At 41.1% G+C, this 105,000-nt stretch overlaps 6 protein-coding genes across 9 annotated transcripts in view; 4 read left to right on the top strand and 2 right to left on the bottom strand.

The window, feature by feature from the left end:
• osbpl10b (oxysterol binding protein-like 10b) overlaps window positions 1–23,967 on the bottom strand; it is a gene marked incomplete at both ends in the record, with an annotated part of 43,051 nt that extends 19,084 nt beyond the window's left edge. The window contains 6 exons of the mRNA XM_083990333.1: window positions 826–1,005; window positions 10,078–10,323; window positions 11,561–11,656; window positions 13,362–13,441; window positions 17,348–17,526; window positions 23,807–23,967. Coding sequence (XP_083846459.1) covers window positions 826–1,005; window positions 10,078–10,323; window positions 11,561–11,656; window positions 13,362–13,441; window positions 17,348–17,526; window positions 23,807–23,967 — 942 coding nt within the window. The remainder of the gene's footprint in view (window positions 1–825; window positions 1,006–10,077; window positions 10,324–11,560; window positions 11,657–13,361; window positions 13,442–17,347; window positions 17,527–23,806) is intronic.
• A 1,136-nt stretch (window positions 23,968–25,103) lies between these two features.
• Window positions 25,104–40,172, top strand: gpd1l (glycerol-3-phosphate dehydrogenase 1 like). Its single transcript, XM_083989946.1, has 8 exons — window positions 25,104–25,283; window positions 26,663–26,840; window positions 27,896–28,036; window positions 32,711–32,849; window positions 35,474–35,586; window positions 36,078–36,314; window positions 37,502–37,608; window positions 39,875–40,172. Exons 1-8 carry the CDS (start codon window positions 25,240–25,242, stop codon window positions 39,969–39,971), a joined length of 1,056 nt encoding a protein of 351 aa, XP_083846072.1. The 5' UTR covers window positions 25,104–25,239; the 3' UTR covers window positions 39,972–40,172.
• A 4,498-nt stretch (window positions 40,173–44,670) lies between these two features.
• tcaim (T cell activation inhibitor, mitochondrial) lies at window positions 44,671–54,024 on the top strand. Of its 2 annotated transcripts, XM_083989416.1 has the most exons (11): window positions 44,671–44,860; window positions 45,384–45,485; window positions 46,313–46,445; window positions 47,399–47,549; window positions 47,651–47,906; window positions 48,693–48,815; window positions 49,022–49,119; window positions 49,474–49,565; window positions 50,463–50,695; window positions 52,488–52,619; window positions 53,546–54,024. In XM_083989416.1, exons 2-11 carry the CDS (start codon window positions 45,451–45,453, stop codon window positions 53,769–53,771), a joined length of 1,479 nt encoding a protein of 492 aa, XP_083845542.1. In that variant the 5' UTR covers window positions 44,671–44,860; window positions 45,384–45,450; the 3' UTR covers window positions 53,772–54,024. The 2 variants fall into 2 exon arrangements, with proteins under 2 accessions (XP_083845542.1, XP_083845543.1); XM_083989417.1 differs by lacking the exon at window positions 46,313–46,445.
• A 1,844-nt stretch (window positions 54,025–55,868) lies between these two features.
• cnot10 (CCR4-NOT transcription complex, subunit 10) lies at window positions 55,869–71,211 on the bottom strand. Of its 3 annotated transcripts, XM_083989935.1 has the most exons (20): window positions 70,983–71,211; window positions 68,585–68,676; window positions 68,281–68,442; window positions 67,726–67,876; window positions 66,347–66,486; window positions 63,990–64,073; window positions 63,708–63,791; window positions 63,504–63,621; window positions 62,712–62,861; window positions 62,008–62,210; window positions 61,236–61,357; window positions 60,030–60,206; window positions 59,849–59,929; window positions 59,600–59,713; window positions 58,941–59,071; window positions 58,192–58,224; window positions 57,938–58,065; window positions 57,598–57,673; window positions 56,217–56,297; window positions 55,869–56,042 (listed from the first exon to the last, which is right to left on the bottom strand). In XM_083989935.1, the coding sequence occupies exons 1-20, from the start codon at window positions 70,996–70,998 to the stop codon at window positions 56,026–56,028; spliced, it is 2,160 nt and encodes a 719-aa protein (XP_083846061.1). In that variant the 5' UTR covers window positions 70,999–71,211; the 3' UTR covers window positions 55,869–56,025. The 3 variants fall into 3 exon arrangements, with proteins under 3 accessions (XP_083846061.1, XP_083846059.1, XP_083846060.1); XM_083989933.1 differs by lacking the exon at window positions 55,869–56,042 and having other exon boundaries at window positions 56,049–56,297; XM_083989934.1 differs by lacking the exon at window positions 55,869–56,042 and having other exon boundaries at window positions 56,049–56,297; window positions 66,347–66,483.
• Window positions 71,212–73,935: 2,724 nt separating this feature from the next.
• On the top strand, window positions 73,936–79,850 carry calhm6 (calcium homeostasis modulator family member 6). Its single transcript, XM_083988977.1, has 2 exons — window positions 73,936–74,567; window positions 78,407–79,850. The coding sequence occupies exons 1-2, from the start codon at window positions 74,013–74,015 to the stop codon at window positions 78,839–78,841; spliced, it is 990 nt and encodes a 329-aa protein (XP_083845103.1). The 5' UTR covers window positions 73,936–74,012; the 3' UTR covers window positions 78,842–79,850.
• A 298-nt stretch (window positions 79,851–80,148) lies between these two features.
• LOC310999091 (calcium homeostasis modulator protein 5-like) lies at window positions 80,149–85,898 on the top strand. Its single transcript, XM_083989408.1, has 2 exons — window positions 80,149–81,052; window positions 82,784–85,898. The coding sequence occupies exons 1-2, from the start codon at window positions 80,510–80,512 to the stop codon at window positions 83,171–83,173; spliced, it is 933 nt and encodes a 310-aa protein (XP_083845534.1). The 5' UTR covers window positions 80,149–80,509; the 3' UTR covers window positions 83,174–85,898.
• Window positions 85,899–105,000: the final 19,102 nt, after the last annotated feature.

Here is a 105,000-nt window from a genome sequence, read left to right as displayed (position 1 = left end):
GCCCTCATGTGTCGCTCTGCGTAAATCTGCACTGAGAGCAGCTTATTTGGGTGCAGTTACGCCTAGCTCTATCTCTGCAGCGGATTGGTTGATTCGAGTGATTGACAGCTCATTCGAACCGTTAGAGCCAATAGAATGAGGCTATAATTACCCACGTTGATGTGATTGACAGTACTGGCAGCCATGAGCCAATCAGAATCAGCAGCATACACGTGCAGGCTGTTGTGTGCAGCGCTCACAAAGCTTCCCCCGGCTCCTAAAGCCTGTCCGGACCGATTTAGATGTAACACAAAGTTCAAACTGGAAATATTGTGGATTTACCCATAAAACAAACTTTTCACGGCAAAACAGCAAAGGTAAGAGGAAATGTACAACACTGTTTTGGCCAAGCAGCGTCTGTGTTTGCTGGACTTTGCTGGTTTTTGTCTTCTCTCTCTGCCGTGCTGCTGTGTAGCTTCTGTGTTAGCCGCGGTTGCTATGTATCGTTCCAATCTTTGTAGCCGGCGGCGGCTCTTTCATATGAGCGGTAGCTGACGTGTTTTGCATAATGTACAGTAGTATACGAGCCAGAAATGTGGCGACTGGGTCCACACAGAGGTGCTTCATGAAGTTTGATGTGTAGTTGTTTATTTGAGTAGTGTTTGGGTCATAAAAACATGTTTTTTACACGTTGTGGGCCAGCTTCTGCTGTTAAATTTGATGTAAAATATGACTATATTCTTTCATAATTGGTGCAGTAGAGGCTCTGTGGTTGTTCTGTTGACTGTCTGCCAGTCCCTCAATTGGGGGATATGTGGGGTTTAATATATTGAACCAGAGTCTCACCCGCGTCAGGTCCATGCCCAGTTTGAGCTGCGACAGGAGGTGGATGATGATGCTCCTCTGGTCGTCCAGGACGCCCAGGTCCTCCTCCTCGTTGTCCTCCGAGTCCGTGGTCTCATCGTTGGGGCGTATGGAGTCTGGACCGCCGCTCTGACCCGACTGTTGTCCCGGCTGCTGCTGCGGCTGATTGGACACACAACATTAGCTCGTTAGAGGAGGTGATTTAGTTTTTTCTCATTTAGAGTGTCACTAATGTGTTTACAACATCCGTGTGAAGCATTCAGTGGTTTTCATGTTGTGTTGTGTTGTGTTGTCGGTCCCACCTGGAACAAACATCATTAAGTTCATCATGGTGGACTGAACATTATATCGTGTGTCAGACGACCCACTGGAACAGGAACATGGACAGATGTAGACAGATGTTCAGAGAAAATTACAATTAATGTACATAGGCTATTGGACTCATTAACCTAACTAGTTTAGTTACTGTAGCCTCAGCACTAATGTAGCTTTGCTCTTAGTTTTGTGGCACAATGTGGAGGAGTTTCTCCAACAAACTACAGCTACATCTGTATGTCACAGTATCAGTTCAGTAAAGAACAGCAGCAGCAAAACAAAATCCCAAACTGCAAAGCTGCATCTTGTTTTGTTTTTTTCAGGCTGTAATAATAATAACAACAAACATTTGTTACTTTGCACTTTTCTAAATGCAGCTGCAAACTGAACCAATGGAAGATTAATAAAATACATGAAACAACAATAAAACAACGCAAAAACTGAGAATAAGAGGGAAAAAACCCCACAAGAATTAGATAACAAAATGATCAACAAACACTTAAAAATGGACACTGATTCCTTTTGTTTTCATCCCAGACCCCCAGAACAAACATTTTGAGGATCTCAAAGGATGTAATGCTTCATAAGGGGTTAAAATAATCTGGATCTAGGCTATGAAAGACATCAAAATTCATCAGTTAAATCTTAAAACCCATCCTAAAACGAACAGGAAGCCTTAAACAGTAATAATGAGATGATGCAACTTAATCCTGGTTTAGGTCTAGCAGCTTTGTTCTGCACAGTCTCTAGATGTTTCAGAGTTTTTCGGCCGACACAGGATAAAAAGCTGTAGTAATCAAGAAGTGAGGAGATAAAAACATGTACAACAGTTTCTGCATCCTTAAAAATGTAAAATCAGACTAATTATGGTGAAAACACAATGACTGACTCTTACTAAACACAAGTTGCTGTTAGACACAAGTTGCTGTTGCTGTTAGACACAAGTTGCTGTTGCTGTTAGACAGAAGACCAAGGCGACCAGTGTGGTCCTTTCTGAGGATCAATAATAAGAATTTCAGTTTTGTTGAAGAACTGTTACACTTGTATGATAATTAGTGAAGATGATTTTACAGCTTAAGTCGGAGTTTGATTCCTAAATTGACTATATATGTACATATTTTACCATAAAAAAACTGCTGTTTTGCCAGATAATAACATGATTTTTAAGTTAATCATGTGGCATTTTTCAACGGTATACAACTTGTACTTCTTGGTACTTGTATGGTGTTTCACTGTTCACTGGCAGAGTTTATGTTTTTTTTTTACAGTAAATGTTGCAGTTTTTTAACACATTATTTAAACTTTTTTTTACAGTGTAGGTTGGAAACATCAGCTGAACCTTTGTCTTTGTCTCCTTTTCTTCTTCTATTAAAATGCTGGCTTCAGTTATTGATGTGACTGATCAATAATAATAGATGTGTTTTCATCTCATATCCGTCACACATTCTCTGATTCTCAACCCGGAGGCCAGAAAGTCTGTTATATCAGAGACGTTATATAGTTATATCACATTATCCTCGGCTGTGACATCACACACAGTAATCTGATATCTGCTCCTCATGGACGACTGAAGGTCAGCAGTGATGTCACCAGGCGAAGAGAGAGAGTGGACAAACTTAATATGTTCTTATTTAATTTCTGTTTTACTTGAGTGGGACCAGACTAAAGTTTGAGGCTCCAGATGTGTTGCTCTGTCTCTACACAGCTGCAAGACCTTTAGGATGAAGACCCACAGACGTTTCTGTGGGTCTGTCCTGTAACGACTGACCATAATCTACACATGAGACATTCAGGGTCTTGTTGGAGTGTGGGTCATCTGTGCATTTGCCTCTACAAGCAGATTTCATTACAAGTTAGTGGCAGATAAAAGAGCTCAAAAGTGCATCTTAATAATTTGGCCTAAATCTCGATAAAAGTCGATGACAGGCAACCGAATGAAAATAAAAAAAGCAAAAATCAAAACATTTCTGCCTTTTGTCGGTGTGTTTATAATCCACCGTTATGTCGTCCGCCATTTTGTCACCTGACCTTTACTGGACATTTCCTATTGGCTGCAGCGGGTGGGTGGTGTGACGTCACAGTGACTCAGAGCGACTGACTTCTGGATGTGTTTGTTGTCTGTTTAATTCTGAACTTAGAGACGGAGGATCAGATCAGATCAGTTACATGAGATGAAGCAGAGACTGAGCAGCTGCAGATGAAAGAAAACGTCCATAAATACTGGTCAAGGGAACGAGCAAAACTCATCAATAGGCTACATGAAGATAGAAACTTCCTGAACAACCCAAACAGATAAATGCAATTTTCTGCGTTAAAATACTACTTTTTCTTATTAAAGTTTACAGCTTTTATCTATAACTACTCTTGTTTTTCAGTTAATGGGACATAAACTCCAATTATACTGTACAAAAGTAAATACTGATTCACATAAATAGTTTGTGCTGATTCCTAATACAGTATGTGCAGCACCTGATGAAAAAACTTTAAGATGATGATGAAATTATTGGGAAAAACACTAAAATTTAAGCATAAAAAGAAGGTGTGTCCTGAACTACTGAAAACATCTCAGACTGCACTCACACACACACACACACACACACACACACACACACACACACACACACACACACACACACACACACACACACACACACACAACCATACAGCTGTTTGCACACCTGACTCTGGACCTGAGAAATACAGTAGGCTATATCGTTCACTGTGATGACGGAAACACACAGTCAGACTGAAACGACTGATTCTCCACTGGCTACACACACACACACACACACACACACACACACACACACACACACACACACACACACACACACACACACACACACACACACACACACACACACACACACACACACACACACAGTATTACAGTCTCACACACACACACACGCTACAGTATAATCCCACCGACTTTGTATAAACAGCTGTCATTTATCCACGATCTGGTTCAGCTCTGTGTTATTAGAACACGGTGAAATAATATGATAAAAAACACACTTTCTCTCTCTTTCTCTTTCTCTCTCTCTCTCTCTCTCTCTCTCTCTCTCTCTCTCTCACACACACTCTCACACACACACACACACACACACACACACACACACACACACACACACTCACAGCGTTGACCTGGCGGCGTCCCACCACCGCTGACTTGATGGACGACGTCCTGCTCGGCTTCATGTCCAGAGAGACAGAGAGACGAGGCTACAGCAGCAGCAGGTGAGAGGGGGCGAGAGACATTAAGGATGAAGAGGAAAAGAGGAAAAGAGAGAGAGGAGCTGCTGCACTTTTGATGGACAGATTAACAGAGAGGGTGATGATCCTCTCTCTCTTTCTCTCTCCCTCCCTCTCTTCATCTCTCTCTCTCTCTCTGTCCCACCGACCTCCTTCTTTACATAAGCCCCGCCCCCTCACTACATCACAATCTGTCCCACGCTAATGCCCCCTCCTCCTCCTCCTCCTTTCCATCCATCCCTCCATCCTCTCCTCTTTCCCTCCATCTTCTCTTCTCCTCTCCTCCTCTTTCCTCTCCTGTTCTATCCTCCTCTCCTCTCGTTTCCTCTTCTCTTCTCTTCTCTTCTAGTTTCCTCTCCTCTCCTCCTCTCTCCTCTCCTCTCGTTTCCTCTTCTCTTCTCTTCTCTTCTCTTCTCTTCTCTTCTCTTCTCTTCTCTTCTCTTCTCTTCTAGTTTCCTCTCCTCTCCTCCTCTCGTTTCCTCTTCTCTTCTCTTCTCTTCTCTTCTAGTTTCCTCTCCTCTCCTCTTCTCTCCTCTCCTCTCGTTTCCTCTTCTCTTCTCTTCTCTTCTCTTCTCTTCTCTTCTCTTCTCTTCTCTTCTCTTCTCTTCTCTTCTCTCCTCCTCCTCTCCTTTCCTTTCCTCTCCTCTCCTCTCCTCCTCTAGTTTCCTCTCCTCTCCTCCTCTCCTCTCCTCTCTCCTCCTCTCCTCCCATCCTCATGATATCAGGTACAGAGTGTGAAGGACTGTGTGTCTCTGTGGACTCGGAGCTGCAGCTGCTGCCTCCGTCCTGCTCACGCTCTGCAACTCTGCAACACCACAGAGCAGCTTCTGTCATTGAAAAAAAAAACTATATATATATTTTTTTTACAGTAAAGGGATAGTTCAACATTTTGGCAAATTGGCCCATTGCCATAATCCCTATAGTCATAGCAGTAGGTTCATTACCTTTAATTGTCGGTGCAAGCTATTTTTAGAACGGTGGAGCAGAGCCGTGAGCTGCTCAGAGCTACGCTACGGAGGCTCATGGGATTTCTTGGTTTCCCTCATCAAACTCATCAAATACACAATCCAACAACTCCACAACGCTCTGGTGGACAAGTTGTGACCTGCACATTCACCACGCTATGAGATAATAACACAACGTTACCACACAGAGTTGTTTTAGAGGAAAATTCATGCAAAACCGCTGATGCGCGTTCCCATTGGTGGCAGTTTTTCAGCAAACAGTCTCTGCATTTACCTCTAAAACAACTCTGTCTCGTTATCTCATAGTGTGGTGAATGTGCAGGTCACAACTTGTCCACAAGAGTGTTTTGGAGTTGTTGGATTGTGTATTCAATGAGTTTAATGAGGTGAGCTACTGCTACAACAAGGCTAAAAACAGAGATCGAATTATTTTTTTTCGAACAACTTTTTCATGTGGCGGCTTCAGGACACTTGGGTCAGTACAGACGAGCAGTATGGAGGTATCTGGATGTTTCATAGTGTGTGTTTTGGACGATTCAAAAGTGAACTCTATCCGCCGCCATTATATGAAAATCCGTTGCCAGCCGGACCCCCCCTGGAACTCCTAAAGTGTTTTGATGACTCTGAAAGTTCTCCAAACCCTTCCTTGGCATGACAGTGAGTAGAAAACTGGTGAATTATCGATTTTGGGGGAAGTATCCCTTTAAGTTTTGACTTTACAGAACTACTTATATCTAATCTTTGATACAAATAAATCAATAGTCTGTTTCTGTAGAATGACCCAGGTGCTGTGGGGGATTGATATGTTCACATATAGTTTGAAAGTTATTTAATTTATCAACATGTGCTTCTTCCTGCAGATGTGGGACCAAGACTTCAGTCATTAAAGTAATTCATCTGTGACGTGTAGTGTCTCGGTAACTGGTTTAAACCAGCAGTATGCTACATATTCATTTCATATAATCACTCAAATTAAATCATATAATCATAGTTTAACCCCCCTAGGATCAAACAGGAACAGATTACAGTAAGTGAACTCAGAGCTGATCATGCTAAAGCCTGATGTGTGGCGCCACCTGATGTTAAAAATAAAATATTACAGGAGACTCATTCATTTTCTCTTCAATCCACAAGGACAAAACAGAAGCAGAACCTTTGAGTGAGTCATTATGGGAAATAAAGTGCAGACTGTTAAAGGGAAAATAAATCCAAATAGTTAGGAAGTTTTTCTTTTTCACTTTTACATGAGAAAAACTGTGTCTGAAGGAACTTATAATGGTTTTATTATAAAACTGCAACATGACAAAAGCTTCAGACACACTTCTGTTTTTGCTGCCAGTGATGTTTCCCTGAACTTTAGACTTTAGAGTTCATGATGCTCTCACCTCTGTGCCCTCTCTCTGTTATTTATGACGACCTGTCAAAGCTGCTGACGAGCTGCTGACTCAGCATATCTCAGTCTCAGTCCACGGGGTCTCAACTCTCAGACAAACACTGACACAGAAGACGTCCGTCAACTGCAGCACAGTTTCCCCCACAGAGTAAATGAATACATGAGGAAGAAAAGATATCTATTAACCTGTTTTATCGTTATTATGACTTAAAAATTAGCAGCCTGACCCAAGACCATTCAACAATGAGTAAAACCACATTATTTAAGCTTTTAAAATCACATGGCATCCAAAAATATTGCAGACTATTAACTCCTAAAAGCATCCCCCACTGGGCACAAACCAGTCAAACTGTGATGGGAACATCTGCAGTCGCTCCTGTGGAATAATCTTGAATTATTAAAACTGTCAGTGAAGTATGAAACAGCTGTGATGCTCCAGGTTATAAAGTATAAATTATTGTTTATCAATGAAAGATAATTATAGATCACTTTAGTCACATATTTGAGCCCTTGGTGCAGTGATGAAAACAACAAAAGCTCAGAGAGTGAAAACCAGAATAACTAACACAACATGTAGTTGGTCTAAATGTCTGTTACACCCCTTCTTTATTTATTTATTTACTTAAATTTGATTTACTAACTTTTGTTTTATCATCTTTTCTTGGACCTTGTCCTGCTGCTGTAATAATGTTGAGTTGTAATTTCTATTACACAATGAGGTGTCAAACCAAAGACCAAACTCAACTCAACTCAACTCAACTCAACTCAACTCAACTCAACCCAACGAAACGACAGTAAACTAAACTAAACTACACTAAACTAAATGAAACTCAACTCAACTCAACTCAACTACACTCAACTACACTCAAACTAAGCTAAACTACACTAAACTAAACTAAACTAAACTACACTAAACTAAATGAAACTCAACTCAACTCAACTCAACCAAACCAAACCAAACCAAACCAAACCAAACTCAACACATGACTGTGGTGTGGATTACCTCAGAGCGGATTACCAGGTCCTGGTTCTGGTCCTGGTCCTGGTCCAGATGTGGTTGAGTGGAGGAGGAGAAGGAGGAGGAGGAGGAGGGCGGAGGAGGTGTTGGTTGTCTCTCCTCTCTCTCAGACGGAGGCCTGGTTCTTCCAGAGGAGCTGTCGGCTGCAAACAAAGAGGATCAGGATCAGAGTTAAACCTATTCACTCACAGTGTTGATAATTATGATACATCACATCTGGATTCATCCAGCTGGAAAATCTCATAAAGCGTTCACCTCCGATCCTTCCTGCTGCTTCCTCTGCACCTCCTCCTCCTCCTTAATGCTCCGTCTACTATAATTTTATTGGTGTGATTAGATTTTGTAAGTTCACTCTGCTCCTCTCTCTCTCTCTCTCTCTCTCTCTCTCTCTCCAGTCCAACCGGTCGAAGCAGAACCTGTGGTCTGGTTCTGCTCCAGTAGAAGGAGATTTGATTTCAAGCATCAAGTTCCTTGGACCACCATAAAACAAATGTGTACTTCTGTTGTCAGAGTAAAAAATTTTGAATTTTTTGAAGGGTTGTACAGATATCTTTCCTTAAAAAAATGTATAAAGAGAAACAAATTAGAAAATAAACACTGGAGATTTGACCAGATATTTACATTTTGGGATGTTTTGGTCATTATAAATTAATTTATATGGGTTGTTTTGTTTTTTTGTTGATATAATCAAGGGTGTAGGATGTGAGTGAAAGTGACAGACCATCTAAGATTCTTTGAGTTAAAGTCGGGGGCGGACATAAATAAGAAATATATTCTTCTTACTGCTCCTTTCTAAGCATGAAAAGTGTTGATTCAAATGTATTGATGTATTTATGATTCATGAATGGAACAAATAACGAAGGAAAGAGGAAAGAAAGCGTTCTCCATCACAAATTTCATGTGCACACACATACAGTACGCCACATGCACTCCTACTTTACTCTGTTCATTCTATGTCGTTAATCAATCTCGCTAATAATAATAATAAACCAATGTTTCCTCTTGTATCTGCAGCGCAACCAACTTTCATTTGAGCTGACCGTCACGTCCACTTCACCTGTGTGTTTGTGTGTGGGGAAGGTTAAAAAAGAAAAAGTGATAGTAGGATCTCATGTTGTTTGGATCATTTGGACTCAATGCTCTTGTTCTTGTTCTTGTTCTTGTTCTTGTTCTTGTTCTTGTTCTTGTTCTTGTTCTTGTTCTTGTTCTTGTTCCCCTAACCCACTCCTGAATCCTCCTGCACCACAACAATCAACAGTAACCTGCTCCTCCACCTGCGCTCCACAGACTCCAGTCAACAACACCCACTCAGCCATCTGCTAACTCCCACTCAGCCACTCGACCCTCAGAAAACCCCACAATAAGCAGCTTTTGAACACTGAAGCTTCCTGTGTGTGCTTTTACCACCCTGTGTCTTCTGCTTTAAGTTTTTTTTTTTTTTTTTTTTTTTACATAAAAGATTAAAAAAACTGTCATAAAATATGAACCATTAGTGTAAGATTTTGCTATAATTACTGTAAGAAGTTCTAAGTGTTGGGTTATAATGGTCTCTGAGGTCACACTGACATGAATTTGATGAGGTTTTGTGAAGGTGTTGTTCAGATCTCATGTGCACGGCGACCTGAAAACAACATGGAGGCATAAAAAACCTCAAGGATGGAGAGGAAATGGAAATAATCGAATAATAATAATCATAATCATTAGGGCTGGGCCAAAAAAATCGATTTTTATGTTATGCTTTTTTGGGGTTTTTTTTTTTTTTTTGGGACGACCAATCTTTATTGTACGATAATGTATTCTGTGCCATTACACTCGACAAAGTCAAACCGACCTGTTGTGTTCGTTTTTTCACAGATATTATATGTGAACAAACGAACACAACAGACAAACTGATGTGATGTGTGTATTGTTTTTTGTAAATATGACTTATGATGTATTGTCAAGCGTTTGGTTCAACCTGCTCTTGTTTAAGGACAGAAAATCACAATAATTGAAATATAAAATCGCAATACTTGGTAAAATCAAATCGCAATACTTGTTTAATCAGAATCGCAATTTAAATCGAATCGGGACCCAAAAATCGAATCGGCACAAAAGCATATCGGCCCAGCCCTAATAATCATAATCACAAAGATCCCACCTGCAGGTCCAGAGCTCTGCTTCTGGTTCTGGATGATGTGTTTGTGGATACTTGCTGGTCTTGCTCTGTAGCTGCTGTGGTTTGGACTCTGAGTCGGGCTCTGGCTGCGGGACCGTAGGCGCCCGGGCTCAGTCGCCACCTGGCTCACAACTCCCCGCTGACTCCACGACTTGACCCGCTCTGCGGGAGGAGGAGCCTGATGATTCAGACCGACAGCCGGACCGTCTCTGAGGCTTGGACACGGGACGTGGTTCTGGTTTTGGTTCTGGTTCTGGTTTTGGTTCTGGTTCTGGTTCTGGTTGAGGGCCTGAATGACGTTGGTCTGCAGCAGACTGAGACACTCCCCCAGGCAGCTCAGCGTGGCAGCGGAGGTGGCCTTCAGCAGGAGAAGATCCTGGACCAAGGAGGGGTGAAAAAATAGTGTAAATCAGTGTTTCTCAACCAGGGGGCAACTCGGACTCAGACCCTGGTGGTACTTGGTACTTGGATAGTTCAACATTTTGGCAAACTGGCCCATTGCCATAATCCCTCTAGTCATCATTACCTTTAATTGTCGGTGCAAGCTGTTTTTAGAACGGCGGAGCAGAGCCGTGAGCTGCCCAGAGCTACGCTACGGAGGCTAATCAAACTCATCAAACTCATCAAATACACAATCCAACAACTCCAAAACGCTCTGGTGGACAAGTTGTGAGCTGCACATTCACCACGCTATGAGATAATAACAGAACGTTACCAGACAGAGTTGTTTTCGATGAGTTGTACTGTTCATACATAATTGAAAACTTCAAAATAAAGTATTCAAAATAAAACTATAAACAATCATTTTCTTGAGCGACCTTTACAGACATTTATCATTTTACTAAAATAGTGACTGGAGTCATCGATATTGCCTAAACTGCAGAAGCTATTAAGGCAATTTTTTCCCCAATCTTTAAATTTCCCAATTTTAATGGAAAATTGGTCATATTTTAATAAGAAGCCACATTTTGATGGTTTCTGATTCACCCTCATTTGTCTTTTTAAAGACAAACTCACAACACAGTGGACAGTCTCCATTGATTTCTTAATTGGGATTTTTTTCTGAAATACTGCACAGGAAGATGGTGTAAAACTCCCTAAACTGCAATGTGCAAAGTTCAGTGTACGGCGACCTTTGGCAATCGCATATTTGCCTTCAGAACCGTTTATAAATATGCAATGATGCAATTAAAAAGGCTATTTTTATTTCTGTCAAATTGGTTTGGGACTCTTTTTGCAATGGGGGTCCTCAAGGCTGCGGTAAAAAAAATATGCAGGGGGTCCAGTGCCCTGCAGAGCTTGAGAACCACTGGTGTAAAACATAAGCTTCATCATGATTAGATGTTATATTGATTACCGGTACACTGACTATGAAAATGATGATTAATTAAACACATGACTTTGCAAATTAAATGTGAAACTGCAGCAGAGACTCATCGCTCAGATTTTCAAAATAAAGGTACGTCTTACAAATAATGATATGTATCCATGTTTGATTGATTGTCTGATTGATTTGAATTACTCTATTGATCTATTGTTATTATTGGTCGACTTTTGATGCACAGATACCGACCGACTCCCCGCTCCTCATACAGTCATGACATCATCGTTACCTCATCCAGGGAGCAGAGGGCTCCAGCTCGGGGGGGTAAGGACGACTCCACGGAGGCGACCAGGCTCTTCTGCTGCACCTCGGCCTGGCTCATCACCTATATACACAGAGAGTAACCACGGTAACCATCATCATCATCATCCTCATCCTCATCATCATCCTCATCCTCATCCTCATCCTCATCCTCATCATCAAGTCTCTTCTTTTACTTCTCCTCCGGCTGCAGCAGCTTCAGTTTGATCAGTTTGATCACGTCAGAGCGCCGACAATATGCAGAATCAGCAGCACACACCCCCCCCCCCCCCCCCCCCTCTGCAGCCATCACTCTCTGGTGTAATGGAGGGAGAGAAAGAGAGAGAGAGAAAAAGAGGTAGAGAGAGGTAGTGAGAGAGAGGTAGCATCTGAATGACAGGAAGAGGGATGATAAAAGTGGGAGGAGGAGGAGTAGGGATTACGAGAAAGAGACAGAGTGACTTCTTCTCCTGGACAATGTAGAAAGAAAAGACAGAGAGAGAGAGGAGTGTGTGACGGAGAAGAGAGGATGAAGATGAAGATGAAGATGATGAAGATGAAGATGAGTTTTCTCTCCGACTGCAGGAGGTGATCTCACTGACACGGCCACTGCAGAGCGGAGCCACTGGGACGTCTCCACTCCCTTAATGAGTGTGTGTGATGAGCTGTGATTAATGTGTGTGTGTCTCTCTCTCTCACTCACACACACACACACATACAGACACACACACACTGCAACTACACACACTGTTTCCTCTGTCTCCTGTTATCCCACTGTGCACACATGACCCCCAAACATACACGGCAATTTGCGGCACATGATTGGACGATCCGTGTCCACCGACATTTGACCTCCTCTGTTGTTCTTGTTGTTGTGTTTTAAAGGGATAGTTCACACAAAATTCAAATTTCACTCATTATCTACTCACCCTCATGTCGACTTTCACCTGTCTGCAAGACAAACCGTTTTTTAAAAATCTTTTATCCCCTCTGCTATTCGCCTCTTAAATTCTTTATAATGATTTTATTCCTCTTACCATGCACATTTTATTGGTCAAACATGTGCAACTTATGTAGCCTATTTATTCACTCATTCAACTGATCTTTGACAACACTGTATCCCTGGCATCCTATTCTATTTATTTACCTTATCTTTTATATGTATTTATTGTGTGTACTGTGTTTTTTTTGGACTGTGCAAGCTGCTGAAATCAATTGCCCCTGGTGGGATTAATAAAGTTGTTTGAAGTTTGAAGTTGAAGTTAAGGGCTGGGAGAAGTTTCAGAGTCCTCCGTGCCTTCTCTGAGTTACAGCGGGGCTCGGCGCAGCACTGCATGTCCATATGACGGGTTGTGAATGGACGGAGCTCACTTTTCTTCGTCCAAAAAGACACACCAAAAAACATCCAAATACCTCCATGCTGCTCGTCTGTAGTGTCCGTCTTGTATTGAAGCCCCGACATGAGAAATTGTTACGAAAAAAAATAAATAAGTCTATATTTTTAAGCTTGTTTGTAGCAGAAGGACTCTGAAACTTCTCCCAGCCCTTATTAGTCGACACGAGGGTGAGTAGATAATGAGTGAAATTTGAATTTTGGGTGAACTATCCCTTTAAAGTTCATGTTCATGCTTTTATTGTGATAGAGAGAGAAAGAGAGAGAGAGAGAGGGGTGGTGGAGCTGAGTAACTTCACTGTGGTCAGTTAGGGACAATATCCATCTAGCCCTCAGTGTGTGTGTGTGTGTGTGTGTGTGTGTGTGTGTGTGTGTGTGTGTGTGTGTGTGTGTGTACCTCAGCGTTGCTGTCAGAGTGGCGTCGGGAGCACAACTGTAGCTGAGTCATCCATAACTCCTGCTCCTTGGCGTCTATTGCTAAGAGAAGAAAGACAGACAAAAAAAAAAAAACACAGTGTCAGAGGTGTAACAATACATCAATACATCGATTCAGTGATCAATGAGTCAACAGCAACGATCAAAAAATGAAAACATCGATCAGACGTATCATTTGTAAGACGTGCTTTTATTTTGAAATTCCCCTGTCACATCTGCTGCCATATCATATTTTGTTTGCAAAGACGTGTGTGTCTATAGACGGATAGATTGATAGATGGATGTGATAGATGGATGGACAGATGGACAAAAACGGATGGATGGATAGATTGATAGATGGATGTGATAGATGGATGGACAGATGGACAAAAACGGATGGATGGATAGATTGATAGATGGATGTGATAGATGGATGGACAGATGGACAAAAACGGATGGATGGATGGATGGACAACAGATGGATGGATGGATGGTCAGATGGATGGAAAGACTGATGGATGGATGGATGGATGGATGGATGGATGGATGGATGGATGGATGGATGGATGGATGGATGGATGGATGGATGTACAAACAGATGGATGGATGGATAAATGGACAAACAGATAGATGGCCGGATGGATGGATAGATGGATAGACGAAAAGATGGATGGCCAGATGGATGGAAAGGCCGATGGATGGATGGATGGATGGACGAGCAGATGGACGAGCAGATGGATGGATGGATGGATGGATGGATGGAAAGACTGATGGATGGATGGATGGATGGATGGATGGATGGATGGATGGATGGATGGATGGATAGACCAGAGCAGCTTTTTTATGCAAATGAGAATGACCGATGCATTCTGGGTAATTTAGGGGCAGCTACCAGCATCCCTCCATTGAAAAGTTCAGCCTGACTGGCTTGACAAACTAACTAACAAAAAAGTTGTCTATTAACAGGCTATTAACAGACAACACTGAGCCAAAACCTCCCCGGTGATTCGACCAAATACGTGTAGATGTCTGGGTCAGACATTTCTGGCCACTTTGTGGGGTCATTGATCATTGTGGGAGGCTAAATGAGCATACCGGCAGATTCATTAATTGTAATTTTTCAAGATAGCGTGAACGGTGGGTTTCAAAGAGGGTGTCAAAATAATTATGAGACATAGTGCTACAAAAGAAACAAAAAATAAAACATTCAGATTGATTGTTAGTTAGTCTACGCTCCATCAAAACACAAAAAGCCACTGAGTGCAATGTAAAAATGCCGGTAGCTGCCCCTAAATTACCCAGAATGCATCGGTCATTCTCATTTGCATAAAAAAGCTGCTCTGGTCTATGGATGGATGGATGGATGGATGGATGGATGGAAAGACCGATGGATGGATGGATGGATGGATGGATGGATGGATGGATGGATGGATGGATGGATGGATGGATGGATGGATGGATGGATAAATGTTTCATGTCTGTCTTTATTATTTATGCTACTTTGTGGGAATGATGCTTTTATTTTGAAATTCCCCTGTCACATCTGCTGCTATTTCATATGTTATTTTGCAAAGCCGTGTGTGTAGGCCTATAGAGGTGACCGACACACCCAGGTTTGACCAGGTGGTGTGTTCGCGTGTTGAAGGAGAAAGTCTGTAGTTATATTACAGTATTTCACCTGTGAGTCTGTCTGGTTCCTCTGACCTGATTCACTCAGACCAGGTTTCACTTTACGTCTGAGAACTCGACTCTCTGGAAAAATACGACTGTAACTGAGTTACTGGAGGTGGCGGCTGTTACATAAGACTGATAGGGAAACACGCACACAGGGAGGGATGGATGGATGGATGGATGGATGGATGGAAGGGATGGATGGATGGATGGATGGATGGACAGATGGACAAAAACGGATGGATGGATGGACAAACAGATGGATGGATAGATGGATGGATAAATGGACAAACAGATAGATGGCCGGGTGGATGGATAGATGGATGGACGAAAAGATGGATGGCCAGACCGATGGATGGATGGATGGATGGATGGATGGATGGATGGATGGATGGATGGATGGATGGATGGATGGATGGATGGATGGATGGATGGATGGATGGATAGATGGATGGACCAAAAGTTGGATGGCCAGACTGATGGATGGATGGATAAATGTTTCATGTCTGTCTTTATTATTTATGCTACTTTGTTGAGTTGTACTGTTCTTCCATCATTGAAAACTTCAAAATAAAGTATTCCAAGAAATAAGTCATTGTTATTGCCTAAACTGCAGAAGCTAAGCTACATTAAGGCAGACGAAAAGATGGATGGTAAGACCGATGGATGGATGGATGGATGGATGGATGGATGGATGGATGGATGGATGAATGGAAAGACAGATAGATGGATGGAAAGACCGCTAGATGGATGGAAGGACGAACAGATGGATGGATGGAGGATTGGACGGATGGGCAGATGGATGGATGAATGGGAAGACAGATGGATGGATGGACGAACAGATGGATGGATGGATGGATGGATGGAAAGACCGATGGATGGATGGATGGATGGATGGATGGATGGATGGATGGATGGATGGATGGATGGATGGATGGATGGAAGGAAGGACAAGAGATGGATAGGTGGAGGATTGGACGGATGGACAGATGGATGGATGAATGGAAAGACAGATGGATGGATGGACGAACAGATGGATGGATGGATGGATGGATGGATAGATGGATGGACAAAAACGAATGGATGGATGATCAGATGGATGGAAAGACCAATGGATGGATGGATATATGGATGGACGAACGGATGGATGGATGGATAGACAAACGGATTGAGGATTGGACGGATAGACAAATGGATGGATGAATGGAAAGATAGATGGATGGACTAACAGATGGATGGATAGAGGATTGGACATGGAAATACATCTGTGTCTGAACACCAAGATGGAAAGTTGATGGATGGAAAAATTGATAAATGGGATGGATGGATGGAAAGACGATGGATGGAAAAACGATGGATGGATGGACGGATGAAATTAAAACAACAAATGAAACGTGTTAAATTCAAACCAATCTCATTACATTACCAGCTCTAGACTGAAACAGAGTTCATTGACTGACACAAACACACAGATCTCGTAGATCCGAGTCCAAAAACACCGACAGTCTGTTCATTCACACGGGAGACAGAAGAGACACTTCACTCGCTGCTCTGTACGTTCAAGACCTGAGGCGTATTTTTATAATTCAGATCTATTTCCTGCTGCTTCTGTTGCATAACTGCAGCGACTGTGTGTGTGTGTGTCGGTGCGTGAACTCCTCCTCTGTAGACAGGATGTTAAACTAAATCTAATCAGGTCTGGGTTTTAAATCCACTTTCCCCTTCATGCAGGCAAACGATACTTATAGTTCATCTCGGAGTTGCTGTGACTGCTCTTTCTTCAAAGGTAACAGAGGCTAAAGGCATGATTTAAAAATAAAAATAAAGGTAACACTTTACAATAAGGGTCCCTTACTTAACGTTAGTTACAGTAGTACATTATTAAGCATTAATTAACTGTTTACAGATATATTAACAATCATTATTATGTATTACTTAGGATTAGGAAACACATTAATTAATGTAACCTATTAGTAAGCAGTTAATTAATGTTTACTACTCAAAGTTAGTTATTACATTTAAAAGTTGAATAATGTAATTAGTTATCATTATGTATGCATTACTCAGCATTAATTAACACATTAGTTGATATATTAATGCTTAATATTGTACTAACTAACGTTAATTAAGGGACCCTTATTGTAAAGTTTTACCAAAATAAACTTTGAAAGTGTCTCCAGAATCTCTTACAAACACAACATTAGGAAAAAAGAGTCCCTGACAGTGTATAATCAACATTTCCCCGGTGAAAATAACATGTTATCTCTCATTGCACAGGAGGTAAAGACGGTGTCTCACCTCTCAGTTTGTATGCGACCCCGGTGGTGGACTGGAAGGTGAACATGAAGGGGAACTCGTCACAGGAGGCGACCGCGGCTCCGAGCAGCGGCAGAGAGCCTCGGGGAGCTCGTTGACCTTTACTCAGCTCATTCAGATGATACTGGAGCTGCCCGAGCTCCGGGTCCAGGACGAAGTACCTGCAGCGGGACAACAACAGCAGGAGGTCAACAGGGAAGAGACACTGGAGGACGTTTTAACACCGTGGAGGAGGGTACTTTACTTTTTACTTTTACTTTACAACATTACACTCTACGTTACTACATCACACTTGGTATACATTACTGCATTAGACTTGATATATCCTACTTTACTTCATTACACTCTCTCACTCTATACTGCATGACAGCAGATTTACATTAATTTATGTTGCCTTACTTAACGGCAATACACTCTACTTTACTTTGCTTTACTTCATTATACTTGATTTAGGCTACTTAACTTTACTTGACCATATTTCCCTTTACTTTACTGCATTACACTCTATTTTACTTTGCTTTACTGCATCACACTTGATATACTTTACTGCATTAGACTTGATTTACTTAACTTTACTTGACCTTATTTCACTTCACTTTACTCTACTGCATTACGCTTTACTTTACTTTACTTCATTACACTCTACTTTACTGCATTACACTCTACTTCACTTTGCTTTACTGCATCTCACCTAATTTTCTTCACTTTACTTTGCCTTACTTTACTGCATCACACTTGACATTCTTTGCTGTATTTCAATTGATTTACTCCACTGCATCACACTTGATTTACTTTATTTAAGTGAAGTTAGTTCACTTAACTTTACTCCACCTCACTTTACATCAATTCACTTCACTTCACCCGATGCTAAGTCAGAGTAGATGGATATCAGAAGGATTTTATTACAGTAATATCATTAATATTACTCACTTACTGCTCTTACGTAAACATACTTAATATATTATTGACAAATCATATTATATATTTGAATTGACTTATATTTTCATTCATATGAAATAGTATATCATTCAGACTCAGTGGAGGTGTGAGCCGTGAACACACCAGTGAAACACCAACACAAGCTTCTTCACTTCCTGTTCACTCTCACACACTCTCACTCACTCTCACACATAAACAACCACTGTGAGTGTGATATTGCTCCGTCAGCGTTCTTCACTCGTAATGGGAAAGAGGACAAATCTTATTCCATCTCACTCCGGAGTGAATATGCAGCCCGCTGAGGAGGACGACGGAGTGATTTCACCCTGGAGACTTTAATGTGAAAAGCAGATGAGATGAGAAGCACTGATGGAGAGAGAGAAGGAGGGAGGTGTGGACGTAGGGAAGGCGGTTTAATGAGAAACAGGGAAACCAGCGATGAGAGGACAGAGACCACTATGAATAATTTAGATCTGTATACACACGGAAATCTGTTTCCACCACCGTTGTCATGCAACTGTGTCATGTGATCTACAGGGGAAACTCTGATCCAGATGTTATAAAAACGTGAAGCATCATTGTAATCACAAAACTCAACACGTCAAATCTCTGACTCTTCTCACAAAAAACCTCAGAACAGTTTTTATCTTGAGTTTTCTGTTAATTCATGGAAACTCGACCAGATTTGACCTGGTTTGTTTAACTAGTTCATCATCCCAGTGTCCCACACCGAGTCTATTAGTGGATCTTAGTCTGAAGTAAAGAGGTCGGGTTGATGTGTTGGTTTAACAGCAACATTTTACAAGTCACTTTGGAGCATGTATCTTACTTTTTTTTATTTATAGACTGACTTTTTATCTCATTGTTTTATTTATTTATATTTAACCTATCTGTAGGAAATTTGGTCTAATTATCTGTTTTTATTTCATGCTTTTATATTTATCTCATGAATTGCAGCACTTTCTGTCAAGTCTAATTTGGTTCTTGTTTTAGGCTATGTCTTTTTTGTTTTATGTGTTTATGTCTTGTTTTGATTTTGATTGTTCGATTTGTGTTGCTTGTTTCGACTCTCGACTGCAAAACTAGTAGTTTACACTTGGGTATCAATAAAGTAACCCAAACCTGAACCTGAACATACTGTACACTCATCAAAAAAAAGTTCAGAAACGTTTTTTCAGTCAATCATTTCTCCCCTTTAATAATATTAATTGATGTTGTATTTTATATTGTTGGAAAGCCTGATTAGCCACCTTTACAACAAGGTACAACTTGTAAGGATCGTGCATCTGTGGAATGAGCAACACAGTTCAACGTATAGGTAGCACCCCTCCCAAAAAAACTGTATTATGGCATTATGAAAGGGGAGAAATGATTGACTGAAAACCTGACCAATGACCATAATACAATACCAACAGCTACATGTCCATGGTGTTAGCAGCTGTCCATCTGAGAGGAAGTACTGTATGACCGAGGTTATATATAGTACATCCAGGAGTTAGCAAGGTTTTCTGAGTTCATATGTACGAGCTGGTGTATTATCCCGGGACATTTAGATCCCATGTGTGTGTGAGCGTGATGGTCAGTTTAAATGGACAAACATTAAAGGATTAAATAAAAACTGTGTGTTGACGACGTTGTTCACATGAGGTCAGGTCCATCAGGAAACAGTGAACAGTGACACAAACAGACTGTCGGTCGTTGTAATGTGTCATCTCTTCATTTTTTTCTCATTTTATTTATTATGAATGAGCTGACTGGAGGAATGAATTGCCCCTTTGGGATTAATAAAGTATTCTGACTCTGACTTAGACTGAGTGTGTAAATTATTGAGTAAGTGTGAGATCACAGTGACCTTGACCTTGAGTTTTGATCTTTTTAACCATCAAAATCAAATCCGTTCATCCAGAAATGCAGAAGTTTCCAATGTGAAACTGATCAAACAGACGAAAAACACAACAAATTTACAAACCTCCCTCAGACTGGAGGAAATCTGCAAGAACAACTCCTCCATGTTTTCTAACCAAATTACATCTAATTCATTAGCAGCTCTAACTATAAAGGACAGTGGACGAGGTCATCGTGAATAAAAGAGAGAAGTGATATTTTGGCAGCGTGACAGGGAATGCTATATTAAAAGAGAGGACAGATATTTACTGGAAATCTTGTTAGCAGCTTGTAAGAAAGCAATCACGAGAAAGTGGCAGAAGCCAGATCCAACAAGACAAGATGCCTGGCTGAAAAATTGTGAATGTTATTGTTCAGTTGACTCATAAGATAAAAGGACTCAAGAAGAACAAGTGGGAGAGATCCCCTGTATTTAGCCGGCTTTTTACTGGACCAGCTCTCAGTTTAAAGGGTCAGTTCTCAAGTTCAAACAGGGTTGGACCCGAGTAGAAAGGGATAGTTCAACATTTTGGCAAATTGGCCCATTGCCATAATCCCTATAGTCATAGCAGTAGGTTTGTTACCTTTAATTGTCGGTGCAAGTGTGGCAAGGTGAAGAGGGCCCGGGCGGGGGTTGAACCCACACCTCCCAGGTAAGAGTCACGCACGCTTGCCAGTCACCCAAAGGGACATCCCCTTGGCCAAGTAGCCAGGGCACATGATCAATTGGAGGCATAGTGACAGGACCACCACTGTCACACAAGCTGTTTTTAGAACGGCGGAGCAGAGCCGCGAGCTGCTCAGAGCTACGCTACGGAGGCTCATGGGATTTCTTGGTTTCCCTCATCAAACTCATCAAATACACAATCCAACAACTCCACAACGCTCTGGTGGACAAGTTGTGACCTGCACATTCACCACGCTATGAGATAATAACAGAACGTTACCAGACAGAGTTGTTTTAGAGGTAAATCCAGAGACTGCTTGCTGAAAAACTGCCCCAGACCGGAACGCGCATCAGCGGTTTTGCATGAATTTACCTCTAAAACAACTCTGTCTCGTAACGTTGTGTTATTATCTCATAGCGTGGTGAATGTGCAGGTCACAACTTGTCCACCAGAGCGTTGTGGAGTTGTTGGATTGTGTATTTGATGAGTTTGATGAGGGAAACCAAGAAATCCCATAATGAGCCTCCGTAGCGTAGCTCTGAGCAGCTCACGGCTCTGCTCCGCCGTTCTAAAAACAGCTTGCACCGACAATTAAAGGTAACAAACCTACTGCTATGACTATAGGGATTATGACAATGGGCCAATTTGCCAAAATGTTGAACTATCTTTTTAACTTTTCTCAAGCGGACACAGCCTTAAAGATGTTGTGCACACATCAACAGGACAGGAATGACCGGACATGGAAAATCCAGCATGTTCTTTTTCTGAAGTTTGTTTCTATTTGCTTGTCCTTCTCTTTTTTTCTCCGTATGTAGGCTACATTATTTAAACATTGGCCCCCAAAAAGTAATAAAAAGAATGTAGGCTATCAAAAAAAAAAGAAACAAAAAAAGAGAGAGAGATGTGATACACTGCCTAGCCTACCATTTAGAAGAAGATCCCATTTCAGGGTCTGGAGGCCGTTATGGTGCCTATATCTCTATCGTCCTCCATGGTTTGGAGGTCTGTATGAAATAAACTGATGGAGACGAAGGTGGACTCAAGGTGGAGGTCAAGGTCATGGGTCAAAGTTGTCTTTATCAACCTTGTAGCGTAATTTGATGGACAAGTGGAGGAGAATCTCCAAGACCGAGGAGCAAATGGAGGTACAAACTTACTAAACCACGCCTACAACCTGTCACCTTCATCTCTCAGCCCTCACTTTCTCTTCCAGGAGCGGCGCAGCAGTCCGACTGAATAAGACTGGAGGCAGCAGCAGCAGCAGCAGCAGCAGCAGCAGAGTGTGTGAGTGTGATGAAGGTGTTTGGCAGCTGCACTGAGAGCAGCTCTAACTCTCTGCTGAACCTTCTGTCACACACCTGTCAGAGCAAATGACTACAGCCACCGCCCCCCTCTCCTCTCCCCCTGACTGAGAGCACAACAACTACAACTACAAGCAGAGCAACGGGACACACACACATTGATGTTTAACACACACACACAAACTTGCATGCCAGTTTTTCTTGGCTCCCGAGTGCATGAGTCAAACGCAGCAGCAGCAGCAGCAGCGGCGGCGGTAGCGGCAACGTGTGTGAGTGTGAAAGTGAGGGTGTGTGGAAGTGAGTGTCAGAATGTGTGATCATAGAGCTCATTACACGATTGGATGCTTTTCCTATCGATCCACTGGGACAGTCGGACAGAGAGAGAGAGAAAGAGAGGGAGAGAGAGGGAGTCAGCGTTTAGAAGAAGGATGGAGGGAGGGAGGAGGAATGTGGGGGAGGGAGGGAGTGTTGTGATGCAGGAGAGGAGTGCAGGGCTTTCCTGCTCCTGGATGACTCATTCAGTGATTCTGGGACTTCCACCCCCACATCTCTACATCTCTACTTCTCTACTTCTCCTCTACATCTGCGCTCACATGAATGAATGGAGGGAAGGAGGGACGAGAGAGAGAGTGAGTGGTCTACACTCTACAGGACAGATGTTGTTGACCCCCCCACCACAGCTGCATGCACGTGACATCATCAAAAATAAAAATAAAAACTGCCTGAGACTGAAGTGTGTTACAGTAAAGTGTGTCCAAGAAAAATTTCCATTCAGTACAATAAATAAATAATAATGTTGTGACAGTTTGTATAAATTAAATTCAACCTTTATTCCCACACTGTAACTACAGCCTATAGCCTACAAAGAGGATTACTGTATAGTCAATTCATTTCTTCTATATGTAATTTTCCCTTGAGATTGGATCTGTTTTGCGAGGAAGACCTATGTCCAAGAGGCTGAACTGGTGCAACAACAGTAATAAAAGCAATTGCACATAACAATAGGCTACAAACATGACATCATTCAAGAATAGCAGGTGCACATTTCTGCATTCTTCTATGTTAAATTAATCATGAAATTCTACTGATGGAAATTTGCATGGACACAATTCAGAGAGGCACACTTCCTGTTTTATATCTAGGCTATAGCTATAACACCTGTCTGAGCAGTTTACCACCACACCTTCAGACCAATGATGAGAAGAAAAAAAAAAGTTTAGCAAAATGAAAAACAACAAAGAAACAGTAGAACAGCCACACCTCCACACTGATGTGATGTCAGCATGAAGATCAAAGTGATAGCAGCTCCACCTGAAGTGCAGCCCCAACTGTGAACAGCACCTTTAAATCCAGGTTAAAAACATTTCTCTTTTCATGTGCTTATAGCTGCAGCTCTTTTTAATAACTTTAAACTTTATCTATTTTATTTTTTATCTTACTTTGCTCCTGTTTTTAACTCTGTGTTTTTTGTTTTTATGCTGTTTAATGCTGTTCCTTTTTTCACATTGAGTTGCCTTGGTATGAAATGCGCTATATAAATACAGTAAAGATGCCTTGCTTTGCCTTGAAGTGACCATGCATGGACATTGTTGACAACATGCTCCGGGTCCGGGTCTGGGACTCGAACCGGGACTCGAACCGGGACCTACCTGCTCTGCCAGCCCTGGAACAGGTTCGTGTACTTCTTCAGGACCCCCTCCAGGTGCCGCCTGCCCCGGGTGGAGGTGGAGGAAGATGCATCCCGGCTGAGTGACTGAGCGCCGCCGCGGTGCTGCTGCTGCTGCTGCCGGGGACGCGCTGCCCGGTTCATGCTGCTGCTGCTGCTGCGGCTTGTGCTTTTGGTGGCTTTTTACACTCCGTCCGTGTCCCGAGTCCGAGTCCGAGTCCCTGCAGCCTGAGGTGTGTTGATGTTGATGATGATGGTGAGAGGAGCAGCAGCCTGCAGCCCCGACACCGAGCTCAGACTGGAGGAGGAGTAGAGGATCCTCCGACTGTAGATACCTGACTGCGGTCTCTTCTCTCTTTCTCTCTCTCTCCCTCTCCCCTCTCTCTTTCTTTCTGTGACGTTATTGCGTTTGTTATTTTGGAAATCCCGGGTTGGTCACTCCCCCCTCAGCCTCAGCCTCAGCCTCAGCCCGGGATACTCCCCCTTCAGCAGCGGCCACAGGGAATCAATAATGCAGTAAAAAAGCTCCGAGCACCAGGCTGAGAACCAGACTGTGACTGTGACTGTGGTGGTGGTGGATGATGAAGATGAAGATGTTTAATCCTGTAGAGAAATAACAGCAGGTAAAGTGTAGTCGTGTCTCCAGACTGTATAGGAGAATTACTAAAACATGCAGGTTTCAACATTTTTATGCACAAGTTGGTTCACTTTCCTCATCTGACCTTTGTTTCTGTGAATGACAAAATAAATCTGACACAATGCTTTAATGAACTGATCTTATTTAATTCAATTTACTTATTGCAATGTTGAATTTATGTTGTTTCCCCCCTCTAAATATAATGAAGATTGTGTGAATGAACTGTGCATCTGTCATTATTCATAAACAGTATGTCACGATGCATTTTTTATTATTTACATGAATATTAATTGTGATTATCAGACCTGGAAGCACTCTGCATCTTGTGTGGATGGACGCTGCAGCCTCATTAGGTTAATGAATGGCTCTAAACCGCTGCAGCTGCATATCGATAGGCTAAACCTATAGATAGCCTATCGATAGTACTATCAGGGATTATTTGTTGCACATGAATCCATTCCACCTTGTTATGATCATTCATCCCCACACTGTTATGTAATCTGTGGAGGGTGGGTGTACGTACGTCAACATCACATACAAACCTATACAATCTTTCTGCAACTACAAAAACTACAACTCCCAGCGCTCTGGTGGCGAGAGAGCGAGCGATAGAGACGCGTAACGTGACGCAATCAGCAGGCGACGCACGCAAACCAAACCCGTCGTGCCCGCGGTCTCTCCGGTCTGTGCAGCTTCTTGTAGAAGAAGGAGCTGGAGAGGGAAACTGAGCTCCGGCAGCACCAACATCTTCCTCCTCCTCCTCCTCCTCGTGCACCATCATGGCGGCTCCGCTCAAAGTCTGCATAGTGGGCTCCGGGAACTGGTAAGATGAGGAGGAGGAGGAGGGGGGGTCAGGGTGGGTTGAGGGTGCTGGATCGATAAAGAGTGATCGATCTGATGTGATGTGCACAGGCTGGGTGGTGGTGGTGGTGGTGATACAGGTGGAGGTGGAGGTGGTTCAGTGCCTTGCTCAGTGGCATCTCAGTGCAGCAGGATGTGTGGAATTGAACCAGCCTAGTGGTTACATTTAAAGGGATAGTTCAATATCTTTGGTAAAATTCTCCTATCACCGTATTCCCTATAGTCATAGCAGTAGGTTCATTACCTTTAAAGCAGAAGTAAGCGGAATATTTGTGTTAATATAAGTCTTAAATAGTTATATCTTCCGACAGCAATCACTTCTATAGAGTGTTTGGTCTGAAACACGGGTCTGTCAGTCACTCTGCTCTGCTGTAAGACGAGGAGAAAACTTTCCTTGTATCCTACAACCTTTATCCAATGAGGAGAGAGAACGGCATAAAGGGGCGGTCCTCTCTGTGTGTGCAGCCAAGGGATGCGCGTGAATGTGGTGACGTAGGGATGAGGACGGGGACTGCTAACTCCATCGGCTGACAAGAAGTTAGCCAAAACGACCGGATCGCTTACTTCTGCTTTAATTTCTTGTAATTATCGGTGCATGTTCTTGCATGTTCATGTTCATGTACCTGTGAACACAATGGAGGTGAATGGTACTTTCGCCTTTCCTTCAGAACTCATCAAATACACAATCCAGCAACTCCAAAACACTCTGGTGGACAAGTTGTGACCTACACGTTCACCACGCTATGAGATAACCATGTAGAATTATGTAACATTACGACACATGAAGCAAATACTCGGAACTACTCGGAGCAGCCGTGTCTGAATGTAGTTCTAAAACAACTCTGTCTCTGTTATTATCTCATAGCGTGGTGAATGTGCAGGTTACAACTTGTCCACCAGAGCGTTTTGGAGTTGTTGTATTGTGTATTTGATGACTTTGATGAGGGACAGGTGACCTGTCCTGTACCATTCACCTCCATTGTGTTCACTGAGCAGCTCACGTCTCTGCCCCGCTGATCTCAAAACAACATGCACCGATAATTAAAGGTAATGAACCTACTGCTATGACTATAGGGGAGAATTTACCAAAATGTTGAACTATCCCTTTAAGACAGTGGTCAGATTATTAGGAACACGTGTCAGCTGTCTGTTGTTTATAGTCTGCACTTACAGTATTGACATGAATGATGTGGGCAAAATGATAGGAACATCTGTCAGTATAATGATGCTCTCTGCATTATTTTTATTGCACTTTATTGTCAAATTGCTCTCACTGTTGTTGTTGTTGTTGTGAGTTGTTGACCGTCTTCCTGACCTCTGACCTCTGACCTCTGGTTTCAGGGGTTCAGCCATCGCCAGGATCATCGGAAACAACGCCAAGTCACTGCAGCGATTCGCCACCACCGTGAAGATGTGGGTGTTTGAGGAGAACATCAACGGCAGGAAGTTGACCGACATCATCAACGACGAGCACGAAAACATCAAATACCTGCCGGGATACAAACTGCCAGAGAACGTGGTGAGAGACCGAACCATAGTCGACTCTATTGTAGTTATTTATTTTTAAATATTGAACCTAACTACAACATTTGATCAGCTCTCACTCTGCGACCGTGACCGACTAAAACTGACATTGTTTTAATCAGATACATGAATTTTTTTAACAGCCAGCGTACTTTAAGTCTTCTAAAATGAAATAAAATAAGATAAGAATATTATGAATGGCCCATTGCCATAATCCCTATAGTCATAGCAGTAGGTTCGTTACCTTTAATTGTTGATGCAAGCTATTTTTAGAACGGTGGAGCAGAGCCGTGAGCTGCTCAGAGCTACGCTACGGAGGCGAATGGGATTTCTTGGTTTCCCTCATCAAACTCATCAAATACACAATCCAACAACTCCAAAACGCTCTGGTGGACAAGTTGTGACCTGCACATTCACCACGCTATGAGATAATAACAGAACGGTACCAGACAGAGTTGTTTTAGAGGTAAATTCATGCAAAACCGCTGATGCGTGTTCCCGTCGGGGTCAGTTTTTCAGCAAGCAGTCTCTGCATTTACCTCTAAAACAACTCTGTCTCGTAACGTTGTGTTATTATCTCATAGTGTGGTGAATGTGCAGGTCACAACTTGTCCACCAGAGCGTTTTGGAGTTGTTGGATTGTGTATTTGATGAGTTTGATGATGAGGGAAACCAAGAAATCCCATTAGCCTCCGTAGCGTAGCTCTGAGCAGCTCGCGGCTCTGCTCCGCCGTTCTAAAAATAGCTTGCACCGACAATTAAAGGTAACGAACCTACTCCTATGACTATAGGGATTATGGCAATGGGCTAATTTGCCAAAATGTTGAACTATCCCTTTAAGGCAAAATGAGAATAGATCAGATATGAACAAGGTGGTGAAAACTGTTTTGGGATTTCAGAAAAGGGTGTAAAAAAAAAAGTAAAGTTGTATTCTGGGATTTGTAATGTAACCGCTATATCGGAGGGCCATCAATAAAAGAAATATGACATTTTCTCACAGGCCACATAAAAACTGTATCGTGTGCTCTGGTGTGTGTTTGTCCCTCTCAGGTTGCCGTCCCTCAGCTCTGTGATGCCGCTGATGGCGCCGACCTGCTGGTGTTCGTGGTCCCGCACCAGTTCATCAGGAAGCTGTGTGACGAGATGGTCGGCTGCGTCTCCACCAGAGCTCGAGGAATCACACTCATCAAGGTCAGAACAGAAAAAAAACCCAACATCAATTAAACAAGACGTAATGGCGGTACTTTAAATAATATTTCTATGATTGCTGCTGGATTGTTGTCTTGGTTTATTTGATGTTTTTAGACGTTTTGTGCTGCACCACAAATAGAGTGATGATGATGGCTCAACATCTGGAGCCACAGCAGCTTCCTTTCATCTCTGCGCTCTGACGATGTTCAGTCTATGAATCCGTCTCTTTTATCTTCTGATTCTCTGGTTTGTCTCTGCACCAGTGGAAGTTGAAGTGCTTAGTATCAGACAATGAGTTTGTGTCTTCAGCACCATGGACAGCGTCAGCAGCCTGTCAACACGAAAACCAGAAAAGCAAATTAACATGCAGCTTTATTAAATATGCACTAGAGCTGTAGTGATTATACATTTTCTTGGTACGATTATTGTCAGATAAATTATCACGGTGTTACGATTATCAAGATTATTATGCATTAATTAATTAATTTCACAACACTATGAATGTGTAAAATCAAAAATAGTCAAAATATAATTATCTTTCTTATTGTTTACACCAAATATTTCAGGTATCTAGGACCAATAACCCCCCAGGGGAAGTGTTTGAAATATTCATGTCATAAATTGTCATCTATACCAAATGTTTACATTTATTTGTTTAAAAAAAAAATTCAAATTACACGCTAACATTTAAATTCCTATCACGTTAGTTAAATGGACCAGAATCTGAGCATTAACCTTTATTTTGGCGCACATCTGCCGATACGGTTCCGACATACCGTAATCTTTTTTGGGAAGTAACGGTATTTAGGAATCTTTACGATTAATTAAGTGGGGCGACTAATACCACGATTAATTGTGAAAAACAGGTAATCGTGACATCCCTAATATACACATAATCCTGATCAGATTTGTCACAGAATGTTTTTTATTTATTTGATTATTCATTTATTTTTTATAGTATTTTGGTAGGGCAGCCATCTTGGGAAGGTTTTCACCACTGTTTCCAAGCTTTCTCCATTAGTGGATAAAGGCTCTCACTGTGGTTCACTGAAGTCCCAAAGCTTTAGAAATGTCTTTGTAACACTTTTCCAGACAGGTAGATGTCAATATTTAGTTTTTTCATCTGTTCTTGAGGTCTCTCAGCCTACTTCACTTTATCAGACAGATTTCTTGATTCAGCTGGTCTGGCAGTGATCAGGCTTGGATGTGAAGAGTGAAATTGAACTCAGCTTTCCAAAAAAATAAAAAGGTTTATCACAGTTAGTTCATGATTTAACAAGAGGGGGAAATTACTTTTTCACATAGGACCCCTTAATAATGAAATCATCATTTAAAAACTGCATTTGCTTGGGTAGCCTTTGGCCTTTCATCTGAATTCAAGTTTTCTGCGTTCAGATAACTTCCCGCATTAATTTCAAAATAAAAGCTGCCCGATATGTTCATCATGCTATTTGAGGAAATTTTCACCTCATAGCTGGGTACGGCCATGAACACAGTATAATTGATTATAAATGATAAAACAACATCTCCTGGTTTTCATATTGTATGAACTCTGGTTGTTCTGAATCAATAGCTGTGAACAACGTTTGCACTTTATTTGCAATATTATTTTACTGTTATTATCGGAGAAGAGAAGGTTTTAAAGACACGACTGCAGGTGGTTTGAGTGTAAACTGTGTTTAAATGAGCGGCTGAGTTTAAATTACTGATGAAGTCTCTGAGGTTCATTAAAGGCTGATGTGAAGGAGCTTCCTGAGGGAAATGTCTCTGCTCCATTTGAGTTAATTGAAGACGAGCTCATTTTCCCTCTGTCGTCTTTTCTTTGTGTGTGTTTTGTTTATTGATTTATTTCATTATTTCACTTGAATTTGTAGTTTTTTGTGCCTAAATCTGCCTCATTTGTTTCTTTGTTTTATTTATAAAGATGGAAAAAAAGACATTTCCAGCGCTGAATCTTGGGATAGTTTGGAAATAGAGTTAAATAAGTGTGTGTGTGTGGACTGTGTCGATCTGTTTTAAAGGGATAGTTCACTCAAAATTGAAATTTCACTCATTATCTACTCCCCCTCATGTGGACTAAGGGCTGGGAGAAGTTTCAGAGTTATCTGTGGCTTCTCTGAGTTACAGGGGGTCTCGGCGTAGCAGTGCATGTCCATATAACGGTTGCAAATGGATACCAACTGTCTTCGTAACAAAAAGACACACCAAAAAACATCCAAATACCTCCATGCTGCTCGTATGTAATGTCCGTCTTGTATTGAAGCCCCGAAATGCGAAATTTCAAACAAAACAAGCTTGAAATATAGACTTATTTAATTTGTTTCGGGACAATTTCTCATGTCGGGGCTTCAATACAAGACGGACATTACATAGGAGCAGCATGGAGGTATTTGGATGTTTTTTGGTGTGTCTTTTTGTTACGAAGACAGTTGGTATCCATTTGCAACCGTTATATGGACATGCACTGCTACGCCGAGACCCCCTGTAACTCAGAGAAGCCACGGAGGACTCTGAAACTTCTCCCAGCCCTTAGTCGACATGAGGGTGGAGTAGATAATGAGTGAAATTTCAATTTTGGGTGAACTATCCCTTTAACTGTTGCTCAGGTTTTCATCAGACTGGGTTTGAATCTGCTTCGGCCTGTTTATAGAAGATATAACTCCTCTGTAACAGACCGGGCTTATCTACGTTTCCACTGCAGCTCAGATCCTCGATACGTGTGTGTGTGTGTGTGTGTGTGTGTGTGTGTGTGTGTGTGTGTGTGTGTGTGTGTGTGTGTGTGTGTGTGTGTGTGTGTGTGTGTGTGTGTGTGTGTGTGTGTGTGTGTGTGTGTGTGTGTGTGTGTGTTGTACAGTGGAGGGAATAAATCCTCAGCTCTATCCAGGTAAAAAAAAAGCTGATTAAACACTGACTGTGCAGGGACAGACAGGGGGGCTGTTGTGGGGAGGGGGGCTTTAGGTGCTGAGAGACCACTCATCCTCGGCCTCCTCGCAGCAGCAGCAGAGCGTCAACAACTAACTAGGCCACAGCTGCTCCCAGCTCGCAGCGCACGGCCCTTCAGAATAAAAGCATCAGCTGTGCAAAGAGAGAAAAAAAAGAGAAAAAAAAAGAAATAAAACTTCAGTAGACGACATCAAACGTGTTTTTAATCAGATTTATCTCAGACTTTTTCTTTGATCGTGGTTTTTTTCCTTCAGTTTCTCTCATAAACATGATGTTGGTTCGTTGGATTTGGAGGGAAAGTTGTTGCAGCAGGAGCAAGGTGAACGTTTCAGTGAAGAGGCCATGAACCTGAGACTGATGGGACACATCTGTCCACATGTGGAGCTGTTTATTAGCTGTTAATGAAGTTCCCCAGGTTGTTTAAAACTAGATAAAACTTGATGTTCAGCTTCTGTCAGAAAAAAACACCACATAATAACACATTATTATTAGTTTATGGACTTATTTATCAAGTTCAAATTCAGTTTTATTTATATAGCACATTTAAAGGCCTGTCACGGTCCAGTGCAGAAATAAAAATACATACATAAACATACTGGTGCATCTCAATAAATTAGAATAACATGGGAAAGTCAATTTCCAGTATTTCAAGTCAAATAGCTCCAACCATACTTTTCAGAAGGACAACATTTCCATATTAAAAATGCTTTTTTTTAAATTGGTCTTTTGTAATATTCAAACATTTTGAGATATTAAATGTTAGGTCTTTATTAAATGTGAGCCATAATCATTACAATTAAAATAAATTAAATACATAAAGACATTAAATATTTCATTCTGTGTGTAATGGATCTATATAATGTACAGTATTAGTTTCACTTTGTGAATTGAATTACTGACATAAATAAACTTTTCCATGATATTCTCATTTATTGAGATGCACATGCGCATACACACACATGTGCATAGTCACAGTAGTCATAAATACAATATGTAAAATAAAAATAAAAAGTCTTCAAAATACGTATGTATAAAGTCCAAGAAATATGCAACAAAAATCATATTGTGATTATTTTGACTTGACTTGTGCTGAAAGTGATAACTCATCAATTTTTAATTTCTGCTTAAGAGTATATACACATAAAAATACTGTTGTAATTTAGAAAATGAAGCTTGTGGCCTCTGTGAAGTTTTCGTACATTAACTGAAAAATCACAGTTTTGTTCACACAGAAGAGACGGGAAATGAGACGTAAAGTGTTTATATAGAAGAAAAACACAGTGAACGGCTCCAAATGTAAATGTATAAAACACATAGTTCACCATTAATGTAAAAAACGAGGCTAATGTGCAAACACAGGTGTTTGATGCAGCAGCTGACAGCGGCACTTTAACAAACACTTTATTTTTAGATTTAGGTCTGTTACCACATCGGTTCAGTGTGTGTGTGTGTTCAGTGTGTGTGTGTGTGTGTGTGACAGAGTTGTTTCAATATTTCATCACCTGTCTTTGTGTTTTTTGTCGTCTTGCGTCTCTGAGTCTGAGCCTCAGAGGACGATGAGACAGTTCTGTTCTTCTGCTGTTTTCTTCATCTCCATCATCATCATCATCATCCTCAGCTATAAATAACACTGAACGTCCTGTAGCCACATGTCCCTCACCTCCCTCTCTCTCTCTCTCTCTCTGTGTGTGTGTGTGTGTGTGTGTGTGTGTGTGTGTGTGTGTGTGTCAGGGGATCGACGAGGGTCCCGAGGGCCTGAAGCTCATCTCTGACATCATCCGAGAGAAGATGGGCATCGACGTCAGCGTCCTGATGGGAGCGAACATCGCCAACGAGGTGGCAGCCGAGAAGTTCTGTGAAACCACTATCGGTGAGAAAGATATCATCATAATAATAGTAATATTAACATTCATGACCTTTAAAGGGATAGTTCAACATTTTGGCAAATTGGCCTATTGTCATAATCCCTATAGTCATAGCAGTAGGTTCGTTACCTTTAATTGTCGGTGCAAGCTACGAGCTGCTCAGAGCTACGCTACGGAGGCTCATGGGATTTCTTGGTTTCCCTCATCAAACTCATCAAATACACAATCCAACAACTCCAAAACGTTCTGGTGGACAAGTTGTGACCTGCACATTCACCACGCTATGAGATAATAACACAACGTTACCAGACAGAGTTGTTTTAGAGACTGCTTGATGAAAAACTGTCCCTGAAGGCAACGCGCATCAGCGGTTTTGCATGAATTTACCTGGAAAACAACTCTGTCTGGTAACGTTGTGTTATTATCTCATAGCGTGGTGAATGTGCAGGTCACAACTTGTCCACCAGAGCGTTTTGGAGTTGTTGGATTGTGTATTTGATGAGTTTGATGAGGGAAACCAAGAAATCCCATGAGCCTCCGTAGCGTAGCTCTGAGCAGCTCGCGGCTCTGCTCCGCCGTTCTAAAAATAGCTTGCACCAACAATTAAAGGTAACGAACCTACTGCTATGACTATAGGGATTATGGCAATGGGCCAATTTGCCAAAATGCTGAACTATCCCTTTAATGTAGAGCAGAGCCTGATGACTCTGTGTCCAACATAGACATTTTTTGTCCTTCATAAATTTGGTCATGAAAGATTTTTTTCTGTGTGTGTGTCCTGAGCTGTTAATGGTCCCTCTTCTCTGATTGGCTGATATTTTGACTCTGAGGCGTTAGAGGGGTCAACATCTGTCCACCTCTGGTTTTAAAGGATTTCTGACACTTAGTAGAAGCTTTTTACTGTCTCTGCTGTGTGTGTGTGTGTGTGTGTGTGTGTGTGTGTGCGTGTGTGTGTGCGTGTAGGTGTGCGTGTGCGTGTGCGTGTGCGTGTGCAGAGGAGACAAACTGAGTCTGAGACAAAACCGCTGCACATGAATTAGTTAAAACATAAATGGAATATTTAGTTCTATGAAATTTTAAATGTATTTCTGTGGTTTCTTGGGAGTTGGAGGTTCCTGTTGTGAGGCACACACACACACACACACACACACACACACAAACACACACACACACACACACACACACACACACACACACACACACACACACACACACACACACACACACACACACACACACACACACACACACCTCACAAGTCATCGTCAGCGCTGCCTGGTGTTCAGACTGTGTCACTTTTTCCTAAATGAGTTAGAACAATTGAATAACTTACATATTTTATACACAAAACTTAATGATCAGATAATTAATTACATTATTTACAATATTTATTGTTGCTGAATAGATTCAATTCATATTTATTAATATATTTAGAGCTGCAACAATTAATCGATTATTAAATTAATCGTCTACTATTTTGATAATTAATATATAATTTAATAATCAGTTTCAGTAGTTTTTTAAGAAAAAAAAGTCAAAATTCTCTGATTTCAGCTTCTTAAATGTGAATATTTCTTGTGTCTTTGTTCCTTTATGACAATGAACTGAGTATCTCTTTTCTCTTTGTGGACAAAACAAGACATTTGAGGACGTCGTCTTGTGGTTTGAGAAACACTGGTTGATATTGTTCAACATTTTATTGACCAAACAACTAATCGATTAATCGTTGAAATAATCGACAGATTAATTGATAATGAAAATAATCGTTAGTTGCAGCCCTAAATATATATTGTTGTTATTTAGGTCAGACTGCTGTTTGTATCCACTGTTTCCAAAGATGGACAGAGTACTCAACCCCAGTACTTGAGTAAGAGTACAAATACTACTGGTCAAAATTTACTCTGTTACAAGTAAAAGTAGCTCAGTCGACATGTTACTCGAGTAAGAGTAAAAAAAAGTACATGCTTTTAAAGGTACTTTAAGTAAAAGTAAGAGTAAGAGTAAATTTCATTTTATTTTTCACATCAATGAATTACTATAAATTTTTCTAAATTAATTTAAGGACCTTTTAACTCTTGTTTCTGAGAATTAACTCTTTGAAACCAGCTGCACTGATGTGCTGCTTTTAGGGGTTAGGGGTTTCCTTCTTTGACAAACACAGCTTGTGTCCAATAGGATTTTATACAGACCTGAAAGTAACGAGTACTTTTCAGCCTTCCTAGAAATTAACTTGAGTAAAAGTAAAAATATTTGTCTTGGAAATGTATTCAAGTAAGAGTAATAAGTACCAAAGAAATCTAATACTCATGTAAAGTACAAATCCTCTGGATATGTACTTAAGTACAGTACTCAAATGAATTTACTCCGTTACTGTCCACCACTGACTGTTTCTGATTGGACTGGCTTGTATCTGTGGATTTAGAGTTTGGTTTCTATCATGTAGGCTATTGTCATGTTTTTGTTCATTCTTAATTGATTTATTGATTAATTAAAATGCATTAATTCATGTTTGTGCATCTGTGTGTGTGTGTGTGTGTGTGTGTGTGTGTGTGTGTGTGTGTGTGTGTGTGTGTGTGTGTGTGTGTGTGTGTGTGTGTGTGTGTGTGTGTGTGTGTGTGTGTGTGTGTAGGCAGCAGGGTCCTGGAGAACGGGCTTCTGTTCAAAGAGCTGCTGCAGACGCCGAACTTCAGGATCACAGTGGTGGACGACGCCGACACGGTGGAGCTGTGTGGCGCTCTGAAGGTACACACACACACACACACACACACATAGTCCAGTCATTTTATGAAAAAAGGTTAAACAAATTGCAACAGAAACAAACTCAACTGATTTTGTATCTTCGGCATGTCCTGAGTGAGGAAAAAAAGCCCAGAAGTATCCCATTAGGGGAAAATTTCGAAAAACCCCCAAACATTTTATGCAAATTTATCAACTCAGTAATTTTCATGGAGATATCTAAAGGTTAAAAATTTTACCCTATTCATGTGAAAAAAATTTTTTATATGCGTATAAATGGGATATGTTTGGGTGTTTTTCGAAATTTTCCCCTAATGGGATTCTTCTGGGCTTTTTTTCCCTCACTCAGGACATGCTGAGGATACAAAATCAGTTGAGTTTGCTTCTGTTGCAATTTGTTTAACCTTTTTTCATAAAATAACTGGACTAACACACACAACACGCAACATGCTCATACTGTTTAAACTAAATAAACGACCTTCTTCTCCTCGTGTCAGAACATCGTGGCGGTGGGAGCGGGCTTCTGCGACGGGCTGCGCTGCGGCGACAACACCAAGGCGGCCGTGATCCGCCTGGGGCTGATGGAGATGATCGCCTTCGCTAAGCTCTTCTCCAAGAACGACGCCGTCTCCACGGCAACCTTCCTGGAGAGCTGCGGCGTGGCCGACCTCATCACCACGTGCTACGGCGGCCGCAACAGGCGAGTGGCCGAGGCCTTCGCCAAAACGGGAAAGGTAGGAGAGATACTTCTTTATTCCACTTTGGTTTTTACAAATGTACGTTACGTGTCATTTCAGTGTCCCAGATGTTGTAAAGGCAGATTTCAAAAATGGTCAAAATGTCAGAAATTCAGTCATCTAAACAAAAATCTGATAATACATAAATTGCATCTTGACAGCATGGAAATGTTGGTGATTTGTTTTTAATGATAAGTGTTTTGCTTCTCAAGAGAAAATGTGATGTTTAAAAATACCACTCTTACATTGACTGCAGTTGTTCCCATGAGAGCAGAATTCAAAATGTTCTAGAAAATTCAGTTTTTGAGATAAAATTCTGATATTTGCCAAACTTCATCAACCATGACTCAAAAATATTCTCAATTTTTTTTTTCAGGAAGATTGAAAATGTATTTAGCAGGAATTGGATGGTTTATGTTTACAGTCAAACGTTTTCATGCACGGTAGGCTCAATTTTTGCTTAATCAAAAATCTGTGTGGATCGTTTGTTGAGGACGGTCTGGAGATGCTCTGTAGCAAGTTTGGTGTCAATCGAGCAAAAATTGTGGGAGGAGATAGGTTTAATACGTTTTACAGATTTGAAAAAAACAGAGTGATGGAATTTGTAATGAGTTTAAGTGGACAAAAGTTTCAGCAGTATTGGGGCGACATTTTGGTGAAAGTTGCAAAACTGTAGCATGTACCGTTGGTTTGGTAGGAATTTTTTTAAGTTTTTAAATTTATGTCCGTGGAGTTGAGTAAATCTGGCATGGGGCCGGACATTTCTCTTCTGTAAAGTTTTTTCACATGGGAAGTAGGATTTCCTAGGAAGAAGAAGAACATTGAGGAAAACAATTGCCCGGCCCCTAATAGATAGATAGAAATAAAATAGAATAATAAAATAAATATTAATAATCTATAACAGTGGGGGAAAAAAAGGGAAATAAAGTTCATAAATCATTTATTCATTTAACTGTATGAAGATTACATATAATACACATCAACTCACATACATAAAGCAAAGATGAAAAACAAATCCACAGTTAAAGTAGAGCTGTTCATTAGGTACAGTATAGCCTCCTATTATAAGGATTAAAGGATCTTTCCACTGTAAAAAGGGCACGTCGTCGATTTCCAGCAGAAATTGTTTTTCCTTTGTGTGACGAGTTTCCTTGTTTTGTTTTGTTTTGTGTTTGTTGCCTCAGAGCATCGAGGAGCTGGAGCAGGAGATGCTGAACGGCCAGAAGCTCCAGGGCCCGGCCACGTCAGCGGAGGTTTATCACATCCTCAGACAGAAGAACCTGGTGGACAAGTCAGTGTCCAACTCACTCTCTGTGTGTCTGTTAAAGGGATAGTTCAACATTTTGGCAAATTCTCCCATTGCCATAATCCCTATAGTCATAGCAGTAGGTACGTTACCTTTAATTGTCGGTGCAAGCTATTTTTAGAACGGCGGAGCAGAGCCGCGGGCTGCTCAGAGCTACGCTACGGAGGCTCATGGGATTTCTTGGTTTCCCTCATCAAACTAATCAAATACACAATCCAACAACTCCACAACGCTCTGGTGGACAAGTTGTGATCTGTACATTCACCACGCTATGAGATAATAACAGAACGTTACCAGACAGAGTTGTTTTAGAGGTAAATTCAGCCGGAACTACATTCCTGACAGGACTGCTGGGCACAGTGATTTCAAAAGCGCAAGTAGTTCTGAGTATTTGCTTCGTGTCGTAATGTTACATAATTATAGATGATTATTTCATAGCGTGGTGAATGAGCAGGTCACAACTTGAGTCGACCGCTGACCTGTAAAGAATCATGATTAAAATCGCATATTGGTCTAGTTTGAGAACTGAGAGTGGACACAGGTCAAGTAATTAGTTTTTAGACATTTTAATGTAGAGAAACAATTTTTTATTAAGTGTTATTCTGTGTTTGCTCACGTATAATTATTTTATCGACTTTAAATCATGGCTTATTTATTCTTTTTAAAGTATATTTTTGGGGGCTTTTTGCTTTTAATTGATTGTACAGTTGAGAGCGACAGGAAATGGGGAGACAGAGAGAGGGGGAATGACATGCAGCTAATTTATTTTATTTATTCCATCTGTCAATTCAGTCAAAAAAATTTGGCAGAACAAAACTCACATTATGATAAGTAATAATTTACTAATTTTCATTTCCACTAAAACAAATATAAAAATGCTGATGTGATTTTTTTGTTGGGTCATTTTGAAAAATGTAGCTTCGTCAGCTTTTCTCTGTTTGCTGAAATTAGTTTAAAATCACTGTGAGCTGAGACAAGAAATATGATGTGCAGTGTTTTTTTTTCTTCTTTTCTTTTACTGTTCTTAAAGGGATACTTCATCCAAAATCAATAATTCACCACTTTTCTACTCACCGTCATGCCAAGGAAGGGTTTGGAGAACTTTCAGAGCCGGACCCCCCCTGGAACTCCAAAAGAGTTTTGATGAAAATTGGTGAATTATTGATTTTGGGTGAAGTATCCCTTTAATCAGTGGTGGACAGGAACGGAGTAAATTTTCTTGAGTACTGTACTTAAGTACATATCCAGAGGATTTGTACTTTACTTGAGTATTAGATTTCTTTGGTACTTATTACTCTTACTTGAATACATTTCCAAGACAAATATTTTTACTTTTACTTAATTTCTAGGAAGGCTGAAAAGTACTCGTTACTTTCAGGTCTGCTCTTTTTTTTTTTTTTTTTCTAAAATACTATTGGACACAAGCTGTGTTTGTCAAAGAAGGAAACCCTAACCCCTAAAAGCAAGCACATCATCAGTGAGTTAATTCTCAGAAACAAGAGTTAAAAGGTCCTTAAATTCATTTAGAAAAAATTATAGTAATTCATTGATGTGAAAAATAAGAAATGTACTCTTACTTTTACTTACAGTAAAGTAAATTTAAAAGCATGTACTTTTGGATACTTAAAGGGACAACGAGGAGTTTTGGAAAAGCGAAGCGTTTTCACACTACATTTATGAGCCTCCGTGTGCACCGTACATTTCTTTGACCAGCGCAAGACAGACTCATGTTTTCATTCATCAATAATTAAAGTCAGAGGTTCGAAGAGGATCGGATACCGCCGTAGTTCCGACCATAAACGGCGATTCGGTGGCGTTATTCTCATGACTCGCCACGAAACCGAAAGTAAAGAAACGCTGGTCGGCTCGCCCAGCATTTCCACCACCACTAATAATAACAAAATAACGATAGAGACAAAACGATATATTTATCGAAAATGGGCCCATTAACAAGTGGTAACGTAGATTCATCCACATTAATATGAGACTTTTTTATTGTTGCAGAATTTTTCGTTCTGCCGACGGAGAAACTCCTCGTTGTCCCTTTAAGTACCTTTAAAAGCAAGTACTTTGACTGAGCTACTTTTATTTGTAACGGAGTAAATTTTGACCAGTAGCACTTGTACTCTTACTCAAGTACTGGGGTCGAGTACTCAGTCCATCTCTGCCTTTAATAAACACCAGAGCAGCACCCAGAGAGACACAGTCAATCCTGTCCCTGACCGTCTGTCCCTCCTCCTCCTCTCTGCAGGTTCCCTCTCTTCGCGGCCGTCTACCAGATCTGCTTCGAGGGGCGGCCGGTCCACGAGATGATCTCCTGCCTGCAGAGCCACCCGGAGCACATGTGATGATGATGTCATCACCTGGTCACATGGTCACATGGTCACATGGTCACAGCCGCCGCCGCCGCCGCCGCCGCCGCTGCTGCTGCTGAACTGGTTCATCGTGTTCCCACTAAGACCGACCAGTTCAACACCAGTCGACTGAAAATGTCCTTCGTCATTTCACCTAAAACTAATGTGGACCAAAGGAAAACTACAAAAACCTGAGCTGCCAGATGTTTAAAGGGATAGTTCACCCAAAATTGAAATTTCACTTCACATTATCTACTCACCCTCATGTGGACTAAGGGCTGGGAGAAGTTTCAGAGTCCTCCGTGGCTTCTCTGAGTTACAGGGGGTCTCGGCGTAGCAGTGCATGTCCATATGACGGTTGCAAATGGATACCAACTGTCTTCGTAACAAAAAGACACACCAAAAAACATCCAAATACCTCCATGCTGCTCGTATGTAATGTCCGTCTTGTATTGAAGCCCCGAAATGCGAAATTGTCCCGAAAAAAATTAAATAACTCTATATTTCAAGCTTGTTTGTAGCCGAAGCTCCTCTTCCCGGTTCGTCCAAATTTGACGAACCAGGAAGTATTTCGGGGCTTCAATACAAGACGGACATTACATACGAGCAGCATGGAGGTATTTGGATGTTTTTTGGTGTGTCTTTTTGTTACGAAGTTGGTATCCATTTGCAACCGTTATATGGACATGCACTGCTACGCCGAGACCCCCTGTAACTCAGAGAAGCCACGGAGGACTCTGAAACTTCTCCCAGCCCTTAGTCGACATGAGGGTGAGTACTAGATAATGAGTGAAATTTCAATTTTGGGTGAACTATTCCTTAATGTGTTTTTCTTTTTGTTTTTTTTATACAGCTGATGTCAGTCCTTCAGGTCTGTTGACAAATGTGAGTTTCTGTTACAATGTGAAACCTCTGATAAACACACACACACACACACATAGACACACACACCTCCTATCTCACGGTGCTCCTCGACTCACCAGCGCCCCCCTCTGGTTGAACAGCACTAACACACATCAGGCTGCTGGCAGGTCGGAGGAGGACGAGTCTGGTTTATTACAACCACTTTATCTTTATTTCTATACTGTGATATTTTACATTTAATCCGATTGTTTGGACTTCAGGGTCACTTTACAGAAACGTCCACTTTCTTTTTGGAACAACTAAAATGTCTTTTAAATTTAATTTCTTCTTCGTGACATCTAAACTTAACTCGTTGGCTGTATTGACGCATTAATCTTTCCAATTTTTTTAAAGATGTGTTTCATGTTTCGTCTTTCATAATTGGTGTTACTGTACCTTTTGTTTTGGCAAAAATAAAGTCTTTTTTGGAATATTATTTCTCAGTCTCTTCGACATCTATGAACAAGTAGTTAACAGCTTTAAATAAACTTAAATATAAACGTATTTTTCATGAAAAATTTGACGGCATCATATCCCAATGTTGTTAACCATGCTAAATTGTTTCGTTTAATCAATTTTTATTCTATTTTTTGTTGTTCCTTGAGAGTAAAGTGGGTCAAACAAGTGACTTTGAGTAAAAACTTCATATGAAGCTACAGTATGAGATAAATCAGAAAATGTTTGATATCTGACAGAACTGGACTCAGCTCCAGTGCTTAAACCCGTTCAGTAATAAAACAGAACTGTCCCTTTAAATGTGATGTCACATGACCTGCTCAGTCCTGTGTGTCTGCTTGTTTATGAAAACCTCAGTAGAACAAAAACAGGTACAGTACATTCCCGGTTTGTGACCAAAATCCTGAGCATCATCAACAGGCAGCTGAGACAGATGTTTATTAAACTAGCACCAAGAGTTGTGACTTTGTGTTCCAGATGTTTTCATTTTCATTCAGGTAAAACAGATGTGTTGAAATGTTCCTAATTTTTGTTAAAAAGAAATATCCTCAATTGTGTGTGAGTGATTTTTGTTTATTTGTTTTGTTTAAGTTTCCTCACAGATGTGTTGGTTGGTCACATGATCACTGAGTTTAAAGGGATAGTTCAACATTTTGGCAAATTGGCCCATTGCCATAATCCCTATAGTCATAGCAGTAGGTTCGTTACCTTTAATTGTCGGTGCAAGCTATTTTTAGAACGGCGGAGCAGAGGGGAGGCTAATGGGATTTCTTGGTTTCCCTCATCAAACTCATCAAATACACAATCCAACAACTCCAAAACGCTCTGGTGGACAAGTTGTGACCTGCACATTCACCACGCTATGAGATAATAACAGAACGTTACCAGACAGAGTTGTTTTAGAGGTAAATTTGTGCAAAACCACTGATGTGCATTGCCGTTGGGAGCAGTTTTTCAGCAGCAGTCTCTGAATTTCCCTCTAAAACAACTTGGTCTGGTAACGTTCTGTTATTATCTCATAGCGTGGTGAATGTGCAGGTCACAACTTGTCCACCAGAGCGTTGTGGAGTTGTTGGATTGTGTATTTGATGAGTTTGATGAGGGAAACCAAGAAATCCCATGAGCCTCCGTAGCGTAGCTCTGAGCAGCTCACGGCTCTGCTCCGCTGTTCTAAAAATAGCTTGCACCGACAATTAAAGGTAACAAACCTACTCCTAAGGCAATGGGCCAATTTGCCAAAATGTTGAACTATCCCTTTAAGGAAGTGGCTGTCAGATTAAATCAAGCCAAATAAAGCACACTTATAGATGTATAGATACATCTTATTTTGGGGCAGGTCATGATGGTTTATACCTCCTAAAAACTAGGAAAAAAATGTTTTTTGATAAGGAGTCTTCAGGACTGTTCCCCTCACTCACTTAGATGTCAAAGGTCAAGGTCACTGTGACCTCACACGTCATGCTTTTGGCTATAACTCAAAAATATGTGCACTAGTTCTGACACTGTGGGACGTTTTATATCCAATAAGTCGAAGGTAAATTTCCACTTTTAAAACTGTTTAGATCTTTTGTGCTGCTTCATGTGGACAGACCTCAGATCACAGATCGTCTTCAGATTGGCAGCTTTTCACTGCATACTGCTTGCAGTAGGTCAGTCTCGCTCCCAAACACACACACACACACACACATGGATCTGACCTGGTAAAACTTAAAAATGTGACAGATACTATAATTACATACCGTACATAACTCTGCAGGCTGGAGGTCGTCATCATGAGAGAGAAGAGTAGGCTACAGATGTTACTTTGGTCAGATCAGATTTGCCTTTTTATGAATGAGACTGTAACACCATTAAACAGGGTCCATGTGTGTTTCTGTTGGAATAAAGTTGATGTTTCCTGCCTGTGATATTTGAGATGAGTCCAACAACGATCCTCTCTAATCCTAATCTCTGCTCCAGCAGCACGTTGGATTAAATGAAATAATGACTGTGAGGTGAAAGTGACTGGCTCGCTGCTTTAATTTTATGTAGGTTAGCGACTTTACTGCACAGAAAATACATCATTGTTACAATTTATTCTTATTTTTAAAGTAAAGGTAAATGTTATTTGAACAGTAAAACCTTATTGAGCCATCAATTTAGCTCTATGTGTTCCTTAATTACTGTTAAAAAATGTCAAACCCCACAGATGTTTTTGTTCCACATCATTTTGTATAGACAGTGAGTGTTGTATTATGAGATCCAAAACGTATTTTATGTTTTATACTGCACTGTGTACCTAACTATACAAGACACAAAAATGTTGAATAAATGTTATTAAAAAATAAAGTAGTGCTTGCCTGAATTTATGTCACTGCTGTCACAAAACTCTTATTTTGAAATTTAAAAAAGTATGTAGGCTATTTAAAATACATATGACATCTCTGTGGTTCATTTTCTTTTTTGCTGAAGATCTACATAGAAGGGAACTTGGTCAATCCACCGTCTCATTTCAGTCATCAGAAATTTTCTGATTAATCTCACAATTTCATTTGAAAAAAAAAAAGAAGTAGTAAACCTTTATTTTACCAGGCAAGAATTGCTAAGAATAAATTCTTATTAAGGCAATGGCCTGGTAAAAGCATGTGTGGTAAACTTTAGATGTATTAAAATGTAATTTAAGACATATTATTATTAAACTCAGCAGTATGAATACATATAAATAAATGATTGTTTAATAATTCAAAATCTGTAGGCTACTATAAGAATCTATCTTTTTTTTAATTCTTTTTTTTGGTGCAAAAATAAAGACTTTTATAAAATATTATTTCTCTGTCTCTTCAACACCTATAAAAACAATTTGAGTTTAGCATCTGTGGTAAACTTTATTGTTAAGATGTTACTTGAGCTCTCTTGTACATAACCGAAATAAGGTGAATACTAGGTTATGTAGCCTACAAGAGAGCTCAAGTATCTTAACAATAAAGTTTACCACAGATGCTAAACTCAAATTGTTTTTATAGGTGTTGAAGAGACAGAGAAATAATATTTTATAAAAGTCTTTATTTTTGCAAAAAAAGAAAGAAAGAAAAAAAAGTACCCTACATTCTTCTAGTACAGATTTTGAATTATTAAATAATCATTAATTTATATTCATACTGCTGAGTTTAATAATAATAATATGGCTTAAATTAAATTTCAATACATTTTTTATTAAAAAAAAAAAAAAAGGACATTTCTGCTGAGTGACCCAGTTACACTCTTTATATGTGTCTATGCATCTGCACTTTTGGCACGTTTGGTCATCCACACACACACGCAGACACACACACCTGTCACCGCCGGTCCAGCTGGTGTCACACACCCGGGGACAGGTCGCAGACAACACACGCTGAAGAAGAGAAAGAAGAGCAAGGAGTGGAGGAAGACAGAAAAGAAGGAGGGGGAGGAGACGAACGGGAGGACCAGGACCGATGACCGAACCCAGCGGCTCCGCGGTGAGAGTCTGACCGGGACAGTGACCTCTGGAGCCGGGCGACGAAACCGTGAGTGAGCGGTGGTGGTGGTGGAGGTGGCGGCTAACATGCTAACATGCTAACTGCACCAGCCAGCTAACTGAAGCCATGTTTTTGTTTGGTTTGTTTTATCATTGACGTTGAATAAACAAAACCAGAACTAACCAGAACTAACCAGCGGAGACCCACCGACCCCTGTTTGTCCATGTTTAGTTATTATTATTATAATATATCTCTTTAATATGCAGCTCATTGTGGCTCGTTTGAAGGAGCTACATGCTAACGACGCGGCTAAAAACAAAGCAACCAAAGCTGCTTAATCCGAAGCAGTTTTCAGGTGCTGTTGTCACCATGGTAACACCACAGTAGACTTAATTATCTACGTGTACTAGTTAACTATCTAACTAACTAACTCCTTCTAACGTTGTTGATTTTTTATTGTATTAAAAAAGTTATTATATTATGTATTATATTAACTCTTTATAGCTGTTTAGACTGATGATGATGATGATGATGATGACGATGACTCAGGTGAATCGTCTCTGTGACGCAGGCACGCAGATGGACGCGCAGATGACGTCATGATTTAAGTCTCACCTGTGGACAAGCAGCAACGAGTTATGTCTGTGAACTCTCTCCTGCGATGCACCTTCAGGTAACACACCTGAGCACTGGTCAGAGAGAGAGTGTGTGTGTGTGAGAGAGAGAGCTCAGCTTGAACTGTACTGAATGTCTCTCTCCTTTGTTTTATATATTTGTTTTATATTGTTTTATGTATTTATTTGCATATATACCTACTGTGACAACCAAATTTCCCATGTGTGGAATAAATAAACAGTCTTATCATAAGTTTGTATCGCCTATAATAGAACTTTATGAGCATTTATCATTTTCACCTTTCATAATAGAAAACTGCAAGAACATAATGACTCAGCATCATTTTTCTTTTCTCTTTTTACACTGGCGAAGGGTTTTAGAGTGAACCGTAATCATATTTAGTCTCAAACTGAATATTTTTAGATGAATATTTTCAGCTTCTCTGTCTTGTTCATGTTAAACTATGGTAGTTAAAGAAAAAAACAAGTGCACCATCAGATTGTTCATCTTCATCTATAATGCCAAATGAGTCCTTTAAATCTTCATTTAAATCAAAATGCCACACGTGTACTGTATAGTTTTCAGCCTCACAGTCTGGGGATTTTCAACTATTACAAACTGAAACTCAGATTTTAAAGTGGAAGAAAGGAAACTGGGGAATCACAGTTTGAGACGAGCATCCGCATGTTTCTTTTAACTGGTTGAAAAACAAGTAATAGATTGATAGATAATCAATGTAATCTTTAGTTAGAGAGCCAGTGTGTCCATCGGCCTTGAGGATAGTCCATTAAGGAGACATCAAATGGAAGAGATCAGAGAGAGATTTGCTGAGGTGATCGATGATGAAGCAATAATCTGATGGGATCCGTCTCTCCGTCTGTGCAGGCTGAAGAGGAAACATGTGGCCACACATCTGGCCCAGCTCAGGACTCTGTCCGGGGCCGACGCCGTCAACGCTCTCAGACCGTTTTATTTTGCCGTCCACCCGGACTTCTTCGGCCAGTATCCCAGGGAGCGGGTACGTCTCCTAGGCTGTCAGACATCATGTTGTACTGATTTGCTTCATCTCCTCGTGTTGCATTTAAAGGCAGGGTAGGATATCCTGGAAAAAACGGTTCTACAGTATCAGGCCACATTTTGAAAATACACAAGTCAAAGTTTGATTGATAAGAGATTGTCCGTTCCACAGGTGACTCACTTTTTACATTTTTGTCAAGAAACATTACATAACTTGGTTGCAAACGGGGTGTGAAGAGGATTTCAAGCAATTCAGTAAAAAACGCCCTAGAAAGAGATCTCCAACCCGACCTTTAAGGGGACATATTATGGAAATATCACTTTTTTAAGGCTCTTTAACATATAGGAAGGGGCGGGGCAAGCAGTGGCTCATTTGCATTTAAAGGGACAGGCACTGAAACCAGCCGTTCTGAACAGGGCTGTTTTGAGAGGATGAAAAGAGCTGTGATGTTTGATCCTTGGGGGATTTTGACCAAAGCATGTCACAGACATGCCTTTAAAGGAGACATATTATGGAAATATCACTTTTTTAAGGCTCTTTAACATATTTTTGGGTGTTTGTCTTGCCTTCCGGCTCCCAAAATGTGAGAATTTACAAAAAAAAAATCTCTTAATTTTCAGGCTCTCTAGGTTAAAATCCATGTGGTTTTACGAGCTGTTCCAGTAATGTAACTAGGTTTCAAATTTGCATAACCCCACCCCACCTGGGACCAGTAGAAGGGGCGGGGCAAGCAGTGGCTCATTTGCATTTAAAGGGACAGGCACTGAAACCAGCCGTTCTGAACAGGGCTGTTTAGAGAGGATGAAAAGAGCTGTGATGTTTGATCCTTGGGGGATTTTGACCCGAAGCATGTCACAGACATGTCTTTAAGACACCTGGGAACTATTTTAATTTGTGGAAAAGGTGCAGCATATGTCTCCTTTAATGTCCGTGTGTGTGTGTGTGTGTTTCAGGAAGTGAACGAGAACTCTCTAAAGAGGCTCAACGGTTATCTGGAGAACCTGCAGAAACCCGGCTCGTCTTCGGTTCAGCCGATGAAACTCACCTTCTACGTCAGGGACACTAAAGACAGGGACGTCCTGCAGCCAGACATCCTCACCTCAGGTACACTCTCCACTCATGTCCTCCTGTTTATCTTGAAGTTATGTGTGTTTTTTTGTTTTTTTGTTTTTTACGGAGTCTAAAATCTCCTGCCTGGTTCTCAGGTTTCCGGTCAGTGAGTTTCACGCTGCACACACACGATGTAATGAGCACAGTGATGAATGTGTTAAAGTCCTGCAGCCTGCCCGTGGAGCACATGAAGGGACTGAAAACAAGAGCAGAGGCGGCTAAAAGTCCAGCGGAGGGCGCCGTGCCTTTCTACAGACCCATCAAATGGGACAAGAGCTACTACACCTTCACTGGCTTCAGGGACCCGGAGCAGGAGCTGCAGCAGGCCAGGAGGGTGGAGCCCACACTCAGGTGAGAAACTGCTGCTGCTGCTGCTGCTGCTGCTGCTGATGTCATACAGTGACGAATGTAGAGCTGATGATCAAACCTGAGGACAGACACATGATGCAGCAGGAAAATACTCACAACTTGTAGTTATACCACTGATTCCAGTTCAGATGTACAATATGGATTATTAATATTTATGTAAATTTCTCACTCAAAAATGTGCAGTAACAATAACAAATGCAGGAATACTCTTGTACATGATGTTATGATCATTTTATTATTTTTCTATTTTGCCTACTACTGTTTTTTGTTTTTTTCCCCTTTTTTTCAATTATTGATGCTCCTCAAAAATTCCCCATTGTGGGAATTATAGTGGATTATGTTATCTTATCTTGTCTAGTCTTGTCTTGTAAAACATTTAAATATCTTATGAGATGAGATGACATATACTTTATATGATTAACCTAATTGAATCCAGACTGAGAAATAACTTTTAACATAAATAATGAATTTTCCTTTGGAGATTAATCAAATAATTCTTATTCATATCAATTAAATGTCAATAAAATAGATAAATAGATGAGATGGGATACGATAAGTAATTTCCCAGTGTGCGATCAATAAATTGTATTAATTCATTAATTAAAATATTTATGCTTCTTTGTATTTCCTTTTTAACTTAAGCCTACTGCTCTAATTGCTTTAAATTAAAATAAAGTTCTTTGAATTGAATTGAATTGAATAAAGTAAATCTCATCTATTTTTAATATTAGAAACAGTTTGTAACAGCTTCCTCTGTTCACGTTTCAGTTTGTGGCTGAGAAACAACGAGCCTGAGGCGACGAAGAAGCACAGCGCCAGTCTCCCCCGCAGGGAGGAGCTGAGCAGACTGAAGAAGGAGCTGTGTCACACCTTCAACCTGGAGGACATCAGGTACGACGCTCACGATGCTGTGAGGTGTTTACCCAACTGAACAGCTGTGACTCTGGGCTAAATGATCATGATAACTAATAATCAATCAGGAGTTCAGCTGGTTAAACTAGAGTATTAAAGGCCGTGGTGATGTTGAACGGTCGATCTTTAATAAAACTGAATGTAACATCATGTGTAATGTAACATGTTGCTGCTGTGTGTTGCAGGTGGCAGCGCAGCTGGGGAGTGTCGCATCGCTGCTGTCAACTCCAGAGTCTGAGCCGATTGTCACAGCAGAACCCAGAGGCCCTGATCAACCTGCAAGGTGAGGGGAGGAGAGAGAGAGGAGGAGGAGAGGAGGGAAGAAGGAGGAGAGGAGGAGGGGGAGAGGAGAAGAAGAAGGAGATGAGAGGGGAGGAGGAGAGGAGGGAGTGAGGGAGGGGAAGAGGAGGGGGGAAGAAGGAGGAGGAGGGGGAAATGAGAGGAGGGAATGAGGAGATATAAATCAGTTTAGTATCAAATGATATTTTTTTTTATTTCTGAGCTCAGAGAGTCTCAAAATATAATTTTGGGGAATGTCCCTTTAATCTGATCTCCTTCCTCCTCCTTCTCCTTCCTCCTCCTCCTCTTCCTCCTTCTTCTTCCTCTTCTTCTTCCTCCTCCTCCTCTTCGTTTCCAGGACACACGGTTGTGTTTGCGGACCAATCAGGGATGAACGCCTCAGGTCATGTGATGCTGGGAACCATGGACGTTCATCACCAGTGGACCAAGGTGAGAAAGCACACACACACACACACACACACACACACACACACACACACACACACACACACACACACACACACACACACACACACACACACACACACACACACACACACACATTCCCCTTGTGTTGTTCAGGAGGAGGAGGAGAAAGGAGGAAGAGAGGAGGAGGAAGGAGAATGAGGAAGGAGGAAGAGGAGGAAGGATAAGGAGGAAGAGGAGAAAGGAAGAGAGGAGGAAGAGGAGGAAGGATAATGAAGAGGAATGAGAAAGAGGAATAGAGGAGGAGGAGGAAGGAGGAAGGATAAGGAGGAAGAGGTGGAGGAAGGATAAGGAGGAAGAGGAGGAGGAGAAAGGAGGAGAGGAGGGGGAAGGAGGAAGAGGAGGAGGAGGGGGAAGGAGGAAGGAGAATGAGGAAGAGGAGGAAGGAGGTGGAGGAAGGATAAGGAGGAAGAAGAGGAAGAGGTGGAGGAAGGATAAGGAGGAAGAGGAGGAGGGGGAAGAGGAGGAAGGAGAAGGAAAAAGAGGAGGAGGGGGAAGGGGAGGAAGAGGAGGAAGGACAAGGAGGAAGAGGAGAAAGGAGGAGAGGAAGAGGGGGAGGAAGAGGAGGAAGAAGGAGGAGGAGGGGGAAGAGGAGGAAGAGGTGGAGGGGGAAGGATAAGGAGTTGGAGGAAGGAGAAGGAGGAAGAGGAGGAAGGAAGAGGAATGAGAAGGAGGAAGAGAGTAGTAGGAGGAGGAGGAGGAAGGAGAATGAGGAAGAAGAGGAGGGGGAAGAGGAGGAAGAGTAGGGGGAAAGAGAAGGAGGAAGAGAAGGAGGAAGAGTAGGAGAGGAGCAGGAGTGAGAACACACACCTACACACCTGTCCATCATGTGACCTCCTCCTCCTCCTCCTCCTCCTCCAGATGTTCCAGCAGCTGCCGGTGTACCGCGGCCTGCAGCAGCAGACCGACTGGCTGAAGGAGCGGATCAGCCTGCTGCTGGGCGGAGTGCAGGTGGTGCAGCTGGAGCGGCTCGGCCCCGTGCAGCCGCTGGCCGAGCTCTACGGAGCCCTGAGCCTCTTCCACCACAACCTGACGATGGGGCGGCTCAGGCTGCACCCGCGGTCGCTGCAGGGCCTCGCCGCGCTGCTCGAGAAGTACGACGCTCCCACGCCCCGACGCTCCTCACACACACTTTACTTACTTTACTTTACTTCCTCCTCCTCTTCTTGCTCCTTCTTCCTCTCCTCGCCTTCCTCCTCCTCTCCTTCCTTCTTCCTCCCCTCCTGCTCCGCTTCCTCTTCTTGTTCCTTCTTTCTCTCCTCGCCTTCCTCCTCCTCCTCTTCCTCCTTCTCTTACCTCCTCCTCCTCTTCTTGCTCCCTCTTCCCCTCCTCGTCTTCCTCCTCCTCTTCCCCCTCTTCTTCTCTTCTTCCTCTTCCTCTTCTTGTTCCTTCTTTCTCTCCTCGCCTTCCTCTTCTTCCTCCTCCCCCCTCATCCTCCTTCCTCCTCCTTCTCCATCCTCCTCTTCTTCCTCCTCCCCTCCTTCCTCCTCCCTCCTCTTCCTCCTTCTCCTTCCTCCTCCTCTTCTTCTTCCTCCTCTCCCCTCCCCTCCTTTTCTTCCTCCTCTTCCTCCTTCCTCCCTGCCTCCTTCTCCTTCCTCCTCCTCATCCTCTTCCCCCTCCTCCCCTTTCTCCTTCTTCTTCCTCCTCCTCTTCCTCCTTCTCCTTCTCCTTCCTCTTCATCCTTCCTCCCCCTCCTCTTTCTTCTCATTCTCCTCCTTCCTCCTCTTCTTCCTCCTGCTCCTTACTCCTCTTCCTCGTCTTCCTTCTCCTTCCTCTTCGTCTTCCCCTTTCCTCCTCCTCATCTTCCTCCTCCTCCTCCCTCCTCCTCTCCTTTTCTTCTCTTCTCTCCATGCCTCCTTCCTCCTCCTCCTCCCTCCTCCTCTCCTTTTCTTCTCTTCTCTCCATGCCTCCTTCCTCCTCCTCCCTCCTCCTCTCCTTTTCTTCTCTTCTCTCCATGCCTCCTTCCTCCTCCTCCTCCCTCCTCTTCCTTCTCTTTCCTCCTCTTCTTGCTCCTTCTTCCCCTCCTCCTCTTCTTCCTCTTCCTCCTCCTCTTCCTCTTCTTGTTCCTTCGCCTTCCTCCCCTTTCTCCTTCTCCTTCCTCCTTCCTCCCCTCCTGCTCTACTTCCTCCTCCTCTTCCTCTTGCTTCTGCTTCCCCTCCTCGTCTTCTTCCTCCTCTTCCCCCTCTTCTTTCTTGTTCCTTCGCCTTCCTCCTCCTCCTCTTCTTCTTGCTCCTTCTTCCCCTTCTCCTCTTCCTCCTGCTCCTCTTCCTCCTCCTCCTCTTTCTTCTCCTTCTTCCTCCTCTTCCTCCTTCTCCTTCCTCCTCCTCTTCCTTTTTTCCTCCTCCTCCCTCCACCCCTCCTTTTCTTCCACCTCCTCTTCCTCCTCTTCCTTCATCCTCCTCCCCTTTCTCCTTCTCCTTCCTCCTCCTCTTCCTTTTTTTCCTCCTCCTCCCTCCACCCCTCCTTTTCTTCCTCCTTCCTCCTCCCTCCTCTTCCATCCTCTTCCTTCTCCATCCTCCTCCTCCCTCCTCTTCCCCCTCCTCCTCCTTCTCATCTTCCCCCTCCTTCCACCTCCTCTTCCTCCTCCTCCCTGCCTCCTTCCTCCTCTTCCTCCTTTTCTTCCTCCTCCTCCTTCTCCATCATCCTCCTTCTTCCTCCTCCTCCTTTTCCATCATCCTCCTTCTTCCTCCTCCTCCTTCTCCATCCTCCTTCCTCCTTCTTCCTCCCCGCCTCCTCCTCTTCTCCTTCCTCCTCTTCTTCATCTTCCTCCTTCACCTTCGTTCCTCCCCTCTTCTTCCTTCCTCCTCCTCCTCTTCCTCCTCCTCCTTCTTTACCTGCTGCCACCTCTGTGTGTGTGAGTTACATGTTGTTGTGTTTCCATGGCAGCGACCGCTCCAGCCCGAGCCTCCATGAGTCGGGACACTTCATCATCCCGACCGGCGTCGACCCCCCGAAGCTGCAGGTTTTCCTGCAGAGCCGAGCCCCCGAGGCCCGGGAGCGCACACGCCGCTGGAACCAGTGAGTCCCACGCCTCAACACCGTTTACCCACAATCCTCCTGGTTTACCCACAATCCACCTGGTTTACCCAGAATCCTCCTTTGTTGTAAACAAACACACATGGACAGGAGGAGGGTTAGAGACACAGAGGAGAAGTGAATAGTTCCTCTTTAACATTAAAACAGAACAAAGACACCGCACTAAGAACAGAAACATTAAATCCTATTTCTCTACATTAAAGGGATAGTTCAATATTTTGGCAAATTGGCCCATTGCCATAATCCCTATAGTCTTAGCAGTAGGTTTGTTACCTTTAATTGTCGGTGCAAGCTGTTTTTAGAACGGCGGAGCAGAGCCGCGAGCTGCTCAGAGCTACGCTACGGAGGCTAATGGGATTTCTTGGTTTCCCTCATCAAACTCATCAAATACACAATCCAACAACTCCAAAATGCTCTGGTGGACAAGTTGTGACCTGTACATTCACCACGCTATGAGATAATAACAGAACGTTACCAGACAGAGTTGTTTTAGAGGTAAATTCATGCAAAACCGCTGATGCGTGTTCCTGTCGGGGCCAGTTTTTCATCAAGCAGTCTCTGCATTTACCTCTAAAACAACTCAGTCTGGTAACGTTGTGTTATTATCTCATAGCGTGGTGAATGTGCAGGTCACAACTTGTCCACCAGAGCATTTTGGAGTTGTTGGATTGTGTATTTGATGAGTTTGATGAGGGAAACCAAGAAATCCCATTAGCCTCCGTAGCGTAGCTCTGAGCAGCTCGCGGCTCTGCTCCGCCGTTCTAAAAACAGCTTGCACCGACAATTAAAGGTAACGAACCTACTGCTATGTGCAGCCCTGACTGTCACTCTGACCCGTGTGTGTGTGTGTGTGTGTGTGTGTGTGTGTGTGTGTGTGTGTGTGTGTGTGTGTGTGTGTGTGTGTGCAGGCTGCAGGCGGAGGAGGAGGGCGTGGTGCAGCAGTGTCTCCAGACTCTGTCCCTGAGGAGTTTGTCCAAGGAGCCGAGTGTGAGCTCCAGTCAGATGATCCAGTGCTGCCGGCGGCTGCTGGAGCAGCGCTCGCCGCTCATGCAGGGTCTCCACGTCTGCATCTCCCACTTCTACTCCGTCATGCAGGACGGGGACATGTGTCTGCCCTGGGACTGGAAGAGCTGAGCCGCACACACACACACACGACACACACGACACACACACAAACGACTCGACTCGGTTTTTTAGCAGCAGGTAGATGTGTGTTTTTTTTTTTTTTAAGTGTCTGCAGGTCACAGCAGAAGAGTCACATCTGTCACTTGTCAAGGGAAACTTTTCCTCAGCTGCTTCACTCACACCGACCAGAGCAGCCTCGTCCAATCAGAAGCACTTTATCCTCCGGAGGGGGAGAAGCCAAAAAGAAGAAGACGAAGACGAAGACGAAATAATGAAGGCTGAGCTGAGGTCAGCGGTTTCCAGACTGGACCCGTAAACCAATCAAAGGGAAGGAGACAAAATTAAATCCTATTTTTGTGATTTATTTTTCTTCTGAAACTCAAACAGAGGAAAGTTTGAGAGCCGCCATGTTGAACTGTGAGAAGGAGGAAGGTGCAATACGACTGAAGCTGAATCAGTGGGTTTGATGAAGTCAGTATTTATTGTGATGACGTGCACTAATATAAGAAAGATTTAATAATGATAATAATAATAATAATGGTTCTGTTAAAGGTTCAGTCTGTGAGATAGATGTTTAATAAAATACTAAAACCTATACGTTCAGGTCACGACTGTAGAGAATCCAGTCCAGGTTTTCATGCAGAAGTCGGACTGAACAACCGTCAGTGTTACAGAGACCATGTGATGTGTGATGATGGATCGGATGTTTCAGATCGGTGTGAACAGTCTGGACCTGTTCAAGTTTCAGTATTAAATCGATTCAATGGACGACGATTCGATTGTGGATTTCAATTTATCACTGTTTTGATCAGGTTTGATTTAGGAATTAGTTATCAATAAGAGATAATACCACCAAGACAATCACTTCTATTCATATTAAATCACAAAAAGCAAGTAAAGTATCATGGGATGTTTTCATTTCTGCACTCAATCGGACATTTAAATGTAAAAAAGTCTTATTTTTAAAACAAAAAACGTCCTGTGAGCTTCACATTTTTCACCTTCTATCAAATAAAACTGAAAGAATATTAGATATTTCTGTTTGTTTACATCAAAGCAGGACTTTTAATGTGAACATTAATCCAAAGTAAATATATAAAAAAAAGAAATATGAGATTGCAGCAGATAATCATTACTAGAAGGAATTTCAAATTAAAAACACATCTTATAAAGATATGTATTGATCAATGTTTTCATTCATTTTAGATCGATACTATTGACTTATTGATCATTGAATTGATTTATTGTTACACCCTTTGTAATCGATAGCTCACTGTAACTGACTCTGTAGAGCATGGAGTTACATTTGTTTCTTTATTATTCCAGCAAACAGAGTAGGTTTTGTAATTAAAAAAAAGGATTGGAGAGCAAAAGTATCAATATTGCAAACACATTTTTTTTCATTGCAAGTAAAAAATGATTGATTAATAAATGAAAATCCAAAAGTTTTGTTTGGAAGTCTTTTTTTTCGTGTTCAGCTTTTAGCTTAGGTCCCGCCCGCCAGGTTTTGACCCCCCAATTTTTTTTTTTTGGATTTGCATTTTTTAAATTAATCATTTTCAAATTGCAATAAAACATTTTTTGTTTTCAAGTATTGATACTTTTTCTCTCAAATCTTTTTCTTGATTACAAAACCTACTCTGATTGAATAATAAAGAAACAAATGTAACTCCATAGTAAAGGAAAATAAACTCACATTGTATTTCAGTCAGTTACAGTTACACACCCATTATATAAATAAACACACAGCCACAGCCTCAGGTCTGAACTCTGTAATGTGAAAACACTTTTTCTTATAATAAAATAAGGTCGTTTCAGACTCAACTCTTTATTTTGATGCAAAGCTGAAGCCGTTTTTCGAGTCTGTTATTACAGCTCAGCGGGAACAAGCTAAAAGTTATGACGTCACATTGTTGTATGGGAACTCTCTAGTGCAGCGACTCTAAACCTGAATAAAATAAAGATTAAGGCAGATTTCGTCATAGAAAACACACCTGAGGCTCGGTTCCTGTGTCTCTCTCTGTACATCACCTGCGACTGTCTGCGTCCACTGTGTGTGTGAGTGAGTGAGTGTGAGCATACAAGAGCGAGACAATGACAGTAAAATACAGTAAATAAAATTTATTTTCATTGTTCAGAACACACACAGGCTCCTCAGTCAAATGGAAATAAAAAGTCAGCTGGTCTCAGTCCACGGACGCAGCTGCAGCTTCAGCTTCTCCGCTCCTCGTCCCCCCAGTCAGTCAGCAGCCACACCTGCATTTCATACGGCTCCTGACGCTGAGGGAAGGCAGCGTTATAAATAATCAAGGCTCCTCACAGGTGTGTGTGTGTCTGTCTGTGTGCGTTCATGTGTAAGTGTGTCTGTGTGTGTAAGTGTGTGTGTGCGGGCTCATTTGCGCTGAACTTGTGTGAAGGATGAGGGCAGCTGGGAGGGCTGGACGGGTTTCTTACGGGAGTCTGGTGAGACCCTCTGGACCGACGTGGGCAGCAGCTGGTTTCGTTTGATGATCTGCAGCGCCAACTGGGTGTTACCTGAGGACACACACACACAAGACACACACACAGAGAGACACACACACCTGAGGATTATCAATCACACACTGAACAGGTTAAAACCAAAAACACAGCAAATCCGCAACCATCCATGTTTTTTTTTTGTTTTTTTGACCCAGTGTCTGATCAAATCAAGGTATGAGGGTTCAAAGTCCCACAATGCACTCTGTTTACCAACATGCTGATTAGATAAAGTTGTATTTGAGCTGATCTGGGTTAATAAAAGATTCCCTGGATCAGGTTGTATTCTGGTGTTTAGGGCCGGACCAGGACGCCTCAGTACAAATTTCACACTTTGAAATGAAGAGTAAGACAAAGAGTTTGACAAACTTCCTGTTCAGGTGAACAACAGGTGAAACTCAGTCAAGTCAAACTCCATTAAAAAAAAGAAGAAGCTTCTATTGAAATTTGAAGAGAAATGGGTTGAAAATGTTCTATTAAAACCAAAATTAAGGACATATATGCAGATTAAATCTTAACTTTGGTCCATGTTACATGTGACCTCTGGCCATTGTTTTAAAAAATATTCCCGAGGAGAACAGAATATGTGAAATGTGTGAGTTAGATGAAGTAGAAAGTGAGTCTCATTTCCTTTTATATTGTACAAAGTATGATGATTTGAGAGAGGTATTATTTCATGAAATCTGTAGAGAGAACTCTGAAATATTTTGGTGCTCTGATGAACAGAAGCTGGAGCGGTTGTTTAATTTCAGTGTGTTGAAGACACAGCTAGTTTTATTTCTAAAGCCTGGAAAAGAAGACAGGAAATTTGTTTAATTAATTTCTGATGATTTCCCTTGAACCCTGGCTTTGTTTTCCTTTTCTTTTTTTTTTGGATAATGGTTTTGAACCCCTGTTTGTTTCCTTATTTCTTTGACGTGTTGATGAGGTGCTCTGGTCCTGGTTTGTTTACTTGGTGTCTTATACACCCATGCAGGCTTAGATAGATATTTACCAGGATGATGAGTAGATGACTCGTCTGCAGCCGTTATTTTTATTTTATCATATTTTTTTCTTCTTCTTTTTTTTTTTTTTTTTTGCTTTAATACTATATTATCTAATTTGTGAAAGGATTTCTTGAAAAAAGGGAAGACAACATAAGTTCGCTTCTTTCTGCCCCCTTTCATTCAGGAGTTGCATTAGAATTATTATTATTTTTTTGTATTGAACTATTTTATTTTATTTTTTTCAATGGATGAAACTAAAAACTAAAACTAATAAACTAAACTAAATTATTCAGTGTCATCAGCTTTGAAAACGTCTCAGGACGAGGTCTGACCGTTCTGTAGCTCCAGGTAAACTCCCAGCAGGATGGCTTCAGGTGGGATCTCCTTGGTGTTCACCATCGATGCAGCCTGACGGACACACAAACACACACACATGAATTATCAGTTCAGTGGAGAATGTTCAGACCATGTTCGGTCTTCTGTGTCTAAGTTTTAAACATTAATTTTGCATTTGGCTAAAATATAAAAAAAACAACAGTAATTGCATTCAAAACAAAACAAATTAAGCAGCTGACCTTTGACCCCTGTGTCCCTGGTTAATATGCTGTTTTTCTAAAAAGGTAAAAACCTGCTGAAGTTGCCGTGTGTGTTGTGTTACGTTGCCGTGGTTACCTGATGCAGACACTTGCGGGCCTTGTCGTACTCGCTCCTCAAGCAGTAGGCGCTGCCCAGGTTGAAGAGCATCATGGCCCGAGCTGCGGTCACACTGCTGGGGTAACAGAGGGGGGTCTGCTTCCCTGCTGCACACACACACACACACACAGAGGGGGGGGCATTAGAGGAAAACACCTGTAAGACTTTTATGTCTTTGTTATGAAATTATTTCTGCATTAATGATGATAAAGTTTTGAACAAAGTCGACTCACAGGACTCGGCGGGTTCGTCTCCTTTGTCCGACCCTGTTGGAACAAACACAAACACCTCATTAAACAAACAGACTGTGATTTATTTATAATGATGATGAGTGCGGTTGCCGAAAATAATCGTTTCAAAGATGCATTGAGACTCTTAATGCAGTTATGTCACATAATCAATTTTTAAAATTCAAATAATTAATTCAAGTTTTATTATGTTGTTCACTTACAGAGACGTTGATTCATTTTATTTTAAAGCACAATGCCAAGACTTATGTTTTGTTTTTGAGAAATTAACAAGTGCAACTTTAAGTAGGCTAGTAGGCCTTTTCTTTTTCTTTGTGTGCTCAGACTCCTCTATTTAATTTAAGACTTTCTATTTAATTTCATGTAAAGAGTAAAAAAGTTATCATATTTATTTGACTATTAATGTTAACTAGAGAATGCATTTCCTGAAGGAAATACGGGTGAATGCTGAAAGCTGGAAGCTGAATGAGCTGAATAGATTGTTGAATAACGCTGAATTAAGTGAAGTAAAGGCTGAAGCAATCTTGAAAAGATGAAACCATATCTGAAGAGTAAAAGTAAAACTAACTACACAATGTGTGGCAAAAAAAGTGAGGATGTGATGCATCAAAATGCATTGAAATGCATCGATTAATCAAATCGTAGACCGGTGAGTCGTAGCCGAATTGAATCGTGAGGCCGGTGAAGATGCAGCACCGTCACTAACGATGAAGAGTCGGTTCAGACCCACTGACCTTGGTCCTGCTCGCTGCTCAGGACGCCCATCGACACGTCGCTCACGTTCTCTGGGTTGAGGTGAGCGATGGCGTCGGAGATCCTGTCCAACGAGATGAGGGCTTCAGCAGCGTAGAGGTGACCCAGGAACCTGAGGAGGAGGAGGAGGAGGAGGAGGAGGAGGAGGAGGATGAGCAGGAGTGATGAGTTTTACAAAACAACAACACGAGTCGAGTTAAAGGGATACTTCACCCACAAATCGATAATTCACCAATTCTCTACTCACCGTCATGCCAAGGAAGCTACAGGAGCTACTACTACAACAAGGCTAAAAACAGAGATCTAATTAATTTTTCCCGAACAACTTTTTCATCTGGCGGCTTCAGGACACCTGGGTCAGTACAGACGAGCAGTATGGAGGTATCTGGATGTTTCATAGTGTGTGTTTTGGACGATTCAAAAGTGAACTCTATCTGTCGCCATTATATGAAAATCCGTTGCCAGCCGGACCCCCCCTGGAACTCCTAAGGCGTTTTGATGACTCTGAAAGTTCTCCAAACCCTTCCTTGGCATGACGGTGAGTAGAAAATTGGTGAATTATCGATTTTGGGTGAAGTATCCCTTTAAGTTAAAATCTAACCAATCAGATTTGACGATGGAAACCAGGTCCAGGACTCACTTGAGGGATCCCGACACCTTGGTTTGATGCAGCAGCTTCTCGGCGTGGTTCAGGGCCATCAGGTTGTCGCCCAGCGCCAACGCCACGTAGGCGCTGCAGGCCAGGATGGAGCACCTGCACACACACAGACACACACACACACAGACACACACACACACACAGACACACACAGACAGCGGTGATGAGGGACGGAGCAGCTCAGGTTCACGTTCGAGTCCAACAGGGAGATTCAACCAGAAGTTTAATTACCTGAGATTTTCTACTTCCTGTTTCCTGAGGGGAGACGACGGCGCCGCGGACAGGAACTTATCGGCCTCTTGACCTTTTCCACTGCAACACACACACACACACACATTTTAATCAAAGCTCTGACACAGTTTCCCGATTCATCTCTCACACAGGTTTTGTTTAGTTTTTTTCTATTTCAGACCTGCAGGCGTCGCTGTTCTCGCTGCCGCTCTCCGTGCTCCCTGACTGGTTGAAGCTCTTGGAGCCGTTCTCTGTCTTGGCGTCCTGCTGGTGTTCAGGCAGCAGCAGCAGCGCGTTCCTCAGACAGATCGCTGCAAACTCCATACTGGCTACTGGGATGGCGGCCGACTGGCCCTCACTGCACACACACACACACACACACACACACACACACACAGTTATAATCTGCAGTGTAGTGTTGTAAAACTCGAGACTGGTCTTGGATTTCTTCTCCAGACCAGTGACGACCACAGCTGCAGTGACATCTTTTCTTTTTTAACCACAGATGTTTCTCTCTGTCACTTGCTCACTTTGGTTTATGCGATGTAATTAATTAGATAATTAAAATAAGTAGTATCTGCTTGTGTGTGTAACCATCTGAAGAACTTTCTGTTCAATTCAAACTTTGTTTCAATTAAATATATTTTATATAAAATTACTTTTTCTTTTTAGCTGAGGTATAATCTAAATATCAAGCCACATGATTATTATTATTATGAGTCCTGGTACTGGATACAGTAGAGGTCTTTAAAATGGTCTCGGTCTTGACTACAATTGTACAAGGGATTATATGTAATAATAGTAATTAGAGATGCACGCTGCAGATTATTTTAGTCATTTTTAGTTTTCCTTCAACGTCAGACAATCACTGGTTTACACTCAGTGTTCATGTAATTATTAGAAACTCTTCTCTAGTTCTTTTTCCTCGGCTCTAAAACAGCCTCAGTTCTTCATCTCATGGATCCACCAGATGTTTAAACCTCCTGAGTCTCGACGTAGATGAAACCAGTTGTGAGTTTGATAAATGAAGCTACTTGCACTGACTATATTGCTGCTATTTTGCATTTGTACTTGTAACTATTTATTATTTACTTTTACATTATGCACTTTAATGTTGTACAGTAACACTTGGTGTATCTGCTGCACCTTGCTGCCCACATCCTGTATGTTTTATCATGCATGTCTTATGTTTTTTTTCAAATATGACTGTCGAATGTGTGTCTGTTGCAAACCAAATTGCCCTTCAAGCGACAAATTATCTCTTAAATTATCTGCTGCCACATGATTGGCCAGTCTTCGTGTTAAACTAGGCTGATCTAGCTTCACAGTTGAGGCTCAGACATGAGATTGATGTTGATGTTGATGATTGGAGGGAGTCCCCACTCACCTGTAGATGGTGTTCTGGGTCGACTGAGAGGCCAGGACGATCTTGCGATGGTAGCCCTGCCCGACGATAGACTGAACTATTCCTTTTTTACAAGGTATACCTTTGCTCTCCTGCTCTGAACCCTGGAAACAACGACACACACAAAACAACTCTGGTCAGATTTAAACTATTGAGAAACCAAAGTTCAACGTGACACTGCAGGTGGATTTAACACTGAAATCACTGGAGACCAGGGACGTCACGGTTATAGAGTTTCTTGTCTTGGTATTACAATTATCACAATTATTATGCATTAATTAATTTTACAACACTATGAATGTGTAAAATCAAATATAGTCAAAATATAATTACATGACCAATTATTTAAACAAAATATTTTAAGTATCTATTAATATATGACCAATTGTTAACCCCCCAGGGGGGGTGTTTGAAATATCCAAGTCATAAATTGTCATCTATACCAAATGTTATTACAAATGACTCATAACATTTAAATTCCTACCAATTCAATGTTGCGTTATGTAGATGTAACAGTATCTGTGCATTTACCTTTACTTTGGTGCACGATGTGGATGCCGACATAATCTTTTTTGGAAAGTGACAGTATTTAGGAATCTTTATGATTAAGTAATTGTGGCGTTTAATACCACGATTAATTGTGAAAACTAAGTAATCGTGACATCCCAACTGGAGACAAATGAATGAAGAATAATGAAATAAGTTAAGCTAAACCATCATCAGTGAAAAGGAAAGAAAAGGAGATGAGTCTCACCCCTTTGTTGGCGGAGATGCAGCACTCTGCGAGCCGTAACCACAGCCGAGGGTTGGAGTGATAAACCTGCACGGCCTCCATCAGACACTCGAACGCTGCCAGAGGCCGACCGATGTGCAGCAGCTGGATGCCACAGTTATACAGCAGCTCGTAGCGCTTGTTGGCTAACAGAGCACACATGGGGATACCTGTGAACTTCTTAGCTGGAGAAGGAGAAGAAGCAGCAGCAGAAAGGAGACGTAAATACACGGCAAGATGGTGGCGATAAGTTTGATCCAAATAAATCGAAATGAATAAAAACATTCTGGGTAACCCGTTTGGCCCTTTAATTAGGTGATAATGTCAAGAAATAGCCAAGAAATAACAACTAATTGCATCATAATGTCTAGAAATAACAGTCAATTTCATAGTAATGTTGAGAAATAACGATTGATTGTGTAGAAATAGCCCAGATATAATTGATTGTAATTGACAACTGGAAAAGACTTGGTGGAGGAAAAATTCAAAGCATGAAAAGCATGTGTAATCTTTTGTGTTGATGAAAAACATGACATTGCTATGAGATTGACTGTTATTTCTAGGCTATTTCTTGACATAATCACAGAATAAGCGGCCTGTAAATTAAAGGGTTAAAGGGTAAGGTGGTGTTTAATCTCTTGATAGCATGAAGTGGATGTAAAAGCAGACAAGAGTCTCTCTCTCACATTGGCCGTTGTTGCCGTCGCCCAGCTGTGCGCAGGTGTGGTCGTTTTCCTGCAGCGCCTTCTTGAAGTAGAAAATGCCCAGGTTATGTTTCCCCATTGCAAAGTGAATGCAGCCCAGATTGTTCCAGAACATACACCTGACGCATTCACCTGGAGGAGACGCAGAGACACACAGTATGAGACTCACAGCTTATACATCATCACATCACTGATAACTGATTCATAAAAACCTGCAGAACTTTCTTCTGTCAATAAATTTGAAAGAAGAGCAATTCTATTTGGGATGGTGACTGCAAAAAAGATTATTTTACATGCGGTTGGGAGAATTGTTGAGATTCTATAACGAAGATAGAGGAGATATATTTGATAAAACATTGAACCTGGTACTGAATTACCTTAAAAATGTGAGCTCACAGACACCGGCTATTGTATAAAACCTCACAGCGCAAACAAGTATATGTCCATCTAATTCATTTATATTTTCTGCTCTTATTTCTAAAAAATATTGTTTTTAGAAATATGTTTGTTGATTTTCAATAGAAAATTTAAAAAAGAATTAAGAGAGAGAAATGATTCATAAAAAAAAAAACACATATCACTAATTGGATTAAAACAATATTCTACGGTGTTTGTTAAGATGAGAGTACCGTACTACAAACAAAAACATATCTTTTTTTTACATATTTTTTTCTCTTTCTCTCCTTTTTTTCCCCTTGAAAATCAATAAACATATTTCTAAAAAAAGTCTATTGGAGGACGTCATGGGTCCTGAACAGGTGTAGCAGCCGTCACCTGTCTTGATGGGTCCGGGATGCTCTGCGATGTTGGAGCTGTTGAGCAGCTTCACTGCTTTCCTGTAGTTTCCTCTCAGGTACTCAAAGTTACTTTTGAGGAAGAGCGAAGGTGCAGACTGAAGGAGACAGAGGACAGGGGTCAGAGGTCAGACTGATAAAACCAGGAGAGAACAGTGAACAGGAGCGACGTCGGTGGACTCACGTTCCCTGCTGTGTTCATCACTGATTTGATTTCCCTTTTACAGGCCTTGGACGACTTCATCTGGATGTAGGCTCGCACTTTGTACTGGAGGACAAACACAACTACAGTCAGTGGACGGAGACAAACACAAACACAGACAGAGACACAGATACATACACTAGCTGGGTTTCCATTACAGGTTTTCACAAAATAAAAGCGATATTTCTAAAATTTCTAAAATGGAAACACAACTTCTGACAGAGACAGAGTTTGTGTTTGTGTTAAAATCCCAGCTCCTCCCACCTGGTGCATCTTGGACTTGGCCGCTTCGATCATGGCTGTGAACTCTGCTTTCTGGTTTGCTGCGTCTTTGTTTGAGCTGTTGTTCTGAAATCAAATCAATCACAGCTCTCAATTAACTCGACAAATTAAAAAAAAAAAAAAAAAAAACATTTTGATAGAAGACAAATTAAGTTATTGGCAACTGCTCACGTGGCCCAGCTCTGACAAGTTTCCTCGACTAGATGTAAAACTCTGGGGTAACTCTTCACTGAACACTTTTATTATAATAATAATACATTTTATTTCTAAAAAAAGATCTCAAAGTGCTACAGAGTTAAAAGCAAAGTATAAAAAGCACACAATAAAAACAATATTAGTGTCACATATTGGTGTTAGCAGTCATAGGCCTTTCTAAAGGTTTTCAGGCCTGTTTTGAATGAGTCCAGGCTCATTAACTTAACAGGAACGCTGTCTTTTTAAATATTATTTAAAAACCACAGCAAACGAGATTTGATTTTCCTCCTCTGTTATTGAATGGAGGCAGAAATCTGAGATCTTGAAGTGAAAGTTCAGGTTGCTTGACGTGAGGTTGTGTCAGAGTGTATACTATATAAATACCCACAGAAATCAATATTACCAGTTCAAGTGAATGCATTGTTTTGATTATTTAATCTGCCATCAAACAGCTACTTTTCCGCCCCTGAATTACCATGACAACTACCAACATTTGCACCTACACTGTTCACCGTATCACTCTGCAGATCAGCTGTTTGAGTTGTTCTTGCATATAATAACACAGGGGATGATCGACAGCAGAGAAAGTGGTGAAAACTTTCAAAATAAAAGCAACACTGCTACTATACCAGTGTTAATTTCGTCAGACGAGACGAGACGAAAAATATTCGTCAACGATGGTTTTTTTCATGACGAAAACGAGACGAAGACGAGACGAAATCAATGCCCTTAAACACTGACTGTGACCAAATTTACACGCATTTTTTGTTGACGAAAAAAGACGAGACGAAATCTACTTAATCAAATAAAAACTTAATAAAATGTCTCTTTCTTTTTTCGTCACAGACTTTTAAATTAGCTACAATCCAAAAAGTGCCTTCACTGGATGCATGTCATGTTTTTATCCTCCTGCGCTGCTGCCAGGGGTGTGTGTGTGTGTGTGTGTGTGTGCCTGAGTGAGGAACACACACACTATGTGCTATGTGCGGCGAGTAGGCTACAAACTGGTTATGGGGGGCGGGGGGCGCATGGCCATTGCAGGGGGGCTGCGGGCGCTGTAAACCGGCAGCGGAATCGCTGCGAAGCTCCGAGCAACGGAGATCATGTGCGAGCCGGAGCCCTCCCGTTCACATCATTACATTTGTCAATCGCCGTGTTTTATTTTGAAAATTAACCGGATTCTCTCGTTGTTTCTTTGTGCGACTTCCTGCCCAGCTTGACAGCATCGCTGGCCGCTCGCGGCCGCGGCGCTGCTGCTGTGAACCAGAGCGATATGGCTCCGGTGTGAACGACACAATCGTTAACATCAAAGGGCTCCGCGGCTACTCGCGGCGCTTCTGCGGCCGGTGTGTCCCTGGCGTAGACGCGTCTCCGCGCTGGTCGGTCGCTTCTGCGCTGTGTGTGTGTGTGTGTGTGTGTGTGTGTGTGTGTGTGTGTGTGTGTGTGTGTGTGTGTGTGTGTGCATCTCTGTTTAGATACTGACAAATAGGCTACATAAACGCACACACAAGCTGGAAAGTTGGCTCACCTGACAGCTGCCTGTCAATATTGGTTAGATTAGTTGTGATTAACATTACTGTCAATCTGCTTTCAAAGACTAAAAAAATACTATTGACTAACTAGACTAAAATACTTTGGATTTTCTTTGACTAAAACTAGACTAAAATGCCAAGACTTTTCGTCGACTAAATGTGACTAAACAAAAAAGAATACAAGCTGACTAAATATGACTAAAACTTATAAGGGCATTTGACACAAGACTAAGACTAAAACTAAATTGAAAAATAGCTGACAAAATTAACACTGTACTATACACTACTATAAGGATTTTTAAAGTGGTTGCAGTGTGGTTTTCTTCTGACTCCGCCCGCAGCAGCTCATCACTGATCTGAATCTCCTGCAGGTGACCGACTGTCTGTAGATAAACATCTTCACACAACCCACACCAAACAAGCTGAACACACCCTGATCGCTTCTGTTTCTCTTTCTGTTTCCGACTTCATGAGTGATAATGAAACCACAGACCCGAGCAACAAGACTGCTGAGTAATGGACTACCAAGCTTTTCAAAATAAGAGCAGATTGTGTATTTTTCTTTATGTGGTGTGTTGGTGTGGATGGATGGAGTGGGTGGCATGTTGTTACCTCTCCTTTGCCGTTCTTGTTGCTTCCCTGCACAGACAGTTTGTCGAGCACGGCCAGCAGGTGCAGCGCCTTCTCCGGCTGGAAGGTGAGCAGGTACAGATCGACCAGCAGGAAGCACACGGCCTGAGCAAACTTCTCTACTAGGACAAACAAAACAATGACTGGACACACCCGACACATGCAGCCTCATCACTTAAGACACATTAACTGGATGCAGATGTGAACTTTTTTCAAAAACAAAACTATTATTGTACTTCCTTGTCTCTGTGTTTCGCTTTATCTGTCGAGTTTTTGTTTTGTTTTGTTCGTTGATATTGTGTCTGCTTTTATGTCTGTTCTTCTGTGTTTTGTGTCTTTGCAATGAAATCTTTTGTGTGACCTGCCAAGAGGACAGCGGATGAAAAATAGCAACAACGCAAACTCTGGTGTTTTTATATCCACTTTTTTTTTAATGCTGATATTATTAATGTGCAATGTCCTTTTTAAAATAAATAATTAAAATTAAATTGAGTCAAATCTCCTCTGAGGTCTGGTCTCCAGGCAGATCTCAGTCCACAACTAATAATTATTACATCATAACAAATTGACAGATGTCCAGCAAACTTTCTACTTTTTGTTTTCTTTAGTTTCTACCCATTATTTATGTATTTTTTTTTTTTTTTTTTTTTTTTTTTAAGTATATTTTTTTGGCTTTTATTTGATAGATCAGTAGAGATGGACAGGAAAGGGGGAGGCAGAGAGAGGGGGAATGACACGCAGCTGCCCGATGCGGGACTCGAACCGGGGCCGCCTGCATTGAGGACTATAGCCTCTACATGGGGCGGCCGTCTCAACCACTGCGCCACGCACCGCCCCTGTATTTTCTTTTTTGATACTGTTATCTATTGTCTATATTTTAGGATAGGCTTTTGTATTTACAAGTTATGTTTATTTTTCTTACTTTACGTCTGCTACTATTTTTGAATATTACATATTTTTTGTACAATTCAATTTTACTGTGCAGAAACTTTGTTCTACTTTTCCTGTTCCTGCTGCTCCTGCAATGTGTAATGTGTCTAACTTCATTTCTCTGTATTTACTGTTGTGTTTCTTAAAAAAAGATTAATAAAAATGAATTAATAAATAAATAAAAATGGATGACGTCTATGTGACTGATTGATTGTTTTCCCTGAGATGGCTCTAGCATTCAATCAGGAGCCAAAGTCATGTTTTCTAAATGCAAATTCTGTACTACAATCATAAAACCGATACATATTGAAGAGGCTGTGGCAGCTAAAATATTTTGTATTTAGGAGCTTGATAAATAATCAAACACTGATTAAATGATAATGAGCAGCACTCTGCAGTAAACCACTGTAAAAAAAAATACCACAACGTACCAAACGGCTCCAGAAACTGATACAGCCTCTCTCCGATGATGATGGCCTCAGAGTACTGCCTCATGTGATAGTGGATGATGGCTTGATTGTAGTAGAGCAAACTGTTCTCCACGTCGTCCAGCCCGTCCACGTCCTCCGCTGTCGTGTGAACCTGAGGACGGAGACAGAGGATGAGGAAACAGAAGACCTCGCGTTGGGGACATTTTATTGTTGTTATTATTAGGATCCCCATATATGAGCAGTGGCTATTCTTCCTGGGGTCCAGCAGCACATACAATTACAAATAAAGTAAAAACATTCGGAGTAAAAACAACATGAAAAAACTAAAACCACACTACAATGATCCAGATACTGAAAGAAATAGTTAAACAGTTTAAAGATTTCCATATGCAACACAATACTTAGCAAAACAACAAAACAAAAGAGGAAACCAAGAAGTCAGACACTATACTGTCTATCTCATTTCTAAATACACATTTTTCCCCAATTTATTTTTAAAACTACATTTGCTAACCACTGATAAATTGAAAAATGTTTGTCAGGAGCAGCAGTTACCTGGTTCTTCATGGCCATGAGCGTCTGCTTCAGAGTCCCCGTGGTCGTCTGCCCGCTCTTATAAAACTCCACCACGGCTTTGTTCAGGGCGATCTTATAGTCCTCCTTGTTGAGGTCCTGCAGCGACTCCAGTTGTTTCAGGGACTCGTCGTACTTCCCGGCCTGAGAGGAAACAACAGACGCTGTGAGACGTGATCCTGACATCAACAGACTAGTTTGTTTCTAGCAGAACCTCAGTCTGCTGCTGCAGATTTGATAGGTGTCAAGATGTAATTGCAAAAAAAAAGAGAGAAGATGATTTTACCGAAAACGCATCATATGCACTCGCTGCCACTTCCTTGTCCTGGTCCGTCATCCCAGGCGACGACGAGCTGTCATGTTTTGTCTCGTTTTGTTCTGATCAAAGTGAAAGTGAAAAAAAAAAAAAAAAACATTTACATGAACAGTTTCTGCAACCAAGGTCAAGACAAGTGCAGTGGGAACAGACTGTGGTGACCCTCAGTGACCACTTTATTAGGAACAGCAGCACACGATCACACACTACACCTCAGAGGGAATTTGGTGGATCCATGTAGAGCTGCAACAATTAATCGATTAATCGAACAATAATCGATTATTAAATTAATTTTTAAAGAAAAAAAAGTCAAAATTCTCTGATTTCTGCTTCTTAAATGTGAATATTTCTGGTTTATTTGTTCCTTTATGACTATAAACTGAGCATCTCCTTGGTTTGTGGACAAAACAAGAGATTTGAGGACGTCATTTTGTGGTTTTGGAAACACTGATGATATTTTTCAACATTTTATTGACCAAACAATTAATCAATTCATCATTTAAATAATCAACAGATTAGGCTAATCGATATTGAAAATAATCGTTGGTTGCAGCCCTAGTTCTACTGTCCTGGTCACCCCACACACATGGTATGACATGAAACTAGATTTACAGGTCCACACCGATGGCAGATTTTTAAAGGCCGATATAATACCAATAGTTTGGAGCAGGACAAAAAAAAACCGACAAAATATAAAGCAGATTAGGAATCGACAGTGCAGACTGCTCAGTCAGAGATAGTGCAGTCAGTTGGTACGTGAAAAAAATCTAGAAAAAGTGGTAAAAATTTGAACCCTCCCAAGGACCCCACTTTGAGAACCACTGCTCTAGGTCCACATTTAAAAACAGTACATTTAGAACATGCATTTGCAATCATGGCATGAATAAGACAAGACAAACCAACAAAAACATACATTAAAGGGATAGTTCAACATTTTGGCACATTGCAATAATCCCTGTAGTCATAGCAGTAGATTTGTTACCTTTAATTGTCGGTGCAAGCTATTTTTAGAACGGCGGAGCAGAGCTGCGAGCTGCTCAGAGCTACGCTACGGAGGCTCATGGGATTTCTTGGTTTCCCTCATCAAATACACAATCCAACAACTCCAAAACGCTCTGGTGGACAAGTTGTGAACTGCACATTCACCACGCTATGAGATAATAACCGAACGTTACCAGACAGAGTTGTTTTAGAGGGAAATGCAGAGACTGTTTGCTGAAAAACTGCCCCCGATATGAACGCGCATCAGCGGTTTTGCATGAATTTACCTCTAAAACAACTCTGTCTGGTAACGTTCTGTTATTATCTCATAGCATGGTGAATGTGCAGGTCACAACTTGTCCACCAGAGCGTTTTGGAGTTGTTGGATTGTGTATTTGATGAGTTTGATGAGGGATTGACATTTTTCAACATTTTATTGACCAAACAACTAATCGATTAATCGTTTAAACACTTGACAGATTACTCAATAATGAAAACAATCATTAGTTGCAGCCCTAAGTATGTCCTATGTCCACTGCCCCTCTTTCAGTGACTGTTTCCTTCCCTTCAGCTTGAACCAGCATCTGCCCATTAAAGTGGTTTCTCTGTTTGTATTGTTCTTTTCCTGTCTTGTATTGTGCTCTTAACTGGTCCTACAGTCTGTATTAATAAATTATCTATCTATCTATCTATCTATCTATCTATCTATCTATCTATCTATCTATCTATCTTAATAACAAGAGGTTATGAGAGTTATTATGAGACTCTCAACAATCACACACCACATGTCACCTCCATCCTGTAGTTACCATAGATACCAGCATTATCAGGAGGAGGCTATACGGACATTATAACCTAAAACCTTCATATGAGAGAAGCAAGATCATATATTACCATTTTATTTTTACACAACCACCTCATCACACGAGTTGTTGTGTAAACCGAGAGCGCTAATGTGCTAATAACGCTAACTTTACGTTACTAGTTACTTTACAGTTACATTTTCCCACCGTACCGCGCGTGGTTTAAACCTAAAACACAAAAGGTGTAATCGACCGATGTGTGTTTGTGTTTGTGCGGTGACATTTTTCTGAATGAAGTTTGTTTTTAGCGTGACCGTGGGCTCATCCCCCTGCGGACACACGCATCTCTAAGCTAAGCTAACTGTTACCTGACAACGGATTGGGGTTGGTTTCCTGGTAACCAGCGCAAGGGTCACCATGGTGATTACGACACGAGGATAAACGTGTAAATAGCGGCTGCTGCTTCTCACGGTGTTTAGATGCTAACTGCTGCAGTAAACACACACGTAAACACACACGTCTGTCCACATAGGTGCAGCTAGCTCCGTGCTAGCTCCATGCTAACGTTAGCTCACAACACTCACCTGAGTTTTCTGCCATTTCCTGAGCAGCGGCTACAAACACGCAGTCTGCGGGGAGAAGGAGAGCGGATAACGACCCCGATGCCACGGAGGAGAAGCGTTAGATTCGCGGATGAGTGGGTAAATCTCCAGTGTTTTCTAGTTCTCTCTGAAGAAGATGATGGTGGTGGTGGTGGTGATGGTGTTGTAGCTGAAATCCTCCGCCCGGTCCGCTGCTCTAAACAGATCCTTCTTCGCTGGTGGTTGGCGACTTCCTTCTTCCTCGTCTTGTTTTTAAGGCGATTGGCCAGGCGGCGGCCATGTTGGCGCAACAGTGGCGCCGCCTCGCGCTGCGGAGTGTGATGTCATCTGCTGGAAATCTCACGTGAAATATTTGTGCTCCAAAACAATCAACGCATCAAATATAAAAATACATCTCTATTTCTTAATTCATGGTTTGATAATAACATTATTTTAGTTACCCAACTACTCAATGATAATGGAAATTTATTAAATTACACTGAATTCCTTTCAACATTATGGTATTCCTGTGACCCCAAGGGACTTTGCAATTGTAATGGATGCTGTTCCTTCTGGTATCCTAACGCTATTAAGAGGTGCTGGTAAACCAGTTTGTCCTCCTTTAGATCCCATACTAACACCAGTGGGGCATATGTGTTTTTCTGTTAAAACTAAAAAAAAAAGGAATTATCTAATAAGATCACTGTTTCAAACTGATATTACCATGACTCCATCTGTTGTTCAGTACTGGTCTAATATTGTTAATGGACTGAACTGGATCCAAATATGGAACCTTCCATACAAATACCTAATTACAAATAAAGTGAGAGAAGTGTCTTAGTCTTACAAACTAATTCATAGATATTACCCTGCCAAACATTATTTGTTAACAATTTAAGAAGGATTTGTGAATTGTTCTCTTTTGCAGGCAGCAAAGACAGGAGCAGCTCCTGGATGGGGAGCGTGGCTCTGACTTGGCCCCTGATCAGTGGAAAAGCAAAGTGGATCTTTGGAGGCACCAGAGTTGAACCAGTTAAGCACCGAACCAGCACTGGAACCAGTTTGGTGGAAAAGAGGTATGTGTGAGTCTGAGCCTGAAACTGTGATGCACCTGTTTTGGAACTGTAACTCCACCGCCACCTACTGGAAAGAAGTACTGCGTTACATCACATTGAAGATTGACTCAGAATTTTCTTTAGATTGGAACAGTGTACGTTTTGGTGTCCACGATGTCAAAAGTAAAAAACAGAAAGAACTGTATGTCATAAATTTGATAATAATATTACAATAATATAATATATACAAAGTGTGTTTATAAATGGCAGAGGGACGGCTACTCACTGTTCCTTGTACACGTTTAGAAAAAACATGAATATATCAACCTACCTCAAGCTTACAAAAGCTTAGTATTGAATAGAATAGAATAGAATAGAATACATTTTATTGTCCCCTAGGGAAATTTGTTGTGGATTCGAGTGCATGGTGTCAACTTAAGCATGCCAAATATCAAGCTACGTTTATATGGCACTGGGCCCCGTGCAATTTTTTTTTATATCGTATGGGTCCCTGCTCCATGTCTCCATCAGTTTGGGGGTCCCGGGCCTGAAAAACGTTGAAGACGCCTGAGTTAGTAGTTACAAAGTGGCTTCAGGGTCTGAGTTGTTCCCCATTGTATAATGAAAATATATATATATATTTTTCAGAGGTATTTCCTCTTTCATTGAGGTAAGACCATAAATTCAGTCTGTGGTATATTTGCATATTGTGCTCATTTGTGACCACAACTTCACACTACTAGATTGGGCGTGTGTGAACATGTGAATCTGTTCTGCACCACATGCTCTGCAGAAACTTCTTTATTTGTGATTTGTAAAAACAAATGTTGTGCTCCTGCAACAAATGATATAGGAAATACATGCAATTTATTAGAGTAAAATTTGATGCATTTATTTATAAGAAGATACTTGTATCTCAAGTTAGTTGATTTTACATGCATTTTTGCACATTATAATGTAAGCATTGACAATAGCTGTTGTTGTTGGTGGTGGTTGGGGTTAGGGTTGGGGGGGGGGGGGGTCATATCAAACTCCGCTCCAGACCCCATAAATCCTTGGGCCGCCTCTGGTCTATGACTGTTGTGGGAGAGAAATTATTAAAATCTACAGGTGCATACAACTGCAGCCTTTTGTTTTTCTCTATGATCTCATATTTACTAAGTTCATGGTATTTTTATTTATTTATTTATTTTTACAGCTTTACTGACAACAACACGGAGTAGGCTATACACACAGATGAATAAACAAAGATAAGTGTATAAAACATTATATTATAAACATATAGCCTAATAATAAACACGCCAGGGGGTTGAAGTATGCAGAAGACAAAGAAAGAAGAAAATACCTTTATAAATTAATATTTTTAGAGATTTTAAGAGATCATGTGTTTTAACAGCTTTTTTATTTTCACAATCAGATTTAAAAGAAATGTATTGTTTAACATACGCAAAAGTTCCAGAAAGTTTGACTTCTTGCCTGAAGATTTAGATTTGTGAAGTTCACGGTCACGGTTGCTCAGCTGTTTCCTCCACCTAACATCATCCACATCTGTCTCCTCCGTGCACTTGTGGGCTGAAGTCTGCAGCTCACAGCCCACTGACAGTAGCTACAGGAAATAATGATTCAGTTGTTGTTGCCACTAGATATGATGGACGCGTGCGTGTGTGTGTGTGTTTGTCTCTAAACATATCCCAGGATTAAACAGCGAAACTTGGCAGAGCGGTGCCGGTGGTGTAACTTTACACCCACCACCACCAATGCGCCCTAACTCGTGCGCGCAGTTATTGACACCTGCGGGTGGTTGCAATGGTGGTGCGTGGGGCTGCTGGTCCTGAGGGGGCGGAGGGAGGGAGGGACAGACACTGACATATGATGAAGAAGGAAAAAAAAGAGAGGTGGAAGTGAAAGTGGGACCGTTAGAAAGCACAGAGGAGACACAGGCTGTGTGTGTGTCACTCTAACCCGCGGGTTTATAGAGATGGACAAGTTCAAGACGGTGCTGAACATCGCCAACAAGCAGAGCAACCTGGGCTTCGGGCTGGTGGCGCTGCTGACGGCCGGAGGGGAGCAGGTGTTCTCCTCCGCGGTCTTCAAGTGCCCCTGCAATGAGCTCAACTTCCTCTACGGGCTGGTGTTCCTGCTGGTGCCGGCTCTGGCTCTGCTGCTGCTGGGCTACATCCTCAACAAGAGGACGTGGAAGCTGCTGACGGGGCTGTGCCGCCGCGGGGGCAAGGGCAACAACGAGCTGTGCCGCTGCAAGACGCTGAGCGCGGCCGTGGTGATCCTCTTCCAGATCGGCACCGTGGCTCTGGTGGCGCCGTCCACCTGGATCGCCGTGGCGCTGCTCAACGGGGAGTACTACCAGTGTCTGGCCACCGGCACCAACATCAGCTTCACCGTGGGTCTGTGTGAGATAACGAAGTCCAAAGCCCCGTGTGAGATCCAGCTGCACCGGCTGCCCTGTGGGAAAGCGGCCGGTGTGCTGCCGGCGGATAAGGACGATGTGCTGCTCGGCCTCAGAGCGCAGTCCCAGGTCAGTGCTGCTGGTCAAACACCTGTTGGGTCCAAAGTGTTGGCCTAAATGTGTAGGGGAGACCGGGGATGTTTGTAACATGGGTCCTATTTCCTAACTATTTCTCCAATCAGGAACAAGTTTAATCTGATTGACTTTGTATATGCTCAGTTTAGTCCTATTTGCATATGTGAAGAAGTTGCACCATGTGGCAGACACAAACTAACCATTTATTTTTGTGATAGCACACACAAATTATGATAAAAAAAAGTAATTTAAGTGTTGAATGAAAAGCTTTCAATATCGAGTTTTTAATGCAATACAACCTAGGCTATTTATAATGTTACATCTCACCCCATGGTTGTGTTACAACTAGCCCAAACTATGTATTTCCTGTTTTTGTTGCAGAGATAACAGTCATCCCATTTGATAGCAGAGACATGTTTTTCTCACATTTTGGATACACGAGATCCAAGATACAATGTCAAAAATGTTACAACCATCCATTCCCGGTCTCCCCTACCTTAAGTTCACATAAAGTGTCCTGACTCCTGAGTTAAAATAAGACAAGACAAGACAGAATAAGATAAGATAAGATAAGACAAGACAGAATAAGATAAGATAAGATACCACCAGGACCCCGTGTGAGATCCAGCTGCTCAGGTGTGCTGCCGGCGGATAAGGACGATGTGCTGCTCGGTCTCAGAGCGCAGTCCCAGGTCAGAGCTGGTCAAACACCTGTTGGCCTGAATAAGTAGGGGAGACTAGAGATAGAGATAGAGCTAGAGATAGAGCTTTAAGATCTGTCTCAAGTGGAGATTGTAATATTCCTAAGCGTATCTCTGCCTTTGCTCAATCTGCCTTTTCTTTTAAATCTGTCAAATCATGGAACAATCTTCCAACTAATCTGAAACTCTGTATAGACTTCAATGTTTTTTTCCCGGGAAGTCAAACAATAGATCCTAAGAAATCAGTCATGTGAGCATTAATCATGAGGCTAAATTATTTTTAACCTTGGCAAAGTGTGAAGTATTTTAATTACTGTAGGCCTATGTTTCTTTCTGATATGAAAAGTGTTTGTGATGTGTGAGGGTGTATTATGCACATGTGTATGGATGTTTAGAACGCTATATAGGCTAAATGGATAATTCTTACCTTTCTATTGTTCTTATTCACCTGCCCAGGGACTACGGATGGAAAGTATAAGCTAAATCCGGTACAAGGCATCTCTTCTCATTTCGAGACTAATGTTATTTTGTACATTGTCCCTGATACAAATAAACTTATTAAACTAAACTAAAGTAAACTAGGGGAGACCGGGGATGTTCGTAACATGGGTCAGTGGTAACACTTCCACTTTCTCCAATCAGGAACGAGTTCATCTGAGTGACTTTGTAGGCTATATGCTCAGTTTAGTCCTATTTCCATATAGGCTATGTGAAGACAGTGATAGTTTCAGAAGGAAAAAACTAATTTTGAACTATTTTCCCCCCTCCAATTATTTTTGTGATAGCACACACACACAAATTACGATTAAAAAGTAATTTAAGTGTTGAATAAAAAGCTTTTTGTCATAATAGTAGTAGTAGCCTAGTAGTAGTAGTTCATTTATTTCAAACCAACATAACTGTTATCTCTGCATCAAAAACAGGAAATACATGGTTTATGTATTTCCTGTTTTTGATGCAGAGATAGCAGTTATGCCATTTGATAGCAGAGACATGTAACTCGTTTTTCTCACATTTTGGATACACTGACTTAAAATAGATCCAAGATACAGACATGAATGTCAAAAATGTTACAGCCATCCCCGGTCTCCCCTACCTTAAGTTCACATAAAGTGTTAAAGTCCTGAGTTAAAATAAGACAAGATAAGATAAGATAAGATAAGATAAGATAAGATAAGATAATAAGTAGTAGTAAACAGTAAACTTACTATTATTAGACTCAATTAAAAGAGAGCAGACAAACACACATCAAATTTAACAATTAAAAAAAGACAATCATTGTGTTTCCACATAGCTGATAGCTGAAATCCCAAGCACTGCACCATCTTGGTTTTCCTCGCAAAATACGCAAACTCATTATAGTCAACCTGAAGAATATAAGACAGGGACAAAAACACCAAAAGTTACTATCTTTTATAACTTTTTAGCCTATATTATAGCCTATAAAGCAATATATAGGCCTATGTATAGTATAGTTGGAAACTATGTGAATCAGAGTGACATTTCACAGCTGGTGTGTGTTTATGTGTTAATTATCATATGACTCACAAAAGGCCTCATGAACCAGATATTTACTATAGCTCCTCCAGTTCTCAGCGTTAGGACATGTAAAAACAGATCTGTCGTGTGAAGAGCAGGAAGTTTTGTCTCAGTGTGCAACAACAGCTCATGCAAAAGGGTTAGATCTGCTCCAACTCCAGCGAAACAGAGAACTGTGAACTCTCCTTCATTCATTTAGTTGCTTTGTCCAGTTTCTGTTTGACTTCAGCCGTTGTTTCAGATCCCGGTCAGGCAAGTTCACAGTCCACATGTGAACTCCAAGGTTCCTCTTTATACTGATATTGCCTAATTTTGCCAAGCGACGCCCAGGAACGGCCCAAACGGGGCCCTGAGTATTGATTATTTACACACCTATTTCACTCTTATAATCTGTCATTACGAATCATCATCCCAGCCTGGCATGTGTAGCCGATGTCATCTGGCCTTCTGCGTTGTGTTTTCTCGGTACGGACTGCCCCAGGTGGGGTTCGAACCGGTCTCTTGCACGGCAGGTGACGATGCAAACTGTTTTGCCAAGAGCTCAATGAGCACTTGGCAGTTAGGTTTGCACGTCCTTCATGGGTGAGTGAGTGCACCTCTGTTACACATGTGTTCACCCATCTATGATTTTTAATCTGAAATGGCAAATTCAGCTACAAGTGCAGCCTGCTTAATAGTCAAAGGGATATAGTGGGATACTGCATTTCTTGCAGTGCAACAAGAACAATTAAGGTTTTTTTAATTGACCCTTTGTTGGCCTGAGTCTTTTTTATCCCATTCCCCAAACCCAAGACATGAGAAATGTCTCATTTAGATACAGCTCTGTGGGAGACCACATTGGCAGTTCAACCCTCCATCAACAAACATTATGTAGCTATAACAAAAACATACATATTACGTTAACCTTCAAAGTTATCTACCCTAACCATAACCTAACCCTACAAGGAGAAACGGGAGATTGCCAGATATCAAGCGTTAGCTAGTAGCTAACGTTAGCTAGGTAGCTATTGTGAGTGACCAAAACAATTGATTTTTCACCACTTTTAGTAAAAGTCATGTAGCTAATACCCGTTCAATCGCTCTTTAGTCACGTCTGTTTTCTACCACGGACACCATTTTTCTGATAGATAAATTAATTCAAATTTTCCTTACAAGCAATTTAAATCTGCCTAATTTTCAATGGTTTCCAATGGGAGTTAAAACCCTTTCGTGACCATTGTTTGTCCAACCTAGCAACAGTGGCTAACCGTGGAGGGCGGGACTTGACAAAGGGTAAACTACGCAGAATTTCTCATGGGATCGTCATAAGTTTGAAACTGTTAATTGCTCTTCGGGGCCCCCTAGTGGTCACGGGGCCCCAAAGAGCCTCTGTTGCTCACCCTGAGGTTTCTCAGATTTTTCCCTGTTAAAAGGGTTTTCCATGGAGTTTTTCCTCAGTCGATGTGAGGGTCTAAGGGCAGAGGATGTTGTTATGATGCCATGTAAAGCCTTTTGAGACAAACTGTTTGTAAAAACAGGCTATAGCCTACAAATAAATTTGCCTTGCCTTGCCTTGCCGCCTCTCTAACAACTCTCCTAACGTCACCACGACAGATCCTGGGCTGGCTGCTCATCACCTCCATCATGCTGTCCAACCTGCTGCTGACCTGTCTGGCCCGCTGCACCTCGCCCATCAGCTACCTGCAGCTCAAGTTCTGGAGGGTGTACGCTCAGGAGGAGAACGACCTGATCAACTCGTACACCAGCAAACACGCCAAGCAGCTGGCCGAGAGGAACCTCAAGAGCTTCTTCGGCCAGACTCCCCCCGAGCCTCTCCCCACGCCGTCCAACAAGGACTGGGAGAAGATCTCGTCCCTCTACAAGTTCAGCACCAAAGACCACTACTACAGCACGCTGCACCGCTACGTGGAGAGCTGCCAGGACACGGAGAGCGGCGGGATGATGAGGATGGGCTCGGTCGTATCAGACGGGCCCGAGGCCACTCCGGCTGTTCTGGCTTTTATAGATGATGCCAGGATCGCCCAGTGACATTTGAGACGTTGTAAAACTTTGTGCGGACTGCGGACGGAGCCTCGCCTCAGGAATCTCCTTGTATTTTTGCTCTTAAACAAGGAGACAAGTATTAGTTCGAGTGTGATGCACTTAAACCTCTTATTTTAGTTGTGTCTGAGAAGGCACCAACAGGAAATGCACTTATCTCCATATACTGGCTGTAAGAGCCAACCACTTCCTGTGTGGTTGACAGCACTCACTCACTCACACAGACATGCACCAGCATATGAGCATCATCTGTTTCCTTTGAATGATTTGATTTGACTGTTTTTGTTGATGTTTTTTTTTTTGAATGAGCTCAAATAAACACAACCTGACTTTGACTGATAACAGATAATGATGATATGATGTGATATGTTTCAAATTTGCATGATTCGACTTGTGGGAATTCAAACGGCGAAACCACTAAGAGGATTTGAGCACTTCTCCAAACCACTTCTGCTGCTGCTGCTGTTGCTCTTCCGCTGCTCACCTTCATTCTGCATGGTTCATGGTTTATGGTGTGTTTTTATTTCCCTTTTTGCACGCTCTGTGTGCGATGCAAAGAAGTTGTGAATATAGGGAAACAAATGGGCTTGTTAAACATCTAATATCTGACGCTGTGGTTTGTTTGGAGAAAAGTATAGGGTCCAAAGACACAACGTTACAGAGATAAAGAGATACAGAGATAAAGACTCCTCTGGAAAAATAAAAAATAAACAGCTTTTATTGAGGTATTTCATTATAAAACATAAAAAAACAGACAAAAAGAGCAGCACAAACTGCACTTTTTACATGCACTAGTCTGTTTTTTAATGTTTATAAATGAAATATACATCTCAATAAAGGCTTTTTATTTTTATTTTTTTCCAGAGGAGTGCCTTGGACTTTTCTCATTGTGTCTTCAACCAAAGAGCAGCCTCATCATCTCATGTCAAGAAACTTCCTGAGCTCTCTGGACCAGCTATACTTCTCTCCAAACAAAACCACAGTGTCTCGATATTAGATGTTTAACAAGCCCATTTGTTTCCTCACAACTTGTTTGCACCGAACACAGAAAAACAAGCGCAAAATGCAAAATGGGAAAGAAACACACACCATAAACCATGAATCATGCAGAATGGAGGTCGTTCAATCAGAACAGAAACAGAAGCAGCAGCAGCAAAAGAAGACATTTTTCTTTTTCTCTGACACTGACTGTGTGGTTTGTTTTTCGTGTGTTTGTTTGTTGTGTCACGCTGTAACCGTGCAAACCATGAGGGAAGCACCATGTGAAGAGGGATGTAACCGTGCAGAGAGAGGAGAAAAAAGGGGGAAGTAAGTAACTTCAGCTTCACTGTAAATGTGATTGTTTCCACTCAGCAGCAGCAGCAGCAGCAGCAGCAGCAGCAGCAGCAGCAGGAGGGACTTCCCTCTGGAGAAAAGCGAAAGAGTGAGTGAATGAGGAGGCGTCGCTCTGCCTGAAGGAGGAGTCTGACTGGAGAGACAGTCAGACAGTGACAGGGAGGAGCTCAAACAGGCTCGGCAGCTCTGTTTGTCTTCAGCAGTGGGAAGAAGAAGGGAGTGACTCGCCGGCTGCACACACACACACACACACACACAACACAAACACTCTCAGCTTTTTTCTTTTTGTTGCTGTGGTTTTGTTTCTTCTCCGCCGACACCATGGATAACTTCCAGACCGTCCTGCGTTTCTTCATGAACCAGAAGGCCACCATCGGCTACAGCTTCATGGCTCTGCTGACCATCGGCGGGGAGCGAGTCTTCTCCATGGTCTCCTTCCAGTGCCCCTGCAACCACAGCCAGAACTTCCCGTACGGCCTGACGTTCCTGCTGGGCCCGGCCATGGTGCTGCTGGTGCTCGGCCTGTTCTTCAGCAGCAGGATGTGGCGGCTCTACACCGGCTGCTGCCTCGATCCGATGAAGCTCTGCCCTCGAGGGAACTGCGTCGGCTGCCTCAAAGTCTTCATGAACATCTTCTCGGGGGCCTGCGTGGCGCCCATCATGTGGCTCTGCGTGGCGCTGCTCAACGGGACCTTCTACGAGTGCGCCGTCAGCGGCCTGGACGACAACGTGGTGGTGGATCTGTTCTGCAAAAACAAAACCCTGAAGTGCAGGGAGGAGCTCGCCCGCGTGCCCTGCGACCGCTCCAAACTGTCCAGCGAGGAGCGGATGGAGCTGCTGCTGATGCTCCGAGCTCAGTCACAGGTGAGACACACAACACAACACACAGACACACAGACACACACATAATGATGATTTTCATTTTTCATTTTTCATTTATTTAGATCTCCATTAGCTTTGGCAAAGGCCATCGAGTCTACCTTCACAGATTAACTATCCATTGCAGTAGATAATTACAGAAACACATCATTCACACCATAAACACAATAACAACATCCATAACCACAACAACTCACAACGATCTACAAGACAAAACAAGACAAAACAACTAAACAAAAACAGTACAAACAACATATACATATTACTGGACCTAATTCATTTCCACAGTGTAGCTAAATTTACCATAGTTGTGAAATAATCAGATGTTCAAAAACATACCTTCCTCATAATGACATTAACTTACAGAAACAGTAACCCAATTCACAAGCAGACTTAAGACTCATGATGTCATGATAATTGTCTCATCCTGTTGGACTAATGATGAGCACACACACACACACACACACACACACACACTCACACATAAACACACGCACACACAGAGAGTCTACACATGTCAGGATATGAAGCTCAAACAATGAGGGTGTTCACCAGGCAGGGGGGATCTGATGACATGGATTATATAGGCTACAGCTGCATTGTGGGAAATGTAGGATCTATGTGTGTTTTTGAGGGAGTTTCTGCAGAGAACGCGTCCAGACATGACGACCTCTGATCCAGGTTGGATTAGACCTTTTATTGAGATGCAGCAGTAGATTTCCAAGAAGCTCAGGTGGCGTGAACATGTATATTATAGTATTAATAGTATAGTTGTATTATCTATGTATCTATCTATCTTTAAATCTGTCTTAATGTAAAGAACTGTTTTCTCTTAACTAGTGATCCATTGACCCAGATTCAAAAGTGGACTTTGAGTTTATTGTGTCTTTGTGTTGTCCACTTCCTGTAGTGAGTATTAGCCTTTGATTTTATAGCACCATCAACCTTCAAGCATCTTTTTCAGTGTAAGAGGTTTGAAAAGTGTTTGAGTTTTATCAGTTTTATTGAAGAAATAAAAAATAAAAGCCTAAGCAATATTAAATTTAAAAAACAAACAAATAAAGAAACAATAAACCAAAATCCTCTCATATACGCATATAATCAACACATGTTAATAATCATTATGTCAAAAAAAAGGGGTAAGAAGAAGTGGTGAGGGTGTGAAAAGAAGGTGTGAAAAGTGGAATAGTATATTATCAATTATCAATTAAAGGGGTCAAATAATAACTTAAAAGTCATCAGAATATGCACAAATAAGAAAAGATTTTGCACATTAAAACAACGTCCAAACATAAAGCAGTTCAAAGTAAAGTATAAAGAGCATGGCTTTATAAGATAAGGGATGAGATATAGGTGTGAAAAGACACTATAGGTGATACAGGGTGCTGCTATTATTGTTGACAGTCTCATTTTTTGTTCTTTAATGTCTCATTGTGAATATAAATGTGTGTGTATTATGTGTGTGTGTGTGTGTGTATATATGTGTTATATAATGTATATATTATATGTTTTTTATTATATTAAATTAACATAGGGAGAAGGGGTGGGATCCAATAAGCTTTGGCTTCTTCCCACTGCTTTTGAACATTAATAAGTGTTAAGTGTCGTTGTTATTGATTTATTTTGCGCTGTTGTCTTGTATCTATTGTTGTTGGTTTGTTTTTATTTAGTTCTTCCTATTAATTAATTAATTAATTCATCTGTGTATTATCTCAGATCCTGGGCTGGTGTATCATCATCATCTCGGCCGTCGTCGGCCTCCTGGGAACCTGCTGCAGGAACTGCCGCTCCAAGGTCAGCTACCTGCAGCTCACCTTCTGGAAACGCTACGTGGAGAAGGAGAAGGAGCGCTTCGACGTCTTCGCCGTGGACTACGCCACCAAGCTGGCCGAGAGGAACCTGCAGAGCTTCTTTGAGAACAAGGACCCGGCGCCGTTCCCCTTCCCCAACCACAAGGCGTGGGAGGAGATCTCTGCCTACTACAGCTTCTCCCGGAGCGAGCAGTACTACAGCACGCTGCAGCGCTACGTGGAGAGGGTGGACAGGGACTTCACGCCGGAGAAGAGGCCGGTCATGGAGTTTGAGCATGGGATAGAGATGACCTAAGAGGACGAGGGGCGGGGCTGCGGGGCTGCGGGGCTGCTCGCCATTTAACTGGTGAATGCAGCACAAGCAAACCATTAGTAAGGGCTTTGGCATGTGCATGACTGACTGACTGAGGAGAAGCCGTCTGAGGCCGCCTCCTCTCTGACAATGCTGCCCTCAGTATATTCTCCCACTGCAACGGTACGGCAGTCACATTTTGGCAAATTCTCCTCTCACCATAATCCCTATAGTCATATAGCAGTAGGTTCGTTACCTTTAATTATCGGTGCATGTTGTTTTGAGATCGGCGGGGCAGAGACGTGAGCTGCTCAGTGAACAGTGTACAGTAGGTGAACAGTACTTTCGCCGACGCCTTTCCTTCGTAACTCATCAAATACACAATCCAACAACTCCAAAACGCTCTGGTTGTTCTGACCTGCACATTCACCACGCTATGAGATACAGTAATCATGTATAATTATGTAACATTACGACACATGAAGCAAATACTCTGAACTACTTTCGCTTTTGAAACCCCTCCGCCCAGCAGCCGGCTGCATTTGCCTCTAAAACAACTCTGTCTCATAATGTCACATTAATATTTCATAGCGTGGTGAATGTTCAGGTCACAACTTGTTCACCAGAGCGTTTTGGAGTTGTTGGATTGTGTATTTGATGAGTTTGATGAGGAAAAGGTGAAAGTACCGCTGTATCAGCAGCTCACGTCTCTGCCCCGCCGATCTCAAAACAACATGCACCGATAATTAAAAGGTGACGAACCTACTGCTATGACTATAGGGATTATGGTGAGAGTAGGATTTGCCAAAATGTTGAACTATCCCTTTAAGCACATTATGATGAGACAATACAGGACATAACCACTGTTTTTATACTAATGCTCTCTACCTCGGTAACAACACCGGTGCTTTGTCCGTCCTCTATTAATAACGTGGCGTATTAATATATATATATATATATATATATTTTTTTTTTTTATGTTATTCTGCTTTGGATTTGCACGAAAAAACTTCCCAGGAACTTGAAGAAAGTGTGAAGTCAGGGTGGAGACGATGAGGTCGTGTCCTCAGGGTTATTTCCTAATCAGATCTGTTTTATTTTTTATGTGGAACAAACATTATTATGTCAAGGTACTTTACAGTGGTTTCTGTGGGGTTGGGGTGTGTGTGTGTGGTTAAAGACCATTAAAAACCACCCTAGAGCTGCAGTGGAGTGGTTCAGACAGGTCATCAATATCAATACAGTATCAATACTTGCATCAATTACATCACTCATACGAACTGACATACTCACAAATCAGCCTATAAGTCCAACCTTCAGTGTTATGGTTCAGTTCTTCTTCTTTTCATGATGCACAACTTAGCAAAATCAATACATATCATGTAAGACGTGCCTTTATTTTGAAATTCCCCCTGAACGATGAGCATCTGCTGCAGTTTTATATTTCATTTTGCAGAGTCATGTGTGTGCAGCTAATTTTAAAATGCTAAATATATTTAGTTTTAGACTCTAGATACAGGATTCAAGTTTACACTATTATCTGCTTTAATACAAACAAATAGGAATGTAATGCTCTTTCAGTTTCCTTTTTATAGAAAGTGAAAGCTGTGAAGCTCAATAAATCAGAGTGTGGCACTTTATAATGAACAGGAGGAGGATTTTTACTTTTTAATGTTTACAGATGCAACCCTGACCCCCAGATACACCCCACAACTTCACATATGTCCACTCTACATCTTGTATCAAACTTTAAAACAAGAACAGGAAGTATGAAAGTATAATAAAATATTATAAGTTGATTTTTTTTAACCTTCTTTCGGGTGAATCTGACCTCAGTCTCCTGCCATGACCCTGGTTTCATTTTCTCTCAAAGCTTGAAAATGTGTATGAAATGCAATCAGTAAACTATAATACTGCAACATGTGTTGTCTTGTGTCTGTGGGAGAAAATAACTAAGTTTATATCATAAAAAGTGCCAGTGTCAACATGTCTCTATACTGTACATGATGGTTTATCATGTTGTCTGACAGTGCAGGAAGTGTTTCATCCTCTGTTGACAGTGTGATACGTATAATTACCTGAATTCCTGCAGGTGAGCAGCCGTCTATCCACATTCCTCCTTCCTGTCAGGTGAAGACACGTGAGCCCGATGTCCAGACTTGTAATCGTGCATGAAGTGGGAGGGATGAGGAGGGATGAGGGATGAGGGAACCAACAGGGAGGGAAGAAGTTATGAGGAGCAGATTAAAGAACGGGCCACAGCAGCTTTTATCATCAGGAAACATCCAACGGACGACGATGGAGCAAGTCCTGAGTCTCCAGATGTCAGATGTCAGAAGGACGTGTTAAACAGACATCATGTATTAATAATAATAATAAATTTTATTATATTATTACGACAAATATGTGTATAAAGACAGTCGTCTCTCCTCCAGTTACAACACCTGACTGATTAGATCATCCTGAGACCGAGCCGCTAATCAATAGTCATTATGAAGTTAAAGATATAAATAAATTGGTCTTTTTTTTATTATCAAAAACTAATATTGATGAACTAAAATAAGGTTGTTCTAAAGCTTTGCTGATACTATTTGAAAATAAAATCACTGCAAATATTAAAAATATTCTAACTCGGCAAGTAATCAATCTGCAAAAAACATATTTATACTTTTATATTTTGTGCATTATTGACTAAAAGTTGTATGTGATTGTTTTGTCTGTATCAGTGATTTCTGTGTCCTGTGTGAGGCTTAGTTTTTAATAAATTTGTTAATAATAAAAACAAAATCTATTTTCTTTTTTCACTGCCTGTATTATATGTACACATTGAATTACTATATATGAAATGTATAGATATATGTAATTAATTTAATCTATATATGATTAGCTGATCCAGAGCAGCTACAGCAGCGTTGTGACCTCAACCATGGTTGGTGAGAGCAGAAATGTTGTTGTTGTAGTGAAAATGGGCGGGCTCGTGAAGACGCGAATTTACACAAAGTCAAAACGAGCGATAAATCGCATTTCTCGCGTATCTCGCGTTTGGTCGCGCGTATAAACTCGAGCGAAAAAAAAGCGTTCCTCGTGTTTGGTGGACTCCCCTCGGACCCCCAGATGATATATCCGAGTTTGGAGAAATTTTAATTTTTGGTCAAAAAAAAAAAAAAATTGGTCAAAAAAAAACGACAGGCGCGTACCTGTCGTCTTTTTAAAATCGCCTGTTTGGTTTTTGGTCATTTTCTCCAAAACCACCGGCCCGATTTCAACCAAACCTTCTGCGTAGGACTCCCCTCGGACCCCCAGATGATATATCCGAGTTTGGAGAAATTTGGAGAAATTTAAATTTTTGGTCAAAAAAAAAAAAAAAATTGGTCAAAAAAAAACGACAGGCGCGTACCTGTCGTCTTTTTAAAATCGCCTGTTTGGTTTTTGGTCATTTTCTCCAAAACCACCGGCCCGATTTCAACCAAACCTTCTGCGTAGGACTCCCCTCGGACCCCCAGATGATATATCCGAGTTTGGAGAAATTTGGAGAAATTTTAATTTTTGGTAAAAAAAAAAAAAAAAATTGGTAAAAAAAAACGACAGGCGCGTACCTGTCGTCTTTTTAAAATCGCCTGTTTGGTTTTTGGTCATTTTCTCCAAAACCACCGGCCCGATTTCAACCAAACCTTCTGCGTTGGACTCCCCTCGGACCCCCAGATGATATATCCGAGTTTGGAGAAATTTTAATTTTTGGTCAAAAAAAAAAAAAAATTGGTCAAAAAAAAACGACAGGCGCGTGCGTACCTGTCGTCTTTTTAAAATCGCCTGTTTGGTTTTTGGTAATTTTCTCTAAAACCACCGGCCCGATTTCAACCAAACCTTCTGCATAGGACTCCCCTCGGACCCCCAGATGATATATCCGAGTTTGGAGAAATTTGGAGAAATTTAAATTTTTGGTCAAAAAAAAAAAAAAAAATTGGTCAAAAAAAAACGACAGGCGCGTACCTGTCGTCTTTTTAAAATCGCCTGTTTGGTTTTTGGTCATTTTCTCCAAAACCACCGGCCCGATTTCAACCAAACCTTCTGCGTTGGACTCCCCTCGGACCCCCAGATGATATATTCGAGTTTGGAGAAATTTGGAGAAATTTTAATTTTTGGTCAAAAAAAAAAAAAAAAATTGGTCAAAAAAAAACCTGTCGTCTTTTTAAAATCGCCTGTTTGGTTTTTGGTCATTTTCTCCAAAACCACCGGCCCGATTTCAACCAAACCTTCTGCGTTGGACTCCCCTCGGACCCCCAGATGATATATCCGAGTTTGGAGAAATTTTAATTTTTGGTAAAAAAAAAAAAAAAAATTGGTCAAAAAAAAACGAAAGGCGCGTACCTGTCGTCTTTTTAAAATCGCCTGTTTGGTTTTTGGTCATTTTCTCCAAAACCACCGGCCCGATTTCAACCAAACCTTCTGCGTTGGACTCCCCTCGGACCCCCAGATGATATATCCGAGTTTGGAGAAATTTTAATTTTTGGTCAAAAAAAAAAAAAAAAAGGTAAAAAAAAACGACAGGCGCGTACCTGTTGTCTTTTTAAAATCGCCTGTTTGGTTTTTGGTCATTTTCTCCAAAACCACCGGCCCGATTTCAACCAAACCTTCTGCGTTGGACTCCCCTCGGACCCCCAGATGATATATCCGAGTTTGGAGAAATTTTAATTTTTGGTCAAAAAAAAAAAAAAATTTGGTCAAAAAAAAACCTGTCGTCTTTTTAAAATCGCCTGTTTGGTTTTTGCTCATTTTCTCCAAAACCACCGGCCCGATTTCAACCAAACCTTCTGCGTTGGACTCCCCTCGGACCCCCAGATGATATATCCGAATTTGGAGAACTTTGGAGAAATTTTAATTTTTGGTAAAAAAAAAAAAAAAAATTTGGTCAAAAAAAAACGACAGGCGCGTACCTGTCGTCTTTTTAAAATCGCCTGTTTGGTTTTTGGTCATTTTCTCCAAAACCACCGGCCCGATTTCAACCAAACCTTCTGCGTTGGACTCCCCTCGGACCCCCAGATGATATATCCGAGTTTGGAGAAATTTTAATTTTTGGTCAAAAAAAAAAAAAAATTGGTCAAAAAAAACGACAGGCGCGTACCTGTCGTCTTTTTAAAATCGCCTGTTTGGTTTTTGGTCATTTTCTCCAAAACCACCGGCCCGATTTCAACCAAACCTTCTGCGTTGGACTCCCCTCGGACCCCAGATGATATATTCGAGTTTGGAGAAATTTTAAATTTTCGTCAAAAAGAAAAAAAAATTTGGTCAAAAAAAAACGACAGGCGCGTACCTGTCGTCTTTTTAAAATCGCCTGTTTGGTTTTTGGTCATTTTCTCCAAAACCACCGGCCCGATTTCAACCAAACCTTCTGCGTTGGACTCCCCTCGGACCCCCAGATGATATATTCGAGTTTGGAGAAATTTTAAATTTTCGTCAAAAAAAAAAAAAAATTTGGTCAAAAAAAAACGACAGGCGCGTACCTGTCGTCTTTTTAAAATCGCCTGTTTGGTTTTTGGTCATTTTCTCCAAAACCACCGGCCCGATTTCAACCAAACCTTCTGCGTTGGACTCCCCTCGGACCCCCAGATGATATATCCGAGTTTGGAGAAATTTGGAGAAATTTTAATTTTTGGTCAAAAAAAAAAAAAAAAATTGGTCAAAAAAAAACCTGTCGTCTTTTTAAAATCGCCTGTTTGGTTTTTGGTCATTTTCTCCAAAACCACCGGCCCGATTTCAACCAAACCTTCTGCGTTGGACTCCCCTCGGACCCCCAGATGATATATCCGAGTTTGGAGAAATTTGGAGAAATTTTAATTTTTGGTAAAAAAAAAAAAAAAAAATTGGTCAAAAAAAAACCTGTCGTCTTTTTAAAATCGCCTGTTTGGTTTTTGGTCATTTTCTCCAAAACCACCGGCCCGATTTCAACCAAACCTTCTGCGTTGGACTCCCCTCGGACCCCCAGATGATATATCCGAGTTTGGAGAAATTTTAATTTTTGGTCAAAAAAAAAAAAAAAAAGGTAAAAAAAAACGACAGGCGCGTACCTGTCGTCTTTTTAAAATCGCCTGTTTGGTTTTTGGTCATTTTCTCCAAAACCACCGGCCCGATTTCAACCAAACCTTCTGCGTTGGACTCCCCTCGGACCCCCAGATGATATATCCGAGTTTGGAGAAATTTTAATTTTTGGTCAAAAAAAAAAAAAAAATTTGGTCAAAAAAAAACCTGTCGTCTTTTTAAAATCGCCTGTTTGGTTTTTGGTCATTTTCTCCAAAACCACCGGCCCGATTTCAACCAAACCTTCTGCGTTGGACTCCCCTCGGACCCCCAGATGATATATCCGAATTTGGAGAAATTTGGAGAAATTTTAATTTTTGGTCAAAAAAAAAAAAAAATTTGGTCAAAAAAAAACGACAGGCGCGTACCTGTCGTCTTTTTAAAATCGCCTGTTTGGTTTTTGGTCATTTTCTCCAAAACCACCGGCCCGATTTCAACCAAACCTTCTGCGTTGGACTCCCCTCGGACCCCCAGATGATATATTCGAGTTTGGAGAAATTTTAAATTTTCGTCAAAAAAAAAAAAAAATTTGGTCAAAAAAAAACGACAGGCGCGTACCTGTCGTCTTTTTAAAATCGCCTGTTTGGTTTTTGGTCATTTTCTCCAAAACCACCGGCCCGATTTCAACCAAACCTTCTGCGTTGGACTCCCCTCGGACCCCCAGATGATATATCCGAGTTTGGAGAAATTTGGAGAAATTTTAATTTTTGGTCAAAAAAAAAAAAAAAAATTGGTCAAAAAAAAACCTGTCGTCTTTTTAAAATCGCCTGTTTGGTTTTTGGTCATTTTCTCCAAAACCACCGGCCCGATTTCAACCAAACCTTCTGCGTTGGACTCCCCTCGGACCCCCAGATGATATATCCGAGTTTGGAGAAATTTGGAGAAATTTTAATTTTTGGTAAAAAAAAAAAAAAAAAATTGGTCAAAAAAAAACCTGTCGTCTTTTTAAAATCGCCTGTTTGGTTTTTGGTCATTTTCTCCAAAACCACCGGCCCGATTTCAACCAAACCTTCTGCGTTGGACTCCCCTCGGACCCCCAGATGATATATCCGAGTTTGGAGAAATTTTAATTTTTGGTCAAAAAAAAAAAAAAAAAGGTAAAAAAAAACGACAGGCGCGTACCTGTCGTCTTTTTAAAATCGCCTGTTTGGTTTTTGGTCATTTTCTCCAAAACCACCGGCCCGATTTCAACCAAACCTTCTGCGTTGGACTCCCCTCGGACCCCCAGATGATATATCCGAGTTTGGAGAAATTTTAATTTTTGGTCAAAAAAAAAAAAAAAATTTGGTCAAAAAAAAACCTGTCGTCTTTTTAAAATCGCCTGTTTGGTTTTTGGTCATTTTCTCCAAAACCACCGGCCCGATTTCAACCAAACCTTCTGCGTTGGACTCCCCTCGGACCCCCAGATGATATATCCGAATTTGGAGAAATTTGGAGAAATTTTAATTTTTGGTCAAAAAAAAAAAAAAAAATTGGTCAAAAAAAAACGACAGGCGCGTACCTGTCGTCTTTTTAAAATCGCCTGTTTGGTTTTTGGTCATTTTCTCCAAAACCACCGGCCCGATTTCAACCAAACCTTCTGCGTTGGACTCCCCTCGGACCCCCAGATGATATATTCGAGTTTGGAGAAATTTTAAATTTTCGTCAAAAAAAAAAAAAAATTTGGTCAAAAAAAAACGACAGGCGCGTACCTGTCGTCTTTTTAAAATCGCCTGTTTGGTTTTTGGTCATTTTCTCCAAAACCACCGGCCCGATTTCAACCAAACCTTCTGCGTTGGACTCCCCTCGGACCCCCAGATGATATATCCGAGTTTGGAGAAATTTGGAGAAATTTTAATTTTTGGTCAAAAAAAAAAAAAAAAAATTGGTCAAAAAAAAACCTGTCGTCTTTTTAAAATCGCCTGTTTGGTTTTTGGTCATTTTCTCCAAAACCACCGGCCCGATTTCAACCAAACCTTCTGCGTTGGACTCCCCTCGGACCCCCAGATGATATATCCGAGTTTGGAGAAATTTTAATTTTTGGTCAAAAAAAAAAAAAAAAAGGTAAAAAAAAACGACAGGCGCGTACCTGTCGTCTTTTTAAAATCGCCTGTTTGGTTTTTGGTCATTTTCTCCAAAACCACCGGCCCGATTTCAACCAAACCTTCTGCGTTGGACTCCCCTCGGACCCCCAGATGATATATCCGAGTTTGGAGAAATTTTAATTTTTGGTCAAAAAAAAAAAAAAAATTTGGTCAAAAAATAACCTGTCGTCTTTTTAAAATCGCCTGTTTGGTTTTTGGTCATTTTCTCCAAAACCACCGGCCCGATTTCAACCAAACCTTCTGCGTTGGACTCCCCTCGGACCCTCAGATGATATATCCGAATTTGGAGAAATTTGGAGAAATTTTAATTTTTGGTCAAAAAAAAAAAAAAAAATTGGTCAAAAAAAAACGACAGGCGCGTACCTGTCGTCTTTTTAAAATCGCCTGTTTGGTTTTTGGTCATTTTCTCCAAAACCACCGGCCCGATTTCAACCAAAACTTCTGCGTTGGACTCCCCTCGGACCCCCAGATGATATATTCGAGTTTGGAGAAATTTTAAATTTTCGTCAAAAAAAAAAAAAAATTTGGTCAAAAAAAAACGACAGGCGCGTACCTGTCGTCTTTTTAAAATCGCCTGTTTGGTTTTTGGTCATTTTCTCCAAAACCACCGGCCCGATTTCAACCAAACCTTCTGCGTTGGACTCCCCTCGGACCCCCAGATGATATATCCGAGTTTGGAGAAATTTGGAGAAATTTTAATTTTTGGTCAAAAAAAAAAAAAAAAATTGGTCAAAAAAAAACCTGTCGTCTTTTTAAAATCGCCTGTTTGGTTTTTGGTCATTTTCTCCAAAACCACCGGCCCGATTTCAACCAAACCTTCTGCGTTGGACTCCCCTCGGACCCCCAGATGATATATCCGAGTTTGGAGAAATTTTAATTTTTGGTAAAAAAAAAAAAAAAAAAGGTAAAAAAAAAACGACAGGCGCGTACCTGTCGTCTTTTTAAAATCGCCTGTTTGGTTTTTGGTCATTTTCTCCAAAACCACCGGCCCGATTTCAACCAAACCTTCTGCGTTGGACTCCCCTCGGACCCCCAGATGATATATCCGAGTTTGGAGAAATTTTAATTTTTGGTCAAAAAAAAAAAAAAAATTTGGTCAAAAAAAAACCTGTCGTCTTTTTAAAATCGCCTGTTTGGTTTTTGGTCATTTTCTCCAAAACCACCGGCCCGATTTCAACCAAACCTTCTGCGTTGGACTCCCCTCGGACCCCCAGATGATATATCCGAATTTGGAGAAATTTGGAGAAATTTTAATTTTTGGTCAAAAAAAAAAAAAAAATTGGTCAAAAAAAAACGACAGGCGCGTACCTGTCGTCTTTTTAAAATCGCCTGTTTGGTTTTTGGTCATTTTCTCCAAAACCACCGGCCCGATTTCAACCAAACCTTCTGCGTTGGACTCCCCTCGGACCCCCAGATGATATATTCGAGTTTGGAGAAATTTTAAATTTTCGTCAAAAAAAAAAAAAAATTTGGTCAAAAAAAAACGACAGGCGCGTACCTGTCGTCTTTTTAAAATCGCCTGTTTGGTTTTTGGTCATTTTCTCCAAAACCACCGGCCCGATTTCAACCAAACCTTCTGCGTTGGACTCCCCTCGGACCCCCAGATGATATATCCGAGTTTGGAGAAATTTGGAGAAATTTTAATTTTTGGTAAAAAAAAAAAAAAAAAAATTGGTCAAAAAAAAACCTGTCGTCTTTTTAAAATCGCCTGTTTGGTTTTTGGTCATTTTCTCCAAAACCACCGGCCCGATTTCAACCAAACCTTCTGCGTTGGACTCCCCTCGGACCCCCAGATGATATATCCGAGTTTGGAGAAATTTTAATTTTTGGTCAAAAAAAAAAAAAAACGACAGGCGCGTACCTGTCGTCTTTTTAAAATCGCCTGTTTGGTTTTTGGTCATTTTCTCCAAAACCACCGGCCCGATTTCAACCAAACCTTCTGCGTTGGACTCCCCTCGGACCCCCAGATGATATATCCGAGTTTGGAGAAATTTTAATTTTTGGTCAAAAAAAACAAAAAATTGGTCAAAAAAAACGACAGGCGCGTACCTGTCGTCTTTTCAAAATCGCCTGTTTGGTTTTTGGTCATTTTCTCCAAAACCACCGGCCCGATTTCAACCAAACCTTCTGCGTTGGACTCCCGTCGGACCCCCAGATGATATATTCGAGTTTGGAGAAATTTTAAATTTTCGTCAAAAAAAAAAAAAAATTTGGTCAAAAAAAAACGACAGGCGCGTACCTGTCGTCTTTTTAAAATCGCCTGTTTGGTTTTTGGTCATTTTCTCCAAAACCACCGGCCCGATTTCAACCAAACCTTCTGCGTTGGACTCCCCTCGGACCCCCAGATGATATATCCGAGTTTGGAGAAATTTGGAGAAATTTTAATTTTTGGTCAAAAAAAAACCTGTCGTCTTTTTAAAATCGCCTGTTTGGTTTTTGGTCATTTTCTCCAAAACCACCGGCCCGATTTCAACCAAACCTTCTGCGTTGGACTCCCCTCGGACCCCCGGATGATATATCCGAATTTGGAGAAATTTGGAGAAATTTTAATTTTTGGTCAAAAAAAAAAAAAAATTTGGTCAAAAAAAAACCTGTCGTCTTTTTAAAATCGCCTGTTTGGTTTTTGGTCATTTTCTCCAAAACCACCGGCCCGATTTCAACCAAACCTTCTGCGTTGGACTCCCCTCGGACCCCCAGATGATATATCCGAGTTTGGAGAAATTTTAATTTTTGGTCAAAAAAAAAAAAAAATTGGTCAAAAAAAACGACAGGCGCGTACCTGTCGTCTTTTTAAAATCGCCTGTTTGGTTTTTGGTCATTTTCTCCAAAACCACCGGCCCGATTTCAACCAAACCTTCTGCGTTGGACTCCCCTCGGACCCCCAGATGATATATTCGAGTTTGGAGAAATTTTAAATTTTCGTCAAAAAAAAAAAAAAATTTGGTCAAAAAAAAACGACAGGCGCGTACCTGTCGTCTTTTTAAAATCGCCTGTTTGGTTTTTGGTCATTTTCTCCAAAACCACAGGCCCGATTTCAACCAAACCTTCTGCGTTGGACTCCCCTCGGACCCCCAGATGATATATCCGAGTTTGGAGAAATTTGGAGAAATTTTAATTTTTGGTCAAAAAAAAAAAAAAAATTTGGTCAAAAAAAAACCTGTCGTCTTTTTAAAATCGCCTGTTTGGTTTTTGGTCATTTTCTCCAAAACCACCGGCCCGATTTCAACCAAACCTTCTGCGTTGGACTCCCCTCGGACCCCCAGATGATATATTCGAGTTTGGAGAAATTTTAAATTTTCGTCAAAAAAAAAAAAAAATTTGGTCAAAAAAAAACGACAGGCGCGTACCTGTCGTCTTTTTAAAATCGCCTGTTTGGTTTTTGGTCATTTTCTCCAAAACCACCGGCCCGATTTCAACCAAACCTTCTGCGTTGGACTCCCCTCGGACCCCCAGATGATATATCCGAGTTTGGAGAAATTTGGAGAAATTTTATTTTTTGGTTAAAAAAAAAAAAAAAAAATTGGTCAAAAAAAAACCTGTCGTCTTTTTAAAATCGCCTGTTTGGTTTTTGGTCATTTTCTCCAAAACCACCGGCCCGATTTCAACCAAACCTTCTGCGTTGGACTCCCCTCGGACCCCCAGATGATATATCCGAGTTTGGAGAAATTTTAATTTTTGGTCAAAAAAAAAAAAAAAATTGGTCAAAAAAAACGACAGGCGCGTACCTGTCGTCTTTTTAAAATCGCCTGTTTGGTTTTTGGTCATTTTCTCCAAAACCACCGGCCCGATTTCAACCAAACCTTCTGCGTTGGACTCCCCTCGGACCCCCAGATGATATATCCGAGTTTGGAGAAATTTGGAGAAATTTTAATTTTTGGTCAAAAAAAAAAAAAAAATTTGGTCAAAAAAAAACCTGTCGTCTTTTTAAAATCGCCTGTTTCGTTTTTGGTCATTTTCTCCAAAACCACCGGCCCGATTTCAACCAAACCTTCTGCGTTGGACTCCCCTCGGACCCCCAGATGATATATCCGAGTTTGGAGAAATTTTAATTTTTGGTAAAAAAAAAAAAAAAAAATTGGTCAAAAAAAAACGACAGGCGCGTGCGTACCTGTCGTCTTTTTAAAATCGCCTGTTTGGTTTTTGGTCATTTTCTCCAAAACCACCGGCCCGATTTCAACCAAACCTTCTGCGTTGGACTCCCCTCGGACCCCCAGATGATATATCCGAGTTTGGAGAAATTTTAATTTTTGGTAAAAAAAAAAAAAAAAATTGGTCAAAAAAAAACGACAGGCGCGTACCTGTCGTCTTTTTAAAATCGCCTGTTTGGTTTTTGGTCATTTTCTCCAAAACCACCGGCCCGATTTCAACCAAACCTTCTGCGTTGGACTCCCCTCGGACCCCCAGATGATATATCCGAGTTTGGAGAAATTTTAATTTTTGGTAAAAAAAAAAAAAAAAAATTGGTCAAAAAAAAACGACAGGCGCGTACCTGTCGTCTTTTTAAAATCGCCTGTTTGGTTTTTGGTAATTTTCTCCAAAACCACCGGCCCGATTTCAACCAAACCTTCTGCATAGGACTCCCCTCGGACCCCCAGATGATATATTCGAGTTTGGAGAAATTTTAAATTTTCGTCAAAAAAAAAAAAAAAATTGGTCAAAAAAAAACGACAGGCGCGTACCTGTCGTCTTTTTAAAATCGCCTGTTTGGTTTTTGGTCATTTTCTCCAAAACCACAGGCCCGATTTCAACCAAACCTTCTGCGTAGGACTCCCCTCGGACCCCCAGATGATATATCCGAGTTTGGAGAAATTTTAATTTTTGGTAAAAAAAAAAAAAAAATTTGGTCAAAAAAAAACCTGTCGTCTTTTTAAAATCGCCTGTTTGGTTTTTGGTAATTTTCTCCAAAACCACCGGCCCGATTTCAACCAAACCTTCTGCGTTGGACTCCCCTCGGACCCCCAGATGATATATCCGAGTTTGGAGAAATTTGGAGAAATTTTAATTTTTGGTCAAAAAAAAAAAAAAAATTTGGTCAAAAAAAAACCTGTCGTCTTTTTAAAATCGCCTGTTTGGTTTTTGGTCATTTTCTCCAAAACCACCGGCCCGATTTCAACCAAACCTTCTGCGTTGGACTCCCCTCGGACCCCCAGATGATATATTCGAGTTTGGAGAAATTTTAAATTTTCGTCAAAAAAAAAAAAAATTGGTAAAAAAAAAACGACAGGCGCGTACCTGTCGTCTTTTTAAAATCGCCTGTTTGGTTTTTGGTCATTTTCTCCAAAACCACCGGCCCGATTTCAACCAAACCTTCTGCGTAGGACTCCCCTCGGACCCCCAGATGATATATCCGAGTTTGGAGAAATTTGGAGAAATTTTAATTTTTGGTCAAAAAAAAAAAAAAAATTTGGTCAAAAAAAAACCTGTCGTCTTTTTAAAATCGCCTGTTTCGTTTTTGGTCATTTTCTCCAAAACCACCGGCCCGATTTCAACCAAACCTTCTGCGTTGGACTCCCCTCGGACCCCCAGATGATATATCCGAGTTTGGAGAAATTTTAATTTTTGGTAAAAAAAAAAAAAAAAATTGGTAAAAAAAAAACGACAGGCGCGTGCGTACCTGTCGTCTTTTTAAAATCGCCTGTTTGGTTTTTGGTCATTTTCTCCAAAACCACCGGCCCGATTTCAACCAAACCTTCTGCGTTGGACTCCCCTCGGACCCCCAGATGATATATCCGAGTTTGGAGAAATTTTAATTTTTGGTCAAAAAAAAAAAAAAAATTTGGTCAAAAAAAAACCTGTCGTCTTTTTAAAATCGCCTGTTTGGTTTTTGGTCATTTTCTCCAAAACCACCGGCCCGATTTCAACCAAACCTTCTGCGTTGGACTCCCCTCGGACCCCCAGATGATATATCCGAATTTAAGAAATTTGGAGAAATTTTAATTTTTGTTCAAAAAAAAAAAAAAAATTTGGTAAAAAAAAAACGACAGGCGCGTACCTGTCGTCTTTTTAAAATCGCCTGTTTGGTTTTTGGTCATTTTCTCCAAAACCACCGGCCCGATTTCAACCAAACCTTCTGCGTTGGACTCCCCTCGGACCCCCAGATGATATATCCGAGTTTGGAGAAATTTTAATTTTTGGTCAAAAAAAAAAAAAATTTGGTCAAAAAAAAACCTGTCGTCTTTTTAAAATCGCCTGTTTGGTTTTTGGTCATTTTCTCCAAAACCACCGGCCCGATTTCAACCAAACCTTCTGCGTTGGACTCCCCTCGGACCCCCAGATGATATATTCGAGTTTGGAGAAATTTTAAATTTTCGTCAAAAAAAAAAAAAAATTTGGTCAAAAAAAAACGACAGGCGCGTACCTGTCGTCTTTTTAAAATCGCCTGTTTGGTTTTTGGTCATTTTCTCCAAAACCACCGGCCCGATTTCAACCAAACCTTCTGCGTTGGACTCCCCTCGGACCCCCAGATGATATATCCGAGTTTGGAGAAATTTGGAGAAATTTTATTTTTTGGTTAAAAAAAAAAAAAAAAATTGGTCAAAAAAAAACCTGTCGTCTTTTTAAAATCGCCTGTTTGGTTTTTGGTCATTTTCTCCAAAACCACCGGCCCGATTTCAACCAAACCTTCTGCGTTGGACTCCCCTCGGACCCCCAGATGATATATCCGAGTTTGGAGAAATTTTAATTTTTGGTAAAAAAAAAAAAAAAAATTGGTCAAAAAAAAACGACAGGCGCGTGCGTACCTGTCGTCTTTTTAAAATCGCCTGTTTGGTTTTTGGTCATTTTCTCCAAAACCACCGGCCCGATTTCAACCAAACCTTCTGCGTTGGACTCCCCTCGGACCCCCAGATGATATATCCGAGTTTGGAGAAATTTTAATTTTTGGTCAAAAAAAAAAAAAAAATTTGGTCAAAAAAAAACCTGTCGTCTTTTTAAAATCGCCTGTTTGGTTTTTGGTCATTTTCTCCAAAACCACCGGCCCGATTTCAACCAAACCTTCTGCGTTGGACTCCCCTCGGACCCCCAGATGATATATCCGAATTTAAAGAAATTTGGAGAAATTTTAATTTTTGTTCAAAAAAAAAAAAAAAATTGGTCAAAAAAAAACGACAGGCGCGTACCTGTCGTCTTTTTAAAATCGCCTGTTTGGTTTTTGGTCATTTTCTCCAAAACCACAGGCCCGATTTCAACCAAACCTTCTGCGTAGGACTCCCCTCGGACCCCCAGATGATATATCCGAGTTTGGAGAAATTTTAATTTTTGGTAAAAAAAAAAAAAAAATTTGGTCAAAAAAAAACCTGTCGTCTTTTTAAAATCGCCTGTTTGGTTTTTGGTAATTTTCTCCAAAACCACCGGCCCGATTTCAACCAAACCTTCTGCGTTGGACTCCCCTCGGACCCCCAGATGATATATCCGAGTTTGGAGAAATTTGGAGAAATTTTAATTTTTGGTCAAAAAAAAAAAAAAAATTTGGTCAAAAAAAAACCTGTCGTCTTTTTAAAATCGCCTGTTTGGTTTTTGGTCATTTTCTCCAAAACCACCGGCCCGATTTCAACCAAACCTTCTGCGTTGGACTCCCCTCGGACCCCCAGATGATATATTCGAGTTTGGAGAAATTTTAAATTTTCGTCAAAAAAAAAAAAAAATTGGTAAAAAAAAAACGACAGGCGCGTACCTGTCGTCTTTTTAAAATCGCCTGTTTGGTTTTTGGTCATTTTCTCCAAAACCACCGGCCCGATTTCAACCAAACCTTCTGCGTAGGACTCCCCTCGGACCCCCAGATGATATATCCGAGTTTGGAGAAATTTGGAGAAATTTTAATTTTTGGTCAAAAAAAAAAAAAAAATTTGGTCAAAAAAAAACCTGTCGTCTTTTTAAAATCGCCTGTTTCGTTTTTGGTCATTTTCTCCAAAACCACCGGCCCGATTTCAACCAAACCTTCTGCGTTGGACTCCCCTCGGACCCCCAGATGATATATCCGAGTTTGGAGAAATTTTAATTTTTGGTAAAAAAAAAAAAAAAAATTGGTCAAAAAAAAACGACAGGCGCGTGCGTACCTGTCGTCTTTTTAAAATCGCCTGTTTGGTTTTTGGTCATTTTCTCCAAAACCACCGGCCCGATTTCAACCAAACCTTCTGCGTTGGACTCCCCTCGGACCCCCAGATGATATATCCGAGTTTGGAGAAATTTTAATTTTTGGTCAAAAAAAAAAAAAAAATTTGGTCAAAAAAAAACCTGTCGTCTTTTTAAAATCGCCTGTTTGGTTTTTGGTCATTTTCTCCAAAACCACCGGCCCGATTTCAACCAAACCTTCTGCGTTGGACTCCCCTCGGACCCCCAGATGATATATCCGAATTTAAAGAAATTTGGAGAAATTTTAATTTTTGTTCAAAAAAAAAAAAAAAATTTGGTAAAAAAAAAACGACAGGCGCGTACCTGTCGTCTTTTTAAAATCGCCTGTTTGGTTTTTGGTCATTTTCTCCAAAACCACCGGCCCGATTTCAACCAAACCTTCTGCGTTGGACTCCCCTCGGACCCCCAGATGATATATCCGAGTTTGGAGAAATTTTAATTTTTGGTCAAAAAAAAAAAAAATTTGGTCAAAAAAAAAACCTGTCGTCTTTTTAAAATCGCCTGTTTGGTTTTTGGTCATTTTCTCCAAAACCACCGGCCCGATTTCAACCAAACCTTCTGCGTTGGACTCCCCTCGGACCCCCAGATGATATATTCGAGTTTGGAGAAATTTTAAATTTTCGTCAAAAAAAAAAAAAAATTTGGTCAAAAAAAAACGACAGGCGCGTACCTGTCGTCTTTTTAAAATCGCCTGTTTGGTTTTTGGTCATTTTCTCCAAAACCACCGGCCCGATTTCAACCAAACCTTCTGCGTTGGACTCCCCTCGGACCCCCAGATGATATATCCGAGTTTGGAGAAATTTGGAGAAATTTTATTTTTGGTTAAAAAAAAAAAAAAAAATTGGTCAAAAAAAAACCTGTCGTCTTTTTAAAATCGCCTGTTTGGTTTTTGGTCATTTTCTCCAAAACCACCGGCCCGATTTCAACCAAACCTTCTGCGTTGGACTCCCCTCGGACCCCCAGATGATATATCCGAGTTTGGAGAAATTTTAATTTTTGGTCAAAAAAAAAAAAAAAATTGGTCAAAAAAAACGACAGGCGCGTACCTGTCGTCTTTTTAAAATCGCCTGTTTGGTTTTTGGTCATTTTCTCCAAAACCACCGGCCCGATTTCAACCAAACCTTCTGCGTTGGACTCCCCTCGGACCCCCAGATGATATATCCGAGTTTGGAGAATTTTGGAGAAATTTTAATTTTTGGTCAAAAAAAAAAAAAAAATTTGGTCAAAAAAAAACCTGTCGTCTTTTTAAAATCGCCTGTTTCGTTTTTGGTCATTTTCTCCAAAACCACCGGCCCGATTTCAACCAAACCTTCTGCGTTGGACTCCCCTCGGACCCCCAGATGATATATCCGAGTTTGGAGAAATTTTAATTTTTGGTCAAAAAAAAACCTGTCGTCTTTTTAAAATCGCCTGTTTGGTTTTTGGTCATTTTCTCCAAAACCACCAGCCCGATTTCAACCAAACCTTCTGCGTTGGACTCCCCTCGGACCCCCAGATGATATATCCGAATTTGGAGAAATTTGGAGAAATTTTAATTTTTGGTCAAAAAAAAAAAAAAAAATTTGGTCAAAAAAAAAACCTGTCGTCTTTTTAAAATCGCCTGTTTGGTTTTTGGTCATTTTCTCCAAAACCACCGGCCCGATTTCAACCAAACCTTCTGCGTTGGACTCCCCTCGGACCCCCAGATGATATATCCGAGTTTGGAGAAATTTTAATTTTTGGTCAAAAAAAAAAAAAAATTGGTCAAAAAAAACGACAGGCGCGTACCTGTCGTCTTTTTAAAATCGCCTGTTTGGTTTTTGGTCATTTTCTCCAAAACCACCGGCCCGATTTCAACCAAACCTTCTGCGTTGGACTCCCCTCGGACCCCCAGATGATATATCCGAGTTTGGAGAAATTTTAATTTTTGGTCAAAAAAAAAAAAAAAATTGGTCAAAAAAAACGACAGGCGCGTACCTGTCGTCTTTTTAAAATCGCCTGTTTGGTTTTTGGTCATTTTCTCCAAAACCACCGGCCCGATTTCAACCAAACCTTCTGCGTTGGACTCCCCTCGGACCCCCAGATGATATATCCGAGTTTGGAGAAATTTGGAGAAATTTTAATTTTTGGTCAAAAAAAAAAAAAAAATTTGGTCAAAAAAAAACCTGTCGTCTTTTTAAAATCGCCTGTTTCGTTTTTGGTCATTTTCTCCAAAACCACCGGCCCGATTTCAACCAAACCTTCTGCGTTGGACTCCCCTCGGACCCCCAGATGATATATCCGAGTTTGGAGAAATTTTAATTTTTGGTAAAAAAAAAAAAAAAGAATGGTCAAAAAAAACGGCGTACCTGTCGTCTTTTTAAAATCGCCTGTTTGGTTTTTGGTCATTTTCTCCAAAACCACCGGCCCGATTTCAACCAAACCTTCTGCGTTGGACTCCCCTCGGACCCCCAGATGATATATCCGAGTTTGGAGAAATTTTAATTTTTGGTAAAAAAAAAAAAAAAATTGGTCAAAAAAAAACGACAGGCGCGTACCTGTCGTCTTTTTAAAATCGCCTGTTTGGTTTTTGGTCATTTTCTCCAAAACCACCGGCCCGATTTCAACCAAACCTTCTGCGTTGGACTCCCCTCGGACCCCCAGATGATTTATCCGAGTTTGGAGAAATTTTAATTTTTGGTAAAAAAAAAAAAAAAAAATTGGTCAAAAAAAAACGACAGGCGCGTACCTGTCGTCTTTTTAAAATCGCCTGTTTGGTTTTTGGTAATTTTCTCCAAAACCACCGGCCCGATTTCAACCAAACCTTCTGCATAGGACTCCCCTCGGACCCCCAGATGATATATTCGAGTTTGGAGAAATTTTAAATTTTCGTCAAAAAAAAAAAAAAAATTGGTCAAAAAAAAACGACAGGCGCGTACCTGTCGTCTTTTTAAAATCGCCTGTTTGGTTTTTGGTCATTTTCTCCAAAACCACAGGCCCGATTTCAACCAAACCTTCTGCGTTGGACTCCCCTCGGACCCCCAGATGATATATCCGAGTTTGGAGAAATTTAAATTTTTGGTAAAAAAAAAAAAAAAATTTGGTCAAAAAAAAACCTGTCGTCTTTTTAAAATCGCCTGTTTGGTTTTTGGTAATTTTCTCCAAAACCACCGGCCCGATTTCAACCAAACCTTCTGCGTTGGACTCCCCTCGGACCCCCAGATGATATATCCGAGTTTGGAGAAATTTGGAGAAATTTTAATTTTTGGTCAAAAAAAAAAAAAAAATTTGGTAAAAAAAAAACCTGTCGTCTTTTTAAAATCGCCTGTTTGGTTTTTGGTCATTTTCTCCAAAACCACCGGCCCGATTTCAACCAAACCTTCTGCGTTGGACTCCCCTCGGACCCCCAGATGATATATTCGAGTTTGGAGAAATTTTAAATTTTCGTCAAAAAAAAAAAAAATTGGTCAAAAAAAAACGACAGGCGCGTACCTGTCGTCTTTTTAAAATCGCCTGTTTGGTTTTTGGTCATTTTCTCCAAAACCACCGGCCCGATTTCAACCAAACCTTCTGCGTAGGACTCCCCTCGGACCCCCAGATGATATATCCGAGTTTGGAGAAATTTGGAGAAATTTTAATTTTTGGTCAAAAAAAAAAAAAAAATTTGGTCAAAAAAAAACCTGTCGTCTTTTTAAAATCGCCTGTTTGGTTTTTGGTCATTTTCTCCAAAACCACCGGCCCGATTTCAACCAAACCTTCTGCGTTGGACTCCCCTCGGACCCCCAGATGATATATCCGAGTTTGGAGAAATTTTAATTTTTGGTAAAAAAAAAAAAAAAAATTGGTCAAAAAAAAACGACAGGCGCGTGCGTACCTGTCGTCTTTTTAAAATCGCCTGTTTGGTTTTTGGTCATTTTCTCCAAAACCACCGGCCCGATTTCAACCAAACCTTCTGCGTTGGACTCCCCTCGGACCCCCAGATGATATATCCGAGTTTGGAGAAATTTTAATTTTTGGTCAAAAAAAAAAAAAAATTTGGTCAAAAAAAAAACCTGTCGTCTTTTTAAAATCGCCTGTTTGGTTTTTGGTCATTTTCTCCAAAACCACCGGCCCGATTTCAACCAAACCTTCTGCGTTGGACTCCCCTCGGACCCCCAGATGATATATCCGAATTTAAGAAATTTGGAGAAATTTTATTTTTTGTTAAAAAAAAAAAAAAAAATTTGGTAAAAAAAAAACGACAGGCGCGTACCTGTCGTCTTTTTAAAATCGCCTGTTTGGTTTTTGGTCATTTTCTCCAAAACCACCGGCCCGATTTCAACCAAACCTTCTGCGTTGGACTCCCCTCGGACCCCCAGATGATATATCCGAGTTTGGAGAAATTTTAATTTTTGGTCAAAAAAAAAAAAAATTTGGTCAAAAAAAAACCTGTCGTCTTTTTAAAATCGCCTGTTTGGTTTTTGGTCATTTTCTCCAAAACCACCGGCCCGATTTCAACCAAACCTTCTGCGTTGGACTCCCCTCGGACCCCCAGATGATATATTCGAGTTTGGAGAAATTTTAAATTTTCGTCAAAAAAAAAAAAAAATTTGGTCAAAAAAAAACGACAGGCGCGTACCTGTCGTCTTTTTAAAATCGCCTGTTTGGTTTTTGGTCATTTTCTCCAAAACCACCGGCCCGATTTCAACCAAACCTTCTGCGTTGGACTCCCCTCGGACCCCCAGATGATATATCCGAGTTTGGAGAAATTTGGAGAAATTTTTTTTTTTGGTTAAAAAAAAAAAAAAAAATTGGTCAAAAAAAAACCTGTCGTCTTTTTAAAATCGCCTGTTTGGTTTTTGGTCATTTTCTCCAAAACCACCGGCCCGATTTCAACCAAACCTTCTGCGTTGGACTCCCCTCGGACCCCCAGATGATATATCCGAGTTTGGAGAAATTTTAATTTTTGGTCAAAAAAAAAAAAAAAATTGGTCAAAAAAAACGACAGGCGCGTACCTGTCGTCTTTTTAAAATCGCCTGTTTGGTTTTTGGTCATTTTCTCCAAAACCACCGGCCCGATTTCAACCAAACCTTCTGCGTTGGACTCCCCTCGGACCCCCAGATGATATATCCGAGTTTGGAGAATTTTGGAGAAATTTTAATTTTTGGTCAAAAAAAAAAAAAAATTTGGTCAAAAAAAAACCTGTCGTCTTTTTAAAATCGCCTGTTTCGTTTTTGGTCATTTTCTCCAAAACCACCGGCCCGATTTCAACCAAACCTTCTGCGTTGGACTCCCCTCGGACCCCCAGATGATATATCCGAGTTTGGAGAAATTTTAATTTTTGGTAAAAAAAAAAAAAAAAATTGGTCAAAAAAAAACGACAGGCGCGTGCGTACCTGTCGTCTTTTTAAAATCGCCTGTTTGGTTTTTGGTCATTTTCTCCAAAACCACGGCCCGATTTCAACCAAACCTTCTGCGTTGGACTCCCCTCGGACCCCCAGATGATATATCCGAGTTTGGAGAAATTTTAATTTTTGGTAAAAAAAAAAAAAAAAATTGGTCAAAAAAAAACGACAGGCGCGTACCTGTCGTCTTTTTAAAAT

Source organism: Trachurus trachurus, assembly GCF_905171665.1.
Source record: "Trachurus trachurus genome assembly, chromosome: 16".
Classification (NCBI taxonomy): domain Eukaryota; kingdom Metazoa; phylum Chordata; class Actinopteri; order Carangiformes; family Carangidae; genus Trachurus; species Trachurus trachurus.
Note: the sequence above shows the minus strand (reverse complement) of the source record. Positions and strands in the feature narration are given on the sequence as shown.

Excerpts from the sequence above, each read along its gene's own strand:
- gpd1l (XM_083989946.1), top strand. The coding sequence starts at position 25,240 with ATGGCGGCTCCGCTCAAAGTCTGCATAGTGGGCTCCGGGAACTG. Across the intron at positions 26,841-27,895 it reads ACAAACTGCCAGAGAACGTG|GTTGCCGTCCCTCAGCTCTG; the intron begins GTGAGAGACCGA and ends TGTCCCTCTCAG. Across the intron at positions 36,315-37,501 it reads CCTTCGCCAAAACGGGAAAG|AGCATCGAGGAGCTGGAGCA; the intron begins GTAGGAGAGATA and ends TTGTTGCCTCAG.
- tcaim (XM_083989416.1), top strand. The coding sequence starts at position 45,451 with ATGTCTGTGAACTCTCTCCTGCGATGCACCTTCAG. Across the intron at positions 48,816-49,021 it reads TTCAACCTGGAGGACATCAG|GTGGCAGCGCAGCTGGGGAG; the intron begins GTACGACGCTCA and ends TGTGTGTTGCAG. Across the intron at positions 50,696-52,487 it reads CTCGCCGCGCTGCTCGAGAA|CGACCGCTCCAGCCCGAGCC; the intron begins GTACGACGCTCC and ends TTTCCATGGCAG.
- cnot10 (XM_083989933.1), bottom strand. Across the intron at positions 60,207-61,235 it reads ACCCAGAACACCATCTACAG|TGAGGGCCAGTCGGCCGCCA; the intron begins GTGAGTGGGGAC and ends GTGTGTGTGCAG. Across the intron at positions 59,714-59,848 it reads CAGGAAGTAGAAAATCTCAG|GTGCTCCATCCTGGCCTGCA; the intron begins GTAATTAAACTT and ends GTGTGTGTGCAG.
- calhm6 (XM_083988977.1), top strand. The coding sequence starts at position 74,013 with ATGGACAAGTTCAAGACGGTGCTGAACATCGCCAACAAGCAGAGCAAC. Across the intron at positions 74,568-78,406 it reads GCCTCAGAGCGCAGTCCCAG|ATCCTGGGCTGGCTGCTCAT; the intron begins GTCAGTGCTGCT and ends TCACCACGACAG.
- LOC310999091 (XM_083989408.1), top strand. The coding sequence starts at position 80,510 with ATGGATAACTTCCAGACCGTCCTGCGTTTCTTCATGAACCAGAAGGCC. Across the intron at positions 81,053-82,783 it reads TGCTCCGAGCTCAGTCACAG|ATCCTGGGCTGGTGTATCAT; the intron begins GTGAGACACACA and ends GTATTATCTCAG.